This window comes from Sorghum bicolor, chromosome 3 (genome assembly GCF_000003195.3).
Source record: "Sorghum bicolor cultivar BTx623 chromosome 3, Sorghum_bicolor_NCBIv3, whole genome shotgun sequence".
NCBI lineage: Eukaryota > Viridiplantae > Streptophyta > Magnoliopsida > Poales > Poaceae > Sorghum > Sorghum bicolor.
This window is the reverse complement of record NC_012872.2, coordinates 2407906-2529801: the sequence shown is the minus strand read 5'-3', so window position 1 is coordinate 2529801 and position 121896 is coordinate 2407906. Positions and strand designations below refer to the sequence as shown.

General features: G+C 43.3%; 15 protein-coding genes across 17 annotated transcripts; 7 read left to right on the top strand and 8 right to left on the bottom strand.

Moving 5' to 3' along the window:
- LOC8084330 lies at window positions 263–1338 on the bottom strand. The gene has a single exon (XM_021457421.1). It carries the CDS (start codon window positions 1090–1092, stop codon window positions 457–459), a length of 636 nt encoding a protein of 211 aa, XP_021313096.1. The 5' UTR covers window positions 1093–1338; the 3' UTR covers window positions 263–456.
- On the top strand, window positions 5412–12980 carry LOC8084329 (phosphoribosylaminoimidazole carboxylase, chloroplastic). Of its 2 annotated transcripts, XM_021457223.1 has the most exons (17): window positions 5460–5537; window positions 5778–5850; window positions 5959–6174; window positions 6278–6389; window positions 6665–6727; window positions 6809–6947; window positions 7117–7172; window positions 7690–7763; window positions 7878–8025; window positions 8113–8286; window positions 8449–8536; window positions 8609–8722; window positions 9036–9133; window positions 9223–9340; window positions 10943–11037; window positions 11678–11784; window positions 12490–12980. In XM_021457223.1, exons 2-17 carry the CDS (start codon window positions 5822–5824, stop codon window positions 12587–12589), a joined length of 1731 nt encoding a protein of 576 aa, XP_021312898.1. In that variant the 5' UTR covers window positions 5460–5537; window positions 5778–5821; the 3' UTR covers window positions 12590–12980. The 2 variants fall into 2 exon arrangements, with proteins under 2 accessions (XP_002457172.1, XP_021312898.1); XM_002457127.2 differs by having other exon boundaries at window positions 5412–5850.
- LOC8080521 lies at window positions 17709–18296 on the top strand. The gene has a single exon (XM_002457126.1). It carries the CDS (start codon window positions 17709–17711, stop codon window positions 18294–18296), a length of 588 nt encoding a protein of 195 aa, XP_002457171.1.
- Window positions 20343–24148, bottom strand: LOC8080520. The gene is made up of 2 exons (XM_002454951.2): window positions 22930–24148; window positions 20343–20941 (listed from the first exon to the last, which is right to left on the bottom strand). The coding sequence occupies exons 1-2, from the start codon at window positions 24044–24046 to the stop codon at window positions 20898–20900; spliced, it is 1161 nt and encodes a 386-aa protein (XP_002454996.1). The 5' UTR covers window positions 24047–24148; the 3' UTR covers window positions 20343–20897.
- On the bottom strand, window positions 25343–30919 carry LOC8080519 (homeobox-leucine zipper protein HOX29). Its single transcript, XM_002454950.2, has 18 exons — window positions 30173–30919; window positions 29827–30104; window positions 29506–29668; window positions 29274–29383; window positions 29024–29114; window positions 28801–28896; window positions 28573–28686; window positions 28394–28477; window positions 28148–28303; window positions 27983–28057; window positions 27797–27903; window positions 27512–27704; window positions 27232–27417; window positions 27058–27135; window positions 26807–26941; window positions 26376–26710; window positions 26193–26301; window positions 25343–25941 (listed from the first exon to the last, which is right to left on the bottom strand). The coding sequence occupies exons 2-18, from the start codon at window positions 30030–30032 to the stop codon at window positions 25645–25647; spliced, it is 2535 nt and encodes an 844-aa protein (XP_002454995.1). The 5' UTR covers window positions 30033–30104; window positions 30173–30919; the 3' UTR covers window positions 25343–25644.
- Window positions 34589–41044, bottom strand: LOC8084328 (thioredoxin-related transmembrane protein 2). Its single transcript, XM_002454949.2, has 11 exons — window positions 40797–41044; window positions 40642–40686; window positions 39679–39735; window positions 39428–39497; window positions 38635–38676; window positions 37536–37609; window positions 36989–37059; window positions 36587–36672; window positions 36361–36461; window positions 34974–35031; window positions 34589–34889 (listed from the first exon to the last, which is right to left on the bottom strand). Coding segments are annotated over exons 1-11 (816 nt in total). The 5' UTR covers window positions 41007–41044; the 3' UTR covers window positions 34589–34887.
- On the bottom strand, window positions 35038–36354 carry LOC110433382. Its single transcript, XM_021455352.1, has 2 exons — window positions 35933–36354; window positions 35038–35816 (listed from the first exon to the last, which is right to left on the bottom strand). Exons 1-2 carry the CDS (start codon window positions 36102–36104, stop codon window positions 35554–35556), a joined length of 435 nt encoding a protein of 144 aa, XP_021311027.1. The 5' UTR covers window positions 36105–36354; the 3' UTR covers window positions 35038–35553.
- Window positions 41066–44543, top strand: LOC8080518 (nuclear pore complex protein NUP35). The gene is made up of 3 exons (XM_002457125.2): window positions 41066–41759; window positions 43031–43142; window positions 43853–44543. Exons 1-3 carry the CDS (start codon window positions 41080–41082, stop codon window positions 44180–44182), a joined length of 1122 nt encoding a protein of 373 aa, XP_002457170.2. The 5' UTR covers window positions 41066–41079; the 3' UTR covers window positions 44183–44543.
- LOC8084327 (ethylene-responsive transcription factor TINY) lies at window positions 49372–50651 on the bottom strand. The gene has a single exon (XM_002454948.2). The coding sequence runs from the start codon at window positions 50354–50356 to the stop codon at window positions 49601–49603; it is 756 nt and encodes a 251-aa protein (XP_002454993.1). The 5' UTR covers window positions 50357–50651; the 3' UTR covers window positions 49372–49600.
- Window positions 61426–62761, top strand: LOC8080517 (metallothionein-like protein type 3). Of its 2 annotated transcripts, none has more exons than XM_021457505.1 (3): window positions 61426–61602; window positions 62169–62217; window positions 62446–62761. In XM_021457505.1, the coding sequence occupies exons 1-3, from the start codon at window positions 61553–61555 to the stop codon at window positions 62539–62541; spliced, it is 195 nt and encodes a 64-aa protein (XP_021313180.1). In that variant the 5' UTR covers window positions 61426–61552; the 3' UTR covers window positions 62542–62761. The 2 variants fall into 2 exon arrangements, 1 of the variants encoding a protein (XP_021313180.1); XR_002451469.1 differs by having other exon boundaries at window positions 61428–61602; window positions 62169–62213.
- LOC8084325 (probable serine/threonine-protein kinase At1g54610) lies at window positions 74661–80503 on the top strand. Its single transcript, XM_002457123.2, has 8 exons — window positions 74661–75275; window positions 76013–76297; window positions 76643–76960; window positions 77064–77291; window positions 77578–77678; window positions 78925–79036; window positions 79172–79609; window positions 79872–80503. Exons 1-8 carry the CDS (start codon window positions 74925–74927, stop codon window positions 80115–80117), a joined length of 2079 nt encoding a protein of 692 aa, XP_002457168.1. The 5' UTR covers window positions 74661–74924; the 3' UTR covers window positions 80118–80503.
- Window positions 86399–91775, top strand: LOC8084324 (beta-glucuronosyltransferase GlcAT14B). Its single transcript, XM_002457122.2, has 3 exons — window positions 86399–88504; window positions 90895–90970; window positions 91049–91775. The coding sequence occupies exons 1-3, from the start codon at window positions 87742–87744 to the stop codon at window positions 91698–91700; spliced, it is 1491 nt and encodes a 496-aa protein (XP_002457167.1). The 5' UTR covers window positions 86399–87741; the 3' UTR covers window positions 91701–91775.
- On the top strand, window positions 96732–100106 carry LOC8080515 (beta-glucuronosyltransferase GlcAT14B). The gene is made up of 3 exons (XM_002457121.2): window positions 96732–98879; window positions 99084–99159; window positions 99250–100106. Exons 1-3 carry the CDS (start codon window positions 98129–98131, stop codon window positions 99893–99895), a joined length of 1473 nt encoding a protein of 490 aa, XP_002457166.1. The 5' UTR covers window positions 96732–98128; the 3' UTR covers window positions 99896–100106.
- LOC8080514 (probable serine/threonine-protein kinase DDB_G0267514) lies at window positions 100778–105534 on the bottom strand. Its single transcript, XM_021456946.1, has 4 exons — window positions 104771–105534; window positions 102300–103647; window positions 101434–101889; window positions 100778–101334 (listed from the first exon to the last, which is right to left on the bottom strand). The coding sequence occupies exons 2-4, from the start codon at window positions 103317–103319 to the stop codon at window positions 101092–101094; spliced, it is 1719 nt and encodes a 572-aa protein (XP_021312621.1). The 5' UTR covers window positions 103320–103647; window positions 104771–105534; the 3' UTR covers window positions 100778–101091.
- LOC8080513 (VQ motif-containing protein 4) lies at window positions 119798–121013 on the bottom strand. Its single transcript, XM_002454944.2, has one exon. The coding sequence runs from the start codon at window positions 120765–120767 to the stop codon at window positions 120108–120110; it is 660 nt and encodes a 219-aa protein (XP_002454989.1). The 5' UTR covers window positions 120768–121013; the 3' UTR covers window positions 119798–120107.

Sequence of the window (121896 nt, the reverse complement as noted above, 5' to 3'; positions counted from 1 at the left end):
ACAGATTCGGCTGATAAGCCCAGACAAACAAGGCTTAATTTTCTAGCAAAAATGTACGCACCTTGTATACACAACCAAAACGTATCACACAGCAAACAAAAAAAAAACGGTCTCCCTGAGGAAAAAGATTGATGAAATTAAAAGATAGCTAACAAAACCCCGGCCCCATAAATAAATAACTACAGACTTACATCAACTACTACTATATATATATATATATATATATATATATATATATATATACGGAGTATACTCTACCATGTTGACAGTACACAACAACATACGTACATCATCAGAAGATACATGCCCATCATCCATGCATGGCTACCCATGCCGATGATCAAGCTAGAAAATGAAGTACGTAGGAGTAATAATGAAGCTGATTGAAGCCGCCTTTTTTGATGCATGCAGCACCCCCCTACCAAATTAAATGAACCAAAATAATGCTCATCGATATCAGTTCAAGTCCTTGGTGATGGCGGGGATGCAGCTGGAGCTCCTGGCGAGCGCGCCGGCGGGGCCGCCATGGTCCCGGGGGCTGTTGGACCTGCACCGCTTCCGGAGGATCTCCCGCATGGCCTCCGTCTGCATGAGCACGGGGTTGGCGCGCCCCACGCGGTTGAACCGCCCGCACACGGCCATGTGCGCCGCCAGCGCGTCCTCAACCGTGCGGCTGCCGCCGCCGCCGGCGGCCCTCTCGGCCTCGGCGTTGACGGCCGCCGCGCACAGCCCGCACACCCAGCGCCCGCAGTAGCGGTCCCGGACGCGGCGCACGTACTCCGGCGTGCACTCCTCCTGCATGCCGCAGCACTCGCACCGCGCCAGCTCCTCCTCCCCCTGCTGCTGATGCTGTTGCTCCGCGATCGCCGGCAGCTGCGGCACCTGCTGCTGCTGCTTGGCGGCGGCGTCGGCGGCCTGCTTCTTGCTGCTGTCCCTGGACAGCTCCAGGGCTAGGTCGGACATGGCGCGCTGCAGCCCCTCCATCGAGATCCGCCTCGGCTTCGACGACTGTCGCCGAGCCGCCTGCTTCTTAGGCGCCGGCGCCGCTGCCTGTGCGGCCGCGACGACCGCTGCGTCTCCATTAGGCGCCATGAAGAATCAAACCAAAGAGTTGCTGAACAGCTAGTATGTATCAATCCAGAGAAAGATCAGCTAGCTAGCTAATGGGAACTCTAGCTTGGTGTTAATACTGAGACTATGTAATTATATATGAGCTAATTGAGGAGCAGATGTTGCCAATAATTAATTCTGTGTTTTTTTGTAGCAACTAATTAATAACTCGATCTTGGCTCGAATGTGGAGTGTGGTAATATACAGGAGGTACTTTATATATACACGCCCAGGCGTGCCCCTGGTGTGCAGAGCGAGAAAAAGTGTAGTGTAGATTATTAATTAGTGGAGCAGATGCGTTGTTAGCTCGTGACATGATGCATCCATGGATGGAGGGAGCTGGAAGATGAACGGGAGGGCCGCGACGACGCCTGAAAACCCTAGATCACTCTAGATCTGCGGCTGGGATAAAACGGCCGGCGGCTGGCGGCTGGCTGGCTGGCTGGCTGGTTCCGGGACGTGTTTCTCGCCATGTCCACGCCAGCGTGGCATGCATGCTCGTGAACGAGATAGTGAACTTCCCCTGCTCCATTTTCCCTTGTCCATGAGTAACAGTAATATAGTACTAGAGATATAATAATGTTGCTGCTCAATTGGTGGGAGAGGGACTTCATTAATTAGGTCTGTACTGTTTGATGTTGTAAGCTACTTTCACTTTTAGCTAGGTAGCAGGATTATAACAATGACATAGTTTAGTCTTCTTAGCTCCAGGTTTCCTTATGCAATTCATCTAGCATTTCCTTCACAGTTCATCTCAACTCACTCCAAAAAGCCTTAAAGAACTCAACCGTAAAACCATCTGGACTAGGGGCAGTATTACTTCTTATTTCCTTTTGTCAACCCTAACCCATTACCACGCAAACGCAAAACCGAAAGTAGTAAATGAAATTACATATGGACAAAACAAGGTATAAGGGCCCACGTGCCAACATCGTATAATCTTGAAATATGTGGTTTAAAATTTAGCTCACTTATGTGGTTTAAAATTTTCATGTTATAGTCTAAACTATAAACAACATTTTAGACCTCATGTTTAGAGCTTTAGTTTTTTTTTAGCAAAGTGTTAAGAGCCTTAATAGCTAAAGTGGTCTAAAGTTTAGTGAACTCTAGGCCTTTACTCTAGAGAAATCTTATTCTTTCCTACTATATATAGCAAACTCAAAATTTACCATATGTATACATGTCCTTTGGTAGGTTAGGCTTCTTTAATTAGTTTACGAAAATAAATGTTTTTAGATACTGTAGCATATTTCTAACTGTATTAGTGTTCAATTATGGACTAATTAGGATTAAAAAGATTTATCTCGTAATATATATATAAATTATATAATTAATTATTTTTTAATCTAAATTAAATGCTCTATATATGTGTACAAACATTTGATGTGATGGAACGAATATTTGTAGGTAAAAAAACAACGGGGCCTATAGAGTGCACCGTGGTAATATTGCTGACAATAACTGACAAGGACGAGAGAGAAAAAAGGTAAGATCTCGAGGGGGAAGCACGGGCGCTGCTGCTGTGTCCATATATATGCCGTGGCACCGTGTGCATGCAACGCAACGAGATCCACAAGCTGCTACTGGTGACTCGGCGCCGCGCGCGGCAAGTTCTCGGAACCGCATCATTGCACGATCGAGAGAGACGGACCGAGAGACGAGGTCATCACGGGATGTTTGTTGTCGCGACGCCCCCATCCCCATGCCTGATTGCCCGGATCGCCGATGTGATGTGGATGCGCTTTTGTTGCCCCTCCTCTCGTCTGGGAGAGAAGATTTGGTTCACCGCACTTTGACTGTGCCGCTTGGATTCGTCCGCGTCGCGTCGTCCTGCTGCTGCTCTCTCCGTCTCATCATTGGGTGGCCTGCCGCCCATCGTTGGGACCTCAACTTGTGGATTTTTTTTCCCCTTCTGTTGTTTGTTGTTTTGTATAATAATTAAATTGTAATTGCTTAAATTGGTGGAGTTTTGATCATTTTAATTCTGTGAAACTCGATCGTCTTTAAAAAATTTACGTACAAGCTCGGATGTAGAAGAGATTTTTATTAAAATTGTAGAGCTCAAAGAGATCTAATAGTACAATTTTGTAGTTCATGACCTTTTCTTTTGTATCAATTTTAATTTGGTACAAGACTAATCGATACAATATTTGGATATCTTCTTGTCAATCTAAACCCTATATTGCCTTTTTTTTTTGTTCTTTTTGTTTTTTGCAAAGGACCAGCTTAAAACCGATGCACTATGTATGAACTAGTAAGTTGTAGGTTTGGTTGAGAACTACAATGTCCATACAAATTTTCTCCCCGCATGAAGTCATATGGAAAAAACATAATGTTTCTAATATATGCTGGGCTACCATAGTGGATAAATCGAGGCAATTTATTCATTTCCATCGCATAGCACGATTTTAGAAAACATATCTTTTCATACGATCTCGTATAAATTGTAGTTCTCAGTAATGTCTACAACCTCTTTAGCTCACAAAACACTACTTGAAGCAGGGTTATGAGATAGACATTTTAGTACTTAAATCTACAAATATATATCTAAACATTGCATAGATATATTTTTGTGCCACCGAAACAGCTTCAGCCAGAAAGTAAAGTTCTAGATATATTCGAGTTATACAATCTTTTATACACTTCACATCCATATGTGTTGGTACGTATATATGTAAAACTTATGATTTTTTTAAAGATGAATTGCGTATAAATGGAAATTCCACCAATTCAACAGGGCGGTAAGGGTCACGTCAACTGAAAATAGCGAAATTTATAACCCTCCACTGCATTGCAATTTTTTGATTGGAAATTCTTTTTTGCAGAAAAGAATTTAATATAAAAGGGGGAGGAAAAAAAAAATCCATGCTGATGGTTACTTGGTTGGCGGGCCGAGGTCCCAAAGGCCCCTTTCTTCTTTTAGTCCCTGGGCCCCTCTTTCACGCCGGTCTAGTTAGGCCCAAAATTAATGCTGTGTGAGGTCCCCGTCTGGGCCTCAGATGTGCCAGATGGCCTGAATAGCATGGTCCACGATCGAGTACCCTGCGTCTCATGAGATAACTGTCATGAACGGATGGAGGACATATTTCGAGAAAAATAAGAGAGACAGAGAGCATAAATTAACAAGATAACTAAAAAAAGAGAGAATATAGGTTAACGACAGCATTTCCATAGCACAATATTTTTTAATTGTAAATATTACTTTCGGCCCATCTGTTTTTGTATAGGGAAAAATGAGAGCGAGATAGGTGTACCTGAAACACATTTATATAGTACTAGGCTACTACCTCCGTTGTAAAGTATAGATCATGCTAATTCTGCCCTAAGTTAAATTTATTCAATTTTGATTCATTTATAGTATATACACATATTTAGTATATAAAACACAAATATAATTACACACAGTCAAAGACATACTTCTTGTTGGAGGACTTAAAAATAAAATTAAAGACATGTTTACTTTACGCTACAACTCCTGTTTATATGTGCAAAAAAGTCAAGATAGCTGATTCATAGTTTGTTATATAAGATTATATAAGCTAGAGTGTCATAGATTATGTATAAGCTAAGCTACATGTAAGGGTGTTGGTTGACCACTTTAGCTTATATAAGCTAAATTAAAGTTAAAAGGACTAGTTTTTTTATAACAAAAAACTACTAGGTTATATGAACTGTGGTATGTAGAGACAAACTAAGACCTACTCCCTCTGTCCCTTTTTAATTGTCGCTTGCGCTTCCAGAAAAATAACTACCGGTAATTATATATTAAAAATATTAATATTTATAATACATGATTAGTATCATTAGAAAGATCTTTGGATCTAGTTTTTTAACAAATTTATTTAGAGATACAAATGTTGTACGTATTTTCTACAAATCGAGTCAAACTTGTGGCACGCACACCAAAGACGACAAATAAAAAGGGATGGAGGGAGTACTTGCCAACAAATTTGGTGAAAGAAAATTGACTTAGGACAAAATACAAATGGTCTACAATGTGTAACGAAGGTAATAATCATCTTGAGTACAAATTCCATCATCAAGAACAGCTAGATTTTAAGCATGTTTGGATGAAATGAGCTAATTGCTAGCTAACTAATTATAGTTTAAATTAGCTCTACTACATCCAAATAGAAGGACTAATAGATAGGCTATTTTTAGCTAAACTTTTAACTAGTTATTATCTAACTAAACTAGAAAATCGTAAATAATTTAGATTAATTTTTAGCCCAACATATGTTGGTTCAGTTCAGCCCATTCAGGGCAAAGATGAAAGATTCCGTGTCGCAACTTGCAAATGCGCCACAGTCCCCCCGAAGCCCGTATAGCTTAGCGAGCGCGGAAAAGCAGATGCCCATTCCCATTGCATAGCGGTAGCGAGCGGCGCCACGCTCAAAAGCACAAATCGCTTTCCGCGCCGCCGCCGCCGACCGACCGCTCCTCACCCTCTCGCGCCGCACCTGTCGTGTCCCCCTTGCTAAACCCTGCTTGAGCCCTAGCCACCGGCCGCCTCCGGGAGTGAGAGAGCATGCACGCCAGGCTCCTCAGCGTGCCGTCCCCTGCCTCCACCGCCCCTTCCTCCTCGTCCCCCTACCTCCCCTCCGCGTCCGGGGGCGCCCGCCCGCGCCGCGCGTCCTGGAAGCCGCGGGGCCCCGCGTCCGCGTCTGCGCCGCCGCCGCCGCCGCTCCTCTCGTTGCGCGCCCGGGCATCCATGCAGCCCGCCGCGCTCCCGCACGACGGGTGAGCACTGAGCGGAGCCTCTCCGTGTCCTGTCCTATCAATTCGCGCTGACCACGATGGCCAGGCCGGCGGTTCGTGCGCCTGATGGATGCTTGTGCTGTGTTCCAGGCAGGGTGGTCCGCCGGTGCACGGCGTCTGCAACACCGTCGTCGGAGTCCTCGGGGGAGGCCAGCTCGGGAAGATGCTATGCCAGGCGGCGAGCCAGATGGGGATTAGAATCGTCATCCTCGACCCCCTTCCGGGCTGCCCCGCGAGCTCGGTTTGTGATGAGCACGTCGTCGGGAGCTTCACTGATGGGGACACGGTCCGGGAGTTCGCCAAGAAGTAGGCTAAGTTGCAATCCTTTTATGACTGTTTGGAGGCCGTATATATGCAATGCCTGTTGGCTGCTTCCGTTCATCTTTTTTTTTTAAACTTCTGTTATTAGGTGTGGGGTCCTAACAGTAGAGATTGAGCATGTTGATGCCGCCACACTTGAGAGGCTGGAAAAACAGGGTGTTGACTGCGAGCCTAAAGCCTCCACAATCATGATTATTCAGGTAGTTTTCCTCTCCTTGTGCCAAACACCAGCATGTATATACAGTACCTTGTCGCCAGAGATAAAAAAAATCCGATCACAGCTACTTATTCAACTGGTCTTGTTATGCTAACTGTAACACTTTAACAAATTAGCTCTGTGACTCTGTCTCAATCTCTGATCCTGCAGTACCAACTGTAGATCAGTGTAATTCTAATTTCATAGATTATGTCTCCTAAGATCATTGTACCTCTTTCAACTACTTCATTTATGCTAATTACTGACAACACTTTGCAGGACAAGTACAGGCAGAAAAGGCATTTCTCAAAATGTGGGATCCCATTGCCTGACTTCATGGAAGTAATGCACAAACTTCTAACCTGTAGGATAGGATTATACTTTGTTAGTGTCTCTATATAATTTAAAAGTATTGATTTGCAGGTAGATACTTTACACAGTATAGAGGAAGCTGGGGAAAAGTTTGGTTATCCCCTAATGGTAAAAAGCAAGAGATTAGCATATGATGGTCGAGGCAATGCTGTAGCCAAGACCAAAGAGGAGCTATCTTCTGTTGTTGCTTGTAAGTAGACTGAAAAATGATTTAGGTTTTCTCTTTGAATTCTTAAAATTACATGGTTTCTCTGGAGACTGCTCATTGTTCTTTGAAAATTAACCTGTAAGTAGATAAAACTACACTAAGGTCCATAATTCTGAATCTAGTGTTCTGTTCACATTCTTACTTCTTGCAGCACTGGGTGGGTTTGAGCATGGCTTGTATGTTGAGAGGTGGACTCCTTTCGTAAAGGTTAGTTAAAATTTTGTTTGATATGCATGTGGAAAATGACTCTTTTTAGTCTGTCAATTTTGGGTTCAAATCCTGTGGTTTATTCTTTTTTCATTTTTATATCTTATTTCAACTTCATGTTCTATAAATTGACATTTTTAGGTGTGCTATTGATTTTTTTTTCTCATAATCATTTTGCAAAATCATGCTAGTGGCCTGCTATCTATCTGTTAATCATTCTTGATGTTTGTATTCTTCATATTTTCATGTAGCTGATATGAATATAAGATGCATTTTGCAAGTTTTTTTTTCTCGAAAACATGTGTTTTGCAAGTTGACTAGAAGATAGTTGCTCTCTTTGTTAAAAAAAGAGTCTGCTATAAGGTATCCTGTTTGTATGAGAATGACTGGTGTAAGGCTTTCTTAATCATGGTTCATAGGTGATCATTATTTTTGTCGTGTTATACTGTTGTTAGGACTTTTAGGTACATCTGTTAATTAAATTATAGTTTACTGATTCTCTATCCTTTGTATATAGGAGCTTTCTGTAATTGTGGCAAGGAGCAGAGACAGCTCTACTGTCTGCTATCCTGTTGTTGAAACAATTCACAAGTAAGACTTTTTTATTATGATAATTTGTTACTTATTCTTGTTTCTTTCTTTGAATTACAGTTTTCTCTGTACTTTTAAATTTTGAAAATACAAAAAATGCGTGTTAACCTTCAGGGAAAACATATGTCATGTTGTTGAAGCACCTGCTGAGGTATCTGACAAAATAAAGAAGTTGGCTACTAGCGTGGCTGAAAAAGCTATCAAGTCATTAGAAGGAGCTGGTGTTTTTGCTGTAGAGTTATTTTTAACAGAAGAAGATCAGGTTTGTTGGACCATCTACTTATTTTTCAAAATTTAATCCTCCTGTAGTGGTGTTTACATCATTATCCTCATGTTGTTATTTAACTAGATTTTAGTGAATGAAGTAGCCCCTAGGCCTCACAACAGTGGGCATCACACAATAGAGTCATGCTACACCTCACAATATGAGCAGCATTTACGTGCTATTCTTGGCCTTCCTCTTGGTGACCCCTCAATGAAAGCACCTGCAGCAATAATGTACAACATCCTGGGTGAGGATGAGGTAACAAATACCATTTTCTTCTGTGCTTATGATTACATTTGGAATATACTGAATGCAATAACTATGCTGATATCAGGTTTTTTGGCATGCCTCCGTGTTTATATTTTAGTTATTTGAGTTATTCAGTTACAGTTTAACATATCAGACTTGATTGTGCTGTAGGGTGAGACAGGATTCTATCTGGCTCATCAGCTTATCAGGCGGGCACTAAACATTCCAGGCGCATCAATCCATTGGTATGCAAAGCCAGGTTAGCTTACTCACACAAAACATTCTTGCTTCCCTATGTCAGGAAATATCATTTAGAATACTTTTCTTTCAGAGATGCGGAAGCAAAGGAAGATGGGTCATATTACAATTGTGGGGTCTTCTAAGACAAGTGTAAAATCACGCTTGGATAATTTGCTGCAAAGCAACTCGTCTGATCCCAAGCAAGGTATTGCAGTCACAAATCTTTTGGTCGCTCTGAATCATATATAACAGTTCATTGCTATTGTTTTATCTGTTCCGGATTGCTAGGGATTAAATGGCTTCATTTTGTTGTTCTTGTCATCATCATAGCTGCTGCTGCTGCTGCTGCTGTTGATGGTTGTGGTGGACATGCTAATTTATTTACAATTTACACCTGCCATTGTGAAACTATTCACACTTTTGACCTGATTTCACATCTTTATTTGAAACAATCTTTACATTTTTTTTAATTTCAGTTGATTTGTGGAGATGCTGAAATGATGTAATCTTTGCTGCAGTTAGCCCTCGTGTCGCTATTATAATGGGATCTCAGTCTGATCTTCCTGTGATGAAAGATGCTGAGAGGGTTTTGAAAGAGTTCAACATATCTTATGAGGTTTGGTATCTGAAACCTTTCTCTTGACAAGCTGTGGCCTGCTCGCGTGCCAAGTCATGTTTGAGAAGAGTGTAACATTGATTTTTCAGCAAACTATTGTTTCTGCACATCGTACACCAGAGCGGATGTATGATTATGCGAAATCGGCTAAAGACAGAGGTTTTGAGGTCATAATTGCAGGTGCAGGTGGAGCAGCTCATTTACCAGGCAAGTATAAAAACAGACAAATGGATTAACCGTGATATTATGTTTCAATGTAAATTTCAAGTTACGTTGTGTGTGTGATAATGCACTTTTATTTTATTGATATTGAGGTAATTTACCTTATAGAAGCATTTTATTTTTTATGATTAGGATTTAATACTCTACTTCATTTTTGTGTGTTTTTGAGTCGTCGCCTAGGCGACAAGGCGTGCTACGGGCGCTGGGCGTCGGGGTCGCCACGACCTCTGACGGTATGGCGTCCGCCTCACACGTTTAGGCGTCGACTAGGTGAGGAATGGCGTCCGCTGGACGCCTAGAGCCTTGCCGCAGACGCCAGATGCGAACTTGCAGGGGAAAAGCACCAAAATCACTGCAGCCCCGCGGAATCGACCGTGCGTCCGCGCCAAAAGCAGAAGGGCGGGAATCGACCCGGCCTATACTGCTCTTCGCGCCCAAAATCTTCCGCTCGAGGCTTTTACCGTGAGTGCGGGCGAGGGAGAGGAAGAGAGAAGGGGGCGGGCGAGGAGAGAGGAAGAGAGAAGGGGGGCGGGCAGACATCGAGCTCTGCTTGGTTGCTCCTCTGCTTTAGTCCGCTGGCCGGTCGCCCCTGCTGCGTAGCCGCCCCTGCATCTCCGCTCGGCCTTCTGCACCTTCCGTGGAGCTGCTCCTGCATCTCCGCTTGGTTGCTCCTCTATTGATGTGCGCCTCCTCGAGTCTCTGCCACTTCTGGCCGTCCGCACCTGCTGCCCGCTACCGCCGGCCATCCGCACTGCAGCTTCTGAGTGGCCATCACCGTCCGCAGGTCCGCCAGCTTCGAGTCACCGTTGCCTTCCGCAGGTCCATCCGCACCGCACCGCACCTGTCCGTCCGCTTTGCGTCTGTCCATACCTGTACGCCCCTTGCCTCATCTCGTGTTTTGGCTCACCAAATCTGCCGCTTTTCATATTTGTTTGCTCTGTCTTTGCTCATACTGGTGCGTGTACTGCCGCTTTTTATATTATATTATTGGCCTGTCACATACCCACATACGGAGTAGACTAATGCCTGCTTGTGCTTGGGTTGTTATTTTCTTTGAACATTACATAACACAAAGTGGATCTTTCTTTGATTAGTATAATATCTGTTTGGGTTCTTTCTTTAATTTTTATACTTTTACAGAACACAAAGTAGAAGTTCTTCTTCCTTTGATTAGTATAATACTTACTGATTAGTACTCTTAGCTGTACTAGTATGTGCTGGCCTAAAGAATTGGGAATAAACAAGGCATGTATGTGTTGCACTAATATCTATAATTCTATCTTATACAACACTTTCATGGCGCCTAAAATCTGCATATGGCGTCGCCTAGGCGTCCGCCATAAACGCCTAGGCGTTGTGCAGGGGGTCTGGCGCCGCGCCTCGCCACAACGCCTCAAAAACAAGCCGTATCATCTCATTGTTTTCTATCCCACCACCACCACCAAGTTTAATTTATGTAGCGTGATGCTGAACAGAGCAGTGTTTCCTTTAAACTGCTGAGCAGATCCATGTGTATAAAGTTTGTGGAACACAAACAACTAACAAATTTTGGTTTTTATTTGAGGATAACATCATTTGTTTATTCAGGGATGGTAGCTTCATTGACCTCTCTTCCAGTAATTGGTGTTCCCATCAAGACTTCAACACTATCAGGATTTGATTCCCTCCTATCTATTGTGCAAGTTAGTGTTCTAAGCAATTCTGTTATTTGAAAATCAGATTGTAGTATTGCACATTTGATAATAATCCTAGCAGTTCTTCAATGGCTAGTCTTCTCATACATTTTTTATCCCTTGCATTTGCTTTATTTGTTGCCTGATTTTTCCCTCTCAAAGGTGACACTAATGTTTTCGGTTTTTTGCATTTTCATTGCTCATTACATGGACATGTTTGTTTAGTGGCAATCACATTCTAGAACAATTTCTGCTAGGGGATTCCTGTCATGATGACATGATGGATTTTTTTCAAGCTTGATACTTTCTTTGGTAAGCTGCATGTTAGAACTGCACCAATCTTCTGTTATCTCACTGTTTAGTGAGTGATGTTTTGAAGCTTCCACTCAGGCACGTATGTCGCCTCAGTGGCACATCTTACACTTTTCAGCCACTATAACAATGATAATCACCTCACAGTGTAGGCACAAAAACTACAATGCATGTTTTACTATTGAACAGTGTTACAGAGCACCCACAGAAATGAAATGTCCGCTATTTAGCTCTATAGAATAATTCATCGTGTCATCATCAATGTATGCATGATGGCCCTTTGTTTTCGCCACTGATCTCTTATGGTTGAAGCTTATTGTTGTGCACCCTTACACAGATGCCAAAAGGTATTCCTGTTGCGACTGTTGCTATCGGGAATGCAGAAAATGCAGGTTTGCTGGCAGTTAGGATTCTGGCCGCAAGAGATCCGGAGCTTTGGGACAGGTATGGTTCTTTGCTAGCATTACTTATGCATTTGAAATCTTATTTCTGAATGGGGCAAGTGTAGCTGCATGCCCTAGTAATATCTCCCTTAGGCCTTGTTTGGATGCACATGTATTCATCTCAATCCACATGTGTTGAAGTGGATTGGAGTGGAATTAAACTAAGTTCCATTCCAATCCACTCCAACACATGTGGATTGAAGTGGATAACTGGATACACATGCTTCCAACAAGGCCTTAAGTGGAATTTTCACTGCGGCCATGAGAGACTGTTTTGGGTCGGTCTTGAATACTCCCCCTCCCTCCCCTCCCCCCACCCCACCCCACCACCACAAATCGTGTGAAGGATTTCAAAGCCGCACTGAGTAATTAGTGATTTCCAGTTGATTGCTTGTATGGATGGTTTATGTAGGAACAAGCTAATCAATGAAGTGAAGAAATATGGCAATTTGTTGTATTGTTTATTTTACAAGAACAATTTAAAATATCATGTCTAAATTCTGATTGAAACTGAACTCACTCGTAAGTTTCTACATTCAGATAGAAATACGGTGTAAGTTGCCAGTTTTAAGTTTCTCTAACCAACTTTTGCCTTTCAGCGTTCCGTACCTGTTTCATGTTGACACTATGCATAGTAGTAATCTCTAGAAAGTTTTCAGGCTGTTACACTATACTGCTGTGACCTTCTTTTTCTTTTTTTTTGCAGGGTAACTAAGTACCAAAATGATCTGAGGGATATGGTTTTGGAGACAGCAGAAAGGCTGGAGGACCTAGGTTCGCAGGAATTTCTGAAGGGAATGGCTTGACCACTTGAAGCCTTGGCTGGGACGAATATATATGGATGGCGATAGCTCCCTGCCCACTTTCATTCAGCGTCGATCAGCGCGGATAGCTGGATCATAGTCACAAAGTTTCTGGGTCGATAGGGTCGTGGTACGTGGTACACTACTTGTGAGAAATTTTTACACTTCGGGTCGAAAATGAACCTGTGAACCTGGGTCGAGGGTCGAAGGCGGTGAACCCGTTTTATGTGACTGAGCTGGATATGGTCCAAGATTGGGAGTGGTCCTGAAGATCCTTACATGTTTGGGCCGCAGTTCGATTTTCCTCACAATTCTTTTTGGTTATTGTGCTATCTTAGGAATTTGTCAACTCATCCGTAATATATGTTCAGTATCACCATAGTTTTAATACGTACACCAGACCAGTGAAAAAAAATCAATCCATTTACATTTTGGGCAAAAGCCTTTCATAATCTTACATGATAAGGTACATGGTTAAAGATCAGAGAATAGATCTTGGTCTAGATAGAGATGTGTCAATTGTGTAAGATGGACAATAGAAGGTGGAATGACCCCACTTAATTTGTTTGATGAAAGGTTTAGGGCCTGTTTAGATGCAGCCAAACAACCAAAATTTTTGGAGAAATGAGCACTTTTTGGAAGAATGGATCTAAACAGGGGCTTGTAAAACTTGGCTGTAAAGATTTGGAATTTGGGACCTTGGAGCTCCAAAACTGTGTAAACTTGCTTGGGGACCCGTGTCATGTGTCTTGCAGATCAAAAAATTTGGAAAGCATCTAAACACATACTTGAATGTAAAGTTTACAGCCAAAAGTTTTGGGATGTAAAGATTTGGGATCTAAACAGGCCCTTAGCAAGTGTGTTTTCTCAAGTTGCCAAACTCATTAGGAATTCTGCCTTGGAAATCGTTATGGCTAAGGTAGATGTAGATTTGCCATCTTTCCAACCCACTCGTTAATTGTACCAGCTAGATTGTTTTGGTCCAATGATAGTTGAACTAAGGCTAGTTTTGCAATATAATTTAATATAATACTTTGGGGGACTATTCCTGATACCAATCAGTAGATATTGAAGTGGTGGACAGAATAGCAATCGAATTTGGTATAGCTCCGTGTAGCTGATTTCTGGACAGCGAAAACATTGTTTTAGAGAAATACAGTTTGCCAAGGCATTGAGGAATAATCAGCCTCCACTATCCCTAGCGCTTCAAGCATGTTGAACTCGGTTTTGAAAATTCAAGCGTGAGAGGTTTCCAAAAGAGCTTGGGATATGGCAGCGATAGATCCATGATTCCTAGGCTTGAAGGATTACCGACGGAAGTTGGAAGCGTGATAGGTTATTTTCTCCTAGATTCAAATTCATTATCTTTGGCATTTGCCAAACTTCATTGGGGATGCTTCTGATTAGTTGATTTACTGAAGGATCTACTATTTCTAGTGTTTAGATTCTTCCGAGGGCTGGAGGTATGGCTCCAGTAGTGAGAAAATTATTGTAAAGGATACCTTTTAGTTGGGTAAGAAAGCCTATTTTAGGAGGAATAGCACCAACGAGGTTGTTTACAGAGATTATGATTAAGGCCTTGTTTGGATGTATGTGTATACATTTCAATCCACATGTGTTGGAGTGGAAATTAGTTTAATTTCACTTCAACACATGTGAATTGAGATGAATACATGTGCATCCAAACAAGGCCTAAGATAGAACACAATTTACAAGCTCATCAAGAATTGCTACCATCAACGGTTACTTCCAAGAAAAAGTTTGGTCAGGTTCTGGAGCTTGCTAAGAAGAGGTATGGGGCCATGGAAGCTATTGTTACCAAGATGGAGTGTGTTAAGGAAGGTCAGGTTTCCATGTGAGGAGTTGATTTGGCCACCCAAGCTTTGGCCGCTGAGGTTGAGCCCTATGACACACCATGGTTCCTCTGACACAAGTGGTTGCTCTGTGCCAATAGGGGAACTACAGCAGGAGATTGGCAACCTGAACCTTATAAGTAACAATGCCCTGTTTAGTTTTCAAAAATTTTCAAGATTTCCCGTCACATTGAATCTTGCGGTGCATGTATGAAGCATTAAATATAAATAAAAAATAACTAATTACACAATTTATTTATAATTTGTTAGACGAATCTTTTGAGCCTAATTAATAGACAATAGTTATCAAATAAAAACGAAAATACTACGGTAGCTAAAATAAAAAAAATCACGAACTAAACAAGGCCTAACATGAATGCCCATACTGCCATATATACAAGAAGATTTCCGAGGGGGAACGAGTTTATCAACAATGGACTCGGATATCGGACAAAAACGTTGACTCCTGCACTTTAAGAAATGACAACACCCCCTCCCCCCACACACACCCCCCTCATGGTCTCACTCATGCAAGCCTATTTTTGTTGAGTTGGCTTTGGCAGTGGTTTTACTGATTTGCGTGACACAACTCAGCATTCCTCTTGCTCGTCAAAAGAAGAAAGAGAAAGAACACAGACGCTGCAGTCATGTAGAAGTTTGTCAGAACATTATTTGGGTTATACATATAATTTGCACAACACACACTAGATATATTACTCCTTCCATCCTAGAAAAAATGTCATCATCATTTTCCAAAAAGTCAAATATTTTAAATTTTAAACAATTATATATAAAAGAATATTAATATTTATAATGCATAATTAATATTTTTAGATAAATCGTTAAATATATTTTCATAATAAATTTATTCATTGATAAAAATATTGCTAATATTTTATATAAAACTAGTCAAACTATTAGATCTCATAGTGTCATCCTCTTTGGGACTGAGGAAGTATATACAGAAAGGAAAGGATTGGATACCCATTCGCATAAAGAGATGATAATATAATTGTGAGGCGTTCACGGGGGCGGTAATGCATATACGTACATATATGCATGGCCTCTGCTCTCTGGTGCTTGTTTGCTTGCTTCTGATGATTGAGCTAGCAGCTTTGCTGCTATATGTGCAGTATATTGCATTGCATTTTAGGCGCCGAAATGGACGTGTTATGGCACGCATGACATTACTTTACTACCACTGTCTCGATCGCGTGTGGACACACCTTTACAACAAGATCTACCTATATATCTCCCGGCCGTAGCCTGCACGAGGGCATCGTGCACTGCTTGCTGCTTGCTAGCTCCATTTGGGCACTTCATTTACTCTGACGGTGACTGGTTTGATGTTTTGTTGTTTGCTGATTGATCATCAATCGGGAAAGAGATCGACCAGTGTGAAGAGCCAGTGGCCAGCCGCCACAGTGTATGCAACTCGTACCGTTTTAAATTACAGATCATTTTGATTCTATCCTAAATCGAATTTTCTTTTAATTTCGACTAGTTTACATGAAAAAAGAGTAATGTTTGATTTACCCCCTGAAATTGTCGCTGAATTTACCCTTGAACTCGAATACCCAATGCAACAAACCTACCCCCTTAACACCCAAAACCGTACAAAATATTCCCCTAGAACATTTTATAGTGGTTTTTTTGGGTGGTTCTGCCAATGTGGTGATGGGGCCTGCATGTCAAGTGATCTCTTTTTCTGTTATATAAAAATCATAATTTTTCATATATAGCTTGATAAATACAACTTTATATCAAAATTATATAGCTTGATGTGATCTATAACTTTGTATTTGATTTTTTTAATTTGAAACAACTATGAAACCTGCTTCCTCTCTTAATCTCCATCGAAACAATTTTGAAACTTATATCTCTATTTTCACCCATTTGAAAAAGCAGAAAAGCCAAAAGCAAAGCCTAAGATGTTGTGACAATTGTACTACACAAAAGGAGCTTCAAGTTCTACTCATTTGGCTAGTGTTTTTCTTTTTAGAGATGTGTCAATTGTGATCCTAGAGTAAAGAGAAAGCGCTCTAAGGTCATGTGATCATAGAGACGGGGTCGGGCCAGGAACACAAATAGTTAAGAGGTGTTGGACGATTTCCAGCCATATCCATCATCCATAAACGGTGCCTTTTGCCCTTTCCATGTTCTTTTTACTCCTTTTTGCAAGATCCATGGTTGCTCATTACTCTTGCTAACTACGTGCCTAGTGATGAAAACGGCTGTTGAAATAGTTTGCATGGGATGATAGATGCATATGAACACCGTCTACAAGTGCTGCGCTTTTAACGATCCGAGATCGACGTATACTCTTTTGCTTTGCGGCGCCACCGCACTAGTTGGTGTGTTGTTGAGCACTGCGGCGCTGCCATATACTCTCAAAGTTACAATGACAGGCTCTATGCTCTCTGTCAATGCAAACATCATCTCTCTTTCACATGCAAGATGTTGCCCTAGATATACCTATCCCCATCCTCGTCTGATCTCTCTGCATGAATAAACTTCTTTATATATTTTGTCGTTGATGAACTAGCTGCTTGTTGGAATATATAGTGCTGCCGGTGATCTCGATCATGTACAACAAGTTGCAAGAAAAGCTCATCCAAGTTGTGCTTCCTTTGGGCACTACTTGTGTAGGCATGCCCATCCCATCTAGCCCTATAAATACCATATAGGATGGCACGCTCTCACCATTGCATCCATCCTAGGAGCGAGAGAGAGAGAGAGGAAGATACAAGCTCGTATATCATCGAGACCCAAAAGAGCTGAGCGAGCGAGCTCCCTGCAAAGGTAAATTCTATCTTCATACAACGACTTATTGTGACACTAATTAAATACTTCATCCATTCTAAATTATAGACATTTTTGATTTTTTTAGGTACATATATAGTTTTTGTTATACACCTAGATATGCGCTATATTATCTAGTGTAGATACATTGTTACGTTGAAAAGCTAAAAAAACGACTTGTAATTTTGCAATGAAATGGACGTGGTACTTTCTGACATTAATGTGTGAACTAGAAACCCTGCTGCCATCATATATTCTAAGATGCCATGCATGCAGGTATAATAGACATATATAGGAGGGAGTGAGTGAGCAAAAAGTGACATTTTTCGTAAAAAAAACATATTGTGCAGTGGGCTCACAAAATGTATGAATATATGACGATCATTCCCTGCTGCTACGTATGCAATAATTGCAGATTAAGTTGTACTACGTGCTTAATAACCGAGCGCAATCATTATTGTATTCAGATGGAGAGCCAAGACCTGCGACGAGCCTGCTCAGAAATCGCAAGCAAGCTGGAGAAACTCGTCATCATCGGCGGTGGCGGCAGCAATCCACGCCCGGACGTCGTGGCCTCGAGCGCCGCCACGGCGGTGGCCGCCGGCTCCGACCAGCAGGTGGAGACGGTGCGCTGCGCGTGCTGCGGCGTGGGCGAGGACTGCACGGCGGCGTACATCCGCGGCGTCCGCGCGTCCTTCTGCGGCGACTGGCTGTGCGGGCTGTGCGCGGAGGCGGTGAAGGAGCGGGTGCGGCGGCAGGAGCAGGACCCGGCGAGCGGCGGCGGCGTCGCGGCGGCGCTGGACGCCCACGAGGCCGAGTGCCGGGACTTCAACGCCACCACGAGGCTCAACCCGACGCTGTCCCTGGCGGGCTCCATGCGCCGCATCGCGCGCCGGAGCCTGGACCGGAGGACGGCGTCGTGCCAGGAGCGGAGGAGCAGCCTCGACGCGTCGGCGGACCGCGCTGCGGCGCTCACCAGGTCGGCCAGCTGCGACCCGCAGTTCCTCGGCGACGTGGTCAACGGAGCTGCCGCCGGCGGCGATCGCTGGAGGTGATTGATCGAGCACATGCATGAATGGACTACCTCGTTGGCCATTCCGAGCTACTATAACTTGTTGTGTGTATATATATGTATATATATTTCGCTTGCAGCTCACCTTTCAAGCATTTTGATGCTTGTATATATGTACGTGTATACTTGTGCCATCTTCACTTTGTCATTCAGTATTTGGTGAGGTCATTCATAACATTCAGTATATGTATCTCTAAATTGGCGCGCGGGGATGATCTTGCTCGTTTATATATGAAATTGGCCTGCCTGTCACTGAATAAACCGAGCAATTGAACATTTGAATTTTTATTTATATATGCCATCGAATTCTTTTTCTTAAAAAAGTCTGTTTTTCCTTTGCGAACTCTAAAACTAGCCAAATCACCCTCCTCACCTTTTGAAACCGTGCGTTTTACTTCACTGGCCCGGTTATAAGTTGTTTTGAAAGAGGTTTTGTCTTTTTCTTTTTTATTTGTTTTGGCTGAATATTTGAAAAATCATAATAAATCATAAAAAAGTATAAAAATAGAAAATATAATTTTATTAGACTCCACATGAGTAGATCTACACAATGTACATGTGTAAATCTATAACTAAGTTATACATTATCCAATGAGTATGAATTTTTACTATAATTTAAGCATATATTAATTAGGCCACCTCAAAAAATTTACCATAACCAGATCTAAAAACTATAGTTATAAATTATTCTAATTAATTACAAAAAAGAATAAATTAAAATTTACAACAAAAACTTTTTACTAAAGCATATCATATTATATGTTCACTGTGTAGATCTACTTATGTAGAATCAAACAAAATTAGATTTTTTTATTTCATGATTTTTTGTGTGTTTTACTATAATTTTTCAAAGATTCAGTCAAAATAAAAAAAAGATGAAACTGCTGTTAAAACCGCGTATAACCAAGTCAGGGAGGTAAAACACACGGTTTTAAAAGTTGAGAGAGGAAAAACGGACTTTTGTAAAAATTGAGAGAGGAAAAGTGGATTTTATTTTTTCTAATTTCAACAGAACAAAAGTGTTTGCTGCATGGACCGCACTTCTCACCCTCGCGCTTAGAGCCCTCTCCCCTTTAGAGTCAACCAGCAAGATAGTCAATAGCATCGATAGTTTGTGTTTGTTTACTACAACATTTAGAATATTCTTACTTCAGAATAGTTTTTACATATACTTTTGTTTATTTTGTGTACTTTATATGTAAAACATAATTTTTACATATATACCACTAAGGCACTAACGGAGAAACCTGCTTTAATCCCGGTTCCCAACCTTTTAGAGCAACTCCAACAACTCGGCTATTTTTATTATGAAGGCTATTTTAGAACTTGTATAAAAAAAATAGGCTCCAACAGATGTGTTATTTGGTTTTGTAAAATAAAAAAAATGGTTATCTCTTGATTTTTGATGACCATATATAGCCAACCACTGACAGTCTGACACTAGCTATCTGATAGCAAAACTGCCGTAAACCTCTTTCTTTTTAAGAAAATACCGATTTTATAAAATAATTAAATAATAGAATTTAGTTACTAATTTTAGCCAAGCTGTTGGAGTAATCGGGATAAGTTTAGGAAGTGGTAGACTTTACTTAAAAATAAAGTTCAAGCCGGTACTAGCATTCTGCTCCCGAGGGTGCAATTGAGCCATGGGCTGTGCCACTCAATTTGGCAAAGAAAAGTGAACTACATGTCCTTTTTCTAAACCAAGAAATTTTGATCATTCTTAGGTTTGACAAAGCACAATTGCTTTGAAAGTAATTTGTTTATTTTGAATTCGGATGCAATCAGGTAGTAATCGGTTGGGGCTTGAGGATATCTCATGCAAACGTTCAGAGCTAGCAATTATGGCAACTGGTAAGAGCAATTGGCCCATTATTCCTGACAATGCAAATGACTTTCTAATTAACTCTGGGTAGAAATCGTCGGTCCAGATTCACATGAGAACATTCTGAAATTGTTTCTTGCGACGAATGAAAAAGCGATGCATAAGAAATCCAGCTTAGAAAAAGAAAACAGGAAAAACATGGCATCCAAAGTAAAGTTTCATCTCCATTTTTTCATAGCTGTGGCTTGATGCTCGGTCAACTAGATCAATTATTCAATTGGTCCTGCTTCCCAAAGACTCCTCAATAACCAGACTTCAGCCCTGACTTTACAAGAGATGCCCAAAACTGAAACCTTCCAGTTATGTATTAAAAAAAATTACACTGCTACTAGTTGACAACCTTGTTGAAGAGCAGCAGTCAACACTGAATGTCATAATCTTTTAAGAAAATGGAAACGACAGAGCCGGTAGCTAAATATTCCTGACATATCGGACAGAAACACAGATCAGGAGATATTCGACAGGACAACACTTGGACATGGCGGCTTGACCCATTCCTACTAAACTGTTCAACAGATGAGAAACCGACAAAAGTACATTTTTTATCAGCAACATGATCGGAACAACTTGAGTGAGCACGGTCGCACTTGAGCATAATGACATGAAACTACTAACAGGAAACAAAATAACTCGAGCCAACACCATCAGAATCAAGGCTGGATTTGTGAATTCTGCAATTTTATCACTGTGAGCAGCACATCAGAGATCAGTAAGTCCTCCAAGCGACAACAATCTGCCATGATCTAGAAAGATGCCAACCAAAAAACTCATAAGTCATAACAAAATGTCAACTCTGAATTTACAACTCAATGAGCTATGACTGAGAAATAGTTTCAAAAGTTATTAGACTTAATTTGAGATGTGAGCTTCAGCTATGCAGAAAATAATATAATATTTAAAGACACATGTGAAGCAGGTAACCGTACAATACAATACTAGAACCAGCTTGCTTAAACATGTAGCAACCTCCATTTTTTACTAGCAGCCATTTCATGTTTCATTGACTATCCAACAAATCAGCCTCTTCAGGAATCAAATGATGGCATAGATATTATAGTATCGATGAAATTATTCCAAAGAATAGCCGACTTGAGTCCAGAACTCAGCAACCACTATACAGACAACAGGTTCTATTTATGACTATAACAGCATAACCTTTTACAAAAAAATTACAAGTTTGTATAACATTAGAGTCCCGCACTTGCGAATAAGCCTTTTAAATATACTTACAAATGACAAACAGTTGACGGTGAAACTAAATTATGGCTCAAATCCTTGTATCTCTAATTTTATCCAAAAATGTTTGAAACAACTATTTGACAGCCCTTTTAAAGGCAACGATGACAGTAGAAGTCATATTAAAAATTCAGGAAAGAGAATCAAGGTAAACATGGTTATCATTCCAAGTAGCTGAATCTAATATAATCAAGCAGTAACTAAAATATTTCTGTCACAATAAACTGAAGTGCAAATTTTCAACAGTACAATAAGGATGGATTCAACAAGACATGTGACATGATCTGCAAAGACCATGCACAAAACTCATAACCGTCCAACCCAGCATTCCAGTACAATTGAACTATGTGGTTAGTACTCATTCCAGAGGTTACAAGACTGAGTTTCAGATGACTTTAGCTGTGCCAGAAAATAACAAAATTTAATGCTTGATAAACTATTCAACCAATAACTTGATCTTTCTTCTCTTGCATTGCTCCGTATAGACGTATAGTAGCACAGGGTTTTCATGAACCAAATGATGGCATAGATGAAAAGCAAACATTAAATGATGGTATCGATGAAATTATTCCAAAGAATAGACAGACTTGAGTCATGAACTCAACAACCATATAAATAAGAGGTGCTTTTATGACTAACAGCATAACCTTAACATCATTTTCCAAGTTAGTAGTAAAACATCCCAGTTCCATGCTTGCTAGATGAAGTTGTTCAATCTATTTACATATGATAAACACTTTACAGAAAAAACTAAATTAAGACTCAGATGCTTGTATCTCCAATTGTATGTACAAAAAGGTTGACACAACTACTTGACAACCCTTTTGAAGGTGAAAATAACGTTAGAAATATATTAAACTTACAGAAAAAGAAACAACATAGATTAAACATGACTTCCGTTCCAAGTAGTTGAATCGAATATTAACCAAGCAGTAACTAAATTATGCCTGGCATAATAATCTGAAGTGCAAATTTTTCACGGTATGATAAGGATGGATTCAATGAGACAACCCTAGTTGAACATAATGACTTGCACAATAACAATGTGCCATGATCTGAGCAGATGCCATGCACCAAACTCATAACTGACTGTTCAAATCATGATTCCAGATTGATGAACTATGAGCTAGTACTCATTCTAGAGGTTACAAGACTGATTTTCGTACGTGAATTTTAGCTGTGCCAGAAAATAACAAAATCTTTTTTAAAAGAAAATATGAAGCAAGGTAACAGTGTAATACTAATCAACAAGTTTGTCAGCATATTTAGCAATTCCACTAGTGCTTGGTCATGCTCTTAAACAAGCTGTCTTCCAATATCATGTATTCAGTTTGAACTAGCATACACAGATCTGTTTTTGGCAAGCTCTATATGTGAATCAAACTAACAGACATTACTTACATTATGACTAATTATTCACAAATCATAACCAACTAATTAGGCAAACATACAAAATGCAGGGCAACAGAGAAGAAGCAGGGGGCCAGTACAATACCTGGAGTGTAGAAGCTCATGTAGGGTAGGACACTAAAGTAGACCCCAGACCCCTCAACCTTCTTAACCAGCTTAGAGTGGAGCCTGATTGTGAATAAGCCAGCACCTGTGCTAACGAAGATGGCATCCATACCCTCTGCACAGCCAACCACTAATGGTTTATCATCAGGACGGATGACAGGTATAATCTCTTCCAGCTCGATGGACCTGCATTGTACCCATTCTGCAGTTTGTTCTGAATTCACCTTCCTTGACCACAGATAAAGGCTGGAATCCTGAACGCAGGCAAACCCCAGTGAGCTGTCCTCCATCACCATGAGAGCAACATGATACACATGCTGTGTTGGTGGATTAATCAAGGATATGGAATTGTTGCCCCAATCATACTTGACAATTGCATTACCCCACCGCAGCGTGAAGTAAGCCTCATCTCCAATAACAGCGCCTCGCCTAGGCTGGACATAGGGTATATAATAGAAACCACTATCGGCAAGAGCATCTCGCCTATGCTTAGCATAGGATTCACAGCCACTGTCCAGAGTCACCGGCGAGCTCCACGCACCTGTCTCTGACGAGTACACGGTCGCCTTAACGAGCTCCTCATGGTCGTCGGTGACCACAAACACCACTCGGAAGGGGCCGCCATGGCAGTCGAGATGGTCACAGCCAGGCACAGCGCACAGCACCGCGCCGGAGTAGATCAGCCACGGGATGCCAGGCTCCTCCAGGCGGTGCTCGTCGCCCGTGACGGGGTCCCAAACGACGAAATGCCAGCAGTCGGCCCCCACGTGGAGGAGGACGCGGCCGTGGCGGCAGTCGAGGGCCCGCGAGCGGCCGCGGTCGGGGTACGGGGAGAGGGGCGCCGCCGTGGTGGGGGTGAGGCGGGGCTCGGGGTCTCCTTGCATGACCTTGAGCCTGTGGAGGAGGCCGAGCAGGGGAGGGGCTCCGTGGAAGGCGCGGTAGCGGCGGAGGAACCCGGGGTCGCAGAGGATGCGGAGCCACGGCTTGCAGACGAGGGCGGCGCGGAAGAGGTGCTCGGGCTCGTCCGGCGGGAGGCGGAGGAAAATCTCGACCATGACGTCGTGGATCAGCGGCAGCGGCGGGCGTGGCGGCGCCATGGCGCGCTCGGGGCGGCGGCGGCGGCGCGAGGCGGAGGGGAGGTTTTTGGTGGGGCAACCGCGAACGAGGGTTGGGCATGTAGAATGTTAGAAATTACAGCAATAGAGATTTTCGTCAAGGCCTTGTTTAGTTCACCCAAAATACAAAAAATTTTCAAGATTTCCCGTCACATCGAATCTTACGGCACATGTATGAAGCACTAAATTTAAACGAAAATAAAAACTAATTACACAGTGTAGCTGTAAATCGCGAGATGAATCTTTTAAGCCTAGTTACTCCATAATTAGACAATGTTTGTCAAATAAAAATAAAAGTGCTACAGTCCCAAAAACCAAAAAAATTTCGAAACTAAACAAGGCCCAAGTATGGGTGATTTTCTTTCTACTATGGCCATGTTTAGTTGGTAAAGAGAAAAATTTCGAGACACTGTAGCACTTTTGTTTGTTTGTGGTAATTATTATCCAACCGTGGACTAGGCTCAAAAGATTCGTCTCGTACATTTTGACCCAACTGTGCACTTAGTTTTTATTTTCGTCTATATTTAATACTCCATGCATGCGTCTAAAGATTCGATGTGACGGCAAATCTTGAAAATTTTTGCATTTTAGGGTGGAAGTAAACAAGGACTATATCAAGTTTAGGCCTTGTTTAGTTCACCCAAAAAACCAAAAACTTTTTAAGATTTCCCGTCACATCGAATCTTGCGGCACATGCATGGAGCACTAAATATAGACGAAAATAAAAACTAATTGCACAATTTACTTGTAAATCATGAGATGAATCTTTTAAGCGTACTTACTTCATGATTGGACAATGTTTGTCAAATAAAAACGAAAGTGCTACAGTTCCGAAAACCAAAAAAATTTCGGAACTAAACAAGGCCTTAGTGTGTTTAGTTCCCTTTTTATCTCAGTTATCCGTGGAACAAAATATAAAATACCAATTACTTTAAAATGATGAAATATAAAATGTCAATTTACAAGGTTATGTTTAGTTTCATCCAAAATACAGAATTTATTGCCTTTATTATGGTCTCTTGAGACTCTTTTGGGCTTTTTTCTCCTCTTGAAGAAAAAAAATCCAAAATAGAAAATAGCCACCTTTTTATCAAAATTTTTGCATAGTATAGTTTCATTATACAAAATGATAGAACAAAACACATAATTTTTTGGGGTGAAAGGAGAACTAAAAGTTTGTTTGTCTCCTTTTTCTTTTCTTATGCTTTTTGTGAGCTCTTTGAATCCAGCAAAATGTTGAATACAATAATGATTGGCTGAGTACACTCTTGCATAAGCTGGAATAAATCTTTTTTATTCTAACAATATATATTTGTCTAACACATATTTAACACACATGTTAATCAAAACCATAAAGGAGGGGCCATGTTAACTTCATTATCAAACAAAAGGTCATTCTTGTTTGACATCACATGATCCATCCGTGTACAATACTGCTATTCAGGTCCTTCTACCATTTCACATTTTTCTTCAAAACCGAAACCATTTTACTACATCCCAATAATTAAAGGGCGATTCGAACCTAAAACATGCCACCGATCAGCCGATTTCCCATGAGCGCGACGGACCTGGCAGATGCATTACACAAACGACCAGTTGACGAACATGAAGCAGATGCAGTGCGCGCCGCTGTCGTCGTCGAGCACCTTCCACGCCAGCGCCTTCTCGTACGACACCGGCCGGCCCAGGCCGGAGACGCACAGCCCGCTGGGGATGCACGTGAACCCCTGCTCCATGATGCCGGGGAGCTCCGCGCACAGGTTCTTCCTCCCTTGGTCATCGAACACTTTCTCCAGGGTGATGTCCTGGAGCGCCACCAGGGTTGTCTCCAGCATGTCCAGGCCAGACTGGTTCGCGAACGTGAACACCGGCAAGGCCTGCACGCATGGAAATGTTGAGTTGTCACCGTGCCCATCACTTTCAGACATAAGTATCCCAGATTGGTGAAAGACTGAAAGTTTCACACCACAAGCAACGTTTTAGCATGTTATTATCTGGAATTCAGAGACTAGTTTCTGTGGAATAGTTTCAAGGTAAGTTCTGAAATCCGATGCTGTCTGCAGATAGGACAGAGTGTAATTCTCAAATTGCAATATCAAAGTAATTTTCAGATGCAATGGGGGCAAACCTTCAAAGAGCAGCAGAGTATAGCACTGGCATGATGCCAAAGGGTTTTTAGCACTCCTTCACAGCCGCTACCATCTCCGGATTTGATAAGCTCAGCCCCAAAATGAAATCTGCACAAGCAAGCAGCATCAGCATAAATCCAAGTATTTGGAACACAAACTAGCTAATCAGTGTACATACAGACCTGTAACTCTGGCAGATCCATCTGGCAAGCGTGGTTGCCTCCGGACTAGCAGGAGTGTGACTGATGCTGCTGCCATGAGGAACGAGGCGTGAGGAGGAGAGCGCCAGCGCGATCCTCTGAACTGATGCAATGATGCTTCGCATGTACTGCCTTGCCATGGCTGCAACACTGTCCTGCAGATGGCTCTCGAAGGCAAACTGAAACACGATCGTCATCACAGCCTTTGAGCCAGCAGAAGCAGCATTTCCAGGACCGCTGCCATTTATCCTGCTTCTGGGAGTTCCAACTTCAAGGGTGGAGGCTAGGTCCAATGTGCACTTGGGGCTAGATGTGTCCTGACATGTATTTGCAGGGTAGGAGAATCAAGTAATTAATGTTCATTGGTAGTTGAAGCTGAAATGTTACAGGCTCTTTGAGTGGTGTAGACTTACGAGAGGAGCGTCGATCGGAATGATGCGGAAACCAGATGGGAGCAGTGGAGAGTCATCGCTGAATGATGCGTCTATAGGGGCAAAGATGAGCTCTGAACAAGTTCCTACCATATTCTCGTCTACCCCATTGTACATCTGCCAATTCAGTGGAGAACTTAACTTACACAGAGATCAAACTTTACAACTCAAGATATCTTGTTAATGGTGAAATTAGATTCAAGGACAGATGTATAAGTGAAACTAAAAGTTACCTGTAACAGAAACAGATCACGGTGCAGGAGTGCGTCTTGATAATTACTGGCATTCCCTAATTTTATAACCTCAAGGAACTGGCATAAGAAATTAAGCAATGAATACATTAAGCAAAAGAGATTTATTTTTATTTGGAGAGATTAGTTGCAGTTCACAGTAGAATAGGAGCTTACTTCTTCAGGGTCAAACGTGTGGGCTAAAGGAAGTATGACCTGACCACTAAATCCTCCAAGGCGAGACATAGGCAAATTGCAGAAATTTGGTTTCATTGCAGAAGCAAAGAATGCATCTAAATTGCTGTCAGCCCACTGCGACCGCTGTTCCCGCATAAAGCGCAGGAGTGCTGGCGGAGAAACATCCTAACAAATAGCAGTAGAATTCGTGTAAAAAAAAAGCGGAATGTTCTGACAGTGTAAATATAAAAAGAAATTCTAACTGTAAGGTGAAATTAACCTGCAGCAGCATCGATGCCTTTGCACAGAGTACACTGCTACTGACTACAGGCAATCCATTATTGAAAGTTGCATTGCAGTTGATCACTTTACTCGGGGATGAGTTGACAGAGATACAAACATCATCCACTCCATCACTTTCAACCACAGACCATCCATCATCAGCAAGCCCATTAAGAGCTTCATTGAAACCTCTGTAAAAATGAAAGAAGATGTACGGCTGTTACTAAAGAAGATTCATGACAAGAACCATCAGCATTCTGTCGGTACTGTTCAAGAACCCAACCTGGTGAGCTTTTGGCTCAGAGCCCGTAAAGCAGCAGGCTGCCGTCCCCATCCGGTTATTACAGAATGGGTATCTTCATGAGCAACCTGCCTAAGATAGCGCAAAGCCTGGATTTTGCAACAAAAAAATCAGTCCACAAAATTGATGTACGAGCAACATCGGAGATTGAAGTTCATGGTGTTGTACCGCCATTGACATCTTCTGAGCAACCATTGCAGATGATTCATACAGTGGCCGCACAACTTCAGGCACGCTCCAAGGCTGAGAACACATATAAGTAGCTCAAAGTTCTGTTGTGGATGAACTTAAATTAAATATCAGCAGTTGTTATTATCATCTGGATTCTGTTACCTCCAAGTCAATATGATCAACGATGTGTATAACACTGCCTCCACCGTCGCTAGGCCGAATCAAGAACCCACTAGGAAGCATCTCACCCCTGATAAAAGGCTGGACAAGAGGCATGCTTGGGCCACCCTGCTTGGTACTGAGTGATCTCTCACATACCTTTAGAGCAAGCAAAGTCAAGTAGCTGGCAGATGGATACATGCACATATATAATCGCATATGTATGTTCGACGCTCCTCAGACTCTCACCACTAAACTTCCATCATCAAGAATGGAGGTGTACCGCAGCAACCAGAAGTCCCGAGCTGGCGCCAGCGTTGTGGGGGCATAGAGCTAAAGACGACACAAAAAAAAACATGGTATCTAAGTAAGCTATTCCCTTTGAGTTAATCAATCAGTTTTATAGAATAAAAAGCAGTTCGAATAACCTGCAAGTAGAGAAGCTCAATTGTGCCATTGTTACCGGCAGGAAGAACATTCACCACCTCCATAGATCGGCAATCGCGTAGCCACAGCAGCCGATCCTTGAGGACTTCAGCAACCTGAACAGGCACCACTCAGCACTCAGTTATGTATTATGTATACTCAGGGCAGTCAGGGGCCACAAGGGTACACGCATGCAGGGAAGTGAAGCAAATCAAATCAAGAGAGCTCACTTTGGCAGGCTCCATGCCCACGAGGCCGCAAGCTCGCGCAGCCACACCCGCGCAACCATGCGAGATGGCTATGATTCCAATGGAATCCGGACCAGGCTGCAGGTGCCCATGCATGGCGAGACAAGAAAGATTGAGCAATTAAGCCACGAGAGGAATATAATCTCATCACTCACTCAATTCATCAAAGGAAGAAGGAACAGGGAAAAAGCAATATAGTTCTAACCTTCATCCCGGGCATCTGGACCCACTCGACGGCGGTCCCCGTGGCCTTGGACAGAAACTCCGTCAGTGTCTCCTCCGCTATGGACATGAGCCTGCAGAGACAAGGAAACGTCCATGTCGCTTACAGATACTGCAGGTACGGTAGTAGGCCTGGCCAGCCATGCCAAAGTAGCATGGCGATCGAAATAAAGGCAAAAGCAGCACGGGCTGGCTGGCAAGGAAGGAGAAGGATCGCGTACGTAGTTACGTACCCAGCAGGGCCTGCGTCGCGCGGCTGCGCTTGTGGCGCCGCCGCGGCCACGTTCTGGTGGCCACTGGTGACGACCGACTCGCAGCTCGTGTCCGTGGTCGCCAGCCCCGCCTGCAACAACGTCGTCGGCAGAGGGATGATGAAGACAGCACAGCAGTAGAAAGGAGAGATGAAGGTGGTGATGAACAGGGAGGAGAGGAGCAGGAGGCATGCATGAGAGAGTCGATGCGTACGCTCTGCTGCGTCTGCTGGCGGTAGTAGCCGTTCTCGTAGACGAGCTGCGAGACCTGCTTCTGCAGGCGGTCGTTCTCCTCCATGAGCAGCTTGTTCATGGCCGTCAGCTTCCGGTTCAGCGCCTGCAACCGAGACGACTCCTTCCGCTGCTTCTCCCGGCACCTGCGTGCGTGCGTGCATGATCGATGCGTACGGCGATGGAGATTCTCGGGTCATGGACGGCCGGCGCGGCGCCATGAACGGCGGCAGGACAGGTATATATATATATATAGGAAGACACGTACGTACGAGTACGACTAAGCTTGCAAACAATTAATTACCTGCGGTTCTGGAACCAGACTTTGATCTGCTTGGGGTCGACGCTGGCGAGGACGGGGCAGTCGCGGACGAGCTGCTGGCGGCGCAGCGAGCTCGGCTTGGGGCACTCGTAGTAGAGCCGCTCCAGCGCCTCCACCTGCTCCGGCGTGTACCGCACGTACTTGCTGGCGTCCATGGCCGCCGCCGCGGCCTCCTTCGCCGTCACCATCGATCTGTACACAAGCAAAGTAACTTGTCTCCCAACTCTCCCTCCCCGGCCCCGGTCCGCCGCCGGCGTCCGCTGCAATGGCACAGCAACCAAGAACTAAGTACTCGATCAGCTAGCAGCAGGCGCGGCCAACACCGTACCGTGTACAGCAGACTCGTAGCTAGCTAGCTGAGCTTGAGCTCTGGCAGCTGGCGGCAGTTGCTATAGCCTATACTCCTCCTATAGCAGGTGGCTACCACCACTTGTGGTCAGATAGTCAGCTCGATCTATCCTAGCTAGGCTAGCGAGAGGGCGAAGGTAGAGGCCAGTAGCTGTGGTGACTGGTGGGTCGTGGCATGCAAGCATTGGCGGCGGAGCGACGACGTGCGTGTTGCTCAATGCAAGCGATGGAGGGTGGGGGTGGGAGGCATGTGCGTGCCCCGGTGTAGTAGCCGTGTAATAGTAGGGAGTAGAAGAATGGGGTGGTGGGGTCGGTCATGGGCGGAGGGGGCGAGTGGCCATGGCCGGAGCACCGGTGCCGCCGCTTTCCTCTAACGCCCGGACATCGGCAAGCACGAGGAGGATTTGGAGCCGGGCCGGACACATGGAAGGAGGGGGCCGGAGAGGATCGGAGAGGAGATCAGCTACTAGCTACCACCACTGCCAGTACCACCAGCGGCAGCTGATCGATGTGCTTCACCCTAGCTACTAGCTGGTGGTACTTTAAAAACGATCGAATCGGCCGTGGAGTGGAGCCTCGCTGCCCCTTCTTCTCTGCTCGCCTCGCCGGCGTAATAATTCCTCGGAAAACGATGGTTCCGTGCTGCCTCCTGCAACCTTGTAATTTAGTCCTGCCATGCCATCTCTTCTCTGGTAATAATATTATTAATATTCGCCGAAAGCAGCACTCCCGTACCTACATTCCAATTCAATCCCCCCCGGGCTGGCCTTTTTTTTTTTGCGTGCTTGGTTTTATTTATTTATTTATTTATTCAGTAAATAGAGAGAGAAGATATTTCAGTTCTAGAATATTTAATTATCTAGAATTGAATTTCACAGCAATTGTATATATAGAAATTGAATCTCAGAGGAATCAGTTCATTTTTCACATGAAAAAAAGAATCCTGTATTCCAAAGGGTCTATATTTGCATTGGTTAGGGTACATGAAGTGAAGCAGCGAGGTTCGCTGCTGGTTTATACCACAAATAATTGAGGGCTTTCTGCACATGCTTTAGGCGAGATTCCGAGCTTTTCTTTTTCCCTTGCTAGTTTTTTCTATCGCTAGAATACAACCTGCATCTTTTCCTTTTTCCCGTCACGCCGAGAGAGAGAGAGAGAGAGAGAGAGAGAAGAGGGTACCGCAAAATAAAAATTTGGCAGGCGAGCAGTGCAGTGCTTAAAGGAATCTCTTTTCCTTTTTCTTTTAGCTCTCGCTCCTTTTAATATTTTTATTTTTAATACTTACCAGCGCTCTACTCCAGACATTCCCCCTAGCCCCAGGGCGTGAATTCTCGATCTTCTAATCTAAAGACATCTATCTCTCTCCCCCCACATTGAATTGCGCGAGTTCGACCATATCATATTTGCCCCTTGCACGAGCTGTCCCCCTTCTTTCCCGATTGAATTTTCTTTCGAGCATCTTCATGAGAGATTTTGGTAAAAAAAAAACTACCCTCCAACACCTTATCTAAATGATTATCTAAATATAACTATTTTCTATTTCGAATTTTTCGCTAGTCAAATATATAAGACGAGAATGACTCTCTAGAGTACGTATGAGATATAGAAAAACTGTTGAAAATAAAAAGATATAGAAAGCGATTTTATGCAAATGACTCTCCAAATAATAATTTAGAAAATAAAATTTAGAAAAGCTCTTGGAGATGCTCTTAGGTTCACGCTTCTTTATTTGTAACTTGGTAAGGATATACTGATTAAACAACAATATGATGGATACTCCCTCCATTCAAAAGAAAATTACAATTCTTATTTTTTTTCACGAAAATGAACAATTTCAAGTTAGATTAAATCTATACAAAAAATACTAGTATCTATGATACTAAATAAATGATACTGAATAAACTTTAGAATTTTTTTTTACTTTGTTCAAATCTAACTTAGGAATTTTTATTTTGTTCAAATCTAGAGGGATTACGCACTACCAAGCTAAGGAGGACAGATAGGGAGGGAGACCTGGGGAAGACCGAAGACCAGGAGGATGTTCCTCGAGATTGGAGGCCGCTGCAGGGCAGGCAAGGCGCAGAAGGTTTCTTTCTTTGCCTTGGATTTTTTTTTTTTGAGAGGCGCCACACCTGGGGGGCGCCAAAGCCAGGTTCATAAATAAAATTTTAAAAATGTAAACTTGCATCGGGTCGAAGACCATGGTTGAAGCGGATTTTTTATCGGCACTTGGAGCCCGATTAAAGGCGGTGATCCGCGCCCGGCACAGGCACACCCGGCGTGCACGCACATCCCCGCGTCGCCACGCCGGCCTCGCACCTCGCTAAAAAACTACCCAGCCTTACTCTTTCCTTCTTGTTTTTAACTGACATGACAAGATAAACTGTTCGGCGTTTGGACTCAGTTTGACCCTGGTTTCACCGTTTCACCTGACGTAAAGGCCTGTTTAGATTATGGTCTAAAGTTTAGTTAGTTCAAATTGAGAACTAAAACTTTACACCAGTTTAGCTTATTCTTACTTGTATGGTCTAAAATATTAATTATGAGGATGGCTACTAAACTTTAGGTGATATTTTACATCTTCTATTCAAAGTCTCAAGAGCTGAAGTGATCTAAAGTTTAGTGGCTAAACCCCAATAAACTTTAGACCATGAGGTTCAAACAGGGCCACCATAGTGCTAAGTTGAGCCTCTAACTAAGGGCCAGCCAAAATAACCGGTTGAACTGGTGGCCTGTTCCAAAAGCGTTCGATTACGGTCGTTTCTCTTCCAAAATCAAAGTTACATGATTTTGAAGTTGTCAAAACTCAGTATGAAGTTGGTCACATAGAAGATTATAATAAGGCATTATAATAAATTAGAATATATATATGCCTGTAACTATCCACGGGACTCAAGTGACAATCGATCCATGTGCCCTAACCACTCTGTGATGATCACGCTGGTGCTCGTGACATTTTCCTAAAACTTATGTAATGTTTTCGCTCGTAGCACTGGCACACACGTGTGATATCTAGGACTGCATCCAATCAAAGGCAAGCACGGTGCACGGCCCTCCAGCAAGGACGCATGAATATGCAAAGGAATTTCATTATGAGGTCGCGATTATTTTTTGTACACCGCAGCATGATTCAGTGCTTGTTTCGGCGGTTAGCACCTGGCCCCTCCAATACTTGGAACAGGTTATACAGCTTCTTGTGGCAGACACTAAGGCCATGATTTTATTTTATTCTTTTTAATCTACAACTCCTGTGGTTACATGTCATGATTCTAACCAGGAATCAGTTGGCACAGCAATGTCTTTCAAAGGAATCATGATTTAGGTTTTTTTTTTTTTTTTGGTGAGCGTTCAACTAAATATAGGCTGGTACAAAAAAAAAGACTAAAAGACAAAATACATTTCTTTCACAACAATAAGTGAGCCTAATGATTATAGTCGTCTCCAGAATAGTCGACTAAAAACACTAGACATTTCTGTTTGAACCTAACCAGAAAACGAATTGACAGTCATTTATTATTTTCCACCTGAGCAAGTATACTTCACTTGGCAATGATGAGGTATTGGTACTAGAAATACGGATACAGCGTACCCTTAGTCCCTTACGTGTGGTCGGCCGAGCCTCAAGCCTGGACCATGGAAGGAGGAAAGTTGCAGGCTATCAGCTTGACAGCTGCAAGCCAACCCACTATTCAATACTGGTCCACATGGCACTTGCCAAGACCACGCTTTCTCTCATATCAAAAACTCAAAAAGAGATCCTCCATGTTCTTCTTTCCTGTGATGAGAGGGAAGATACTCCATGCTTTGCAAACATAAGAAAATGGAAAAGCTGGCCAAAGCTAAAAAGCTAGGGCTTGTCCTATCCCCACTACCAACCACTTACTACCTGGGTCTGACGTGTCATGGCCTGGATATGCACGCCTTTTGTGTTCTCTATGACTATTCTAAAAGCAATCAACTATCCAACCCAACCCAAAACCCCCAATTTGGCCTCCTCAGATTTGCTATATCGTCCCAAGGTGACCTTAGCAAGGGGGGCCCAACTGTTGAACACCCAACCTAACCCCACTTTTGCACAGTAGTATTATTCTAAATTTTCCAACACATCACCAATCCCTCCTTTTACTGGGCAATCAGGCATTCAGGCTTCTTAACAATGCGAAATCAGACTTTTCCTCCACTTGACAATGGTGGTGGCCAAATCGAATGCTTTGTGTTTTTAATTAGGATTATCAGAGAGCACTAAGCATATTCAAGGCATAAATCGGCTAGGAAAAGCATCAGGCATGGCAGATAATGAAATGGAATGGAGGGGAGCCAGGAAGACCTACCGTGCAGGCCACTAACACATGGAAAAGGAGCGGAGACGAACAAATTCCGGGACACCCCTGCTCAGTGGAAATGAATGGTGTCTGAATTGACTGCTGCTGCAGTCACAAAACATAGTCGGCAAATCATTACAGAAATCTCTGCATGGTAGTGAAATTCTATAATTCAGTAGCTGACAGATTAGACAAAAATATGTGTTTTTTTCACCACAAAGTTTACTGGCCTTGATTAAAAGGGCATAAGCAAATCATCGAATAATACAAGGCTCAAGATACCCCTGAACTGATTGCTGCCACACAGATGTCCGATTCAGCGACAAAAAAGGAAATGGCCCCATCCTTTGAGGCATCTGGGATAGCTGACAGATCCTGTGACAGGATGTATTTGATTAACATATGTTCCGTAGATGATGAAGTGAAAAAGACAGTGAAAGTCATCTGTGGCTGACTTACAGGTAGATAGGTATCCAATCAATCGTCTGTCAAGATCAAAATGCTGGCAAAGAAGTTTCTGCAAGAAATACACAGGCACGATATTAACCATCACATAATTGATTTTCATGCTGGGCCATTGAGAATGACTCGATAGCTAACTGAAGTTTCAGGAGTTCGATCATTGGCATGTCAACAAGTTGGTCATGACTCACCACAGTACTTCGATTGAAGTATAAAGCCGGATAATCAACCCAGATGTAATATCGAAACTAAAATGAAAGTGAACCGGAGTGTCAAACTGTACTCCTTGTTGTCTTCTTACACGCCATTCTTTAGGTTATTAGGTAGGAACCGGAGTGTCAAACTGTACTCCTTGTTGTCTTCTTACACGCCATTCTTTAGGTTATTAGGTAGGCAATATTTCATTACTTAACTTCCACCAATATGCTTTTGTGTTTCCTTAACCCCACTATCCAAACTAGCTTATCTTCCAGCTACCTTTTCCATTACAGGATCATGGTTATCTCTTATCCGCCAATTAGAATAACCAGCCACACCAATAGTACACTGCCAAAAAAATGCTTAGGGTGTGCTTCGTTTAGGGGCGGGACAGAGTGTTTGGTTTTGGAACATGTGGAATGGAACCATCCCTTGGAGTTGGAGGGTATATTCTCCTAAGATGCTGTCCCTCAGAATCGGTCGAACCATCTTGTCCCCTCCCGACAGTTATTGTTCCGTTCATATTTCTTCTTCCGCCTGCTTCGGTCCTTCTTCCTCCTCCATGCACGCCGGACGCTGCACCATGACACTGCGTGCCCCACCGCGCGCCCCCACTGCACCCGACGCAGGCCCCACCGTGCCCTGTGTATAAACAGCAATGCCAAGGCAGCCAGAGCTGAGCGGGGGCGTCGATCTGGGAGGAGACGAGCAGGGCCGGTCGGAGCTAAGTAGGGGCGGACAAAGAGGGAGGAACCAACCAGGGTGGTCAAAGCGGGAGGAGCCTAACAGGGGCGGCCAAAGAGAGAGGAGCCGAGCGGGGGCCCCGATCTGCCGTGACCATGGCCGCCAAGCTACAGGAAGAAGATGACCAGGAGATAGTTTGGTGAGGGGGTGCGGTGGAGCCAAGTTGGGCGTGGTGGCAGCGCCCATGGAGATGCTATGCTCCACTAACACTTGGGCCACACACCGACGGTGCCAACCGTTGGTTGACAGCTTCTTGTCTGTGTCCCTCTTCACTCCCTCAACCAAACAAGAAACAAGGATGATTCTGTCCCTAGAACCAAACAAGCTATTCGGATCACCTCACATGTTGATCCAAACGTCAGAAGTAATGTAAACTCATGTAGGTTGATCCACAAAAAGGGAAATACAATAAACCATAAAAACAAAAGGTGATGAAAATAACCTTAGTAACTTTTGGCACAAATACTTTTGATTCACTTGTGATTTCTGGAAACCGAGAAACTTCAGTCACCTTGTCAAACAATATGTAAGTGGGAAGATGATCTGTTCAAAGAAATCAAGTCAAGAGTTAATAGAGCACATAAGACTGAAATGCAAGCACCCCAAATCTCCAACCCAAAAGATAACAGTAAAGAATGAAGCAGATAAATGAGGCAAAAAAAATTTACCCCACATGGATATCCCAAATTTTGCTGCAGCATTTGGGAAATGCCCGAGGTCAATTATTCCAAAAGAGATGTTCTTGTTCGAGTACCTGCATTAATAGAATGTGAAAATGCAAACTGGTAGAAAAACATGAACCATGTTATGTTCAGGACAAAAAAGTACTCTGAATAGTTTCTTAATCTAACTTGGAGAGATCAGTTAAATAGTATATTTCAAGAGCAAATAATGGTGAGTGCCATGCAACTGCAAGAAAAGAATGATACGGAAAATTTAATGCTTTCAGTTGAGTCTCAAACTCCCATCATGGCAATGAGATTTTGTTGTAAGATCTTAATACTACCTTACAGCACAGAATGGAAACTCCGCAAGGTAGTAAATAATCAGAAATTTCAATAAACACTTACATAATAGAAAGTTCAGGCAGAACGCTGCTTGCTTGTATACATTTTGCTGAAAATGAAGTTCGGAATTCTACCTGTTTGCATTGAAATAAAAATATCAAGTCATCAAAGAACCAGGGAAATTAAAACACACACCTAACTTTATGGGCAAGAAACTTCTGGGTAATTCTTAAAAAAAGGAACTCCTACAAGTTCCCTCACTAACCAAAAGAAAATGAGAAGACTCCAAACTTCTTAAGGTGGTCAGGTTTTGATACTGTGGCTGTCAAAGTAGACAAACTATATTTTTAATCATATGCACTAAAGTTACAGTCTCTAAATTTAGTTGCGCAGTTGGGCAAGGAATTCCACTGGTTGCTATCAAACCATACGAAATTCTTCTTAGGCTCCTAATCCTTCCATAAGATGAGTGACACATTTGTAACAGTTGTAGGTACCTACAGGCTACAAGCCTACAAGCCTTGACCAAATAATAAAGGGGGTAGGAATTTACTGGAAATTTGGAGATAATGATATTAGAATTTCGCTTAAAAACATGTAAAGAAATTACCAGCCAAAATCTTGATGTTGGCTCTTCAGTTAGCAGACTTTCAAGTTGCAATGGGGTCAAGTGATTTGAATGGCCTGTGTGAAAAGTAAAATATCAGTGCAACTGAGAGAAACAAAGGCAATGTTTCAAATTGGGGTAGAAAACAAAGGATGGATACAAATACTTCTGGATTAGGTAAGAAAATGACAAGCAGTTTGTTTAACAAATAGATATGCTTTTCACATTCATACTGTCACATGATATTAAAGAGAATATTTGATGCCGTCGCATTTTAGCTTTTAATGTGTAAACGAGCACAAACATAGGAAAAAAAATTATGCCACACGCAAAGTCAAACAAAAACCAATGCTGAAATATAATTTCCAAGCATTAGTACACATGCTCGTTCTCTATTCAGCTGGAAAGTTTATCTAAAGTAGTAAAGTACCAAGGCTTGCAATATTGGTAATCCCAGTTAAATCAATTTATTTCAGGACAATCCAGTCTAGGAACATCACATTAAAAACTGGTAGATCAATTTGTGAACAGATATGGCTCATCAACTGCACTCAAAGTCACAAATAAGATAGATCCAGCCAAAGTCTGCTCCACCCTGAATATAGGACAGTGGACATGTTCCATTCAGTAAAGAACCAGTTACCACCAAGGCACCAATGCAAGCACTCATTAGTTCAATTTCATAACCAGTTCAGAATTTGTACAAGAGAGCTCTGAGAAAACTGACAATAAAAATGCCGCATGCAGTGATTACCTAATGATTGATTTGCGACCACTTTACCAAATGTAAAACTTCTTATACTGGTATAACCCATCACAAGCCATTAACTAGTAAGTTCCAGATGCTTTTTTCTGTTTGCGAAAGTTCCATATGCTTTAGTCTCATGAGATGCGTGAGTAAAATTTAGCTAAAAAAACACGTTAACAACGAGCAACCCAAGGGTGTAAATAAGGATACAATCATATAAAATATTAATTCAAAGCATAGTATCCAACACTTGAGAATACAGTTCTCAGCTGTCAAAGAGTTACTTGATACAAACACTCTATTCATACAAGACATGTACTTATAATATTCTATACCCTATATGAGCATGCATACCTAGGCCGTCATAAGGTGGCTGTTGAGCTACAGCATATATAACTGCAGAAGGAAAGAAAAATAAGCACAAGTTATGACGAGTCCAAAATAATTATCAGAACCTAATAACCGAGATATTTATAAGTCGGTGACTAAGGAAATAATGAAAGATAAGGAGGAGCAAGTAGCTAATCTAGATCCAGCACATCCCACATCAGCTGTAAGAAGACTATTATTGAACTTCCTACTTTCCAGTATGCGTAGCATAAGACCTCTTATAACAAAAGCATGCAGTTCATATTGTGTGGCAATAATTAAGTGCAAAACCAGGCTACGAACAACAATGAGTAATCAGAACTAGGCAACTAGCCAATAAGAACTATTGAGGTGTTCATCAGCCTAAATAGTAAATAGCAGACTTCTTTTCAGGGAATGAAACAGCAGGACAGACAAGATTGTCCTTCCTGCTTACAGAGCAGGAGCCCAATCAGGGGGAACTATCTTTATAATTTGACAGCACATTGAAACCAGCTCTCCTTAGACAAACTCTTCTCTCCTGATGGAGCGATGGGGTAAAGAATTTTCTATAATTTCAGGAAGGAAATCCAGAGCTCTAATCTAAACAGTTTGGCATGGGTTAATTAGGGCCCACGCCCCAGCCACCCTCAGGGTAGCTATCCTGGACATGAACTTCACAGATCCAGTTATTCAGGAGAAGACTGAATTAGTTACAGTCTATGGATACAAGTTCAGATATGCTGGTCAATAATTAGATTGATAAATATCATCCGCCATCTGTGATAAACAAACATACCAAGAAATCCCAGAAAGTAGGCAAAGACCAGCCAATAATCAATAACCAAAGTAACTGCCAGCAATAAACCCTACAACATGAGGGGACAAAAGAAAAGGAATCAGATTGCGAATTCCACAAATATTAACTGCAGTATTGAAACTAGATGCTCTACAGTAACCTGGTTCTATGAAAGAAAACCACAAGATTATTATTTCATTTGGGGTCAATGACAATAGATAAGAAAACAGGAGCATCCCACATCAACACACCTTCGCATAAAGCAATGAGTCAGCAATGAATGTTTCCCAGGTTTCCTCTTTCACAATCTGCTGAGCATTAACAATTTAATTAGCGAAACAAACATCATAATGAGCTTTTACACAATCATCATCCCATATCAAACAAGAAGATGTGCATTTGATGGTGAAAAGTATAATTCCTCGCTGTCCCCCTTTTGTGGAAGACTCCCATATCAAACAAGAAGATTGTGCATTTGTGCATGTGGACAGCGAAGCACAAAAACAAGAAAAATCCACCTAGAAAAATTATTTTCTTATGAACCAATGTGTAACCTCAGCTATGAGCATTCATCAGGCATGCAAATAATCCACTTCCAGCAAAGGAAAAAAAAAAGAAGGAAGGAAGGCATGCTTGAGACTCTATCCATATTTGCCATAAATATGGGGAAGTATCACACAAGGAATAGCAAGAAATTCCTATAGCATGTGGATAATCGACTTCCAACAGCAAAAAGATAAGGCACAAGCGAATCTATATGCATATTTGCAATAGGAGAAAGTATCCCACAAGGAATAGCATAGCATTGGCTCTCACATCTCAACCTGCATTGCTATTACTTCAACTGATCTTGCATCTTCAATATGATGCAATCTAACCTCATAGCAAATCTAATTCTACCACAAAAGCAATTCATGTAATGGCCTAACAATGTGACCCTTTTCTTTTTCAATTTACTGGGACATCAAATTCAACACCTCAAGTTGCAGGCTGTCAGGCTGACTAATTTATAAATGGAAAAATTAGAAACACACAAAGTCCTTGCCCATGTAACATAACAAATATGAAAGCACACATAACAGCATTACAATCCACGTTTCAGAGCAACAGCTGTACCTACTGGCTACTCCCACCAATTTTAACACCAAATCCAAGCATACTATTCAGAAAATAAGCTTGCAAAATGGAATTCTGGTTGGAATTGATCATCGCACCTTCACTACGAAGAGCACGAGGAACACGAGCACTGCCTGGATCTCCTGCAAAACCAAACACATCAACACCGATTCGCTCGCATGAGCCAACACAACTCAACAACCAATTGAATGACTCGATCCGGATCGGGCACACGGGGATCTCCGAAGCTTACCCGACGGAGGAGGCGGTCGTGGAGTTCGCCTCCGTTGTCGGCGGAGAGCGCCGCGCTGCGGGCCGCGAAGTAAGAGAAGAAGGCGAGGAGGTGCAGGAAGTAGTAGGGCTCCGAGATGGCAGCGTCTAGCCACGGGAATGGGTGAGTCTGCCGCGCCGCGCCGCCGCTCGCCGCCGGCGCCGACGCCTCCGTCGCCGTCGCGACCTCCATTTTATTCAGAAGCGACGTATGAGTTGGCGTATCCCCTGTTCAGCGCCTTCGAGCCAAACGTTAGTAGTCCGACATGTGGGCCCTGAAGGTCTGGGGTCCACATGTTGGTGACACAGACGTTCTGTTTGCCTCTTCGCATTCACACGCGCGAGGCTTCCAAAAACCCAAGGCGCACTCGACTGTGGAACTCGCTCTGTCTGCTAGGGTTTCATCTCTCGCCGCCGTCATGAGTGCCTCCAGGCCGGACCACCGGCGCCACCACCCGCCGTTCCTGCGGGACCTGTCGTCCCCGATCTCCTCGTCGTTTCGCCTCCCACCGGCCTCGATGCGGCGAGAGACGCAGGCCTCCACCCCGCCGCCGCCGCCGCCGCTGCTCTCCCTCGACGACCTCTCCCACCAATCCCCCTCCCCGCACCCGGCCACGCCTCCGCAGGCGACTGCGACACCCTCGCCTCAGCCCTCGCGTGGTGCCGGCCTCTTCTCCTCGCCAATGCGGTCCAACGGCTCGCCGGCCCCCTCGGCGTGGTGGACCCCCTCGAGGGAGGAGAAGCCCAGGGAGGGGTCACCGATGGATGGCGTCGTGCAGCACCAGCAGCAGTCCCCGACGACGCCGTCGGGTCAGCAGTCACAGCAGCAGAAGGTAGCGCTGATCACGCTGCCGCCTCCCAGGGAGGTTGCGCGGCCGGAGATGCCGAGAGATTCGGCTCCGGCTGCTGGCCGGGTCGACGAGGAGGAATGGGTCACCGTTTTCGGGTATGTGGCCTCGTCCCCAGCTAATTCGATGCAATGGGTGTGCTAGGATGTGTGGATTGTTGTATAATTTGCTGCATTGGATTCATACAGTTGTATGTTTTGTTTTGTAATTAAATTAGTCTAGTAACTATATGTCCAAGTGCATTTGGAATTGGTAATGTTTCTTAAAAACTCATCTGATGTTGCCAGAGTTTCCCTTTGAACATAACTTCCAAGAATTTCGTATCATCAGTGTATGGACCTCGTACCCCTAACATAGCTCTAGAGATTCAGATGACATAGTACAATAGGCTACAAGGTTTTGATGCCTACATTACCAACATGACCTTAACAGGAAACAACAGATTGGTTTCCTGGTTGAAACTAACATGATTTTGACCGTTTGTTATGTTGCATTTTCATTGTTAATCCTTGAAGCAGACAAGCAAGTCACAAAGAGCAACTTTAGAGGTCATGGGTAGAGTCTGCTAGTATAGTTGTAAACCAGGATGCCTTATATTTTGTTGATGTACACTCCCTCGGATCATATTCTGCTAAGTCTATGTGATAGAGTGATGCAATGCTCATATCCAACAGATTGGTTATCTTCTCCCATGATAAGGCTTGCCTTTTGTTATCGTCATACTGACAAAGTTGGCAAAATGTTGGTGGGGAATGGAAACATGCATTATGTATAGGGTGTTGAGTGCACAATTTTTCAAACTTAGGAGGAAAATCCCAACAAATATTAATCAGGCAGTTTTAGGATCTCTTATCTTGTAATGATTCAGTATGTATTTTTCCTGATCTACATTTACGTGCACTGCTGCACTATACATTAGCCTAAATGTTCTAATATAGGTGTCTACAGTTCCTCCATCTGTTATAAGGCGCGTAGGATTTGGAAAAAAACAAATATTTAGAAGCGTACTTTTATGTTGATTATCAATTACTCTTACTTGTGACAGCAATTACTTCAAAATTAGGTTGTTGGAATGTTAATCTGTTGATAAAAAATTTATGTACTAAGCGTGCATATAATTTGAGTAATCATTGGTCAAAATCTATAAAGTTACTTTTTAAATCCTAATACACCCAATATTTCGAAACCGAGAGAGTACTTTGGTTGATCATGTATTTTGAAAAATCATGCAATCCATAAGCCGTATGCCCCTGCACGCTTGATTCTCTCAGCATCTGATTAACTTGAATAGATCTGATGGTTGGATGACAGTGGTGTTATTGTTATAATGTATTACAGCTTTATTAATCTTCCACCTTATTTCTTTCAGATTTCCGCCTGGTGATACTAACATGGTGCTGCGAGAATTTGAGAAGTGTGGGATAGTCTTGAGACATGTTCCTGGTCCAAGGGATGCAAACTGGGTGCATATCTTGTATCAGGTAACTATATATTTACAGCTCTACTGTTTGAGCACTGATAACCCCTAGACATTTGCTACCTACTTTTTATAGATAATTGTCCCTGAGAATAAGCACAAAATAAACCATGTCATTTGCTGTACTAGCTAGACTTTATAGGTTATTTGGGAAATTGTTGAATGAAAGTGATCCCTGGGTATGGCTAATTCAAGCACCAAAATTAAAATGCTATTGGTGGCTTTGTTTACTTCAGCAATAATGTTCTTTTACTTATTTGATCTATCTAGTTAGTAAGTGGAGCTATTTGATCTATTGAATAATATTCTCACATAATAATATTAACCGACTAGAGCATTCTGTTATCATAAAAGCAACTAACCACGCATTTTCTGGCTAGCCTGTTGTTTGGGATTGCTGTAAACAACACTTTGCATAGGTTTGACAAAAAAAGTTTTTTTGTTGATCCACCTCAGATTTCCATGTACAAGATAGCGTTGGGATTTGGAGTTTCTTGCTCATATTTCCCTTTTTATCACCATGTATTTTACAGTATATTACAGATTTTATTTACTCTCTGTTATGGGACAGTACCTTATGATGCCTTTGTTTTCTGACTACCAGCAATAGCTTTTTCTAGTTGGACTCACTCTGCTTAAGATCGCAGTTATCTTTGCTGTTATCAGTGCAATTATCTTTGCTGACTTGTGTGTTCTGTTTTTTCTTATGTTCAGAGCCGTCATGATGCACAGAAAGCACTTGCCAAACATGGGCAGCAGTTAAACATTGTTCTTATTATTGGTGTGAAGCCAGTGGATCCATGGCAGCGGCAATACCTGAATGAGAACACCAACGAGAACTATCAGGGCAGTGCTACAATCACATTTACATCGCAACCTGTAGCACCAAGTGGATTTGCAACCAGGAACGCACTAGCACCTTTACCTAGCAACTCTGTGCCAAATGGCAGCTGCAACGAGAGCAACCGTGGCGCATCTGGGGCCATTGCTTCGCCTACAAAATCTGTCTTGTCCAAAGTTATGGACTTGATGTTTGGCCTTTAAGTTGCATTGTTCACTCAAATGGTGGCAACTTTTTTTGTTCCTTTTGGAAATTCTAGGCCAAAATGAGGTTCACTTATCGATGTTACAGTAAAAACATTATTTGGTCACCGTGGTTCGCACTTTGTATCATTGTGCAGAGTGTTATGCTGTTATCTTATTCTTTCGGCTTCCTACCATGATATGGTGTTACAAGCTAGCAGGGTAGCGAAGGTCAAACGGTTGTATTGATGCAGTGAATTATGTCAGATAGATTATGAGATCTCATGATCATCGATTGTATTTAGTTAAACATGCCCGCGTCCTTTATAAAGGATTTGAGCTAGGGAATGCCATGTCTTCAAAAGTTAAATTTGAAATGGAATATGAATTGTTCCCCTCGCGGAAACAAGGAATCTATATAATCCTCTGTTCCGCTGTTCTCTGCATCTTGCTCGAACAAAACGATGGGATTTGACCTTTTGTTTTTGTCAGCTAGGCGTAGGGTGGGTTTTCGCAGACATTCTCGAGGCTACTACATGATAAGGTCACTCACAATGCAGACTCTATCATAGAGTCTAAAGTTATTTATTACCTCGAACAATGTGGACTTAGAGTCCAAATAAGACTTGGAGTCTTATTTTTTCTACCTCTTTCTTCAATAAATATACTGCCACATCAGTAAAAATATCATAAATAATATGTAATTAATTGTCTTAGACTCTGTGATAGAGTCTTGCATTGTGAGTGCCCTAATGGAACACTGGAAAGTAAGCATTAAAAATCAGTTTATCAGAATAAGTGGTCAAAGTTGACTTCTATCGAAAGTGGTGTTGAAATGCTCAACGTGCATAAGTCAAACCATCCTCACTAATAACATTACTAGTACTACAAAGTACCTGTTAAAATTATATGAAACCGCTCAGTTGATGAGACTTGCAATTAACAATTTATAGTACGGCCCTGCGCTTCCAAGTCTGAACGCCAGCACGTTTTTTGGACAAATCAACGACAAATAGAGTACAAAAGAAATGTCAACATGAAATATTTGTTAAACAGCGTTACAAAACCTGCCCCAAATGGTAGTCTTTGCTCCTGCAAATAAAATTACTAGATGTCAACGAATCACCAGTACCTGCATGAAAAGAAAAGGATTATCTTTGAGAGTTAACTAGTATATACAGTAATAAAAAAGAAAAGAATATTTCCAAGCTGGAACATATAGTCCCCATATATAAATAAATGATTGATTTAATCAGGAAGCGGCAAAAGTGTCCTGCACATATATAGCCAACTCTCTCCAGTCTTCAGATACCGTACAGTACAGCTTTGTATTTTTATAGATCCTATATACTCTATGTTTTTGTCTTGTTGCCAGTACATGAATAATTAGCAATTGTTTAAATATGTGGAAACAGTTTGAGCACGTACCTCAATCGTATTGTTTAGTGCCGCCAGAGGAAAAAAATGTTATTTATTAAACCATTCATATCCATTATTGAAGTGTTGTTGTGACACAAACGTCCCAACAGAAACGGAGAGAAGGCAACTTGAAACCACGATGTTCAGAGAGAACTCCAGAACCCATTTATCAAAAAAATCTGCCTTTGTTAACCAAACCAAGTTTGTTTGGTCACTAATGCTGAACAATCATTGTTTCAAATGTGGTAATTAACGACCTGACTGGATCTTAGTAAGCATATAGTTTAGCCCAAACCTGCATGATCAACGGCATTAAGAAAGACTCTGAAGACTATTATGGTAAAGCCAAAATTTAAGCATAGATAGATGCATTTGGAGGCAGATATCGGTATCAAACAGTTGGTAGTGGTATTCGAAACACTTTTGTGCATGCATCACATAGACACATACAATCATTAAGTTTCTTTCTCATTGATAGAGCCGGCGCCATCTGATGGTTGCAATATCTATCAGCATTAAATCTCTCTGAAGAAAAGGAAATGCTAAGCTATCAAAGCTTAATCGGAGTATTAATTTAACATTGACATTCCTCATGACCCAATCGGAAATGCGGCTGGTGGCGACACTTGTCCAATATCGCTTGGGGCCAGGTAATCGTTGACTGGGTCGTGGGCTCGCAGTTGACAGGAAATGATGATGGCACAACTAGAAATCGAAAGAGAGAGAGTACACAAAGAAATAGATTAGTAGTTTATTTAATTCTTTTATAAACCATGTCTTTGAGTTGATTATTTTCATTGTTGTAATTAAAAACACGCTTTGTCTTGCATCTAGGAGACATCCTACTCAGGATCAACACTAATTAAGTATGCAATTAGGTCGTAGACGTGGATACTTACACGAGCATGAGGGGTGCACTATCTATAGTGTTATCTTGACACCTGTTGTTGTTGTTGTTGTTGTTGTTTATTTTAGTATAGTTAACAAACCATAATATATTGTTTAATTATGTCTTAATGCATGCATGTGTACTTGTTGTTGCACAATGAAATAAAAATAGTACATACATTCAAAAATAAACACATTGGTATGTACAACGGCATGCCGTTTTATATTTTGTCAAAGCAAATTTCAATATGGAAGTTATTACCCGTTAATTGTCAATGTCAACAACGCCTTGTATTTAGAATGCATTTTGTTGATTTGTCGTTGCAAGTCATGTGTGTTGAGTTGTTCATTTAACTAGCTAGCTACAACGTAGGAGTACATACCTAATGAATTCAAAATTCATGTTTTGAAAGTCTATCTAGAGGAAGAGATAAGAAAACAGAGTCAACATTTTGCGATCCTCTACTGAGCAGGGTAGTGTTTCTCACAGGTACGCATTGGCTGAAGAAATGTTATTTTCCTTAAGGCTGGCCTTTTTATCTGTTAATAATAATTAAAAACAAAATTATGTAGGGAACCTTTCAAGCATTAACTTGTTCGCTGTATTCGATTTTGACTCTGTTTCCTCACAACACGTGTTACAACCTGCAGCTCTTGATTTATACAAAATAGCCAGGAGAGCGATATAGCTGGGCTCTGTATTCTCTGCATCTCATCTCACCAAGAAAAAAAGTCCGAATGAAATAGCCCACCGTCCCCCTTTTCCCCGGTTCTTGAAGTAGGGATATTGTTTTCTACGTAGCTATTTTCAAGCATTAACTACAATGGGAATGCTTTTTTTTTCTAGTTTTTTTTTCCTTTGCTCCTCTGTCAAAGAAAGGGAATTCAGTTAGTTAGTGGCACTCATGTACAGGATCTTTGTAATCCTGAGGTAATCTATGGCCGGCGTACACGTGTACCCCAGATGGCAGCTTCTCTGTCGAGCATATCCCCTGTCGTCGAACGATACTCCTACAGCTACAGCTACAGCAGCACAGTAGTTTTCAAGACCGTTAACACGGTGCGCACACGGAGACACAGGTGTGTGGTTTGCATGTCCTCGCCATGTCTGTCCGTGGCACGACAGTAGTGCAAGCGAAGAGGAGGAGGCACTTGGCACTCCACGAAAACGACGACGACCCTTGTCCTTGGTCTGTGCAGCGCAGCGCAGCCAGCGACAGCGAGCGAGCCAGGCCAACCCCTGCGAAAGCGCGAGCCTCGTCGAATTCAGATCCAACACGGTGGCGCCTGGATCGCGAGCCAAACGCAGCGGCACGAACACGGTGGCGGAAAACAACGCCAAGGGAGGAGGAGGAGGAGGAGGAGGAGGAGGAGGAGGAGAGGAGGCCTGGAGGGGCCGGGCAGCAGAGATGCACGGCCAAGCCATTGCAGGGGCTGAGATGATCTGAGACAACTGTGACGTCCATCCCTACCACCACGATCAGCTCGCTGTTCGTTGCAGACTTGCAGTCGCAGAGCAAGGGCAGCAACGCCTCCGCACGGCGCCATTCAGCTGGATTCGTAGCGGCGATCTGAACTGTGGCCGGGCGGCCGTCAGGTGCGCCCGTGGAAGGAGACAGAGATATGTTTCAGACAGCTGGTTCCGGATCGATCGCCTCAATAATGCCTCTGCCTCCTGAACTTCCTTGCAGGATTAAGGTCTGTCGTTCGTGCCGCCTATGATGAATTGCTCGCACCTGCCTGGTGGAGTTTCGTTTAAAAATTCAAAAGCTTTTTTTAAAAATATATATATCCTTCCGTTCAGCGCGCCAATATGTCCTCCCGGTTGAGGTTCAGCCAATCATTCGGGGGACCAAAAATCTCCGTGGGATCTCTGAGTTGTGCAGACTGCAGACTAATCGGGTCAATGCTTTGCAATTTCCGTTCAGGTACGCATGCACACGCAATGACACAAAAGGTTCAGCATCCGGTCCGAATCTGGTTCCATACTGTAAACCTGTTGTTTAATCTCTTTCCTGGCTAACAGTCTCCCTCGAAGACAATTACAAGCCAGTTATTTTGAAAAGATTACTTTTTTTTTCCCTTGCATTAGGTATTTTTATCTTTTTTTTTTCTGGGACTGAGAGAGACTAACTAAAAAGGAATAGAAAAGTTTGACTGGTGAATTTGACGTTTCGATCCACCAACAAAAAATGTATATGGATATGGCCTGTTTGGATCGTGACCTGGCAAGCAACCTGCATGTCATTCACCAGGCAGCAGGGATCCCGGCTACCAAGCGCTTTAGAACGACGGCTTGGGAAGCTGCCTGGTCAGGCAAGAGGTTTCCTGGGCGCCAAACCAAACAGGTAGATAATGGTTTGGTTGGTGCTTGGTTACTCGTGTTGTGTATAGAGTCTTGTCTTTGTGAATTATGGATAAAAAAGTGCCCCGTTATTTATACCGGCCGATCAAGCGATGGCCATCCTCCAAAATTAGTCTAGATAGATATAGTACGTGCAAAAGAAGATTTTTTTTCCCTCTTTCCACGAATTGATGTGATGTTTTTATAGCTATACGGATACGGCGTTGCAGTTGCACCCTAGCTACTAGTAGAGAAATTATGGCTCCTCTAGTTATCAAGTCACTGTGACAAGAACGCTTATGTAAAAAGTCAATAACTTGTTGTAAGGCAATGTGACTAGTGCGAGAAAATAGATGGCATTTCACTTCATGGGTAGCAAGTAAGGAGATTACTTACCATGCTGGACCAAGCAAATGTCACTTTCATATTATTAGTACTGGATTTATTAGTTTGCTCGAGTGTGTTTGATGGGTATACGTAGCTATAGCTATTCATCATGGCATTGCAAAAGCCAACAATGTTATATCTGCAGCCACGACACACCTAGCATCATATCGAAAATCCGTAATAGTGTCACGACACATGTCATTGTAAATTAAACTCTTTTTTTTTCTTTACATGGATCTCGCATTTTCTTTCACTTACTAGCTAATTTTACCCCCACATCAAACAAAGACAATCCAACAAAAAAAAAGATAAAAAGTGAAAAGAAAACAAAAACCACACAAAGCAGAAACCAAAACGATGAAGGCCATGTACAAACGGAGGAGAGAGCCTAGTAGCAGCAGCTAGTAGTCCCACAGGAGAGGGAGAGGGTGGAGGAAGCCGACGGCGGCGTCGAGCCCATCGCACGGCGTCCACGTGTGATCGGACGGCGGCCCCCCGAACTCCACCACGTCCTCCACCCACAGCGGCGCCAGCTCGTCGAACACCAGCTCGGCGGCCATCTCTACGGGCTGCCGCTCGTGCTGACGCTGAGGCTCCGGCTCGGGCTCGGGCTCGTCGTGCGCGGCAGCGCCGTCCGTGTCCGCCGCGTCGCGCGTTGAGGAGGACGAGGAGGAGGAGGGCGAAGAAGAGCCGCCGGAGCCGGAGCCGGAGCCGGCGCCGTCGGAGTGCATGTGCATGAGCGCGGCGCGCGCGGCGGCGGCCTGGACGTCGCGCGGCGCGAGGGATGCCGGGCGCGGGAGGTGGCGCGCGAGGTCCGGGAAGTTGAGCACGGCGCGCGCGCCCTTGATGCTGAGCGCGGCGACGTCGTGCGCGCGCGCCGCCATCTCCGGGCACGGGAAGGTTCCCAGCCAGATGCGGGACTTCTTGCGGGGCTCCCTGATCTCCGACACCCACTTGCCCCACGCCCGCATGCGGACGCCGCGGTACGCCGGGGCGGAACCGCTTTCGCCGCCGCCGTTTGAGCGCGGGCGCTTCTTGCCGCTGACAGCAGCTGCGGCAGAGCAGGGCGCCGCCGCGCGCGGGCTGGTGGACGTGGACGGGTCGGACGAGTAGGAGGACGTGGACGAGGTGTCGGAGCTGAGCTCGCTCATTGCCATTTAGGAGTACTATACAGCAACACCGAGCTAGCTTAGTCCGAGCCGATCGATCGTCGGCGATGCTCCCGCGCCGCCGCGCGAGGTGGAGCAGTCGATCGTGTATGTATGTATATGGTCGAGCAAGAGATGGAGACAGAGAGAGGTGGTGCAATGGTGGCTGCTGGCTAGAGGTAGGTGTGTAGAGAGAGGAGGGAGACGGACGGACCGGACGGGGGGTTGCTGGGTGTATAAGTAGGCGACGGGAGGAGAGGAAGAGGAGACACGACAGGGGATCGGATCGGAGACCCGCGCCGCCCGCGCGACGCGTCAGGTGTGCGAGGGATCGCCCGCTCGGTCTCGCGCGCGCGCGCGCAACAGTAGTGCCAACAGCGACGCGGCAGCGGACAGAGCGCTGCCCTCGCCATCGATGGCCATTATTATTGCCGATGGATCGACATGGACGGCGCGAGTCTCGGTCTCAGGGGGGCGCTGGCTGACTGCAGACTTCAGACGTACGTGTCCATGCCCTGTGCTCCAACGGCGGCCGTCTCCGACGCCGATCTGATCGGCGACCCCGCTGGGCAGGCATTTACTGGTCAACTCGATGGATCGATCGCTGGGATCCATGCATGTCCGGCTGGCCGGCACGCGAGTGCATGCGGTGTGGTCGCGCGCACGCTCTCGCCATCCCGCCGCCATTATCAACCCATATCGGACACTTCCTTCTTTCATTCCAAGCATCCAACGCGCCCATACGATTCACTACTGTCGTTCCACAACACACATGTACTGTACTGCTATTTACTACAGCATTTTATTTATCTAAAATAGGCGGTACGGTGGGTGACACTTTGAATTAGTTGATTAATTAGTCGATCGATTCATGCATCAGATCTTTTGGGGTTGTAATGCTAGCTACGACATTGGTGGCAATGCAAGCTACAGTACCGCCGGGGTAGGCGACAGTGACATGGCATCGATCGATCGGTCGACGACGACGAGTTCATTCAGATTTCAGACAGACAGACAGACAGATGTTCAGGCACAAAGGTCCCTGTCGATCGTCTCGCTCTCGCGTCAGAGACGCTCGCTGCGCTGCTCCGATTCCCTTCGGCGATCCCAGTACATGGAAAGCTTTGGCCGGAAAACGTACATTTTCTCTGTTCAAATGTAAAGCATAGCCAGTAGAAGGCCACAACTGCACAGTGCGTAGTTGCCCTAACTAATCTCTGTTGATGATGCATGCAACAGCCAGCCAACAGGCGGTACATGTACTACTACTCACATCACATGACCACCAATTAATTTCTTATTTATTCTATGCAACAGTGGCGCAACACTGTTGCTTAGTCATGGGTAACCCTGACAGAATTGAAGATCATGGAGGGATACCACATCGATCGATCGAATCTCTTCTTTTTTTTCATAAAAAAAAACATGTTCCAGAAATTGGCGCCTGATCGATCGATCGACCATTAACTCTGACGACGAGTCGATCGACCACGACCAGATAAACTATTTTGTGAGCAGTGGCATGCATCTCGTCAGGCGGGCGTCGCCATGCAATGCAAATATGCAAATGCATGCATGCATGGCCCGTGGCCGCATGCTGTTTTCATTGACACATCATGACCTTGTTGGCTTCCCAACGAGACAGCAACATGGCCTGCCTGCCTCTGCGTCTGCCTGCCGCGCCGAGCTTCACTCTTGCATGCTAGTATACAACCTCGATAGCAGGGCAGGCAATCATTCATGGCCTACCAACCAAAACCCTACCTAGCGCAGCAATGCAAGATCGATCCAAGAAGCGTGGGCCGTCGGCAAAAATTTCCCGTTTGTCAGAACGCGGAGCCAGTGGATCGATCCATCGATCGATCATGGATGACACCAGCTGATTAATCTCCGGGGCCCCAGATGGTTTTATATCTTGCATTATATTGCATTGCGTTGCACTTGTGCCTCTGAACTCTGAACGAAGTCCGAACTGAACTAGGAGCTTATCTGATGTCTGAACTCTGAACCAGCCAACCAGGAGGGACAATGGCTCTGCGATCTTCGCTAGCTGGGGTCTGGGTGAGTGGGTGTGCGTGCGTGCACGTGCATTGATCGATGTGGAGGAGCACTGGCTGGTGCTTTCACAAGAGTAAAAAGGATTGTCCTGCCCTGCCCTGTTCAACATTTTCCTTCCAGCTCCAGGCTTGCTTGGTTCTTACAGCATGCATTCAGCATTTCCTTCAACTAGCTATAGGCTTTATTTAGTTTTTACTGCATCTGCATGCAGATGGTGACAGTGACACACTACTGGAAGTGACTAGAGTGAGAGGGCTATATGGGATACGCGCGTGTATTGTAGTCGCAGTTCAGAAGAGGCAGGAAAGGGACTTTTGGTTTTTTACAGAGCAGGAATTTCATTTGCTGCTGAGTTCAGACTAACTAATTCAGGATTCAGGAGGCGCGGATGCACAAGAGCACAAACTGATGATGGATTTCATCTGCAAGCAGGACAAGGAGGCTGGCGAGTATATAGCAGTCGCAATGATACGGAAATGGACGAGCCAACCATGCATTATATTATACTGCCCGCGTCAGCGTCGATGCATCGAGCCTGAAATTAATCAGTTGCTTTTGCGATCATTGGCACTTGCCACGGCGGCGGTGCGCATCATTACGCGCGTGATAAATTAATTAATTTCGGTAGCCAACAGCATTGCCATATTTTAGAGCTTAATCTGGAATTCGTTCATAAATAAAAGCATATGGTAGATCGACGAACAGCCACGAGACTTGATCGAGTTATATTTATCGATCCGATTCGATAGAGAGAGAGAGAGAGAGAGAGAGAGAGAGAGAGAGAGATGAACGAAAACGAAATAAAAGGTGAACACACATGCATGCATGGTGCTGTGGTGTGCATGAGCTGAATCCGGTGCTGACGACCAGAAGAGCTGAGAAAGATCATCCGCTGAGCCTTTGTTATTACGTACAGCACATTGCGGCTTGTTTAGTTTCCAAAATTTGTTGTTTTCGGGTTCTGGAGCACCTTTTTTGGCAAATATTGTCCAATCATGGAGTAACTAAGCTCAAAAGATTCATCTCGCGATTTACAGTTAAACTGTGTAATTAATTTTTATTTTCATCTATATTTAATGTTCTATGCATGTGACGTAAGATTCGATGTGACGGAAAATCTTAAAAAAATTTAGGTAGTTTTTGGGAACTGAATAAAGCCTGCAGTGCATTTGCACACTGCATGCATATACTACACGCATGCACAGTCGGGTAGATATCAGGAAGTTAGGTAGGATACGTACTCCTCGCTAATTATACAAATAAAAAAACGAGAGAGAAAAAAGAAAGCAAGGAAGTCGGGTAGGATACTGATGAAAAGGATGGGTACGGTGCTGCGGTTGGAGCAAAGATACGGACTATCTCTGGAACATGTTGTGTATTTGGTGCAAAAGCGCGGGACGACGACAAGTACGCCTACATGTACTGTACCTGTACGCGCATGCGTGCATGCATGCATGCACACGCGCGTGACACCTTTCAGGCCGTGAACAGTTGAGGAGCTTTGCATTCAGGGCACGGCGCCATCATCAATTTCAATTTGGGCACCAAACTAGCTAGGATAGCCACGGGCAAGGAGCAATGGGCATCACAGCTTTTAATCTAGACAGTAGCTTCCTGATTTATTCAAAAACAATCTAGACTGTAGCTAGCATATATTATGCATGTGTGTGTTAGTGTACTACATAAGTAATGCATCATATGTGTTGTTAGTCGTTAGGTCATGAAAAGGTCTGTCCGGACAGATGCAAGTGCATGCATGCATGCAATGCCGCTGGCTACTGGCGTCTTCTTGTTGTACTTGCAGCTCACGGTCACGGGCACACAGCGGTCTCCGGATTCGATCGATGGTCTGTGACAGGAAGGATCTCAACTCCCAGTCTAGTAGTCGATCACCGCCCGTATCTGTCCACTGTGTATATAGAGTAAAATCCACCGCCGGTCCTTAAACTTGGTCAGCGTTGTCATCTAGGTCTCAAAACTTTTAAAGTGATATCTGTGAGTCCGTAAATTTAGCAGACTGTGTCATCTAGATCCCTGAACTTTCAAAGTAATCACCACATGTCCCTAAACTTGGCTGGTGGTGTCATTCCAGTCCTTGAACTTTCAAGGTCATCACTGCAGGTCTCTAAACTTGGCAAGCGGTATCATCCTTGTCCAAATATGGTCTAACATACTCTATAAGCTGTCATGAATCCAAAATATATCAATAAATCAAGCATTATTTATCTAGTATTTATCATGAAAATATAAATTATATAAAATAATTTATATCAACAAAAAAATAAATTAAAGTGTTAAAATAATTTACACCAACAAATATATTAGGTTTAAACTAAAGTATAAAATAGTAAAATTAATTAAATATTTATGTATCATTGATAGTATAACAAAATAATATTAAAAAATCCTATAGTATTAAAAGTTTTCTCTATTAAAAGTTACTTAAAATTTTATTAGTATTTTAAAACTTTTAATAATGTTATTATAGAAGTAACCTTTAATAGTAGTATTACCGTATTAAAACTTTAATTGTAGTATTATGGTATTAAAATATTTAATAATAATGTGATAGTATTAATAACAGAGAAAAGTTAACCTTTAATAGTAGTACTATAGTATAAAACTTTTAATAGTAGTATTAAGGTATTAAAATATTTAATAATAATGTGATAGTATTAATAACGGAGAAAAGTTACTTCTACAATTATTACTATTTAAAATTTTAAAATAATTCTAAAATTAGAAGTAAATTTTAATAGAGAAAACTTTTAATACTATATATAGGAGTTTTAATATTATTTTATAATACTATCAATGATACATAAATATTTCGTTAATTTTACTATTTTTATACTTTAGTTTAAACCTAATATATTCGTTGATGTAAATTATTTTAACGCTTTAATTTATTTTCTGTTGATATAAATTATTATATATAAATTATATATTTTCATGATAAATATTAGATAAATAATGCTTGATTAATTGACACATTTTGGATTCATGACAGCTTATAGAGTAGGTTAGATCATATTTGGACAAGGATGATACTGTTTGCTAAGTTTAGGGACCTGCAGTGATCACTTTGAAAGTTCAGGGATTGGAATGACACTACCGGTCAAGTTTAAGGACATGTGGTGATTACCTTGAAAGTTTAGGGATCTAGATGACGCGATCTACCAAGTTTACGGACTCATATATATCACTTTAGAACTTTAGGGACCTAAATGACACCGCCGGCCAAGTTTAAGGACCGCGGTGGATTTTACTCGTGTAAATACATGCACTTCCTGCGTGCCGCGTGCATGTTGCAGCAGTGCAGTGGTTGACTTTGACTGCTGCGTGCCTGGTTTACTACTACGAGTAGTTTAAATTACTTGCCACGGCCCCCTCCGTCTCGTCTCGTCGCATGGTTCACGATCGAGAAAACCGCCGCTGATGGCTGAGCATGTGTGTCTATATCTTTTAGTTAGGCGTTATTCGAATGTTTTCGGATTCACCTCAATTGGATTGGAGTGGAATTTAGTTCAAATTCCACTCCAACTCATCCCAACATATATGGATTGATGCGAATCTGACGACATCCAAACAAGGCTTTAGGCCTTGTTCAGTTCGCAAAAATTTTAGGTTTTAGGCACCGTAGTGCTTTCGTTTTTATTTGACAAATATTATTTAATTTTGGAGTAACTAGTCTTAAAAAATTCGTCTCGTGATTTACAGATAAACTGTATAATCAATTTTTGTTTTCATAAAAATTTAATGCATTATAGCTATGACGCAAGATTCGATGTGACGGCTTAAAAACAATGCCTTATTTGTTATCTCCGGTCGCCCCGCACCTCACTGCAACTGCAATGGAAATTAGGCCTTGTTTACTTCCCAAAAAGTTTTGCAAAATTTTTCAGATTCCCCGTCACATCGAATCTTTAGACGCATGCATGGAGTATTAAATATAGATGAAAATAAAAACTAATTGCACAGTTTGGTCGAAATTGACGAGACGAATCTTTTGAGCCTAGTTAGTCCATGATTGGACATTTTTTGTCAAATACAAACGAAAGTGCTACAGTGTTAATTTTGCAAAAAAATTTGGAACTAAACAAGGCCTTAGCTGTCCATGCCGTGCCATTAATAGCACTACAAAGTACTCCAAGTAGCAGGCACAACCACAAAGCACTGACGATCGAGCTGAGCTACAAGATCGGACATGGACACGCGCCGCCGGCAGGCGACATGGCGCGGCGGTGGCGGACAGCGCGCCGCCCATTAGCCCTGCCCATGCAGACGCAGGTGCAGTGTGGCGGGCGCCGCCGCGTCCGTGTGCAGTGCTCTGTCTACTCTGCTCTGCTCTGCCCTGCTGCGTAGTACTATAATACTGGAGTAATCAGCAGGCGTCGCCGAAGCTGAACGGGCCTTGTTTACTTCCAAAAGTGAAAAGTTTTCGGTACGGTAGCACTTTCGTTTGTTTGTGATAAATATTATCCAATCATGGACTAACTAGGATCAAAAGATTCGTCTCGTGATTTACAGCTAAGCTGTATAATTAGTTTTTGTTTTCGTCTATATTTAATATTTCATGCATGTGTCACAAGATTCGATGTGACGGGAAAAGGTTTTCCGGGTCGGCGACAAGTCGCCGTAGCCTGCAGCTGCATGCGGCGCTCGGCGACGGCACAGCAGCTCGCACATATATATGGGCCCGGGGATCTCGTGGGCTCCGATACTCCGCCTCCTAGTCTTAGCCCAAAACACGGAACGTGTTCTTGTTTCGCGGCCCATAATCACGCGGGGCAAGGGCAACCACCTCCGGGCTCCGGCCTAATTTCCCGCGACCATTGGAAACTACTAATCAGATGTGGATTTTGCAGCCCACTTAGCTCCATTTACCACAAGGGGAGAGAGAGATCCACGAGTCATGTCTCATGAGGCCAAGAAAGGAATCGCTCACGATCGACACCGTCTCGACAATAGCTAGCGTCGCCCCCCTCCACCATCACCTCTCTCTCTCTCTCTCTCTCTCCTTATTACTGCTGCAACTCAAGGAGACACATGCTTGATTTCAAGATCATGGTGTTAATTAGTGACATGATTTTCTCTAAGAGTAAAGTCCACCTTTTCGTTATTAGGTCCGAATTCGTCAAAGCATGCAAAAGATCTAATCCAACAGAAATCCCGCATGTTGAGTGCAGCTGATATGACCTTCTTTTTATCTAGTTTTACTTATCTACTTGTATCTATGAGCTATCCATCGCATTGAAAGTGATCATTTAAACTTGTTCGGTTGTGTTATTTATGGCGATGCTCCAATATGGTCTCCTTTCATTTTGTATCCGATCAAGTTATGGAGGGTAAGAAAAAAATGACATGTGAGAGGAAAGGGAATTGAAAGAGTATCTTCTTTCTTTGACAAAGAGAGTAGAGATTTTTAGGGATTAAGAAAACAGATTGGAACAGAGAATGAGCAAGACGATCAGTCAGAATTCAGAACATCTATGGTGTTTATTATCCCGTTCTCTTATGTATATAATAGGTTTTAGGTAAAGTATAATATTTTTTCTTAGACCGAGAGTTGCTCGTCCGCTTGATTGGACAGATCGAGTTCTCAGCTCGATATAGTTGTATCACAAATAATATGTTTTACAAATAATTGCACCATAAGTTATGAACCTAATAATCTCCACTATAATTAAATTCTGTCTCAATATGTAAGATATTTACATCATGCATCTCCTACTAGCTATCCATGTCATCTTCCACTAGTAGCCATGTCATTGTCACTAACTTTCTACCTTTTCTTGGAAGCTATCCAGATCCTCTCTACTTAATTTCATTCCATATTCTTCGTGATATCTCCGCATCAATACAAAGGGTATCTTCTAGTGTATATAATGCTTCATCTGGAAGATGGCCTACTTTGGTGAGAAGGAATGAATTTAAAAAGGGAGCGCATCTTGTACGTGTTTGGATTTGATCGATCTCGAAAAATTTCAAATATAATGCCGGTCGTTTTAGGATATTGTTATCCGATCTTTTTTTTTGAAAAAAAAAAACTTAGACCATCAGTACGTATATAAAAAGTTACACAGGTTTGCGATGTTTCTCTCTCTCTCTCTCTCTCTCTCTATGACGAATTGCAATGCTACTTATTCATCATGAAAAATACTCCCATGATAGATTCTTCTCACTAGTTGAAAATTGTCTTATTTAAAAGTCTGAATGTTAGTGTCATTATTATTGTTATTTCTTAAACCACCTACATCTGGACGGAGTGAGTATATATGATGCTTCATCCAGAAGCTAGGTGAAAAGGAATGAATTCGAAAAAGAAAAGAAAACCAAAGAGAGCCAAGACGACGACGCAGACAAGGGCATGCATCTTGTAAATTCGGTACTGCTGCTAGCTGTTTGTTTCATTGTTTGGCGACTGTCATCTTCACCGATGGTGGTGCTTGCTCTTTTATGTATTCCGATCCCCGGCGTAGTGGAATCGTGGAAATGGATGGACGGGAGGCGACGGCCACCCTTCCGGTTCCGTTCCAATTCCAATCGACAGCACGGCAAAGACTGCTGGGACTGGGATTATTATTGGGCTAACCGCGTAAAATCACAGGCCAACCGACCTGCCAATGACTCGACTGCAAGATATAAGAGTTGATTCTCGATTAATTACTGCGAACACCATTCGCTCGCTGCACAGGTTTGCAGACGCTGAGAGTGTTTTGGATGGTGACTTGACGGTTGACCACGCAGAAATCCAGACTCCAGGTCAACGAAATCGATCGTCTCAATTTGTTGCCTGAACGAGGCACCTTTGCTAGTAAGCCCCTAAGATGGCTTCACCGCAAACAAATTCTTTTTTTCATCGAAGGACTTCAGCGGTATATTTTTATGAAGAAATAATATTTTTCTTTCACTATATTTCAGCATCAACATAAGTTAAATATCAGCGAATGATCAAGGGTCATTTGTCATACATATATGTAAGAATGGTCCTGGCTTAGTTCCACTATATCGATGTCCATGACGAAGGTAGAAGCATGGGAATATATATGTTCCTACCAGTAGCTATCTCAAGACTTCCTTCAAGATAAATTCCATTTTTCACCATCGAACTTGCATCTTAGTCTGATTTCCAACCTTAAACTATAAAACCGGTGAACAAACACCCTTCAAGTATTAAAACCAGACAAATTTGGTACTCTTCGTTGAGTTTAAAGGTGGTTTTCTATTTTCTAAAAATAACAAAAATCTGATTTACTATCTAAAATTTCACAAATAATTTATTTTAAACTAGGAAAACATAAAATTAGTACTATTTTTTAAAAATATTATATTCTCTATTTGTCTGTGATCCACATATAGGTATCTAGAATTGGGTTGTTTTTGTTTCTATAGCATTATTGCTCGTAGTTGCTCTGAATGTTTATAAGTAAGGTCCGAATAACGGTAAACATAGCATCTACAGATAGATGACAGTTTAGAAGAGAATTGGAACTAGTCTCATAATTTTATGAGTTACAAATAAATTATTTATTATTTTTGAGAGATCAAACCAGATTTTTGTTATTTTAAAAACATACAAAACCATCTTTAAAACCAACTAGATGACCAAATTTGTCCGGTTTCAATAGTTGGTGGGCGTATGTCACCTACCATGTGTTTGGTTGGAGAGCGGGGTGAGCCAGGTCGGAGCGAACCCGTTCCCGTGGCTGTTTGGTTGGAGGATGGGAGGGTTGGGTTGGCTCCAGAGTGGAATATTCCTCTCAGATGCGGGTTGGACTCGTCCGTCAAAATCTGGCGGACGGAGCCGCTCCAACCGTGTTGATGTTCAGCAAACACTAAATTCCTTCAACCAAACACTGAACGGAGCCGCTCCGTCCTCAATCCTTCAACCAAACACTGAAATGGGTTGGGTCTGTCCCCAAAATCGAAGTGCAACCAAACACTCTTTTGGGTTGGCTCCGTTTCCAAAAATTGAGTTGGATCCAACCCAACCCACCCAACCCCCAACCAAACACACGGCTAGTTGATTCCGTAGTTCGAGATTGAAAGTCAAACTGCAAGTTTGAGGATGAAAAATAGATTTTGCCTCTCTCTTTTTTAACAAAGTTATTGATTATATTAAAAAGTAAAAAAAAAGAAGAGTGGACAATATATGCCGGTAGATAGCACGGAGGCCTTGTTTAGTTCGTGAAAAATTTTAAATTTTGCTACTGTAGCAATTTTGGCTTTATTTGACAATTATTATTCAATTATAGACTAACTAGATTTAAAAATTTCGTCTCGCAAATTACAAGTAAACTATGTAATTAGTTATATTTTTTATCTATACTTAATGCTTCATGCATGTGCTGCAAGATTTGATGTGATGAGGAATCTTGAAATTTTTTGGAAACTAAGGCCTTGTTTAGATCTAAAAACTTTTTGGATTTTGACGCTGTAGCATTTTCGTTTTTATTTGACAAACATTGTCCAATCTTGAAGTAACTAGATTTAAAATACTTGTATCATGATTTACAGGTAATTTGTGCAATTAGTTATCTTTTTTATCTACATTTAATATTTTATGCAAGTGCCACAAGATTCGATGTGATAGGGAATATTGTAAAATTTTGAGTTTTTGGGTGCATCTAAACAAGGCCTTAGTAACTAAGCCTAGGAATACTGCAGTCAGGCTGCAAATTTCAGAAGCTTATTTTTTTTCCCCATTTCTTAAAAAAAAGTTTACGTACCCTGTCTGAAAGAGTTGTTCTTCCTCCAGTCAGGGAACATAACTCGACACACCAACGCCATCTCCGATGTATACTTTTGATTGTATATGCCAATATATATTATGTCGTCGCATCGAGAGCTGGCGTCGGGCGTCGGCGTGGGCGTGTGCGAGATTCCTCCTACCCTTGGCCTTGGGTGCGGTGTGGATGGTGGCCGGAGCAGGAGACGACGAATCATATCGTTCCGGACACCCGCGCGGCGATCGACTTGCCTGCCGCTGCTCGCCCGCCTCCGCCTATATATACCCGCGGCGAGCAGCGACCATGGCTCCTCCCTCACCACCACAGCAGCACCAAGAAACAACTCCGGCTGTTAGCTCGACCGTACCAAGACCGACCCTCTCTCTATAGTCTATCTCCAGCTTCCAGCAGCAGCATGTCGGCCACCTGCGGCAACTGCGACTGTGCTGACAAGACCCAGTGCACGTAAGTAGTACTATCTAGCTTCTCTCTCAGTCTAAAAATAACGAAGATTTTCATTGCGTCCTCAAAAATAACTTTAACTAAATGCACAGTATATATATATATATATTAAAAAATATTAATATTTATATTACATAATAATTATTATTAGAAAAATCTTTAAATCTAAATTTTTAATAAATTTGTTTAGTAGAGATATAAATATTGTATGTGTTTTCTACAAACTAAATAAAACTTACACGAAAACAAAAACGATGGTTAATTTGGGCTAAGTGAATAGCCAGCTAGCTCCTCCTCGGCTGCTATGCATTCCTGCTCCATCGATCTCATCTCTGCATACGTACACGTGCATGCACACTAGAAGATTCCGACCTAGATCGATCAATCATCTCGTGTGCATGCTAACTTGGACGCGATGCATCATCCACGCGAGATATATATATATATATATATATATATATATATATATATATATATATATATATATATATATATATATATATATATACAGTATCCTGCTAACAGGTTAATTTACCATTGATATGATTGTTAATAATAATTATGTACAGGAAGAAGGGCGACAGCTATGGCGCCGTCGTAGTTGACACCGAGAGGTACGTACTATTATATCATCATGCATCAAGACTAGCTACTCACGTGCTGCTAAGATAACTATTACTCGTACCATGCATGGGTCTGTACGTTTGATGTACAGGACCAATTGTTAATTAACTAGTCGATTATGTGAAATAATCGCAAACCTGCTGACTACCTGATGAGACTGGTTATATCTAAAGGATGAATTATTCTGAATACGGATGCATATGATCTGATGCATGCATGCAGATCGTTGAGGAGGAGGTGACCGTTGCGGAGCACGACGGCGCCTGCAAGTGCGGCGCCAGCTGCTACTGCGGCACCAGCTGCAGCTGCGGCAAGTGAAAGCCCGCCGCCCATCCGTCCTCAGCATCATCCATGTCCTCGTCCTCGTCGTCGTCGTCGTATAAATAAACCATGCATCGCGCCGTGCACTGCCACTGCACTGCACTGATTGCTCAATGCAATCAGATGAGGCATGCATGATTGCGCTCCCTCTGTCATGTGACGATGTACCTGTGTTTATGTGTGCAATGAAACCTATCTCGTGTGGTTTGACTAGTAATATCGGCTGCTCGCTTCGTCCGTTCAAAAAAAAAAGCATTTTTTGTTCTTATAAGAAGTTAATTAACTAACAGTAATTTTAAAGTTGACTAAATCTATAAAATATGACACCGACATTTATGTCTGTACACAATATATTTCCTAGATGCATGTGGCCCATCCTATTTTCTGAACCCAAATGCTGACTCTGACTGATATGCAAGGCATTGGGCCGGCCAGCCCAACCAAATACTATAAAAGAGTTCAGCGATGATGCCAAAGGCTGATCAACGCCGACCACCGTAGCATCGGCCTGTGTCAGTGGGCGGAAAACGATCCATAAAAATCCGTTCCAAAGTTCACTGTCAACTCATGGCTTTGTATATATAGACAGGCTAATTTATCGCAGATTTAATTTGGAGGTGTCAAATGCATGCACCACCACAAATTAGTGGAGAAAGGCAAGGGACTGATGAAGGTCAATAATGTAGATACATCAACACTTCCAAGAACTCAATGGAGCTTATTAGGATCTGTCGCAGGAGCAGGACCCTACGCGTATAGATATGTATTCGCGGCAATTTCATTCCTTGTACGTGCCTCATCATCATTAGTGTTGGATGGAGTTGCAGACCTGGAGATAGATAATCGAGGCACTGATGAGGTCCCTGATCGAGTCCCTCTGAGAGAAAGACCTGATGAATTCTGGGAGGGAGCTGGACGCCTGGATCGACATGTATTTCGTATTTCTATACTTCCGGTACATGTAGGCAAGTACCGGCCGGGCACGCCGGGACACTGATCCGGCGCGGCGCATGCAGTGAGCAGAGTGAACATGCATGCATATGCATGTGACTGAGCATGCAACTGTGCAACCTCTCTGCTGCTGCATGCTCGATCCATGTACAATGCAAATGCAATGCAATGCAAATATGCAATGCATGCAAGAGGAGAGGATGGCATGCACCGCGGGCAGCGCAGTGCACTAGTGCAGGCTGCAGCGCCCGCTCGCGCCCCAACGCGGCCAAGCCATGCGTCTACTCCTAGCTAGCTAAGCTTGGATTCTCTCGGACTCATCTCACCAATAGTATCCCACTGGTGTAACCACTGCCACCGTCATTAGGATCCTGTGCATAAAAAAATCCAGTTATTAGTAAATAAAATAGGAAAAATAAATAATGAATCAAATGGATGACTTACCGTTAATTGGTTTTGATCATCACTTTCGTCTTTGTTTTCTGTAGCTTGATTTGTATCTCCTGTACATAGAGATTAATAAAATAATAGAAGTAGCAATGCTGGAAACAAAATAAGGTAGAAAAAGATTGGATTTGTATACCTTTCTTTTTAGCACTTTTCTTTTTTTTCCTGTATTTTTTTTAAGTATATTTGTGGCCCGTTTTTTCTTCGCGCCTTTTACTACCTGAGGAATTTTAAACGATATTTGACCTTTCAATGGGTCTGTTGCACAGTCAGTTGAAACTGGAGGAACCTCATTAGATTTCTCTTTCATCTTGCTCAGAGAAGCATCTGCTTCCAAATCCAATTTTCGCATGCCTTTCTCCAAATCATGAAGAAGTTCTTTTGATAAGAACACTCCAATGCAATGGATGTCGCCATTCGTGAGATACGTGCCGCCCATGTTTTATTACTTTCCGTCACACTTTCAGGCTTGTCGACATAAAATCCTTTTTTTGCATATTTTGTCCATCTTTCTATTATGTATTGCGGTGGCAGAATAAAAATATTATTTGCAGTTAAGACTTTCATGGTGTGCTTGCACAATATACCTAGAAGATAACTAGTCAATTTACATCCATTTATATTATATATTAGAAATTTATGATAATTGGAAAATATACGCACATACCTATAGATTCAAACTTTCTGCAAGAACATGTAATGGTCATATCTAGAGTGCTGAACTGAACTATTGCTCCATGATTAGAGTACATATGTGTAACCTCGTATGTCAAGATTGACCCATCAGTTTGTAATAATTTCCAAGAGAATGAAAATTGTTCTTTAAACTCTTCCTCAAACTCCGAATACATCCTTTTTGTATATGATTCAGCTGCAGTCTTTAACATGGGTAAATTTGGGATGCAAGTAACTGGGGTTTTTCGACGTGAATTAAAATCTGCATCTAACTCGTTTTCACGAAGACTAGCGAAAACCTTATCACATTCTGCAAGGAGTTCTGAAATTCCAAGTCTTCACCGAAATCTTTTTTTAAATACATTATTCATACCTTCGCTCCTTTGAGTTGAGTTCATATCAGCCGTAAAAGAGTCGCGGTAGACAGCAGCCCACTTTTTCCTCAAATTATATAAATTTTTCATCCATTGGTTATCCTCAAACTTATAATCAGATAATAATTTATTCCACTTCTGGATGAAAATAGCTTCAGATCTGTCTTCATAAACACATCTTTTAAAATCTGGCAGAAACTTATCAGGATGCTTATGAATTACATGCCCCAAATGTTTAGCAGCATTAACATATATGTGAAACAAACAAAGACGATGGCTGGTATTTTGAAATACATAAGCAATTGCTCCTGCCATGACTGCATCTTGATCAGTGAAAATTGTGCTTGGATGCTTACCTGACATGGCTTTTAGAAAGGTTTCAAAGAGCCAAACAAATGATTCAATAGTTTCATTAAATATCAGTGCAGCTCCAAAAATTATTGTTTGCTTATGATGGTTGGTTCCAAGGATTGGAGCAAAAGGCATTTCAAACTTATTGGTCTGAAATGTGGTGTTAAATGACACAACATCACCAAAGCATGCATAATCCAAGATAGATTGGCCATCAGCCCAAAAGAAATTAGCTATCCGACCATCTTCCTCATCTATTTCCACTGCATAAAAAAATGTAGGATCCTCGATTTGTTTATTCTTCAAGTATTCCAACAATGTTTGTGCATCATTAGATTCTAAGTACTTCTTGCGCTCACGACCAATTGCATTATTGCAGTCCATCCTTGATAATGGCACTTTGTCAGCTCCCCCATAAAACTCCTTCATGAACTCATACGCTTGGGCTGGCTTCATTCCGGCTTCTCTTATCTGACCAATTAGCATTCTATCTGCTTCCGTAACACGTCGTTGGGACTTCAGCTTGTGCAACTTATTTGGACTAGCAAGATAATGATTGTGATCAAGTACAACCTTTTGCACTTTCCAAATTTCCTCTTTGCTGACACTAAACTGAACACGAGCATCACAACCTGTTCTTGTAATGTCTTTTTGTGACGACTTGTTTCGTCGATATCCTTCATTACTGCAAACTATATATATTTGATATATAGTTTTATCTTCTCGGCGAGCTGAATGGCCCTTTCTAATACTGAACCCAACCTTACCAGCATAGGTATTGTACATCTCATAAGCTTTGTCCTCTGAATCGAAAACCATACCAACTTCAGGAGCGATCAAAGTTTCTCCAATTTTATCAACCTCCTATCGTAAAAAAGAGTGACAATTAAAGTTATGTGACCATTAATTAACAAAATAATTTTTTTTACATGCCTAACGATAAACTGGCATCACATACCTGATCTGATTGTTGTGTTACTGGTTCAGGTAACTCAGAAGGTGATTCTGGGACAACTAACGTTAACGCAGGCATGATAATTGCATTCGTGTTCTCCTGTAGAAAAACACATATTTAATCCGTGCTATCAACTATACCATTCAAAAAATATAGTATGTGCATAATGATCTATTTGTACCTGTAGTGTATCATCATAATTATTCTCCAATGAATTTACTTTTGCCGTAGGATCGTCACCATCAATAATAGCAGCACCATCGAAGGCAGTGTTTGCCTCCATGGCACCGGCTAATGCAATGCTTGTCTCCGGTCTTCTACGTGAGCAGGATGTCGATGGCCTGCTTCTTTGGATGTCGTCAATTAATTGGTTTTTGTTGCCCTAAGCGTGATGACGGCGGCGGCCGTATCTGTTGTGCCGCTAACTGCGGCCTTTTTTCATCTAATCTATTATTACGATAAAAGCTGCTGAGCTGCCGCGACGAGCCGTATCATGAGCCAAGGCTTCTGTTGGCTCGTACGCAATATGGCTGCAGGAGGCCCAGCCAGTTAAGAAATCTGACGCGTGGCAGTAATTTAGTTCCCCATCCGTATGGTGCTAGGTAGGGACCATCCCTACCCATTTTTTTCCGTGCTGTAGGGGGGAGGGGGGGGGGCAGCTATACCTGGGCAACGGGCCGGCCCGGCACGTTGCCTAACGGGCCGAGGGGGCCCGTCGTGCCCTGCGGGCCGTGCCTTACCGGCCTGCGGGCCTGATCTCCGGCCCAGGCACGGGCCCGTGGGCCTTTTTGCGGACCGGGCGGGCCCGTCAGGCCGGGCCACCCCATAGCCTGTTGAACAATAATATATCAATAAACACAGATTTAAAAGCATATTTCAAACACATTCATCAATTCATCACTTCATCAGTATAAAGAACACATTCAAATACATATGGCAGATGTAGAGAATAAATTTAGATATCAAAATGAGTTATTTTATACAATGTTGTTATTTGGCGGGTCGGGCCGTGCCGGCCCGCGGGCCTGAAGTGCGGCCCAAGCACGGCCTGCAGCCCCGTGCCGTGCCAGCCCGAGGCCAATGACCTTTGGGCCGGGCCGGGCTAGGGCCGGGCCAAAATGACGGGCTTCGGGCCGTGCTCACGGGCTCGGGCTGCATGCCCAGGTATATGGGCAGCACACTAAAAAGTTATGGCTAAAAATACTATTCGTTAAAAATATTTTTAGCCATGACTTTTTAGATCAGCAAAGACGGCGATTGCACACTCATGTGATATCTAAGGACTAAGGGGCCGTCCAGGAGCGCACGTTGGCTGTTGTGCACACAGCCGATCGAGATGCATCGATCATATGTACTCCTAGTCCTACTACATAAAGAAGCAGGCCGCCATGATCACCGATCCAACATAGCATATATACATAGCAGCGCCGCGCCCGGCCAACCTAACACGTACGACGACGACGAGATCAACCCGCCATGCATGATCTCACCGACGGCCGGTGTTGGTCTGCAACGGCCGGCGCCCGGCGGCGGCCTAGCATAACTCTAGCTACCTCCATCACCATGCATGCAGGTCTCCTTGCTCAGCTCGCTGCATGCATGCAACTATACTGTATCTATCGCAATACTGGTAGCTGCAGGGTACGTACGAGGTTATTATAGCCTCGATCGGTGATACCTTAGGCCTTGTTTAGTTCGCAAAAATTTTCAAAATTCCCCGTCACATCGAATCTTTAGTCGCATGTATAGAGCATTAAATATAGATAAAAATAAAAACTAATTACACAGTTTACCTGTAATTTGTGAGATGAATCTTTTGAGCCTGGTTACTTCGTGATTGGACAATGTTTGTTAAATAAAAACGAAAGTGCTACAGTTGTTAAAAAGCAAAAATTTTGTAAACTAAACAAGGCCTTATATAATATAAGAAAAAAAAACTCTATATGCATGATGAATGGTAGCTAGGCGCCATTACTCACACGTGCTGCGTACGTTTTGGGCGAGACGACGATAGATCGAGGGACCGGCCGGCCGGTGGTTGGCGGAGTTGGGGTTGGATCGGCGTCGTCACCAACCTGCCACGCAGCTAATTCCATCCATAGATCCAATCCGCCCGGGCGGCCTGCCCTGATCAGTGCCTCCACTCCAGCTGATCCATCCATCTGCATCCATGTGCCCTGCTAGCTGCTAGGTAAGCCACCGCTGCCCTACATGCTACACATGGCCTGGGCAGACGCACACTATTACGCAGTCCTTATATAGCTCATAGCTGCATAATTAAGGCCTTGTTTAGCTAGTTCAAAAAAATTACAAAATAGATACCATAATATTTTTGTTTGTATTTGATAAATATTGTCCTATTATAGACTAACTAGGCTCAAAAGATTCATCTCACAAATTACAATCAAACTATACAATTAATTATTATTTATATTTAATGCTTCATGCATATGCTGTAAGATTCGATGTGACGGGGAATCTGAAGTTTTTTGTAAAATTTTTATGAACTAAACAAGGCCTAAAGCGATGGACGTGTACGCGTATATTCAAAGAATTATAATCACTCCGTCCTAAAAAACTAACAGTAAACCTAAAAATATTGCTCGAGTGATTTAAGGTCTCATCTCATTTGGACTTTTGTACCCAATCTAGCTAAGAATACATGGTCTTCCTTCTCAACTTTGAGAGAGGTTAGAATTAAGGTTCGGAGTTTGGGAGGAGGCTTACGTGATGAATCCTTCAGTGGGCTTAGAAGGATCACCGTGGGATATATCCGACTCGACGGTGGTGGTGGGCTCGAAGGCGGCGATGGCACCATCGATCAAGTTGGGGAGGAAGAAGGTTGGGCGAGGCAAGAGTGGGAGGTGGGGGCATATATAGGTGGACAACCTCCACGTGTTAGTGTGGCGCCGATCCTAGTCAACGGGGGAGCTCGACCGGAGATGAAGACAACAAAGAGGAGGCACATCTTATGGGTTTTAGGACTGAACCATGGCGGATGGCGGCTGGTAGCCGTTGGGGCTAGTTGTTGGCGGGAGGGAGAGGAGGGGGGGGGGTGAGGAGCCCACTGGGGTCGGGTGCGGGCACACGAAGGAAGATCTAGTCCCTCCATTTTATATATAAGGGCCAAAAAATCAAGTAATGGTTAGCTTTGGGTCGCTTAGTTGCTGCATACATAGATTTAAAAAAGAGTGCACATATTACATTTTTTAAAGTCAACCAATCATAGATTTGACTAAATATATAAAAAAAATGACTAAGGCCTTGTTTAGATGCGAAAAGATTTTGGATTCGCTACTGTAGCACTTTCGTTTGTTTGTGGCAAATATTGTCCAATTATGGAATAACTAGGATCAAAAGATTCGTCTCGCGATTTACAGATAAACTGTGTAATTAGTTTTTATTTTCATCTGTATTTAATACTTCATGCATGTGCCGAAAAGATTCAATGTGACGACGAATTTTAAAAACTTTTTGGATTTCGGGATGAACTAAACAAGGCCTAATATTAATATTAATATTAATATTATAGGAAGGAGGGGTCAAGGAAACGCGTTAGTGACTTGGTGGGGGCCGGGAGGGGGCAACACTAGGGGTTGGATCGGCATAGTGTCCTGACCAACACTAGTGCCCTACGGGCTAGGGTGTCACGTGTTTTAGTGCATGAACTACCTGATGTATTGCGCGCGCCAAGCCAACAATTGCACTATTTTTTTAAAAAACTCCGCAATAGCACTAATTAAGGTCGTTAGAGCGGGTTGTGCTAGTTCCGCGATTTTAAGAATCAATTTTTGCGACAATGATGATTGAGCCCCGTCCATTTGGCCATCTATGTAAGTGACTACATACTATGCTATATATAGGCCTCGTTTACTTCCTCTTCAAAACTTTTTTTAAAGATTTTATATCACATCGAATCTTTAGACTATTAAATATATACAAAATTAAAAACTAATTATACAGTTTGTTTGTAATTTGCGAGACGAATCTTTTGAGTCTAGTTACTCCATGATTGGACAATATTTATCAAATACAAATAAAAATACTATAGTATTCTAGAAATTTTCGTTGAAGAACTAAACATGGTCATAGTAACATATTGCAATGCCAGTGAATAGTGAGCTGCTACTGCTCTGTTTGCTCTCTTGCTTGCTTGTGTGAAATAAGGTCTTATTTAGTTCGCAAAAATTTTCAAGATTTCCTGTCACATCGAATCTTTGGTCGCATGCATAAAGTATTAAATATAGACGAAAATAAAAACTAATTGTACAGTTTACCTGTAATTTATGAGATGAATCTTTTGAGCCTAGTTACTCCGTGATTGGACAATGTTTGTCAAATAAAAACGAAAATGCTACAGTAGCCAAAAACCAAAATTTTTGCGAACTAAACAAGGCCACGGAGATGATGAAACAGAGCTACTACTCAGCTAGCTATTCGATCGAGTATTTTTTATATATAAAGTGATGAACAGACCATAGCTTGCTTGTGGGGCCGGCCAAATAATCTCATGCCGTGGAAGCAATCATCAGTTAGTTAATTCGTCTGTTTCTGTACGTACGTAACGTGTACATGGACTACAGTCGGCTCTAATCTGGTGCCCACGCTGATGGCGTTGGACCCATGTTAAGCTCGCTAGCCGGCCTATCCATCCATTTACAATAATTTCGATCAGCTTCAGTTTCGTATATGAGTATGATCTGTCTCTGATACTCTTCTTCTTCCATTGCCTGTATAATACTTATAATGAAGCTGGGTAGGGACGAAATGAAAAACATTATTTATTCGCTAAAATGAATAGGGCTACACTACGGTGCAAACTGCAGATGAGAACCTGCAACTGAGATCAGGAGAAAGGGGAAAGCTTCGCCGCGCCGGCCGGACGCGCAAAGCTTGGATCCTGAAGCAAGGTACTGTAGTATACATCAAGCATCTGGGCCTTGTTTACTTCTACTTCAAAACCCAAAATTTTTCAATATTCTCCGTCACTTAAAATCTTTAGACGTATGCATGAAGTATTAAATATAGACAAAAATAAAAACTAATTGCATAATTTGGTTGAAATTTATGAGACAAATCTTTTGAGCCTAGTTAGTCTATAGTTAAACAATAATTATCACAAACAAACGAAAGTGCTACAGTGTCGCGAAATTTTTCGGTTGAGAAACTAAACACGGCCTAAATCATTGCTTATACGTCTGTCTTTCGTAGATTATCGTCGTTGCAGTGAGAATACAAATAAAAAAACTATTATATTATATAATTCATAGTACAAATAAAAAGGAATTAAAAATGACTTGGATATATATATATATATATATATATATATATATATATATATATATATATATATATATATATATATATATTCCTCTACAAATTAAAAATGCTATAGTGTAGTCTTTCTTTGTGAAATGGAGGGGCGGAGCATGTTGAAGCTACTAATCTTTCAAGTTTACTGTACATGCATACTCCTACACTACACGTGACAGCACCGTCAACTGTCAACTGACACCAGTTTCCTTTCATCAGCCCAAACGCTTTTGCTTCCGGTCTTCAGACTGTCTCGCACAGTCCTACGAGCAGCAGCTACCAGCACTGTCAGCCCAGTACTATACTTCCTCCGTCCTAAAAAGTGTATCGTTTTAGAATTTCAGACATCTTATTTGATCATCTGTCTTATTTAAAATTTTTATATAAATATTATATATTTTATTAAGACCTATTTTATCATTAGAGATACTTTACTAATGACTTATTTATTTTATAATTTACATAAAATTTTTGAATAAAACGAACGGTCAAATAAGATTTCTAAAAGGCAAAAAAAGTCAAATTTTTTGGACGGAGGAAGTAAGATCACTTTTTTTTTTAAAAAAAAAAGAGTCATCGAGGTGCGCGCCGGCGCAGCGGTGGAGGCGGGAACGAGGCTGCCGTTACCCGCCAAATTTTTACCAGCGCATAGGCCAGTGAGGCGGCCGGCGGCGGGCCCCGCGGCGTCAGCCAGCCTGAGCCTGATCGACCGGCGCAGCGCGCGAGAGAGAGGCGGGGAGATCCCGTGTACGCGGGCGGTGGGGGCGTAGCGTAGCGGCGCGCGCGCAGTCCAATCGGCGCCGGGCTCGGAGAGGCGCACCCGAGAGGCTACCAGCCCCACGGCCCTGGGACCGGATGACACGTGGGGTCCGCCGGGGCGGGAGACATGCCTGACAGGGCGTGCCGTGACGGGGTGTACGAGGAGAATGGGTAGCGAGATGGGCCCCGGGCGCAGGGACAGTGCAGCGAACAACACCTTCCGTGTTTAATCCTGACGGGGATGTGTTTACGCGTTTATACCCTCAGAAAGTGGGGATATTTGGTCCATCTCAGGCATTGTTTAGTTCCCAAAATTTTTAGTTTTGGGTTATTTAGCATTTTCGTTTTTATTTGGTAAATATTGTCTATTATAGACTAACTAGGCTCAAAAGATTCATCTTGCAATTTACATACAAATTGTGCAATTAGTTTTTGTTTTTGTTTATATTTAATGCTCTATGCATGTATCATAAGATTCGATGTGACGGAAAATCTTAAATTTTTTTTTGTTTTTTGGGTGAACTAAACATGGCCTCAGTCGCAGGATTCAGGATGGGTCAACGAAATTCACTACTTTAATTTATAATAATGATTTATCAACAAATTGGTGCAGCCTATGGGCACACCTTTCTTTTTTGGGCCATTTTTAGTTCACTAAGTTCAGTGGTGTACTCCATTCTAAAAATGAATAACTTTTTAAGATTTAAAACTTGTCCTAATAAATAATACTCTACACAAACATAAAAGGACGTATTCTATCGCGGATGCTACTCATGGATGCATGCAAACGGTAACTACCAAATAAAGAGATGTCTTTCGAGAAAGAAAAGAAGATGAGGGCATATGCGTATTTTGCCAACATCATTAATCTATCTATAAATTTCTTAGAAACTTTTTTATTATGAGATGGAGGGGTATTTTCTTTGGAAGCCCAAAGTAAGTGCTTTTTGTTTAATTGATGCCTAACTATGCCACAACTAAGGATAGGCACAAAATAATGTGGCTAATAAATTAGGCGCCATATTTATGGCAAAATTTGTCATCAAAATGAGTCTATAATATACGGGGCATATGTCTCAGAAACTTTGATATGTTATAATTGTGGCATGAACCAAACATACATCTCTAAGAAAACTGTGTCATGCCTAGATTTGCGGCGTGACAGGTTGTGATCATGAACCAAACATGTTCTAATCCTATACAATGTGAAGTTTCAATTAATACCATTTTTTGTTATGGTTTCATTGTCCTTTTAAAATATAACAATGAATGCTCAGGGGGTTATTGATTATCTAATCTAGTTCCACATAAACATTTTACTCTACTAGTGATAATGAAGGATGGACACAATCTGAAGACAATAAGACTCTTGTGATTACAATTTGCAACAAAAAGATACTCGATGATGTTATAATAGCCAACACGCTTCGATACTCGATGATGTTATAATAGCTAACACGCTTCGAGCAAATGAATAGAAGCACCAGTAGATCTAGAGGGCTTAGGTGGGAGGAGGGGCATAAGCCCCTTAACAACTCTATGGCTATATACACCTCTACCTAGAGATGGCTCACCTCCTATGCATTAACATGTGTGCTACTTTATCTTGCATCCTTTTCTTCAAGCACTTAGTTATGTTCTTACTTATGTTTTAGTTTCGTTGACATAAAGAGAGCTCTAGAAGAATGATGTAGGTTCTCTACCACCGCCGCTAGCATTTCCACATGAGAAAAAACATGGTGGTAACATCAACAACTGTGAGATTACTGATCCGAACTCGAACCATAGACCTTGCAAAAAGAACGTCCCTCGTTGTGTGTTCTTAGTGGTTGTGGCCTTTTGGTACGGTTGCTAAAGCAATAATGTGTTGGTAGATCTAGTTTAGGATTCTTTTTCTAGCGCTTACACATAAAAATGATTATTTTTCTATGCAATGCCTTTGAAATGTTTGGTCTCGCCACTATGATTTTTTTTATGGGTAAAACCATCGTCCAAAATCACTTAAGGTGTTATTTGAGTTCTACATACAATTCTATATGAAAATACCTAATTTCATGGTTCAAAGTGAAATTTCAAGATGAAGGCAAAGCCAAAGTGCAAGGAGTATCTTCGAATTTTCCCTCTCCCATTTCTATAATCCTAACAAAACCTCTAATCTCATTCTATTTGTGCACTCTAGAAAATATAGAGGTTTGAAGTCCTCACATGCAAAAAATACCCCCAAATCACAACGATACCCTTGCCTAAAATCATTTTACAAATAAGGCCCTCTCCTCTCGAAGCCGCGTCCCCCTGCCGTCCTGCGACTGCGGAGTGGCCGTTGCTGCTTCCCTTCCACTCCCACGGTTCCACCCCCGCCACCGTTTGCCCCCTTCCTCCTCCTCCGGCACCACAGTGCCACACCACTCCTAACCCTAATCCGTGCGAGCCAAACCCTAGCCGCAAGATCCGCTCGCCGCATGCCTCTCCCTTTCCGGCAGCGGTGCCGGCTGAGCTGAGCCGGACAGGCAGCTCCCTTCGACGCAGCGGACGTCGTTGCAGTTACAGCCGGCACCATGGGCTGCGTCTGCGGCCGCCCCTCCGCCTTCGACGACGGCCAGTGCCGTGCGACGCCTCCGCCGGCCGCGAAGCTCTCGGCGGTGGTGAGGAGGGAGGAAGAGGCGCGGAAGCAGCAGCTGCAGCTTCAACAGCATGCGAGGGCAGGGAGCGGGAGGGAGGAGGCGCTGGAGAGGAGGCGGGCGATGATGGCCATGGCGGCGGCGTGCCAGGTGAGGAGCCCGGTGCCGAGGGCGGTTGAGGCGGAGCAGGTGGCCGTGGGGTGGCCGCCGTGGCTCGTCGCCGTCGCCCCGGAGGCCGTGCGTGGATGGGTGCCACGCCGCGCCGAGTCGTTCGAGAAGCTTGACAAGGTAGGACCTCCTTCGTTGCTTCGCCCATGCTACTTTGTTATCTTCCCATTTTGCTCTCGCCTTTCGCCTGTGCCGGCATCTCAGAACAGTAATAATCTGTGAAATTATGCTGTAAATTTTGAGTTTTTTTTTGGGATTTCAATTCCTAGATGAGAAGATAAGCTGATGTATCTTTGAACAGATGGGGAGCAGTAAAATTGTGCGGTAAATGAGGAAATGTTACGTTTTACATGGTATATTTCCGCGACGGGGAAACAATTTGATATCGCGAGATCTTTTCATTTCTTGGATTCGTTTTTGTCTATGCCTGGCGATGGCAGCTGGGGACGGTACGAAATAGTAACATTCCGTTATCAGTGGGGGATGCCTTTTGTGTTGGATGCGAGAATGCCGTGGCATTTCCTTTCCTTTTGGACATTTTTGTAGTTTCAGTGGACCGTGGAACCTATGAATAGTAGTCATTGCTAGCAAGCTTTTGGTAGAATGTGCCAAAGTTTGGTCTTTTACCAGGAATGAAATTAGACTACTGCTCTTCGTATTTCTTCTGCCTTTTTCCTGCAAATGTTGTTTAACTAGAAATAGTAAAATATTCTGCTAAGACCGGCAAAGAGACATACTGATCACTTCTGCTGAATCAGTATAACAAAGAGTAGTATTCTGTTTACTCTGTTCTGGATGGATACTTTAGGTTTATACATTGGAAATTGTTTTCAATAACCGTTCTTTTGTTTATTCAGATTGGTCAGGGTACATACAGCAACGTTTACAGAGCTCGTGATCTTGAAAAGCAGAAGATTGTTGCTTTGAAGAAAGTGCGCTTTGATAATTTGGAACCTGAGAGTGTGAAATTTATGGCAAGAGAAATCCTCATTTTGCGCCGACTTGATCATCCAAATGTTATCAAGCTAGAGGGTCTAGTAACATCAAGGATGTCCTGCAGCTTATATCTTGTTTTTGAGTACATGGAGCATGATCTAGCTGGACTAGCTTCTTTCCCTGGAGTAAAATTTACCGAGTCTCAGGTATGTAGTCATATTGTTGTGATCCTTAGTGTATTCACCTGTCAATATTCCTGCTGCTATCTTAGTCTCATAGAGATAAAGAACTCGGCAACATTGCTTGGTACAGTGGTAATTAGTAACATTTTGGAAATGAAGTGAGAACTAGCTATTTGTATGAACTATGGTCAGTACAAGCTGACAATAAGCATCACTAGATGAAGTGTTCCATGTATATCAGTCTCAATTAAATAAAAGAGTTGGCAGCACTGTCTGGTAGCCGGTATAGCATTTTTGAAATGAAGTGAACTAGCTATTTGTATGAACTATGGTCAGAACATGCTGACGTTAAGCACCACTGTTGTCCAGGTAAAGTGTTACATGCAACAGCTCCTCCGTGGTCTTGAGCATTGCCACAGTCGTCACATTCTGCACCGTGACATTAAGGGTTCAAATCTCTTGATTGATAACCGAGGCATATTGAAGATAGCAGATTTTGGATTAGCAAGCTTCTTTGATCCTGAACAACGGCATCCTTTGACTAGTCGTGTTGTCACGCTATGGTATAGGCCACCAGAGCTCTTGCTCGGTGCCACCAATTATGGTGTTTCTGTAGACCTCTGGAGTGCTGGCTGCATTCTTGCCGAGCTATATGCTGGCAAGCCCATCATGCCTGGTAGAACAGAGGTATGCTAACAAGCTCCCCTCACACTAAGTGAATTGTAAGAGAATCTCTTCAGTAGTTAAATTTTTTTACAAAACTAAGTTAAAGCTTCTCCACTGTTTCTAGGTTGAGCAGTTGCATAAAATATTTAAACTGTGTGGTTCCCCGTCAGAGGATTATTGGAGGAAATCTAAGCTTCCCCATGCCACCATTTTCAAACCGCAACACCCGTATGCAAGGCGTGTACCAGAAACATTTAAAGAGTTCCCTGCTCCTGCTCTGGCATTAGTAGATATTCTCCTCTCAGTAGACCCAGCAGATCGTGGAACTGCGTCTTCTGCATTGCAAAGTGAGGTATACAAATTCCCTCTTAAACCTTTCTCCAGCAACACAAGACATTTATTTTGTGTTTTCAAACAGGCCATTCTTTTTTATGAGACATGCTGTTTCAATACTCATTTTGTTTGCACCATTTGAAATATTCTAAAATTTGAATTTTCAACATGGCCGAATGTACTTATCTTGTGCTTACCAGTCTATACTCGATAGTCTGGCAATCAGGAAGTATTTCTATGTCATGCTTTTAATCATATCCTCCTTCCTTAAATAATTAGCTATGAACCTATTGTTGTGTCTGTAGTTTTTTACAACAAAGCCATATGCTTGCAATCCTTCAAGCTTGCCTAGGTATCCCCCAAGCAAAGAGTTTGATGCAAAACGTCGGGAAGAGGAAGCTCGAAGGTAAGCACAACCAACTTGGTGTTCGCATTTTATCATCAACCAAAGACAATCCTTAATTAGGCATTGATCTTTATTGTTTCCTGTCGGAAAATTACATAAGCACTTCACTAGGTCACGGAGCATAAAACTTATCTTTGTCGACCTGTCAAACTTATATGAACATTATTATATTTTTCATAAGTACACAAACATATACTACCTCCATTTCACAAGATCCATCGTTCACGATACCTTTCTGCACCTTTTGCCATCTGTACCCATGCTGTGATAGTTGGAAAGTTGAGTTACTGCTTATTTAGATCCAAAAAGTTTTTGGATTTTGACACTGTAACACTTTCGTTTTTATTTGACAAACATTGTCCAATCATGGAGTAATTAGGCTTAAAACATTCGTCTCGCGATTTATAGGCAAACTGTACAATTAGTTTTTGTTTTCATCTATATTTAATGCTCCATGCATGTGCCGCAAGATTCGATGTGACGGGGAATCTTGAAAAGTTTTTGGTTTTTGGGTAAACTTAACAAGGCCTCTAGAGTGAGTCATGTAACAGGGACAGCAATTGTTCCTTTTTTTCTTGATGTTACATCTTGTTGTTCTCTGTGCCCCAAGGGACAGCTGTGAAGTTGGTAGATCTGCCAATCCTCACATTCTTTTATATACTCCGACCCACAAAGGATGGAATTCTAGAACAGTGCTATGTTCAAGTATGGCAAGTTTGACTAAATATATATAAAAAGTTACTGTTATTTATCGTACTAAATAGGTACCATTAGATTCTTCGTGAAACATACTTTTATAATATACTTATTTGGCATCATAATGATCAATATTTTTATCTATATATTTGATCAAACTTTATGCTTTAACTGTTATTTGGCATCATAATCATCAATATTTTTATCTATATATTTGATCAAACTTTATGTGCTTTAACCGGGAATGCACCTAGAACTGCATTCTTTTTGGGATGGAGGTATTATACACAACATTCCATCCATGGATGGTGCTTCCCCTACACCTACACAGGATCAACATTTATCTATCATTTTTCTCATTTATAATTAGCAAGTCCTGTTCTCTAGACCTGCACGACTTGTTTCAATTTTTTTTTCTATTTCCTTTAGTCTGTTGCTGCTCCATCTTTTTGTATTTAAATTTTAACACTTACGCGAAAGGCAACCAGCTTGTTGTCATACTGCAACACCTGCATTTCTCTTGTACTAATCATAGCCAATAACTTTTTAGGCAAGGTGTTACTGGAGGAAAGCAACATAAACATGATCCCGAAAGGAGAACTAGAGAATCAAGAGCAGTCCCTGCCCCTGATGCAAATGCAGAATTAGTGTCATCATTGCAGGTAATTCTCCACTTGTTGACACTTTCCTGAATAGTCCTTTTTTATCTTTAGCATGGAGATGCATATGCACTTGTCTTGTCATTTCAAACCATAAGTAACCTGTGTTGCCTGCTGCATGAATGCCTTTGATTTCAGAAAAGGCAAGCCCAAACTAATACCAGGAGCAGGAGTGAGATGTTCAATCCCTGCAAAGAAGACTCTGCGTCTGGATTCCGAATAGAACCACCCCGACCAACTCCTGTTACTGAGTCTTCTGAAGACCCACAACGCGCCTACCCAACCAGGATCTTCCATTCTGGTCCTTTAGTTAATCAGAGCCAGCCATCAAAGGCTGGAGGTGGTAAAAATGGTGAACTTCAGGTCCCTGGTGTTGCGAATCACCCTGTGCTTGTGTCAACAAGATCAGGTCTCCGAACGGACGATAGCAGCAGGACAATGGTTGCTCAAGCTGAAGCATTTGCTCATGGGCGGAGGCTGTCGGAGTCCATCAATGAGCATTTCAGTAACAGTGGGAAGTACGATCAAGTGTTCCCGAAGAAGGATGAGAGGAACAGCAGGGCTGATGGAGCTATTGTAAGTAACGTCCTGCCTGAAATGCAAAAGGATGGGAAGCTCGATTGTCCTGTTTAAACCATGGTTATTGTATTGTTGATTCAGAACTGTAGTTTAACATGCATCGCGAAGCTCAAATTGTAGGTTAACAAACCCAGTTATTATGTCAATGAAACATGAAAAAGGGGTTTAAATGGAAACCAACCTCATTTATTCTGCTCCTAGTTCATTATTAGTACTTTTGGAAGGAAAAAACTGACCATTTTATGGCTTGATATGACAGGGCTATGGATCGAAAGGTAACAAGATCCACCATTCTGGGCCCCTGACCTGCCCTTCAGGCAACGTCGACGAGATGCTGAAGGAGAACGACCGACAAATCCAAGAAGTCTTCCGGCGAACCCGAGTGGAGAAGTCGAGAGCGAGGAGGGACCATGGACATCACCAGGGCGGCATAAGACCTGGCGATTTCGGCGCCATCCCAGTCTTCCCTTCCAGCCGCTCCAGCTATCAGGCCATCCAGCAGTGAGGCGCTCGAACAAGAGTTGGAACCTTGAGTTGCTTGGCCCCGTGCTGTTTTCGGGGGGATATAGAAGCGCACGCTATCCTCTGCTATGCTATGCTATGCTATGCTATGCTATGTACAGGGATGAAGAAAGCAACACCCCGTGTAGTGGGCATGTGTATTGGAGAGACTCTGAAGGAAAGAGGGGAGGTGATTTGTTTATTGGCGGCGATTCTGGTTGTCTCGGTGACGGAAGTCATGTATTGTCAGGTGGTTTCGAAATGTTTGCTGCAACTGCAATGCGATGGTAGGTGTATCTCTCAGCTCGCCAAATCTGAAACTGAAAACCCAATGTATGTATGAGTCGAAATTGGCCACCAAGAGCTTTATTCACTGTGATGATGCCACCACCAAATCTCTCAAAGCCGTGCTGAGACTTGGGAGCTTCGTTGAAGCAGCTGTTATTCTTGTAACCTTGTTGGCGTGGATGGAACAAGTCTTGGCTTGGCTTGGTAACTTTTTGTGGTAGGTATATATGCTGATCTTTTCCATGAGCTGCTCAGTGATCGGGACGAAGGGCCTCGTAGCTTGCTATGTTGCAAAGCTGCAAGGTTTCCAGTAGTATCGACTGCTCCTACGAAGGAAGCTGTCTGTCGGCATCACCAAGGCCTTGTTTAGTTCACCCAAAAAGCAAAAAGTTTTCAAGATTCTCCGTCACATCGAATCTTGCGGCATATGCATGAAGTATTAAATATAAATGAAATCAAAAACTAATTACACAGTTTAGCTGGAAATCGCGAGACGAATATTTTGATTTTAGTTAGTCCATAATTAGATAATATTTGTCACAAACAAACGAAAGTGCTACAGTACCGAAATTCGAAATCTTTTCAGAACTAAACAAGGCCCAAGTTAAACAATCGGCACGGGTGTGTCCGAGACCTGACAACGACGGAAACCCCCGTCCTTGGCCGTCTTGCCGTGCACGAGCCGGACTTGGTGTGTACGCACGCTACGCTATCGGTGAAGCCTCCAGCTCCGACGACCACTCGACTCGACGCCGGCCCGCAGCATCCGCCTCGGGCATCGGCGTCGCAGGGGTTGCGTCAGCCAGCGCAACGTACGGCGACCAAACGACGCCGGCCACGGCGAGGCGCGTACGTCTCTCTTCCACCCGGCCGCCGGACCACGAACCGGCGGACGCCATGCTGATGCACACGTCACGCCCTGTGAAAAGCTTGGCGCGCAAGGGTCAGAGACGATCGAGGCCGGGACTGTGAGGCTTACCGCACAAGGGTCAGAGGAGACGAAGACGCGCGTGGACGAAGACAACGAGCCGTGCACAGCACAGCCTGCTCGTTTTTTCCTCACATTCCACGAGTGGTCTGGCGCCAGTAGACCAGTACAGTACGAGGGGTACGGTGACCGTGGATGCATGTCTACTATCAGCCTGTTCGCGACCTTATTTGACAAATTTATATCGTACCCAAAAAATTTTCTTTCCGTGAACTAAACAAGGCCTCAATCAAGTGCGTCTACTATACCCATCTGCCACTAGTACAAGATGATGTTAGCTATTTTTAGTTTCAAAAAAAGAAATGTAAGTTGTTTGTTTGGCTGAATCCGCCTTCGAAACGAATTGCAATACAAAGTGTTTCTATGGTACATCACATTCTCCCATGCCTATATGAGTTAAGAGTTCAAGCATGGTGCAGAGTTTGATCCGAAGACGAATTTGAACGCATGACATGATCATGGATAAGGCCTTGTTTAGTTCCAAAAAATTGCAAAATAGGAATAATAGCACTTTCGTTTGTATTTGACAAATATTGTCCGATTATAGACTAACTAGACTCAAAAGATTCGTCTCGTAAATTACAGGTAAACTGTATAATTAGTTATTTCTTTTATCTATATTTAGTGGTCCATGCATATGCCGCAAGATTTGATGTGATGGAGAATCAGAGAAATTTTACAAAATATTTTAGGAACTAAACAAGGCCTAAATCTCTAAACCTCCGGTACCCATATGAGCTAGAGCAGCACATGTCGAGACACAAGATATGAAGTTTGATTCTCAGACAAATTGAAACACATGATATGATCAATATAAATAAATCTCAAAGCCGCAAAGTCGTCCACATAACCGCGCAACAAACTACATGTTGAGTTGCAACACGTGGGTACATTTACTAGCAAACATGTAGGATTTACAATTTGTCATGCGGTGCTCATGTCAATAATAATGAGCTAGATATTTTTGTTTTATTAAATTAGCCTTTGTCCAACCTTAAATCAAATAATAAATTCTAGCACAATAAGAGGTTAATCCCAATGTGGTTATTATGTGCACATGTTATATATTTTTTAAAAATATGGAAGACTAGCCATACACCTGCATACACGCCCGTGACGCGAAGGGGCTCAGGTGATCGAGCTATGACATAAGTCGTGTGCCACCAATGAAAATTTTCTAGCTCCAAACTTAAAGTGAGAAAGATGAGGGTGAAGGGCGAGGGATGGTTAGTGGATTTTGTGAGAAACGAAAGAAATAAATTTTGCATTTACTCTATTCACTGAAATTTGGCTTATGCTGATATCGAAATATTGTGAGAGAAAAATATTGATTTTTCGCTGAAAAGTATGGTTGAAGTAGTGCTGACAAACGTGTGTATTGCAACGAAACTCAATACATATAGGAATCAGATTTCGTATCATCTTTAGATGCATGTGATTTGTTCTAATTCATATGAGTGCGGGTCTATAACACTCCAAATTTTTGAATTTCAAATTTAGTTTGAATTTGACTTAATTTTGGCTTAGTTTGAATTTTTTGGGAATTATTAAATAATTTACAAAATTAAATAAAATGAAATATAAGGTAGAAAACTTGTTTGTGTGCATTCATGCCGTTGCATTTATTTTGTTTGATTTGTTTGCTTGTGCTTGAATTATTTTGTTGGAAGAAAGAATTAAATAGAAGAAACTGTTTCTGTTAAAAAAAAAGAGAAAAGGAGAGAGAGCCCTCACCTGGGCCGGCTCGGCCCAGCGCCCCTCCCCTCTCCCCTCTCCCCGCGCGGCCCAAGCCGCGGCCCAGCAGCAGCCGCAGCACAGCGCAGCGCCCCCGCCTGCCTCCTCTCCACCCGCAGCCGCTGACCAGGGGGCCCCACCCGTCAGCGGGGTGGTCATCCCCAACCTCCCGTCCGATTCGGACGGGGCAGCCGCCGCGCCGCCTCTCGGCTTCCGAGCCGCACGCGAACCGAGGCTTGCCTGCGTCTTTAAATAGCTTCTGCCCTCGCCCGCACGTGTCCCTAGAAGCCCTAGCCGCCATCTCGCCGAATTCCGCAGCGCCGCCGCCGAACTCGTCGAAATCCGCGCCGCCGCCGTCGAGCTTCTCTTTGCCGTCGACGTTTCGCGAAGGTGAGCCCTCCATTGCGTTCGCCTCGCCGAGCCGCACCCGCTGGTGCCCTTGCCTCGCCTTCTCGCGCCGTGAATCGCCGCCACGGCGAGGTGCGCCCCCCGCCGGCGCTTGCCTTGCCCGCGCGCGGTCCACCATGGACCGCGGCTCTGCCCCGCACGGCCGGTCCACCATGGACCCGGCCTATGCCGCCCCGCGCCCCCCCGGTCCACCATGGACCGGTGGACCACCGCCGCGCCCCGGTCCACAGCCCGCGCAGTGGACCCAGCCACTCCCGCGCCGCCACGTGGCCAGGCTGGCCACGGCCCCCGCGCGCCCCTGTCGCTTTTTCCAAAAGGCCCTCGGGCTTATTTAAAATTAACCCACAGTCCTACTCAGTTAAAGTTTTATTTAAAATATGCCCCTGGTTTTGCATAATAGCCCCTGCAGCCGTCGGTTTTTGCAATTTAATCCAAATCTCTTTTTAATTTAGTTTTAATTAGTTCTAATTACGAAAAATAGTTCAGTTTTTCTACAGAAATGCCATCCAACTTGTTTAAGCCATAACTTTTGCATCGTAACTCCGATTTAGGTGATTCTGGTCGCTATAGTTTCGTCTCGTCGAGTAGAACACAGTAGTACAGTTGTTTTCCGCTTTCACATGCTTTGGTGTACTGTTTCTGATTAAGCTTGTTTGCTTGCATGTATTGCTTCGTTTGTGTGATGATTGTCGCGTATAGCCAACGAGACGTTCGTGAAGGAAGAGGATCAGGATCCCGCTGAGTTCGAGCAACCCGACAACGATCAAGGCAAGTGCAGACACCGTTTGATCATTTTGAACCTACTCATTAATGTCATTTACTTTATATGCATGTGTCCAATGAATGCAAACCCTAAGGACATGACTAGCTTACTTACTATTCCTTGTTCACCTGGGGTTATGTATATGGGTAGACTAGGCTATACTAGGTTTGCTTAGCTGCTCTACTCACCTTATACACATGCCTAAACAAGTAATAATCTCTACTCAACTTGATGCTTAAACTGTGCTGAATCTTTGGTCACTGCGGTGATGGCGATGTTGGATGCTTACAAGCATCGTGATGATGGTGGTGACAGGGGGAGCGGGTACCGTTGGTGGTCCGGTTTGCCGGGCGTACCCGTCTCTGCTCTCCGTAAGGACTTAGTCAGGGAGCGGCCCCCTGTGACTTACAGTGCAGCTCCAAGCTATATGGCTCTGGCTTGACTAATTAGCAGGACCTCCACTAGTAGGGTGTTACTTTCCGGGTAGGCGTGAGGAAGTAACTTGGGTAATGAATATTAAGTTATCGGTTGATCGGTACGCCATGGCTATGGGTATCGACTGCCGAGCGCCCCGGCAAAAACTCGCGAGTGGCACCCTATTAGTTGGACCCTGTGAAAGGTCTCGTAGTGAGACCCAGCCTGCTCACCTTGGTAGTGTTTTGGGGAGTTGCGACACCGGACAAATGGGAATCACGACTTGGAGTGAACGTGCACACCTCTGCAGAGTGTAAAACTGATATATCAGCCGTGCTCATGGTCACGAGCGGCCCAGACCCTCACTTGATGAGCAAATTGGATTCACTGGATACTTGGAGATGGATCTTGGCGAGGTTGCTACCTCGTGTTTTGGCGGAATGGCTATTCCGTGTTGGCAGGATTGCTATCCTATGTTAATAATTGGGGTTAATCCCTGGACTACTACAATTATTAGAATAGTCTCTTAAAAGATGCTAATTACTACTTACACTAATTAAGGGTTGGGTTTATGCTACTCATAATTAGTAATAGGTTGTTCTAATAATAGTCATAATTAAAAGTGATCAACTAAAATGCTACCGCAGTCAAACCAAGTCAGCTTTACCTTGTTTTAAGCCTTGCATGTCATTACTTTCCGTCTGTGCTTGCTGAGTTCGACATGAGCTCACCCTTGCTATAATCATTAAAGGTTGCTCGGACGATCAGGAGTACAATTGCGATTTCCCTGAGGACTACCCTGAGTCTCCTGGTTGTTAGGCTCGTGTGGTTCTGCCGTCGACCTTCCTGTGGCAAGGTGGTCCTGCTACGTCGGCGTCTAGTTTCCCTTCTCGTGTTTATGGAACAGTTTAGCTTATGTTTTCCCCTTCGCACTTTGATAAACATTTGGCTTGTAATAATGGTACATTTACTCTCATTTATGTAATTCGTTTGAACACTGTGTTTTGTACCATTGATGATGTCGGTTCATGTGTGTGAATTTGAGATCCTGGCGCACATGTGATTTGGCACCCGAATACTCTTTTACATCCGGGTGTGACAGGGTCCTGAGTCCAGGTCATATATTAGATACGTAGGGAGTGACCCAATATGTATTGAAAATCAAACTCTGTATTCAACGTTGACGCAAGCTATTCTAACTTGTATGTGTATGAGTGAGGCCTTGTCTAGATCCAAAAAGTTTTTGGATTTTGACACTGTAGCACTTTCGTTTTTATTTGACAAACATTGTCCAATCAGAGTAACTAGGCTTAAAAGATTTATTTTACGATTTACAGGTAAACTATACAATTAGTTATTCTTTTTATTTATATTTAATGCTCTATACATGTGCCACAAGATTCGATGTGATGGGAAATCTTGTAAAGTTTTAAATTTTTAGGTGCATCTAATAAACCAGGCCTCATGGATCTTAGTCGCTTACAAGATATGGAGTACCTGGGTAGTTGGGAGAATTGAAGGTGGACTAAAAAGATAGGTGGAGAGAAATTTTACGTTTTTAGTATAGAAAATTTTGGATTTTGAGGTGAACTAAACAAGGCCTTATAGATCTTTGTCAGGCATATAAAAAGCTAGCAATGCTCTAAAAAAAGAGAGGCATAGGCATAGAATAAGCAGCGCCCTAAAAAAAAGAAAGGCATAGAATAAACAGTGAGGAAATTAAAAGGCTGTTCAGTTTCTTGGCACGTCAATAATGACAACCAACAAATATATTCCATCATGATTGATGTCAAATGAGGCACAAGCCAAAGCAAATCTTTAGGCAATCTAGCTAATCTGTCTGTTTATTCATTATTAATCATTATTTTTATCTTTGTTCCGGTGTCACAACCAAGGGACACTGAAACTGAATTCGCAATGATATATACTAGTACTATACAGATGTTGATGATGCTGACAGATGCAACAAGAACAATGTGTGCCTGCGTTGAAAGAGGGAACGCAGGGCAGGGTACGGTACATACGGTGTGCGTGGTGTGCATGCATGGCGGTGGTGGGTTGCGTTGCGTAGCGTACGGGAGAGAGAGATGGAGCACGAGAACGACGGCGCGGGTCGGGGCGTCATCTGAGGGTCGCCGAAGACGTTACAGCTCGCCGCTTTGCTCCGTCGTCGTATTTTTTTATTAGCTGTTGTTATCTGGCAGTATTTTTCTCTTATAATAAATCAGCGAACAATACTTTCAACAGCTTCTCCAAGAAACCTGCTCCCCATTCTACACGCCATCTATCATCGTTGTCCTCTTCGTCGTCGCTCCAGACTGCATCAAATCCCTGGCACCTGTGTCTGTCTCTAGTTCAAGTTTATGGCGAGCGTTCATCAGGGTAATTGCCTGCACCTGTCTGTTGTTCTCTGTCAATCTGCAGGTCAGTTGGTGGGTGTCCGGGCTGTTCATCCGTTGAAGCAGTCTCGGATTTGTCTACTGTGATAATTCAACAGGAAGGCAGTGGTTTTCCGATCGCATGAAATTGCTGTGTGTGGTGTGTTAAAATACACACCCGGTCTTGCATTATTGCTTGCAAAGGACTTTAAATTGGGTTGCATCAGCGTCGTCGTCGTGGTTTGATCCATCCTAATCCCTTCTAATTTGTTGCCAGCACGTAATAACCAGCCCTCTTCGATCCATCCAAATCCCTCGCACACCCCAAAAAAAATTCCAAATCTCTTGCTGCCAGCCCCGGCGGCCCCAAGAATTCGATCTCCGGTTTTGTCGTCGTCACCCTCGTCCGATCCCGACGACAATTGCATAAAGCAGCTGCCAAACTCATTGCCGTTCGTCGATCGCCGGTAAGAACCATCATCGTCATCGTCCAGGGCGCGCGGGCGTGAGACACGCCGCAGCAGCAGCAGCGGCGGCGGCCGCAGGCGCGCTGTAGTGTCTGTCCATCGACCCAACAACAGATCGATCGCGCGCGGCGGTGCTGGTGGCATCGCCTTGCCTTGCACCGAGTGGCGGCAGATCGCCGTTGGGCGCCATGCACGGCAACGGCGGCCGCGGCGACCAGCACTCGCCGAGGTCGGTCAAGTCGGCTCCCCCCCGCGGCGGTGGCGGTGCGGGCGGGGGTGACCATGACCATCATTACTCCCCGTCAGCCAAGACCCCGCGCGGCGGCGGCGGAGCAGGAGCAGCGGCGTCCCCGATGAAACTGCTGCCGAGCAGCGCGGCGTGGCTGGTGGACAGCCGGTGGGCGCTGTCGGCCGCGCTGAGCCTGCTGCTGTTCCTGGCCGTCGCGCTCGCCGTGACGTCCTCCTCGTCGTCCTACATCTCCTCGTCGTCGTCCTTCTTCTCCTTCCTGCCCGCCACCCGCGCCGCCGACTTCGTGGAGGGGGAGCGTGCCCGGCCGCAGGCAACAGCCGCGGCCAACGACACGGCTCCCCCGCCCGGCTCCGGCGTGCCCCGGCTGGCGTACCTCATCTCCGGCTCCAAGGGCGACCTGGACCGTCTCTGGCGCGCGCTGCACGCGCTGTACCACCCGCGCAACCAGTACGTGGTGCACCTGGACCGCGAGGCCCCCGTGGCGGAGCGCCTGGAGCTGGCCGCCCGCGTCGCCAACTCCACCGTCTTCCGCCGCACCGGCAACGTCCACGTCGTCCGCCGCGCCAACATGGTCACCTACCGTGGCCCCACCATGGTGGCCAACACGCTGCACGCCTGCGCCATCCTCCTCCGCCGCGGCGGCGCCTGGGACTGGTTCATCAACCTCTCCGCCTCCGATTACCCGCTCATGACGCAGGACGGTACGTATATGGGTATATATATCTCCTATATACTACCCAGTTCGATTCTAGTGAACGTTCGTTAGAAACTAATCCAGCGAACGATCCAGTCAGTGTCTTCCACTCCGCTGATGTTCCACTGACGTCATTAAAAAATGAAAATCATTTATTTTAAATTGCTATAACTTCTAAATGGTTTATCCAATTTTCATTCCGTCTGCACCATTGTATTCTTCGCAACGAGACGAACAAAACTAGATCCCACTTACATATATTTTGAAGATTTTTTTCACATAGAAATTTATATGTGTTAAATTATAACATATAACTTTACAACTTATGCACATAAATTGTATTGATTAACTTATATACACAAGTTGCATGGAATAGCTTATGTACACAAGTTGGCTTTCATGACTTTTTATGTTTGTAAGTTTTGATATAAGTTATAAGTTAATTTGTTTCTTTGTGTGTTAATAATTTTTGTGTTTGTAAGTTTTTACATAAGCTATAACTTAGTTCATTCCTTTTGTGTTTAATAACTTTTTATAAATAAAATGTGTTTCATAACTCTTGCATTTTCAAGGTCTCGTATAAGTTATAAGTTATACATTATAAGTTATATATATTCTAAGTTATATCTTTATTTGGTACACATAAGCTATTACATGTAAATGGTGTGTTCTAAGTTATATGTTCTAAATTATATATCCTAAGTTAGTACATATAAGTTATTTGTAAAACATAGTGAGGTCTAGTTTTATTCATCGCATCGTGTAGAACACACTGGTGTAGACGAAATTAAAAATGGACACACCGTTTTTAAGTTATAGCATTTTTAAAATTTTTTTGCTTTTGTGGGTTATGTCAATGTTGACATCATAGCTAGAGAAAGAGAATGAAGCGAGAGAAGCAATGGGGATGGATGTACGGGATGAATATTTCCTAAAAGGGAAAGAGGTGGGATTTTTTTTTTCTAAAATGGAAAATTTAACCGGTCGGAAACTGATCGTTCGCCAATTAGTGGCGTCGTATATACTATCGTCTGTCCCCCGCCGCACATATACGGTAAAGAAAACGTTTCTATTATACGGCCAAAAAAACGTTTCCGAAATAAAAGCATATACCGCAAAAAAAACCATTAAAAGACTACCGTTCCCCGTTTCTAAAAAAAATTATACGGCAAAAATTGTTTGAAAAAACATATACGACGAAAAAAACATGTTCCTAGCAAAAAAAAAACGTTTTAAAAAACATATTCCACAAGAAAACATGTTTGCGTAACAAACTAGTACATATCGAAAATCATATATGGGAAAAAAAAGAACGTTTCAAAAACAAATTCTTCGACATCACCCTGCCCGGTAGAGAAAACGTTTCTATTATATGGCTAAAATAAAAAGCCATTCGGAATTAAAAACATATACGTACGATATAAAAAACACAGTACAAAAGCCTCCGTTCCTCATTTCCAGAAAAATCTTATATGGCAAAAGAACATTAAAAAAAAGTTTTTGTAATTTAAAATTATAGTGGCGAGTCCGGTACGTGAATCCCGCATGCTCTTGCGTCGCACCACACGTTGAGCCCCACCTTTCCGAAAAAAACATGCCTATGTTTGCGCCCTAGCTACAGCCTGCATTGACAACAGCTGACACCTGAGGTTTGCTGGCTGTTGCCGTGCGTAGTATCGGTGTATGTGGGAGCACACGTCGTCTCGCCATGGATGCGGACGACGCGATGCTCCAAGATGTGCTGGCGGCGGCCACCGCGCTCTGCAACATGTCCTCCGTTTCAACCAATGAGCAAGCTTGAGCCTGTGTCGCCAGCAGTGGGCCGGCATTGCCCAAGGCTCACCCTGCTCGCCTGCCCGTGTGTGTGCCCGCGAATCTGTGGCTCTGTGCCCCGCTTGTCTCGTGCATGTGCGGCTGCATCCCGCTCACCCTCGGGCGAGTGTAGGAATGATGAAATGACGTGTCATGACCTGTGGGCCGAACGGACAGAAGCCCTGCATGTAACAACTTGACCCTCATTCTACCACATCCACATAGAAGAAAGAAAATTGAGATGCATTTAAAAATAGTTTAGGGTTCCAATGCAAAAGTGTTTATTAGATTTTATTAAATTTTGAAAAGGTATATTAAAAAGACATGAAAAATGGTAATTTATACAAATTGGTTGCCTCGTACAAAGCATGAGCATATACCTAGCTAGTATTATAATATGTCGTCATCTTCCTCCATGCCAAACACGCAAATGCATTGATGCATACACATACCGACACACGGTCAAATGGGTTCACCTAGGAGCACACTAGGCTATGCATTTTGCATTATTTATATGTAATATACAAAAGTTTCATTGACGATATCTTTTACTAATGGATTGAATGTTGAATTTACTGATGGTAGACATCCTGCACACATTCTCGACGGTGCCCAGGAATATCAACTTCATCGGGCACACGGGCAACTTAGGCTGGAAGATGTGAGTGTATCTGCAACTCAATTGTTCGATGAAATGCAAAAGGTAGCTGAAGCTGACGGTCATGCTTCATGCTTGCAGGTGGCAGCGGGGTCAGCCTATGATCGTGGATCCAGGGCTATACGGCTCCAAGAAGCAGGACCTCTTCTGGGTGGCACCGAAGCGGGCACTGCCGACGGCATTCAAGCTCTTCACAGGCTCCGCTTGGGTGGCACTGACGCGGGACTTGGTGGAGTACACGGTGTGGGGGTGGGACAACCTGCCGCGCACCCTGCTCATGTACTACGCCAACTTCATCTCCTCCCCGGAGGGCTACTTCCAGACGCTAGTCTGCAACGCACCGCGTTTCGTGCCCACCGTCGCCAACCACGACCTCCACCACATCCAGTGGGACGTGCCGCCGAAACAGCACCCGCGCGCGCTCGCGCTCGCCGACATGCCCGGCATGCTTGCTAGCGGTGCGCCATTCGCGAGGAAGTTCCCGCGTGATGACCCTGTGCTCGACGCCATCGATGACGGGCTCCTCGCACGCCCACGCCTGACCAACAACATTGGCAACGGCACCGCCGGCGAGGTAGCATTCGTGCCTGGCGGTTGGTGTGGTGCCGATGCCACGTGCCAGGCTGTGGACAATGACTGGGTGCTCAGACCTGGGCCTGGAGCTGAGCGCTTCGGGAGGCTCATTGATAGGATCGTTAGGTCCAAAACTTTCCTCAATAGGCAATGCAAGTAGTCGACATACATCAACATTGTTGGAATATGTGATATGAGATCAGGATATCCAGGTGATCACGACACATTGACTTTAGTTGTTGGCGTGAATGGTTTGTCTCTCAAGTCATATGGTTATGGCTCCATGGACATGAGATAGGATATACTTCAATCTGTTGTTATCTTTTGTTGTAAGGTAGTTGTAGATCCTTACTTGTTGTATAGGGTGTAACCACCACGCTAGGGGTTGCTCCTAGCTATATTAACATGGAACCGTGAGCCTAAGAGGGCATCATGCTACAATCATTTTTACATGGTATCAAAGCTAAGTTAGTTCACAAACTTTTCGATGGCTTTCTCTTTCATGCCAGTTGCATCATACTCTGGTCAGATGCTCGGTCACAGAGAAGCTCAGCAAGAACAACTTTTCTCTGTTGAAAGTGCATGTTCTATCTGCTCTTCGTGGTGCGGAGAGTGAAGGATGGGTGTAAATATACCTACACTAACTATGATAACAAGCTACTATGGAGATAGATAGGTGGGAGAGTGAGCAATTTATCTTTCTAGAAGGGATTTGCTAGTACTTCGAGGCATAGCCCCGCCTACCAACTAGGAGAGTTAAATAGAGACAAGGTATGTCATGAGCCTTACGATTCAATAGCTAAACCTACCATGGGGGAACACAGAGAATGGACATAGTGAAAATTCTGACCACACTCCCTTAAAGCTCTCTTTGATTCATGTTGGTAAACTTTACCACCTATCACATCGAATATTTGGATACATGTATGAAGTATCAAATATAGACTATTTACAAAACTAAAAACACAGTTAGAGAATAATTTGCGAGATAAATCTTTTGAGTCTAATTAGTCTATGATTAGACATTAATTACTAAATAAAATAAAAATATTACAGTACCTGTTAAACTTTAACACTCACAACCAAACACACCCTAAGTGGTGTTTGATAGTCGTTCTCCGCTCAGCAGAGATGGAAGCGAAGAAGGCTCACCTTCATCAGGAGGTGGCCCGCCTAACCAAAGAAAAGGAGGAGCTGACCTAGAAAGTAGACCAGCTCAACTAGGACATAAAAGACCTTACTTAGTTCACCCAAAATCCAAAAAATTTTCAAGATTTTTCATCACATCGAATATTACGGCACATGCATGAAGCACTAAATATAGATTAAAAATAACTAATTATACAGTTTGTCAGTAATTTGTGGGACGAATCTATTGGGCCTAGTACTCCATGATTGAACAATAATTATCAAATACAAACGAAAGTACTACATTAGCCAAATTGAAAATTTTTCACTAACTAAACAAGGCCAAACTAAATCTTTGGCTTGTAAATTATGAGTTACTGCTGAGGGTGTTGTGCTCAGCGTGATTTTTATGATCTTGTTTAGTTTGAATTTTTTTGGTTTTTAGTATTGGAGCACTTTCGTTTTTATTAGACAATTATTGTCTAATCATGAACTAACTAGGCTCAAAAGATTTTATCTTGTGATTTATTGTTTTTATTTTTAACTATATTTAATGTTCTATGTATGTGCCGTAAGATTCGATGTGATGAAAAATCTTTAAAAAAATAACAAGGCCAATATGTAGTGAGGCGTCGTGGGCAGTCTTGCCGTGCACGAGCGGGACTTAGGCGCGCTACGCTACGGCGGCTGAAGCCTCCAGCTCCGACGACCACTCGACGCCGGTCCGCAGCATCCGCCTCGCGCCTCTGCGTCGCAGGGGTTGCATCAGCGGCCAGCGCGACGGGCAGCGACCAAACGACGCCGGCCACGGCGTGGCGTACGTCTCTTGCACCCGGCCGGCCGGTCGGTCCACGAACCGGCGGGCGCCATGCGCTGGTGCACACGTCCCGCGCGTGGACGAAGGCAACGAGCCGTGTATTTCCAGAGGTCAGCCTGCTCGTTTTTTCCTCACTGGTGGTCTGGCGCCAGTAGACCAGGTACGGTGACAGACACGTGCGTCTACCCGTATGCCACTAGTACGTGATTCTGAAAAATTGTAAGCTGTTTATAAAACAGTTATACATTTGGAAAGCAGAAAATCGAAAGCAGAGTTCAAGTGCTGCGCAAATTATACCCTACATGAATGAAAGCAGCAGCCTTTGAAAAAGCAGCTTCATATTCCACCCGTTTGGTTGATATTATATTATATTTTTTTTTGTTGGTACAAACACTTTTCAGGAAGCTGAAACAAATACATCAGCACTACGTTTCTGAATTCTGGTGTAATCTTTTTTAATGAGCTAAGAAGGATCAGACTCATTCTCTCCCATGCGTGTATGCACAAAGAGCACTACTCATCCAAGCACGGCCTAAGTCCAATTTCGAAACGAATTGAAATAAAAAGTGTTTCTATGATTTACCACATATCTAGATGCATAATAAAATTGGTGTACTTAAAAAGTCAAGGTGACTTATCATTTGGAGCAGAGGGAGTACTCCAATGGGTATATGAAGTGTTTAGGCATGATGTGGACCACGATCCTAAGCCGAAATTGAACGCATGACATGACCATTGACAAATATCTAAACCTCTGGTACCCATACGAGCTAGAGCAACACGTGTCTAGAACAGTACAAAGTTTGATTTCCAGCCAAATTGTAACACATGATATGATTGCTAATTAAATATCTAAGCCGCAAGTCATCCACATAATCACACAACAAACTATATGTTTTGTTGCAATGCACGAGTATATTTACTAGTTAATATTACTAGCAAACATGACAAGGACAACTTGGGACAAAAAAGTCACGGGCCTTCCTACTCGGCCCATGGAGGGCCACGTCCTCATCCATGGACGTCGTGGACAGGTCTCCACCCCCAATACTGATGGTTGGCGTGATATTCTCCAACAGCAAGAGTCACGACCTATGGCCGCTCTGACCGAGAAACAACTTCCGTAGGTTCGGAAGATTCCAGTGGAGCTACACAGCAGATATTTCAATTGCCTTTCCTACTCATTTAGAGTAGCGACCTGCCGGTTGCCACAGCGTTGTCTGCGCTGTCACGGCTACCGTCACCTCGCTAGAGGCTTGAAGTGGCCCAGGCGGGCCGCGGTGACAGCGTCGGAGGCAGGGGGTGGCGGCGGCTTATGGCCCTCCTTGCATGAGCCATTTGGCGGAGCCGCACAGGTGGCTGTGGGGGGCACCAATGGCTCTCGTTGTCGACACCGTCGGCGCTGAAGCAAGCTACCGAGGGAGATCAATGTTGCTGTAACAAACAACGTCGCTTCTACTGTCGCTTGCTACCGGTGGCACTGTGCGAGGGCATTGGGCCTCCTGTTTGGGTTGACCCAATGCTCGATGAGCTTGCTGCCTTGCTTGTCATCAATTGATTGGCGGGTGCTTCAGTGCTTGGGCACCCGTCTACCCCTGCCTGCAGGCCTTTTAGAGGTTCAGGCTTTGGCAGACACCCATTCGTCAGGGGTGGATGCTGAGGATTGGCCACCTGCCCCTTTGTCGACTTCTCCCTTGGCCCTCGATGGGGAGTTTACCAGGCGCGTCTCTGCCCCGCTCAAAGTGTGCCTCTCGGGCCCCCTAATGCCACCCTTCAAGTGCAGAAGGTGCCAGTGTCCAAGTGGGAACCCACCGCCTCACAGTCGTCGGATAACCAGGTAGTGGCCGACCTTCGGTGTTCTTTTTGGGGCCTGCTCGATTCTGAAAAAAGGGCCACACTTCGTGAGCTAATGAAGTTTGATGTGTCGGAGTTTGAGGATTTGTCCAAGGAGGACTTGCTAATCTTGTTGGCACCTGCCCTTTTGGTTGCATAACTCTCATGTAATGTAACTTCAGTTAGGTTTATTTAGGTCGTGTTGGCTTCCATCCTCCACTGTAATCTATGGATTACTTGGACATGTTGTAACATGTCAAACTCTACTTCTGCTTAATGAAATATGTGTTATGGGATATGCTCACGAAAAAAAATCGTATCCACGAGACCACGAGTAGGAGGTACACTTTCCTTGAGACCTGATGCGTACGGAACACCTACGAGCGGGAGAAGAAAAGAAAATTTAGAGACGAAAACAGAGAAACGTATACCGATCCCAGATTGGATGCGTATAGAACACTTTCAATGGGCTCGACGAAAATTTAGAGATGACAAAAAAATTATTTCTTTAATATTTGGTATAGATATAGATATTAATGATAGATATAGATTATAGATTGTCGTTATAAATTATAAATATAGATATAGATTGTAGATTATTATAGATTATATAGGTAAAAATATAGATAGGGCATAGAGCGAGAGATCCTTGTAAGCTAATCCCTCTATCCTGCAATATATTGTTTTCTAGGAATTTTAAGATAAATTAAAAGCGAACATAAAAAACACATGTATCCTTATTTTTTTCTGATCAAACGATATCATCAACGTGATTAATAATAATTGGTTGATAAATAAAAAGTGTTTAACCTAATTGGTTTTTGTCCTCTTGAATTTATTATATTTGAGGATGAATTTTAAATGCTAGAATGCACTATATTGGGAGTAGCAACTAGTACTTCGAAATTGGTCGTGGATCAGGATCGAAACCTAGCTTTCCAAAAAAATTTCAAGACTTGTTGTCACATCAAAGTTTTAGACGCATGCATAAAACATTATAAATAGACAAAAAAATAACTAATTATATAATTTGTCTGTAATTTGCCAGACGAATCTTTTGAGCTTATTGAGTTCATGGTTATGTCAGGCTCGGCCTTGTGTAGTTCCAAAAATTGATATTATAGCACTTTCGTTTGAACTTGACAATTATTATCCAACTATAGATTAAGTAGGCTCAAAAGATTTGTCTCGTAAATTACATACAAACTGTGCAATTAGTTTTTGTTTTCGTCTATATTTAGTGCTCCATGCATTTGCTGCAAGATTCGATGTGACGAGAAATCTTGAAAAGTTTTTGGATTTTGGGGTGATGTAAACAAGGCCTCTAGGCATTCAGATCTTTCTCAGGCATAGAATAAGCAGTGCCCTAAAAAAAAGGCATAGATCGAATAAGCAGTGCCTGAAAAAAAGGCATAGAATAAACAATGAGGAAGGCTGTTCAGTTTCTTAGCACACCAATAATGACGACAAACAAATATATTCCATCATCATTGAGGTCAAATGAGGCACAAGCCAAAGCAAATCTTTAATATGCCTCACACAACAGGCAATCTAGCTAGCTAATCCGTCTGTTTATTCATTATTAATCATTATTTTTATCTTTTGTTCTGGTGTCACAACCAAGGGACGTACTGAAAACTGGTCTCGCAATGATGATATACTAGTAGTACTATACAGATGTTGATGATGCTGACAGATGCAACAAGAATAATGTGTGCCTGCGTTGAAAGAGGGAACGCAGGGTACGGTACGGTGTGCGTGGTGTGCATGCATGGCGGTGGTGCGTTGCGTAGCGTACGGGAGAGAGAGATGGAGCACGAGAGCGACGGGGCGGGGCGTCACCGGAGGGTCGCCGGGGACGTTACAGCTCGCCGCGTTGCCGGGGGCGTTGGCCACTCCATTTGTTTATCCTCTCGATCCCATACAGAGAGAGAGAGAGAGAAGCCTACCACCTATATATCGCGTGCTTGCCCTTGCGACATCTATCCCTGCAACCAGCAACCGTTTCTCCGAGAAACCTGCTCGTCTCTCCACGCCACATCTATCATCGTCTTCCTCGTCGTCGTCCTCCTCCTCCTCCTCGCTCCTAGACTGGATCAAATCCTGGCATGCATCTCTGGTCAAGCTGATGAGGTAGCGTTGATCAGAGTAATTGCCTGCACCTGTCTGTTGTTCTCTGTCAATCTCCAGGCCGATCAGTTGGTGGGTGTCCGGGCTGTTCATCCGTTGAAGCGGTCTCGGATTTATTGTCTACTGGTCAACAGGAAGGCAGTAGTTTTCCGATCGCAATTGCTGTGTACATGTGGTGTGTTAAAATACACACCAGGTCTTGCTTGCAAAGGTCTTTCGGGTTGCATCAGCGTCGTCGTCGTGGTTTGATCCCATCCTAATCTCTTTTAATTTGTTTGCCAGCACGTAACCAGCCCTCTTTCGCCCCATCCAAATCCCTCGCACACCCAAAAAATAATTCCAAATCTCTTGCTGCCCCGCCCGGCGGCCCCAAGAATTCGATCTCCGGTTGTGTCGTCGTCCACCCTCGTCCGATCCCGACGACGATTGCATAAAGCAGCTGCCAAACTCATTGCCGTTCGTCGATCGCCGGTAAGAACCGTCGTCGTCGTCGTCGTCCAGCACGCGCGGGCGTGAGACACGCAGCAGCGGCGGCGGCCGCAGGCGCTGTAGTGTCCGTCCGTCGTCGACCCAACACATCGATCGCGTGCGGTTGATCCGTTGACGGCGGTCGCTACCTGCTGCCTGCTGGTGGATCGCCTTGCCTTGCACCGAGCGGCGGCAGATCGTCGTTGGGCGCCATGCACGGCAACGGCGGCCGCGGCGACCAGCACTCGCCGAGGTCGGCCAAGTCGGTTTCCCCCCGCGGCGGTGGCGAGCATGACCATCATTACTCCCCGTCAGCCAAGACCCCGCGCGGCGGCGGCGGCGGAGCAGGAGCAGCGGCGTCCCCGATGAAACTGCTGCCGAGCAGCGCGGCGTGGCTGGTGGACAGCCGGTGGGCGCTGTCGGCCGCGCTGAGCCTGCTGCTGTTCCTGGCCGTCGCGCTCGCCGTGACGTCCTCCTCGTCGTCCTACATCTCCTCGTCGTCGTCCTTCTTCTCCTTCCTGCCCGCCACCCGCGCCGCCGACTTCGTGGAGGGGGAGCGTGCCCGGCCGCAGGCAACAGCCGCGGCCAACGACACGGCTCCCCCGCCCGGCTCCGGCGTGCCCCGGCTGGCCTACCTCATCTCCGGCTCCAAGGGCGACCTGGACCGGCTGTGGCGCGCGCTGCACGCGCTGTACCACCCGCGCAACCAGTACGTGGTGCACCTGGACCGCGAGGCCCCCGTGGCGGAGCGCCTGGAGCTGGCGGCCCGCGTCGCCAACTCCACCGTCTTCCGCCGCACCGGCAACGTCCACGTCGTCCGCCGCGCCAACATGGTCACCTACCGTGGGCCCACCATGGTGGCCAACACGCTGCACGCCTGCGCCATCCTCCTCCGCCGCGGCGGCGCCTGGGACTGGTTCATCAACCTCTCCGCCTCCGATTACCCGCTCATGACGCAGGACGGTACGTATATAGTCGTATACACATACGTGTACATATGAATTTTTTTTTTTGATCATCATGTCGTTTGCCTCGTCGTCGTCTTCCTCTCCATGCCCGCGTGATCGAGTACACACAATTTGCACTATTTTTATACATACAACAAAAAGCTTCATTGACGATATCTTTAATTACCAACGGATTGAATGTTGAATTGACTAATGGCAGACATTCTGCACGTATTCTCGACGGTGCCAAGGAACGTCAACTTCATCGAGCACACGGGTAACTTAGGCTGGAAGGAGTGAGTAGCTTAATTGATCTCTGCATGCATCTGCAGCTCAAAAATGCAAAAGGGGTAGCTGAAGCTGACTGCCATGCTTCATGGTTGCAGGTGGCAGCGGGGTCGGCCTATGATCGTGGACCCAGGGCTATACGGCTCCAAGAAGGAGGACCTGTTTTGGGTGACGCCGAAGCGGGCACTACCGACGGCGTTCAAGCTCTTCACGGGCTCGGCCTGGGTGGCGCTGACGCGGGACTTCGTGGAGTACACTGTGTGGGGGTGGGACAACCTGCCGCGCACCCTGCTCATGTACTACGCCAACTTCGTCTCCTCCCCAGAGGGCTACTTCCAGACGCTGCTCTGCAACGCGCCGCGCTTCGTGCCCAGCGTCGCCAACCACGACCTCCACCACATCCAGTGGGACGTGCCGCCGAAACAGCACCCGCACGCGCTCGCGCTCGCCGACATGCCCGCCATGCTCGCCAGTGGCGCGCCCTTCGCCAGGAAGTTCCCGAGGGACGACCCCGTGCTCGACGCCATTGACGACGGACTCCTCGCGCGCCCGCGCCCCGCCAACGGCACTAGTACGGCAGGAGAGGTGGCGTTCGTGCCCGGCGGCTGGTGCGGCGCCGACGCCACGTGCGCGGCCGTGGACAACGACTGGGTGCTCAGGCCTGGCCCCGGAGCCGAGCGCTTCGGGAGGCTCATCGACAGGATCGTCAGGTCCGAGGCCTTCCCCAACAGGCAGTGCAAGTAATAGTCGACATGCATCATGTGTCATGTCATGTGTGTGTGTGTGTGTACAGGAAAAAAGAACACCAGCCGATTTGTGCTCATGTAGTGGACTGGAGATGATCGTAGCTCACCTCTTCATCATATAACAAATACACACATAAAAACAAGGGGACATCCTGTTAGTGTTAACCAAGTTCAGAATCAGAAAACATGTTGGCATGTTTGTGAGACTACTGAATGACCCATGCCATGCATTCTCTCCTTCAACTCTGAAATGGTGTACTGCCAGAGAGCAATGCTCAGGTTTTGGACTCAGTTTCTGCTTTTTTGTCGACAGGCTGTTTGGATGTCAAGGTTTTGAGAAATTCTAGTATTTGACAAGCAAGAGACATGCAAAACCATAGTTTTCTTTTTTTTTTTTAAAAAAAAAAGAGATGTACAGCAGAGTTTTTAACACTCTCAAAAGACTACTGTTTAGTTTTCAAAATTATAAAGTTTGTCCAATCCGAACACTTCATGACGCTCCACAACCAAAACCATTATTGTATTTGTTGCAAAACTCTAAAGTTACTTTGCATCCAAACAAGGCGTATATTCATGGTGAATGCAGCAAACTGGACCTAGAATTAACCCAAAGTTTTCACCAAAGACAGACTATGCTGCAAACCAATGGATACGAAACCGGTTTCAGAAACACCTCTCAACACAGAATGAAACTGTCGACATAACATGGTGAAAATACTATAATTTGTGACCTCAAGGATAATGGAGATTTAGTAAAGCAGCCATCTGATGTTGCTGTCTCAGATATCAGCATCATGACAATAAGCACGGCAGGGGCAGCTGCTAATAATAGAAGGGCGCAATAATTGTATTAGCATACGCCCTTTCCCAAAAGACGGCCTCAAGAGTCAACTCTGCATATGCTTTTCCTTTTGCCATTTTATATTTCACCTCAACGAGTGAGGGGCACATGCTATGTTATCATGAGAATAACCTGGAGGTAAATTTAACAAGGGAGAAGAAAATTACAAAAGCATAACCATGTACAGCTACTGTGAGATCTATATTGCAGATCAGCAGATAAACAGCTACGAGCATCCTTAGAATACTGGTTCCTTGAATCAAGGATCCTTAACAGGTCTAAACTACTGAGCATACCCAACCTGACAAAAACTACGGCTGCAACGATGCTATAACTATGAGAGCTTTGGTTACTCAGGTGCTATGCGTCGGTTTCAGTTTCTGAATCCACTGCATGAGCCGCTTCTTGGGGTCCTGGCAGGTGCCGCTCTTTGGTGTTTCAAGGCAGCCACCCTGTGAGACAATGGAGTGGAACTGTTCCAGGACTTTCACAATCTGCCAGAAGTCGGGCCTCTTGTCAGGCTGCAAGGCGCAGCACTGCTCAATCAGGGGTCTGAGGGCCGATGGACATTCTGGAGAAATTGTTGGCCTCAAGTTCTGGAAAAAATCAATCATGTAAGAGATATATTCACCTTGACAGTCACTGTGCAAAGAAATTCATTTTGTTTGTAATGGAAGCAAGAAAGAAATCATTACCCTGTTGGCTACTGCATAAGCCACCTGGAAAGGGGTCAGGTTCTCGTAAGGAATTCTACCAGACACCATTTCCCACATGAGCAGTCCGAAGCTGTAGACATCCACCTTTCGGTTGTATGCCTTTTGCTTGATCATCTCAGGTGCCATCCACCTGTAAGTGCCTTCATCCTCCACAAGCATGTCGCATAAAGTCTCCTCACAGGCAATACCAAAATCAGCAATTTTCACACAGAAGTCCTCGTCAAAGAGAATGTTCTCGGGCTTAACGTCACGGTGAACAATCCCTTGAGAATGTATGTACTCCAAACCACGGGCAACATCGAGAGCAATGGATATAGTTTTCTCCAGAGGGATGGGGTGGTTCTCTGTATTATTTAGGTATGACCTTAATGAGCCTCCAGGAAGGAACTCGGTAATAATATAAAAAACTGGTGGGCATTTATAGGCTGCTACAAGCTGCATTTGCAGAAAATTGATCAGAGAAGGGTGGTTGCATTACAAAGCAATCAACACTACATACAGTTGAAATGCATGATGCGTAATTGGTGAGATCAACTCATTACAAACAATCCATACAAAGACAAACATATATTGATAAATACTCTGAGCAGTAGAGTACACTAGCACAGTAGTTCCAGTGTTCCTAAGAGTGGTAACACCAGCTTAATTTGTTTCTAAAATAAAAATAGTGGGGGCAACTTCACAAGCCATAATCAGTAGCACTAATTTAAACTGATCTCAATAAAATGGTTATGAGAGTCTAATGTAAAATTAGCACATGCACTTGTATATAACCATTTAGCAGGAGAAATAAGACTAAAGAGCAAGTGATTGGCAAAATTTATCACATTCTTGTTAACTGTTACCTTGATCACATTCTTGTGGTACAGGTGAGACAATGAATTGATCTCACTGTTATACTGCTTCTCAAGCTTTGCTGCCATCTTCCCATTGTCGTCATCATCAGGTTGGCGGATAAATTTAATTGCAACTGGCTTATCATCATAGAACCCCTTGTACAGCCGGCTATACGCTCCACTAGCAAACCTGTGCCCAACGAGCAGCTTGGATGGAACAAGGGTCCAATCAACTGTCGTCTGCACCGCCTGGTTCATTCTAACCAACTGTGCTCTTCGATCATCAGCAGGGTTCACTGCACTAACCCTCCTTCCACCACTGTATTTCCTTGTCCAAGCATTGTCCTTTTGAGACTTGTGCTTACCAGATACCACTGGAGTTGAGCACCAATCAGGACTTTGACCCATATCAGAGACCTGCCTACCAAATGATTTGCCATATATACTCTTTTCAGATCCTCTTCGCTGTGGAGGAGGGCTCGCAAACCTCTGGCTGCTAGACTTTGCTTCCTTGAAAACCCCAGAAGGTACAATACTAGGAAGGGGGGACTTTGATCTCGGTTTGGGCTGAGGTCCATAAGCCTTTTGCGGACTATAGCCTTGATTTGAGGGTGCCTTGTTCAAGTAACTTAGGAGCATCATCGAACTCGGGCTCTTGACCAGGCTCCTTGCTTTTGGAGTCTTGCAACTCTCTGAGTTCATTGGGGGGCTTGAAGGAATCTCCAAACTCGACCTCTTGGGCTTGTTGACCTTGTCCCTATCAAGCTGAAGTGGGGATCGGACTAGTGGCAAGCTAGCGCAGTGCTTGAATGCAGTCCCTGTATCTTCATCATCTCGATCAACAGGCATTGATACAGACTTCTTCATATTGACAAATTTCTGCAGTTTCCGCTCAACATCCTTGCTAAGCGGAGCAAAAGGTAGCACCATATCTTTGCCAACTGGAGCAACAGCTACTCTTCGAGGATCCACTCTAGTGTAGACAGTATGGGAGAACTTGGTCCTAAGCCATGAGTTCTGCTCCTCCATAATGGCAAATAAGGAAGCTAAGAAGCGCTGACTTGAGTGATCAGATTCCAACTTTGGATGTCTGGATCCATAGAAACCACATGTTGAATTGGAACTTTGAGGAGGAAAAAATGAGTAAGCTAGCTCGAAACACCAACAGAAGCCCTCAAACCAGGAATGGCGTCAGCCGCGCTTCCTTGGTCCATCTGCAGTCGAATTCTTGCAGCAAGTTGTGAATCAGGCTGATAATCTACAGAGGTGTAGAGCTTGCTCAATACAGAGGAATGGATCCTGGAACTTGAAGCTTGGTGGAGGATCCAGTAGTCACACACAGGACCTCCCAAGAATCCTAAAATACAGCAACAGGGAAACAAAATTGTAAACAGAACTAGTTGAGCAATGGCCACTGCCCACTATTATATTAGCAATGATTGCACTAGAAAAAAGGGGCTTGTTCAACCATAGCAAGTATCCAATACAAGATTCAAATAATAGACACCAATAATTTCAAAATTACGGGCTTTTGACTCTTTCTAATGTCAATTGGGGGTCCCGAAAATCAGGTGTGAAACGGGGTGCAGGCGCACGTTTTTTTTTTTACAAAAATACGCGTTGAACCATGAGAAACTGCAACAGTATGAGGATGACCGGACCAAGCACGACGACGTCCAACACTGTTGAATTAGCCTGCAATTGACCAATCGCCAGACTGCGTACATAGATCTATCGTCTATCGTTGTCAAGTCTATCCGTGACTTTTCATGGGACGCCATATCAAACAATGAGCAATTTTAGCAGTAAATGCTTGAGAAGAATATAAATGCACAAACGAAGAACATCTTCTTATACTACAAAAGTAGCATTCAGTTCAGAGATCAAGACTTTTATTCTTTCCATAAGAACAAAAAAGTGAAAAAGATTGCGGCTTCTTTAAAAGCCTGAGACATGTCTCACCTCAATGTAAAATCGACAGGCAAATCGAGAATATTTCAACCAATCCATCGAAAAGAGGAAAAATCGAGAATATTTCAACCAATCCATCGAAAAGAGGAAAAATCGAGAATATTTCAATCAATCCATCGAAAAGAGGAAAAATAATACTACTTGCGCCGATCGAAAGCACGAACCAAACGCAAATGCAAACCTCGAATGGAGTTGCGCATCAATGGCATCGAAAAGCGAGGAGTGTAAACGCGTTTACCCCAAGGAAACCAATCCGGAGCACAAAGGTGGAAACCAGGACAGCCAAGCAACAACAAGATCGCGAAGGAACGATGAATCCTCGTCTAAAGAACTTGCCTTTTGAGAGGAAAAAATCGATCAAACCCACTCACCGCCCAAGAAGGCAAGAACTAGCTGGTACGCAGAGCACTAAACACCTGGTGAAGTCCTGGAAGAAGAACCCCCCACACCAAAAGAAAAATCTCGCGTGCTGGCACCACAAAAATCGGAGCTGCGAGAAACTAACTAACCTTCCAGAGATCGCAGCGGGCGGATGAAGCGCGCGGAAAACCGGATCAAAATGCCGAGCTCCCCACCGCTCTTCCCGCTTGCCGCTCCAGGTAGGCGCGGCGGCCAGGAGCAGGAGAAGCGGATCGAGGAGGACCTGGAGCCGGGGGGTATCAAGAGCGCATTGAGGGCGCGCACCAGAAAAAGGGCCCGTGCGTGGTACCGCGCACCCCGTAAACGCGGCCCCGTGCCGGTGGGCTGGGATACGTACGCCGCACCGCCGTACGGGCTGCCTGCTCCTGCTCTCCCCTCTCTCTCTCTTCTCTCTCTCTCTCTCTCTCTCCACCGATCTAGCGCAATGGAGAGGAGCTTCGTCGAGAATGTAGCGGAGCGCAGGGGCCGGGAAGACTCGTATCGTATCCGAAGCCGAAGAAGACGACGAGGAGGAGATTACGGCAGCAAGGGCGGCGCAGGCTGCAGAATTCGAGGGCGCTGCAGGTTTTCTTCTCCAGCCGGGCCCGTCTTCGCAAATACGTATACGTTTTGGGCCTGTCTGGAAATACTCCTAGCGTGGAAAGGCAGGAGGTGAGGGCATTGATGTAAATGCAGAAAATGTGGAGGGTGCAGTGAGATCTCAAGAGGAGTCAATGGCTGAATGGAATTGAAAACTGGCTGCAGGGGCAGCCAAGAGATGTTGCTGTTTTTTTTTTTGTGGTGGGGTGTGGGGCAGGGCAGGGCTGGACTGGGGAGAGAGGGACTGCAGAATTGAGGAATGTCAAGCTTTTTCATCACATAGAGGGGAAAAAAGTGGCTATGGTTTTTTGAGACTCATGACCTCTCCTTTTCCACATTCTTTGCGTCCATTATTGGTGCTTAGGTAGGGATCCACCATGGCTAGGATTTAGTACACCACACTTTGTGTTGTTGTCTCATCTCATGCTTTTACTAATGCATTTCATCCACAGGAGCATCTTTGTTTCAGTTGGTTTTTTACTTAAACCATCAGATTTTTTTTTTCTTTTCCATAATGTGCCCAACTGTCAGTATTGTGTATACTCGTATTTGCGTTTACTCGCTGGTAGTCACTATCTTTGCATAAGAACTTTTTTCCCTAAACATAATAAATAGGAGGTCCACATACGAATCAACTTGTGGAATGGGAAGATAGTACAATTTATTGCAAAAAAAAAATTAGGTTGTCTGGTCTTAAGAACAACTTGATACTACCATCTTGCCATCTCCCAAAATGCATATACTTTTGTGGCCTGTTTGATAGAGATCCTCTTGAAAGGATTTTTTGTGTAGAGTGATTATATCTGACGATGATTTTATCTAGAATAACCTTTGTGAAGAAAGTGAATCAAGAAATTGTTTTTTTTCATGTCCTAGCATCTTGTTCACTTGTAAGGAATTAGTTTGGCAGAATGACTCTGCAAACCGTAATATGAAAGAGGTTTCCCAACTCTGGGAGTTGCTTTAGGAGCTTTGACAAATAGGGCATGTCTAGTTGCTACCTACCAGAAAACTTTCCATTCAAGCAAGAATCTGAACCCCAGGCAATCAAAATCCTACGTTTAAGAATCATTATCTGGCCCAGCCAAGTTTTCAGACTTCAAACCAAATACGCCCATAGCCTCTGACAAATGACATATGCTCTGAAAACTTTAGTGCCTAGTTCTATGTTAGAAAAAGTACATGAGCCGAAGAGTACCTTAGCGACGATGTTAATAACCTAGACAGTGGAGACACATAGTTAAAGGATATGAGGACTTATGTTGCAAAATAGGAGGATATCGACAATCACAACTCAAGACACAAAATATTTATAACAAGTAAGAGGAGTTATGTGAAAAGAAGCTCGATCGATGTCACTAGGATAGTGGCGGGCAATTGTACATTGTGACAAATTTGTATAAGAATCACTAACTCTATGGTAAAATTCGGCTTTATCACCTTCAATTTGCACAGTGTATTTTTTAGTATGTATTTTAAAGTACTATATATTTACAAGATTTTACTACAACTATTTTTAATAAAATTCTACACATAGTAACTTATTGAGATATGCAAGCTCTTATTAAAAAAAATTCTATAGATGGTATGTCTTCTTCTTTATGATAGAGAGAGTATTGCCCTATTAGACTAAGAAAGTTAGTGGATCAATTTGGCATGATAAAAAAGTTGATTGCTCCGCTCGTTTTTAGCTCCACTTCATGTTTTTTAGCCAAACGATTTCAGCTCCACACACTCTTTTAAAAAAATGAAATTATAAGAGCACCTAAAAAGGTGCTCCACAAACTCTAATTTTGTATGGCCACTTTATGGTAGAGTTTGTGAAACAAAGTCTATGGCGTAGTCCCCAACACCCTCATAAAGCATCATAGTGAGAGTTTGCACAAACAACCTTTGCTCACACATGCAAACTTTCTCTCTAGATAATGAGAACACAAACGACAACTACGTACACGATTCCGCGTACTAGTACGAGTGGCATACAAGATAGAATATATATTCAATATACAAATTCATTTCCTTTCGTAGCCTGCAATGTTCATGTATTTTATCAACTACTACTCCTATATACTACAACTGCTACTGTAAATAAAAAACACATAGCTACGGAGAATATTGTACGTTGTACTACTTTGACTCAATCCCAATCGCATCTCATCAGGCTCTAATTAATTGCTCAATCACATGCTTAATTTTAGGGATCCCAAACTACCGGAGGTGGATCAGTTCAGCAGCCCCAGAGCAAGATTCGTGCTGCACCGTTCACACCACAAGGTCCATGCCACCGAAGATCCCAGCTCGTTCGTTTGACTTTGGCTTTGCCCCTAATCTGCCCAGGCATTTTTCTATGGCCTGCCCGGGCCTTGTCTCACCTCAAATGCTGAGGAGGAGAACAAAGAGGCAATCACTGCTGCTAGCTGTTTGTTTATGGCCTTGTTTAGTTTCCAAAAAACTTTATATATTCTCCGTCACATCAAATCTTTAGACGTATGCATGAACAAAGAGGCAACCACTGCTGCAAGGGTTCATCAAAAAAACCACTGCTGCAAGGAGTACGCGTCGGTGTGTGCTTCCGTCCCAAATGGCCACTAGCCAGACAGTGCCAAAAAGACTGATGGATTCTGAAGAATTGACAGTCTCGGAAATGGACAATTGACAGTTTCAGAGGATGAAGATCTTGTGGCAAGTGAGATGCTACTGCCATTTGAGGTTCTGAAGCGTCAAAGACTGACCTGAGACGAGGAACGGAGCTGCTTTCAATTTTGGTCTTCGTAATTTTCGGCCACCCTTCGAAGTTACTAAAACTCTTAAAATTTCAGTTTTTTTTTCAGACTTCAACAAAGGTACGATTTTCTGATAGCAAAATAATAGCATGATTTATGACCACAGATCCATTAATTAGCTAGAACAATATACAACATAAACAGTAGAGAATACTCATGTATTAGTCTGGGCCTTGTTTAGTTCACCAAAAAACTAAAAACTTTTTAAGATTCCCTGTCATATTAAATTTTGCGACACATGCATGAAGCATTAAATGTAGATGAAAACAAAAACTAATTACATAGTTTATCTGTAAATCGCGAGACGAATCTTTTAAGCTTAGTTACTTTATAATTGAACAATTTTTGTCAAATAAAAACAAAAGTGCTACAGTGTCAAAATTCAAAAAAAATTCGGATCTAAACAAGGCCCTGATATAATACTCCGTATGAAATTTCAAAAATTTTATTTCGTTCCCATGTATTTTTAGTGTAATATATGAAATCTCAAAATTTTCTTTCGTCCTCTCTCCAAAATTTTGGTGAAGTTCTATTGAATTTTTGAAGCCTGGTTCGGCCTTCTTTGCCATGGAATCTATGGGAATATTTTCGTGTGGCGGCCCGGCCGGCGACAAGTCCTGGCGTCGGAGCAAGAACAATGGGCTTAGATCAGTTCGTCGGTCGTCGGTCTCAACACATGTTTTCTGTGCATTTTTTAGGGGGTCAGACATAATTTATGAGCCGTTTCTTTTCCCAGGCTGTGCGTCGATGCTTTTGCAAAGACCTGGTGCTGGCTTTTCCATGGAGAAATCAAGTTGTTGGGATTAGTTGGGACGTTTGTAATATCACAAAGAGAGAATAATATACTATATCTTCTGCTTAATAAAATATATGTCGAGCATGTTCTGAAAAAAAAGAGAATAATATAATAATAATAGTATATATACAGCCATCGAAATTGACACTGTTTTTCACATGGTTTTCAGATCGTGAATCAAACTTATTTTTTATGGGCTTGTGGATGACTAATAATAGTATAATAATAGTAGTATGGTGTTGTTTGTGTAGTACTCGTATCGTATGTACTACGGGTTGACAGATACTGCATGTCGATACATTAACCGTGTGTTTGGTTGGAGAGCGGGGTGAGCCGGGTCGGAGCGAACCCGTTTCCGTGGCTGTTTGGTTGGAGGATGGGAGGGTTGGGTTGGCTCCAGAGTGGAATATTCCTCTCAGATGCGGGTTGGACTCGTCCGTCAAAATCTGGCGGACGGAGCCGCTCCAGCCGGGTTGATGTTCACCAAACACTGAATTCCTTCAACCAAACACTGAATGGAGCCGCTCCGTCCCTAATCCTTCAACCAAACACTGAAATGGGTTGGGTCTGTCCCAAAATCGAAGTGCAACCAAACACTCTTTTAGGTTGGCTCCGTCCCCAAAAACTGGGTTGGATCCAACCCAACCCACCCAACCCCAACCAAACACACGGTAATAGACACACCACTTTATTAGAGGTGTTTGTGACTGTTTTATAAACTATAATTTTATCTTTTTTTTCTCAAACAGAGTGAGTGAAACTAAAACTATTTGGCAAGGAAGCTGGAAATCAAAACATAGAGCAGACAGTTCCAAATAACCTCATAATAACATGTTTTGATGTTAATGGATCTTTGACTAAGCGGCGTGCCGAGAACATGCTAAACACAAATATGTTGAAACTTGAAGGATGTCAACCGTATATATCGTACTAACACAACCAGAATATATAATAATAATAATATATTCTGGTTCCATTAGTACTATAAACATGTATGTGTATATATATATCGTACTAAGTAGGGTATAATGGGACCAGAATTTTTTATATATCGTACCAAGTAGTTGTATTATATTTTTATTGGAATCAGAATAATAAAAGTCTTATAAATTGGTATGAAGGGAGTACTGAGTAGTTGCTCCAATAAAATTTTTTCTTTCAAAAAATGGGTCAGTACTGATGGGCTTGTGGGCGACTGAGCTTTGTATGTGGGCCATCACCTTTTTTTTTGAGCAAAATATGGGCCATCAACTAAGAGGAAAGGTGGATCCATCTAGGACTTCGAGGCGTCACGGCCCAGCCCAACAGCCCCCGTTTGGGTAGGTTAGACTGGTAAACTCCACCCTGGTGCAATATATGCTTCTTTTTCTGATTTGATTTAATTTAAATTTAGCGATTTTAGACTCCTCTCGCCATATTGTTTGGCGAGACAAATAAAGACTCACTATTATGCACTGATTTTTAGAGGCACTGTAGATGTGTTTGTACAGACTGCTACTTGTAGCTACTTCTACATGTCTATCTCTAGAAATTAAAGATTTTTTTTTTGCGAGATAGAAATTAAAGATTTCTAGATTGATGAGATGGGATGAAACTTAGCTATCTCAAGAGATTGGTTTTAATAGGTGGGTTAAAAATTCATAAACCAGGCAATAAAAATAGTATTTTTTTAACCTAGCCACCTCATTAAGCACAAATTACCACGTGCGCTTGAGGCCACGAGAGATCTGACTTAGGACCTCAGGCCTCACGTCACGTGTTGCTTTTCTTACCATTGCGCCTCAAATGTAACTGTAATTGATTAGCTGATGCATTCCTTTTGTATTCGCTTTAGTCAATATTGCAAATATTGTAATGCATATTTGAGATTTTCTTTGATTAGTAAATTTTTTGTTAATATAATTTGGTTGGACATTGTTTTTTAATAGAATTTTGCAAATAATATTAAGAAATTTACTTTTTGAAACAATAATATTAAGAAAGTTTATAACAAATTCTCAAAAAAAAAAAGAAAGTAAGTTTATAACAGCCGGTAAGTCTTCAGCAGCAACAGCAGGACTGGCCCAATTATCCTCGCTGCTAATGATGGGCCATGGCATGGTACAGTAGTTCCTATGCTTGTTCACTTGGAGATGCAGGCCCAGTCCAGAACTGGTTGGGTGCCCCGTGCCCGGTGCTTGACTGCTGCTGCTCGAGGCTGGATCCTCCATTCCACGAGTGTCATGTGACAGTGACACATGTCTAGTTATTAAATATCATAAGTCTATAATAATGATTTTATAATTTAGTTGATTATACGTTGGTTCTATATACTTACTACGTGTTATGCCGTTTTTAGATAATGTATACGTTGTGTTTAGATATTTAGTAAAACTAATATGAAACGGAGCAAGTAGAATTTACTGCAACTTTACGACTGGATCCAAGAGTGGAGTTGGGATACGATTCAGGATCGTGATTAGTCACGTGACTATCGCGTGGTACTTTGATTAATGGATCAGGAGGGGCCCCTACGCTACGACACTTGTGCCTGCAGCCTCCTCCTGCACGTTCACCCATCTCTGCTTTGCAGCACTGCTCTGCGCTCACAGAAAAGGCCACTCGATCGAATCCATTCCGAAAAGATGCATATTTAATTTTCTCTGTGGTAGGAAAATAAATACCGTACCTCTATCTATTCCAAATTAATTATAAGATATCTTGGTTTTTTTAATGTATTGTTTTTATTGTATAGCTAGACATATAGAAACGGGCGGAAAAACTCTCTCATTTCCATTCTATATATATATTTTTTAGTGGAAACAGGATCGGATATGGAAAAAAACAGAATAAAAAAATGGATGGGGATATATATATAGAAATACAAAAACAGACAAATACGGATGAAGAGTCAGGAAATTAAGTTAGAATAACATGATCAAAAATTCTCTAGTATACATGAACAGAAGTTAGAATAACATGATAAAAAAATCTCTAGTATACATGAACAGACACACAAGATAATATATACATACGAAGTTAATGGTCCAATATTCACTAGCATGCCATGTGTTAACATGCATAATTGGTGATTATTAGGTTTATGGACATATTAATTTCTAGGCATATCTCACGTAGATAGAGCATAGGATGAAAAAGGGAATAAATACGGATTAATTCTGGATGAAACGGGATTTTGCGGAAACAGGCGGAAAACCCCATCTCCTGTCTGGTAAATACGGAAACGAAATCCCACAAATATGAAAACAGATAGAACAAAATAGAAAACGGAACGAGATTTTTTCGAATGTTTTCAAACTTATCTTGACATAGTGTACCTAAATGCGTAGCAATAACAAATGCTATGAATTTTAAAAAGTTTGTCTTATAATTTAGAATAGAGTAAGTATATAGATAAATAAAATGCATAAAAATATTCCTCTCTTTCCATGCTGCGTTTGTGTGTGTGGAAATAACGCCACCGCCAACTCAAGAGACTCTTTATATTCCTCTTCATAATTTATAAGAATAGGAATAACGTATAAAGATATAGAAAATGTTTTTACTTAAATAATAACTCTCCGTATGATGATTTAGAAATTAATTTTAGAAAGACTTCTAATTAAGATGCCCAAAAGTACGTGACAAACGTATGCATGCATCACAAAAAGTTTGGTGAAATTCCAACAGTAGCACAGCTACGAAGTATACATATTTCGAACAGACATGCACGCTTGCAAGTTGATGGCCGTATATATACACACGCACGTATGTGGGGGGCCTCGAATCAAAACCTGTGGCAGCCTTGTCGCGCATGCATGCATGCATATGACCTACCATGTCTCTCTCATCAAGTACTCTATTCCATCACGCAAGTCAAACACTGGTTGTTATATTAGGCACGAAATTCAAGCACGCTGAGATGGACCCTAGGTAAGGGCTGCACGAAAAATTCGAAGCTCGTTAGCTCGCTCGGCTTGTGGCTAACTTGGCTCGGCTCGACTCGGCTCGTTATCATAATGAGCCAAGATTTTAGGTCGTTAGCTATAACGAGCCAACTCAAGCTAGCTTGCGAGTCAAACGAGCTATAGTTTCAAAAAAAGTCATCATAACTTATATTAATTTTATATTACTTCATATCTTACACTTTACAAATGGTTGATATGTTAGCTCATATAAATACTTTGTTTAACTTAAGACTATTGGATATATTATTTTTGTATTATTATTATTTTTAAGCTTTAGATAAATATAAATATTACATTTTATGTATTTTTTATACCTGGCTCACGAGCTTAACGAGCCCCATTCTAGTTCATAACGAGCCGAGCTAAGCTGGTTCGTTATCCAGCTTTTACCCCTGTCCTTGCATTGCATTGGAGGTTGGGAAGGGCAATTGACTGATCTAGCCCTCGCCTTAGACTCGGGCTGTTTGGATCTTGACCTATAGCTAACGAGTCCATTTATTTTGAGATTTAACTAGTCCATAGCTAGATGTACATTTAGTTTGGGATAATTTTAAATTTTAGAAGTGTATTTATTTGGGAAGGAGGGAGATTAACTCAATATGACACTGGCGGAGCCACCGTTCGGCCACCTCGGGTGGCCGCCGGGCTTGTCGCGAACGTTTAAAAAAGAAAAAAAATTATATCAAAATAGAACTCTATAATTTTCTAGCTAAATATTTTGCTTAATAAAAATTACCTAGGCTCATAAAAGCTTCTGGCTCCGCATATTCAATATGATATAGTATATCAAGATGATAATAATAATAGCCTTGAGTTTGAATATCTCGGCCAGTGAATGAATTAAAATAATTTCTGAGGAAGACCACTCCACACCATTAGGGAGAGGTGCTTAAGTATCAATGCATGAATTGGCCGACTTTAATTTCCATCAGAAAGCTATTGGACTCAACTAGTAACAACCAGTCTTGAGCATCTGCACCTAACACTGATAACTTTGTTGTGGAGTTTCTACATATTACATGCATGCATCCCGGCCGTGTGTGTGTTTCTTTTTTGGATCATTGTGGGTTTGCATGGTTTGGGTGCGTGCTGACATAGGAGTATCCCCATACACGCGACAGATTCCGAAACATCCTCAGATATATAGCAGCAATCCGGTTGCATCGCATCACATCAGCATTCAGCAATCCACTGCGGCGTCCTGCAAAAATGTGGAATTGATGGATGGGTGTCTAGTGGAAAGGCAGCTTTGCAGGGTGTTTCCCTTTTGCTGCGATGGGAAACACGGATCAGATGCCAAACTGTTACTATGCTTGCTTTAAATTAGTAGTTTATTTATTTATTTATTTATACTACTAGTCGGTGATCACGTCCTGACGTTCACACTGATGCCTTGCCTAATTAATCTCGCAATGATTTGGATGGATCAGTGCTGTCTCCGATCCTCGCACTGACAGTACGTGCTCATGTATGTAACCTGGGTTCAGTGCATGATTAGACAGGCCGCTTTCGGCAGTTAAGCTCCTTGTTGCTAATCTGACACACGACCGGTATGTTTTGCTTTTTTTTTTAAAAAAAAAGCAACTAGCTAGCAAGAATTTTACCGAGCAAATATTAATAAAGAAGATGCGACATATATAACTACAAACGACAAGACCCAAACAGCAACAGAACTTTCACTCAAACAGTGGTGGAACCACAAACTTTTAGGAGCATCAACAATCTTTGTTATGAAAAATATTTTTCTAAAAATTACAGCCAAAGGTCAACGAAGACTAAACAACTATCTCAACAACACACAACACACCAACAAAACCATCTTGGCATAGACAAACAAACACTAGTCTGCATGTCGCAACAACGGCAAAGAAGAGGATGATGTTCTTTTAGTGATGTCTCCCCTCCAAGGAGGGGAACTCAAATCCCGACAAAACCATCTGAAACCTGACATATAAATTTTTCAATCTAAAACCTAAAAGGGGAGGAAGACTTTACAACAATGTCCCCAATAAGGAACATGGCGCCAAAGGCACGACCTTTTCTAGCCTTTGCTAGGGAGATAAGGGCCTTCGCCCGACAGTCACATCCTACGTTGGTTTTTGAATGATACGACTGACCTACTTAGATAGTGAGGTTCGAGTCTCCCGTCGAGTACACATACGTGATTCTTTCAATGTTGTCGATAATATGCCTGTATAGACAACAAGACACTTGTGGTGTGATATTAATCTCGACACCTAGCTAATTAAGCTCGATCGGTTAGATTTTCACTATGGTATAACTTAGACTTACCTACTTAGATAGTGGGGTTCAAGAACCTCCTTGTCGAGTAGGTTAACACAAATTCTTTCAATACTTTCAATAATACGTCGACATTGACAACAAGACACTTGCAGTGCAATCATCAGTCTCAACACCGAATCCCCTTCACATGGGTTGTGTACGCATGCAATGCATGTGCAAGTAATAAACTTCAGCTTCCTCAGGCTCAGGGGTCGTCTACATTGCGTCTTAGGGGAAAACAAGTTGCTGCATTTTTACGTCTCTCTTACCGTGGCATTGGCCATTGGATCCCCGGGGATCCGTAGCTGACCGTAGCACGTACGTACCGTCGTAGTAACGGCAAGTCGGCAACGGCTCGATCTTGCGAGGTTATTCATTCCGACCAATTTAATGGCTGCTCTAGCTAGTCATACGTAATTAACACACGTAATAACTACACATTGATACCACGACGACGTAGCTCCCCTGTGTGATGACTGACCGGTACAACACCGTGCAATACAATACGACGATACGTAATAGAGTTCAAATTTCAAAAATACTGTACTGTACGTTCAGGTACAGCTAGCAGGCATATGCAGTAGCATACGTACATTAATCGTTTATCCTTTTCTTTTTCTTTTTGCAATTGCATGTGGGTCGCAACGGCACAGTAAAATTTCGATATGTTTATTTACTTACTACGAACATATACATATATAATTATAAATACGGGTGCATACATCTTGCATGTCAGCTTCATATATTAGCCATAGTAAAATTGACATTTAGCGTCAATAATGTCCCTTAAAACAGGTTATAATAAGCCACTCACCCACTTGATTATCACGGAAAACTAGACGAGTACACTCATGAGCCTATTACATTTCCGACTGGCGACTAATGAAGAGCAAATCAAAAAGCATGCCAAATTTGTTCACTAGAGTTTTTTAGTTGAATTTGTCAACTATTCAATAATACTTTTAATCATAACTTATTAGCTAAACGAACAGTCAAACATATGCAAAGTGGTACCTACCGACCAGTCGATGCATGCTGTACTTGTATTATACGGATCGTAGTGTACATGCATGCATCATTGCCATTGGGAGTTCGAATTTTGAGATGAAACGCAGTACCAATACTAGTAGTCCGTACTTTGCAGTGAAAGTTACCGCGCGGTTCCTGCATATGCGTTCGCTCTCAGGTGAAACTCATGCCATGCAAAGCTGACAATACGCCTGCCACAGCTAAATATGGCCGTCGCGTCGTCGGCGATGTGACGGCGTCGGCTTTCGCTGTTTTGCAAGTGCCGCCGTCAGTGAAACCGTGTGCTGTTTTGCAAGCGTGTCAGCATGCATGTGGTAACTTTGTGCGTGAAAGCAACTGATATGATTTCGATCGGTTTAACTCATCATGCGTGTCTCCATAAACAACCGTTGTTTTTTCCGAGAAACGACTTAACTAAATATATAAAAATATTAATTGATATAAAGTTAATATTATTAGATAGATTTTATAATAAATTTATATAGAGGTACCGTATTTTCTAATAATCCAGTTAAACTTATGGTATTTAGAGACAAAGAGAGTAGAAGGCAGTTTGATCGGTCGGTTATATCCTCCTTGTTTTAAATTGAGGAAAAGATATACTTACATTCCTAAATTGTTGTCTAGCTCTATCTCAAACTCCAAACTAGACCTCCCTTAGATTATCTATCCGCTCTGGTTAGTAGTGACTTTGAAGATGATTTCATATTTTTTTAGTTCCAAAGCAAATCTATTAAACATCTAATAAATATTTAAATCACAAAAATTCTCTAAGGTTATTATAATTATAATAAAAAAGTTAGAGACACGAGAAACCCAAGTGACATTTAGAGCTCATAAATATGGTGTATCTCTCTAAGCTTCAAAACAGATTTAGCTCTAGAAAATAAGGAGAAATGTTTAGAAACCTCTAAAAATCCAAAATATTTTAATTATTTTCTAGTATTTTGAAAATTTACAAGAAAAATATGAGACACAACTAACATGAATGCAACATACATTAATGCCAGGTGTATCTCATGTTTTCTTGTGGAAAATTTTCACAATTAGACCGTGATTATAATTTGTTAGGAATTTTCTAGATTTCATTGTATTTTTAGAGCTAAATCTATTTTTTGGAAGCTTCTAGCGATATTTGCAAGAGGTTTGGATATTTTATTTGGGTTTCACATGTTCCAATCGATCTCTAGAAGTGTCCGATGAACTTTTAGAAGCTTGAAGGTTTTCTTGTGATTTTGAAACCTTATTAGATGTTTATTGCAATTAATTTTGAAATAAAGACTATGAAACCACCTTGAAACACAACCTCTAACCGGGGCAAGAAGGTGATCTATGTAAGTTGTCCGGTTTAAGAGTGTGAGAAGGATCGAAGACCTGTGCTTTGACGATAGTTTAAAGAGATGAAATTAATTTTCCTCTTTTCTATTTCTTGAAAGGCAAAGAGATGAAAAACAAAGTATTTGGCCATGTTTGCTTTATTTTCTGAGCAAGCCATGCCAAATAATATATGCAGGCACACTGCCCGCCGCACACTTGGCGAGCCGCGACAGTTTCATTAGCAAAGTAGTAAAGCAAGTTGGGGCATGCCCAAGCACAGCCGTAAACCATATGTATCCCTCAATGGCTACAACATGCCGAAATTGTGCGTTTCTTGTTTTGGCCGCGGCCCAAACATACGTTTATAGCACTATAAGCAAACACCTAGATGTCAAAAGATATAGACCTTGTTTAGTTCCGAAAAGTGAAAAGTTTTTGGTACTGTAGCAATTTCGTTTGTTTGTCACAAATATTATCCAATTATGGACTAACTAGGATCAAAAGATTTGTCCCGTGATTTACAGCTAAACTGTGTAGTTAGTTTTTGTTTTTGTCTATATTTAATGTTTCATGCATGTGCCACAAGATTCGATGTGACGGCAAATCTTGAAAACTTTTTAGTTTTCAGGGTGAACTAAACAAGGCCTATATCTCTCCGTCCAAAAAGAATGAATCTAGACAAATTTTCTCGGTTCACCTATATTTTTTTTTTTTGGAATGGAGGAAGTATAGTGGAATACCTCGAATGATTTACATCCACTCCAATGATGTTTATTTCGTGAGAAACTATGCATTTTTTGCCCATACTCATTCCGTCTTAACAAAGTGTAATTCTAGGTATGAATCTAGATAAGTGCTCTTTTTGAACGGAGTGCGTGTACTAAAGTTTAGTAATTTGCAAGATTAAATTATTGATGTAACACAATATTACAAAAAAAACCTCTACTTATTTGTGAGTTGTGACTAGTACATGCCCAAATAGTCAATACCTTGATTTTTTTTGTCCACGGAGAAGGGGAAGAGGAAGGACCAGTTAACATCTCCCTTTTCACACTGATTGATAAAAAGCACTCAATTTCTTTCGCGCTCCTTTAGTTTGATCGAAACGTAACATAAACCGCTACTTTGCGTCATATCATGCGCCCATGCTCTCAAAAAAACTCGAAAACTCTTCTGCCTCACTGCAGGAACGTGACAAACTCTAGTTTTTTTTTTCTGTGCCTGGAACAAACCCTGAAGGCACTGAAGCCGATGTGGGTCCAGCTGCCAGTGGATGTGTTGTGTGTGTGTGAGGGCAACAGATCTGACGGACAGGCGTTCATTAGCCTGACAAAGCCAGAGGAGCTGCCTGAGCTCCCGCTGTTGCTACAGGATCCATATCCATCATGTAGGAGCATGCATTGCATGATGGCTGATGGAGTGGGCAAGTGAACTCAGCTGCTGACACTGAAGTGGGTCACTCTCACTAGCTCTCAAGTCTCAACACCTTCACAAATTTCCTCCTCTCTCCCCACCAGAAAACAAAGAAAAAAAATAATCCCAGCTTTTCCTCAAAAGCTGCTAGCTTTTGCCCCAATTCATATCTATTTTCTTGAAAAAAATACTGCCCCAAGGCAAATGGTGGAGCTCACCAATCCACCACCGGAAGAGCATTGTTTTTCTACTCCTTTTGATCACTCCTCATATTCCACTCCCACTCCCACTGCCACTGCCTCCACCACCACCACCAGTAGCAGTAGCCAACATGATGAGAAAAATATATGCAGGGCATTTCACTTTGGTTTCCCTCTCCTACGAAAAAGATGCTGCTTTTATAGGGGTGGCCCCCTTTTGTTGTTCTATCTATGCCAGGGTCCAATGCAGATCGAAAATGTTACCACTCCAGGTTTGAAGCAGTTTTTGTGCAGATTTCGGTACAAAGAGGGCGGCAATTATTGGGTCCTCTGTTTCGAGCATGTCTGCCTTCTTCCGTTCCATGGATAGGCATAGGCATAAGCTGCCGCCACTTCCTCAAAACATGGCTCAAGGGAAGGGACCCTCTGTTCAGATCACTGGACTGATCACCTACTTGATCAGTTTATACACTGTGTGCGTTTCAATGGCACCCACACTGTTTACCTCTGAATCTCTGATAAAAATGCCACCTCTCTCTAATCAAATCTCTATAGACATGTAAAATCAGACCAGTTCTAAGTTCTACCCCCCTGGTTCATGTCCACCTTTTGTTTTTGGATACTTTACCTGCAATAGACAATGTCAACTTGAGCATCCACTTGGCTCACGCTGAGCTGAATTTTGACAGCTTCATCTACAAGCTTGCCCCACCAAACCATTGTCAAAGCAAGCACATGAATGGAGCAAGGAAAGGTGAAAATGCCAAGCTAAAATCTACTACATACAATTCATCAGAGAGCAAGAGCACTCGAACTCGGTGATCAATTAATCCCTCTTATGCGCCGAATTACTGTTACAAACACCAAGATTACAACATGGGGGACTGGACATACAGGAATCATCATCCCAGAGCTCACGAGAGGGAGGGAAGAGGGGGAGGAGCAAATCATCCACAGATCAGGTTGGCCTCCAACTTGAGGAGCGCCGCGATTAGCAGCGAGCAGCAGAGCATACCGAGCAAGAGCGAGCCAGCCAGCCTAGAGGAAGGGGAGGGGGAAGCCAGGAAACGGTCACGGACTCACGGCCGGCCCGTCGGCGACTGCACGGGGAAGAGCGGGAGCAGCCTGGGAGGCGGCTGCAGGTCGCCGCCGGCGCCGGCATTGCCGCGAGGGGACGGGTGGAGGTAGAACCCCTTCTCGGCGATGGCGCGGTCCTCGGCGGCGGCGGCCTCCTCGGACCCAGGCAGCGGCGGCAGCGGCGTGACGGGGCTCCCGAGCGCCAGCGACGGGAAGTCCAGCATGCTGGGCGACAGCACCTCGAGCCCGCGCGGCGAGAACCCGCGCGGGGAGAAGCCTCCGGCGGAGCCGCCGGCGGCGAAGGCGGCGGCGGCCGGGAGCAGGGGGCAGAGCATCTTGAGGCTCTTCATGCTGCTCCGCCGCTCGTAGAGCTTGAAAGCCGGCTTCTTGGGCCCCGGGGGCGCGGGCGCCGGCTTCTGCGGGGCCGGCGGCGACGCCTGCGCCCCACCTGACGCCGCGGCCGCCGCGGTCTCCGGCGTGCCGGTGAGGATCTGGACCACCTGCTTGAAGGAGGTGGTGTCGGCCTGGACGAACGTGGTGGGGAAGGGGTTGGACGGGTCCGCCGACGCCTGCGGCAGCGGCACCGGCAGCGGAATCGCCATCGGCACCGGCGAGGGCGGCACGGGGCGCTCCCGGGCGGTGGTGGCGGCGCCGGCGTCCATGAGAAAAATGTCGCCTTTGGCAGGCTTTGGCTTGGCTGGCTTCTCTTGGGAGTGAGGAAGACAGGGTGAGAGAGAGACAGGGGGGTTTTATGGGCTTTTCGGGGAGTGGAATTTTTGGAGCTTTGGGATCTGGAATTTCAACTGCTTGGGGGTGATGAGATGAGTGCTTGGCTGCTTGCTGTGCTCTTCTTGCTTCTTCTTTTCTTTTTTTTTAAAAAGAAAATGCTGCTTGCTTTGTTTCAGCTTCACAGCCTGCCTGCCTGCCTGGAATATATGAAAATATTGTGCTCACTGTGTGATTCTGTGTGTGTGGTGTGGCCACAGGCTCAGATCTGACTTCTGTAGATGCAAACACACAGAGCGCTCGAGACCTGTACCAGTAGGTCAATTTGTGCACGATGCTCATTTGTTTTTTTAAAGAAAAGAAAAGGAAAGGAAAGGAAAGAAGTTGTGCACGGTCGATGCCTGACGACGCTGCAGGTGAGCTGGATGGATGTGTTTTTGAATTTCATGTAGATTCTGTCCTCCTTTTGTAACCATACATTTGATGGAGATTCCGTCCTCCTTTTGAACAAGATGACGACCGCACTGCTTCCGTGGATGTGCCAATGTGATGTACACGTACTTGTAAAAGCGAGGAGTGTATTGCCTGTTACTCCACTTTGCGTTGGTACGTGCTGAAAGGGAAGCTGTACAGGTTTTTTGAATGGATCGATGTACTCCGTTTCTAGGCTTTGCCTTTCTGACTATCTTTCACTTTGAGTTACTCTATTTGTGGAGATATTTCTTATCTTAGGCCTTGTTTAGTTCACCCCGAAATTCAAAAAGTTTTCAAGATTCTCCGTCACATCGAATCTTGCGGCACATGCATGAAGCATTAAATATAGACGAAAATAAAAACTAATTACACAGTTTGTCTGTAAATCGCGAGATGAATCTTTTGATCCTAGTTAATTCATGATTAGACAATATTTATCAAATAAAAACGAAAGTGCTACAGTAGCGAAATCCGAAATTTTTTCGGAACTAAACAAGGCCTTAGCTTGTGTTCTAGTTTGAGACCTACATTTTGGGGAAAAAAATATAGTGTGTGTTTTTCTATTGTGAAAGGGGGTCGGGATGCATTTTG

Excerpts from the sequence above, each read along its gene's own strand:
- LOC8084329 (XM_002457127.2), top strand. The coding sequence starts at position 5,639 with ATGCACGCCAGGCTCCTCAGCGTGCCGTCCCCTGCCTCCACCGCCCCT. Across the intron at positions 5,851-5,958 it reads GCCGCGCTCCCGCACGACGG|GCAGGGTGGTCCGCCGGTGC; the intron begins GTGAGCACTGAG and ends GCTGTGTTCCAG. Across the intron at positions 9,341-10,942 it reads TGGAGCAGCTCATTTACCAG|GGATGGTAGCTTCATTGACC; the intron begins GCAAGTATAAAA and ends TTGTTTATTCAG.
- LOC8084328 (XM_002454949.2), bottom strand. The coding sequence starts at position 41,006 with ATGGAGGTCGCGACGGCGACGGAGGCGTCGGCGCCGGCGGCGAGCGGC. Across the intron at positions 36,462-36,586 it reads ATTTGGGATATCCATGTGGG|ATCATCTTCCCACTTACATA; the intron begins GTAAATTTTTTT and ends TTCTTTGAACAG. Across the intron at positions 35,032-36,360 it reads TTGTGCCAAAAGTTACTAAG|AAACTTCTTTGCCAGCATTT; the intron begins GTTATTTTCATC and ends TATTTCTTGCAG.
- LOC8080514 (XM_021456946.1), bottom strand. The coding sequence starts at position 103,319 with ATGGAGGAGCAGAACTCATGGCTTAGGACCAAGTTCTCCCATACTGTC. Across the intron at positions 101,890-102,299 it reads ACCACAAGAATGTGATCAAG|CTTGTAGCAGCCTATAAATG; the intron begins GTAACAGTTAAC and ends CTGCAAATGCAG. Across the intron at positions 101,335-101,433 it reads CTTATGCAGTAGCCAACAGG|AACTTGAGGCCAACAATTTC; the intron begins GTAATGATTTCT and ends GATTTTTTCCAG.
- LOC8080518 (XM_002457125.2), top strand. The coding sequence starts at position 41,080 with ATGTGGGCCCTGAAGGTCTGGGGTCCACATGTTGGTGACACAGACGTT. Across the intron at positions 41,760-43,030 it reads GAATGGGTCACCGTTTTCGG|ATTTCCGCCTGGTGATACTA; the intron begins GTATGTGGCCTC and ends TATTTCTTTCAG. Across the intron at positions 43,143-43,852 it reads GGGTGCATATCTTGTATCAG|AGCCGTCATGATGCACAGAA; the intron begins GTAACTATATAT and ends TCTTATGTTCAG.
- LOC8084330 (XM_021457421.1), bottom strand. The coding sequence starts at position 1,092 with ATGGCGCCTAATGGAGACGCAGCGGTCGTCGCGGCCGCACAGGCAGCG.
- LOC8080513 (XM_002454944.2), bottom strand. The coding sequence starts at position 120,767 with ATGGACGCCGGCGCCGCCACCACCGCCCGGGAGCGCCCCGTGCCGCCC.
- LOC8084327 (XM_002454948.2), bottom strand. The coding sequence starts at position 50,356 with ATGGCAATGAGCGAGCTCAGCTCCGACACCTCGTCCACGTCCTCCTAC.
- LOC8084325 (XM_002457123.2), top strand. The coding sequence starts at position 74,925 with ATGGGCTGCGTCTGCGGCCGCCCCTCCGCCTTCGACGACGGCCAGTGC. Across the intron at positions 77,679-78,924 it reads CGGGAAGAGGAAGCTCGAAG|GCAAGGTGTTACTGGAGGAA; the intron begins GTAAGCACAACC and ends ATAACTTTTTAG. Across the intron at positions 79,037-79,171 it reads AATTAGTGTCATCATTGCAG|AAAAGGCAAGCCCAAACTAA; the intron begins GTAATTCTCCAC and ends CTTTGATTTCAG.
- LOC110433382 (XM_021455352.1), bottom strand. The coding sequence starts at position 36,104 with ATGGGCGCTGCCACCACGCCCAACTTGGCTCCACCGCACCCCCTCACC. Across the intron at positions 35,817-35,932 it reads CTCCCGCTTTGACCACCCTG|GGCACGGTGGGGCCTGCGTC; the intron begins GTTGGTTCCTCC and ends GTTTATACACAG.
- LOC8080520 (XM_002454951.2), bottom strand. The coding sequence starts at position 24,046 with ATGGCGCCGCCACGCCCGCCGCTGCCGCTGATCCACGACGTCATGGTC. Across the intron at positions 20,942-22,929 it reads CATGAGCTTCTACACTCCAG|ATCATGGCAGATTGTTGTCG; the intron begins GTATTGTACTGG and ends GCATCTTTCTAG.
- LOC8080517 (XM_021457505.1), top strand. The coding sequence starts at position 61,553 with ATGTCGGCCACCTGCGGCAACTGCGACTGTGCTGACAAGACCCAGTGC. Across the intron at positions 61,603-62,168 it reads GCTGACAAGACCCAGTGCAC|GAAGAAGGGCGACAGCTATG; the intron begins GTAAGTAGTACT and ends AATTATGTACAG. Across the intron at positions 62,218-62,445 it reads TAGTTGACACCGAGAGGTAC|ATCGTTGAGGAGGAGGTGAC; the intron begins GTACTATTATAT and ends GCATGCATGCAG.
- LOC8080521 (XM_002457126.1), top strand. The coding sequence starts at position 17,709 with ATGGAGAGCCAAGACCTGCGACGAGCCTGCTCAGAAATCGCAAGCAAG.
- LOC8084324 (XM_002457122.2), top strand. The coding sequence starts at position 87,742 with ATGCACGGCAACGGCGGCCGCGGCGACCAGCACTCGCCGAGGTCGGTC. Across the intron at positions 88,505-90,894 it reads CCCGCTCATGACGCAGGACG|ACATCCTGCACACATTCTCG; the intron begins GTACGTATATGG and ends TACTGATGGTAG. Across the intron at positions 90,971-91,048 it reads GGCAACTTAGGCTGGAAGAT|GTGGCAGCGGGGTCAGCCTA; the intron begins GTGAGTGTATCT and ends TCATGCTTGCAG.
- LOC8080519 (XM_002454950.2), bottom strand. The coding sequence starts at position 30,032 with ATGGTGACGGCGAAGGAGGCCGCGGCGGCGGCCATGGACGCCAGCAAG. Across the intron at positions 27,705-27,796 it reads CTGAGCCAAAAGCTCACCAG|AGGTTTCAATGAAGCTCTTA; the intron begins GTTGGGTTCTTG and ends TCATTTTTACAG. Across the intron at positions 27,136-27,231 it reads ACACGTTTGACCCTGAAGAA|TTCCTTGAGGTTATAAAATT; the intron begins GTAAGCTCCTAT and ends TTCTTATGCCAG.
- LOC8080515 (XM_002457121.2), top strand. The coding sequence starts at position 98,129 with ATGCACGGCAACGGCGGCCGCGGCGACCAGCACTCGCCGAGGTCGGCC. Across the intron at positions 98,880-99,083 it reads CCCGCTCATGACGCAGGACG|ACATTCTGCACGTATTCTCG; the intron begins GTACGTATATAG and ends GACTAATGGCAG. Across the intron at positions 99,160-99,249 it reads GGTAACTTAGGCTGGAAGGA|GTGGCAGCGGGGTCGGCCTA; the intron begins GTGAGTAGCTTA and ends TCATGGTTGCAG.